General features: G+C 39.6%; 6 protein-coding genes and 1 long non-coding RNA gene across 8 annotated transcripts in view; all 7 read left to right on the forward strand.

Moving 5' to 3' along the window:
• Nucleotides 1-4,526: 4,526 nt before the first annotated feature.
• LOC128602049 (interferon-induced protein 44-like) lies at nucleotides 4,527-62,453 on the forward strand. The gene is made up of 15 exons (XM_053615577.1): nucleotides 4,527-4,719; nucleotides 4,942-5,091; nucleotides 5,287-5,458; nucleotides 7,108-7,186; nucleotides 50,780-50,978; nucleotides 51,201-51,350; nucleotides 51,544-51,715; nucleotides 52,047-52,147; nucleotides 53,179-53,257; nucleotides 54,222-54,255; nucleotides 60,726-60,924; nucleotides 61,148-61,297; nucleotides 61,499-61,670; nucleotides 61,998-62,129; nucleotides 62,315-62,453. Exons 2-11 carry the CDS (start codon nucleotides 5,062-5,064, stop codon nucleotides 60,862-60,864), a joined length of 1,155 nt encoding a protein of 384 aa, XP_053471552.1. The 5' UTR covers nucleotides 4,527-4,719; nucleotides 4,942-5,061; the 3' UTR covers nucleotides 60,865-60,924; nucleotides 61,148-61,297; nucleotides 61,499-61,670; nucleotides 61,998-62,129; nucleotides 62,315-62,453.
• Nucleotides 62,454-64,176: 1,723 nt separating this feature from the next.
• On the forward strand, nucleotides 64,177-66,986 carry LOC128602057 (uncharacterized). The gene is made up of 4 exons (XR_008384793.1): nucleotides 64,177-64,264; nucleotides 64,419-64,497; nucleotides 65,452-65,485; nucleotides 66,415-66,986. It is a non-coding gene; the product is annotated as an uncharacterized LOC128602057 (long non-coding RNA).
• A 4,410-nt stretch (nucleotides 66,987-71,396) lies between these two features.
• Nucleotides 71,397-79,900, forward strand: LOC128602051 (interferon-induced protein 44). The gene is made up of 9 exons (XM_053615579.1): nucleotides 71,397-71,504; nucleotides 72,107-72,267; nucleotides 72,715-72,843; nucleotides 76,747-76,780; nucleotides 77,172-77,370; nucleotides 77,505-77,648; nucleotides 77,818-77,989; nucleotides 78,163-78,263; nucleotides 79,041-79,900. The coding sequence occupies exons 3-9, from the start codon at nucleotides 72,735-72,737 to the stop codon at nucleotides 79,227-79,229; spliced, it is 948 nt and encodes a 315-aa protein (XP_053471554.1). The 5' UTR covers nucleotides 71,397-71,504; nucleotides 72,107-72,267; nucleotides 72,715-72,734; the 3' UTR covers nucleotides 79,230-79,900.
• Nucleotides 79,901-88,716: 8,816 nt separating this feature from the next.
• LOC128602053 (interferon-induced protein 44-like) lies at nucleotides 88,717-90,738 on the forward strand. 2 transcript variants are annotated; one of them, XM_053615582.1, is made up of 3 exons: nucleotides 88,717-88,841; nucleotides 89,043-89,214; nucleotides 89,864-90,523. In XM_053615582.1, the coding sequence occupies exons 1-3, from the start codon at nucleotides 88,755-88,757 to the stop codon at nucleotides 89,878-89,880; spliced, it is 276 nt and encodes a 91-aa protein (XP_053471557.1). In that variant the 5' UTR covers nucleotides 88,717-88,754; the 3' UTR covers nucleotides 89,881-90,523. The 2 variants fall into 2 exon arrangements, 1 of the variants encoding a protein (XP_053471557.1); XR_008384792.1 differs by lacking the exons at nucleotides 88,717-88,841; nucleotides 89,043-89,214 and adding an exon at nucleotides 89,229-89,644 and having other exon boundaries at nucleotides 89,864-90,738.
• A 144-nt stretch (nucleotides 90,739-90,882) lies between these two features.
• Nucleotides 90,883-103,394, forward strand: LOC128602050 (interferon-induced protein 44-like). The gene is made up of 10 exons (XM_053615578.1): nucleotides 90,883-91,796; nucleotides 91,979-92,043; nucleotides 92,181-92,234; nucleotides 98,520-98,573; nucleotides 99,027-99,060; nucleotides 100,283-100,481; nucleotides 100,842-100,991; nucleotides 101,209-101,380; nucleotides 102,206-102,306; nucleotides 103,010-103,394. Exons 2-10 carry the CDS (start codon nucleotides 92,004-92,006, stop codon nucleotides 103,190-103,192), a joined length of 987 nt encoding a protein of 328 aa, XP_053471553.1. The 5' UTR covers nucleotides 90,883-91,796; nucleotides 91,979-92,003; the 3' UTR covers nucleotides 103,193-103,394.
• A 13,302-nt stretch (nucleotides 103,395-116,696) lies between these two features.
• On the forward strand, nucleotides 116,697-126,543 carry LOC128602233 (interferon-induced protein 44-like). The gene is made up of 8 exons (XM_053615906.1): nucleotides 116,697-117,021; nucleotides 123,129-123,216; nucleotides 123,651-123,684; nucleotides 123,922-124,120; nucleotides 124,462-124,611; nucleotides 124,813-124,984; nucleotides 125,578-125,678; nucleotides 126,220-126,543. The coding sequence occupies exons 2-8, from the start codon at nucleotides 123,162-123,164 to the stop codon at nucleotides 126,400-126,402; spliced, it is 894 nt and encodes a 297-aa protein (XP_053471881.1). The 5' UTR covers nucleotides 116,697-117,021; nucleotides 123,129-123,161; the 3' UTR covers nucleotides 126,403-126,543.
• A 9,696-nt stretch (nucleotides 126,544-136,239) lies between these two features.
• Nucleotides 136,240-144,179, forward strand: part of LOC128602339 (interferon-induced protein 44-like) — a 9,664-nt gene continuing 1,724 nt past the window's right edge. Inside the window, exons 1-6 of the mRNA XM_053616089.1 lie at nucleotides 136,240-136,327; nucleotides 142,434-142,521; nucleotides 142,956-142,989; nucleotides 143,227-143,425; nucleotides 143,767-143,916; nucleotides 144,118-144,179. The exon at nucleotides 144,118-144,179 is cut by the window's right edge and continues 110 nt beyond it. Coding sequence (XP_053472064.1) covers nucleotides 142,467-142,521; nucleotides 142,956-142,989; nucleotides 143,227-143,425; nucleotides 143,767-143,916; nucleotides 144,118-144,179 — 500 coding nt within the window. The 5' untranslated portion in view covers nucleotides 136,240-136,327; nucleotides 142,434-142,466. The remainder of the gene's footprint in view (nucleotides 136,328-142,433; nucleotides 142,522-142,955; nucleotides 142,990-143,226; nucleotides 143,426-143,766; nucleotides 143,917-144,117) is intronic.

Below are 144,179 nucleotides of genomic sequence, written 5' to 3' on the forward strand. Positions count from 1 at the left end.
GCAGTGGGAAGCCCCAGACGCTCAGGTCACTTTGCTGGCTGCATGGCGCTGCACAATTCCCCTGCAGTGGGAAGCCCCAGATGCTCAGGTCACTTTGCTGGCTGTGTTGCATGGCGTCGCTCTTTGGCTGCGGGGACGGGGTAAATGGCGCGAGGGATGACGTTGTGTGCAGCTCGGCTTTGCACTGAGCAATTTCCTCTTCGAGCTGTTTGCTCATCTCCAGGGACGAACGGTAAAGCGCCCAAATCCTGGCCTCTTCGGCGGCGCTCATGGATACCTGCTGCTTCCGCATTTTTGGGGCGCAGTATTCTGTTACGAAACGGGACTGGAGGCGGATGCAGGTGCAGGTCAAAGTCTTTATTAATTAGCAGACAAACAAACACAGGGAGCGCGGTCTCTACTGACTATACAAACTCTGGACATCTAGCTACGACCGCTAGCATGCTACACATTAGCACATACCATCATACTTCCTCGACATGACAAATGTAAACCAAATAATACTGCGCCAAGTGCGCAGTCATGGAGGGGTTTAAATAGTCAACATAATCAAACCAAAACATGGATACCTGGGCAAATCAGAGACATGATCAAAGTTAATTCAATGTCCAAGCGGGAAGCGAACGAAAACAAAAGAGTCACATGACCAGTCAGAAGCCGTGCCGCAGTGCCATCTGCTGGCCGTGGCGTAACAGATCCCAATTAACCACCAGCTGTTTCTTTTTAGTAACACTTTATTTCCCAGCCTTTTGTTGCCCCGTCCCAACGTTTCTGAGATGTTTTGCGGCCATCAAACTCAAAATTACCTTTTTCCCCCTTAAAATGGTACATTTGCTCAGTTTAAACAGTTGATATATTTTCTATGTTCTATTGTGAATAAAATATGGGTTTATGAGATTTGCAAATCATTGTTTTCTGTTTTTATTTACACTTTACACAGTGTCCCAAGTTTTTTTTTTGGAATTGGGGTTATATATTTGTTTTACTTTTTTTCTCTTAAAACATTTCTGTATGTCACTTGATTTTCATATGTTGCAGTTTCACAACGAAGGTGATAAAAAGTTCTGATCTCATTTCATTTGTTGTTTACATCTGTTACAAAAACTGTTAGAGGGCACTGCGGCGGCTTCTAAGTGGTCACATGACTTTGTTTTGGTTCGTTCACTTCCTGGTTGAGTATTGGGTTATGTTTGAGTGTCTTTAATTTGCCCCAGGTGTCCATGCTTTAGTTTGATTGTGTTTGTTATTTAAACCCCTTGTGTGGCTGCGCACTTTGCCCAGTATTAATCTAAGGTCTCCTGAGTTTCCGTTTATGTTTGAACATGGTAGAATGTATGTTTAGCATGCTAGTGGTCGTAGCTAGGGAACCAGTGTTTAAGTATAGTCAGTATAGACCACGCTCCCTGTGTTTGAGTTTGTTAATAAAGACTTTGACCTGCACCTGCATCCGCCTCCAGTCCTGATCCGTAACAGAATACTGCGCCGGTAATGCGGAAGCAGCAGGTCGCCATGAGCGCCGCCGAAGCGGCCGAGTTCGAGGCGTGGCGCCGTTTGTTCGAGGAACAGAGCAAACAGCTCACCGAGGAAATTGCTCAGCTCCACTGCCTTCTAAAGCCGCTGCAGCAAGCCGGGCTATGCGCCACGCCACCATCCGCACAATTTCTCATGCCCCTGCTGCCGGAGAACTACGCCGTGCAACGTGGCCAGCAGAGCTACCCGAACTCCTGGGGCCTCCCGGTGCAGGGGAGTTATCCAACGCCATACAGCCAGCAAAGCTACTCGAACTCCTGGAGCTCCCCACTGCAGGGGAATTGCACCACGCTGCCCAGCCCGGAACCGAAGGCTGGCCTAGAACTTTTTTTGGGGGGGGCAACGACGACGACAGCAGAGCTCCAGCCTGAGGCCTACGGGGAGGTCTCAGCTGTGGAGCTCCTGCCTGAGGTCAACATGGCGACCTCAGAGCTGCAGTGTGAGGCCTACGGAGAGACCTCAGCTGTGGAGCTCCTGCCTGAGGTCAACATGACGACCTCAGGGATACAGCTTGAGGCCTACGGGGAGGTCTCGGCTGTGGAGCTCCTGCACGCCGAAGAAGCTGTCCCGCTGCCCTGTCTAGCCGAGGAGGCCGTCCCGCTGTCTAGCCCAGTTGAGGAGGCTGTCCTGCAGCCCTGCACGGCCGAGGAAGCTGTCCTGCTTTCCAGCCCAGCTGAGGAGGCCGTCCCGTTGCCCTGCACGGCTGAGGAGGCTGTCCAGCCCAGATGAGGAGGCCGTCCTGCTGCCCTGCACGGCTGAGGAAGCTGTCCTGCTTTCCAGCCCAGCTGAGGAGGCCGTCCCGTTGCCCTGCACGGCCGAAGAGGCTGTCCTGCTGTCCAGCCCAGCTGAGGAGGCCGTCCCGCTACCCTGCACAGCCGAGGAGGCTGTCCCGCTTTCCAGCCCAGATGAGGAGGCCGTCCTGCTGCCCTGCACGGCCGAGGAAGCTGTCCCGCTGTCCAGCCCAGCTGAGGAGGCCGTCCCGCTGCCCTGTCCAGCCGAGGCAGCTACCCTGAGCTCCAGTCCCGCTGGAGACGCCGCCCAGTCTTCCAGTGCCGCCCAGCGTTCCAAGGCCACCGGAAGTGGCGCCCAGCGTCCCAGCGTCACTTCCGTGTACCAGGCGGTGCCCTGACTTTCGATCCCGGTGGGGGTGGTGCTCCGCCCGGCGGAGGCTGCCTCGTGTTCCGTGGCAGCGAGAGACAGCTCGCACAAGGGCCCAGGACCCCCGTTGGAGGGGGGTTCTGTTACGCCTCGCCAGCAGAGGGCACTGTGGTGTGGCTTCGAAGTGGTCACATGACTTTGTTTTGGTTCGTTCACTTCCCGGTTGAGTATTGGGTTATGTTTGAGTGTAAAAAAGAGTGGGCCAAAATTTCTCCAAAATGATGTAAGAGACTGATAAACTCCTACAAAAAATGTTTACCTCAAGCTAAATGTGCTTCTACATGTTACTGAATAATAGAGTGTATTTTCACCCCACCTGGTTGTTGAGGGTTGGCTGCTTTTGTTGAGAAAATGACTACATATTGAAATCTGTTGTATATTTTTCTTTTTCTTTTTTTTTTTTGTCACCTGAAGGTACAGGTTTATAGAAAGTTTATAGAAGCTGGTGAGGACCACACAATTGTTATTTAGGCCCTGATAAATAAAAGCATAGAATTGAAGGAGGGTGTCATTCCCCCCCGAGCCCCCCCCACCCACATACCTTTTTGTATTTTAAACAATTGTTATTGTTTGTTGTTTGGGTGATGAACAAGTGCCTTCAGATGTGTCAGGTGTGTACATAATAATGCTGGCTTAGTGTGTTTACAAATGAATTGTTGTGCTGCTGCAGCACATACTGATAGGGAATGAATGAGGAATGAATAGAAAAATGTGGTGTTTGATGCTGTCATGTGGGGTAGTAAAGAGAGAATGTAATCTGGAATACCAAACCAAAACAACTTGTGTTTTTCACGAGTCTCTGTCATCAAGTCCAAGTCAAGAATCAAGTCATTTTTTTTTTGCAATTTAAGTGCGTCTCGCGTCCAAGTTGCAGGCTTGAGTTTTCACCTCTGGAAAATAAAGATGCTAGCAAATAATATCGTTATGTGCAAAATGAAAACACCACAGCTCAAAAGTTAATCAAAAATTTTCTGCCTTTTTGTTGAGGGTACATACATGATGATAATATCAGGAGAGGATAATGACTGGTTACAGCCTAATTAATGAATTTATGAGACTACATTTTATTCATTGTTTTTTTTTATTGCCATATAGAATTTGACAGAATGGAGGAGTGTAAACTGGAAGTAAGTAACAGTATTTACTCAATTACACATTACACATTTTACCCTTGTTAAGTAGCAAATAATTTGCTGGTAGAGCAGGAAATGAATCAGAACTATAGCTATTAATTTTTTTTTTTAATTTTTTTTTAATTTATTTTTGTATAGCGCTTTTTACAATAGACATTGTCTCAAAGCAGCTTTACAGAAATATCAACATGGTATACAGATATTAAAGGTGCGAATTTATCCCAACTGAGCAAGCCACTGAGTGGCGACGGTGGCAAGGAAAAACTCCCTAAGATGTTTTAAGAGGAAGAAACCTTGAGAGGAACCCGACTCAGAAGGGAACCCATCCTCATCTGGGTAACAACAGATAGTGTGAAAAAGTTCATTATGGATTTATATGAAGTCTGTATGGCCTTAGGAGCAGCCGTAGTCCCAGCAGTCTGGAATTAGAGAAGATTTGAGCTCCATCCAGAGGCAGAAAGGATCTGGATCTCTAGTATCTCCATAAATTCATGTGGGGCTCGGCGAAAGGAGAGAGGGAGAAAAAAGATTATTATGACTGCGAAGTAGTAGAACAGAATCTAGTCAGGGTAGGCTTGAGTAAACAAATACGTTTTAAAACAAATACGTTTTAAACGTTTTAAACGTATTAATGCATGGCTTTGCAATGTCATGCTAAGTTCCTATTTTCATAAATGTATTGTTTCTTTCTTTCACTAGTGGGAGAGATCGACTTGAGGCAGATCTGAGAGATTTTACGATCCGTCATGCAGAGATCACCCATCTCAGAATCCTTGTTCATGGAGCGGTTGGTGCTGGAAAATCCAGCTTCATCAACTCACCTAACAGTGTCTTTCAGCACCGTGTAACGACCAGAGCTGGAGCAGCATGGAGTTCAAGCACGAGTTATACGAAACGAGTAAATACGGGTTTTAGTTATAGACAATTCAGTTTAGTTTGCAGAACTAAATTTGTCATCAGCTTATCATGTTCTTCATGTATAGCTACTTTAGTTTAAAATGTTATGGATAGTATATTAATAAATGCATTACATTTATGTAACATGATAAACTTCAGGCAGTTAAGACTGTGTTGAATCTAATAATTGTGTTAAAATATTGTATTGGTTTTGTCTTTGCAGTACAAAAGCTACAGAACCTGGAATGGAAACGACAGCACCTTAAAATTTATCTTCAATGATAACGTGGGGCTGGAATATGAGTGGACACTTGGAATCCACACTGATGACATCATTACTGCTATGCCGGGCCACGTGAGAGAGAACTATATGGTATGGTTAATATGTTATTTAACACAGATACACATTTCACACATACACACTTCCTGCCTGTCCAAATATATATTTGCCTTTCCAATTATATTCCTACATGCCCAAGAAAAATTCCTAACTATATTATTTATTCCTGCCTGTCCAAGTATATTCATGAATCTCAAAGATATTGTGTAAAAACTGTCTATTTTTCAGTTTAATCCTACGTGTCCTTTACGAGATGGTGATCTAGGGTACATTAACGCCCCCACTCTGAATGATAAAGTTCACTGTCTGGTGAGCGTTATGTCAGCACAGACCCTCCCTGTCATGTATGATTCTTCCATCAAAAGCATTAAGGATGTCAGGGAAAAGGCCAGTGCCCTTGGTGAGTAACACGAGTAAAACTCTCAGCTTTACTATTAATCATTACTATCCATTGTCTTTTACATGAGGCAAGCAAAGAGTAGTTTTTCATAAACAAGACGTAAAGATAAATCTAATGTAAATATAAGAACTCAGTTTTTAAGGTGAAAATCAAAGTGAAGGGGAAAACCTAATGAAATTTACTTTAAAGTTTGTATGAGCATATGTGACCAAGCAAAATAAAAACATGCAGGAGTCGCCCAATGTCTCCTCGTTGGTTTGTATAATCAAGAATATAATATTCAGCAGTAATCCTTGGTAGCTGTAAGAAAATCATTCTCTCTGCATGACAGGTATCCCTCAAGTGCTTATCTTGACACATATTGATGAGTGCTGTCCACTGGTTGAGCAAAACTTGAGAAAAGTCTACTTCAGCAAGAAAATTAAGGAAAAGGTTTGTCATATAATACTTTCTGCTTTATTATGTAAGTGGGTTTTTTAAATGTTGAATCCCCTTGGGCGGTAACTGTTTAATCCAAAACGTTGATCATCATTACCCAGTTTTCAAGTTGTACCTGTATGCAAAGTACAGAGACCTCAAGGCTTGATTTAAATAACATGTAATCCTTTTCCCTTCCTCTTATTCCGCTTTTTCCCCCATCTGGCAGGTATCCCTCAAAAGGTTGTCCTGACAGATGTTGATTCAGCGTGCTCATTAGTTAGCAATGATATAAGAACCATCTACAAAAGCAGGCGTGTTAAGGAAAGGCAAGTCCAAAGAAAAGTTATTTTTGCACATGTGTACAACAGCTGGTCAGTGTGGGAAACATCTTTGAAGCATATACATATACCTGACAACATTAATCAACAACAATAGCGTTAAAAAATGTTTGTGTGTATATTACAACCTTGTAGAGATATTTCCAAAATATCCCCTTAAGCTGACTCAAACTTAATCGAACTATTCACCGCAACCGACAAATACTGTATCTAGCCATTTTATCTTGTAATATAAGTGTAAATATTCATCATTTAATTTAATCTAGTAAATATTAATTTTTTTGCTAGTCAGAATCCAAATTAAGGACATCATGTGAGAGCCTTTTCAGTCTGGTTCTTCTCGATTGTTTCTTGCTGATGTCGTCTCAGTGGATTTTTCCTTGCCACGCTCGCCTCTGGAATTGCTTGCTAAGGGATCGACTTAAACTTGAACTTAAACGTAAAGTTCAAAGCCAGATCTCTGTAAAGTTGCTTTGTGACAACGCCCATGATTCTTCAGGTAATCAAGATTGTGCACTGCTGAATTTGAAGGAGATGGACTCTTTAATCAGCAATGTGCGAGGAATAGAGTACCTCAGGAAAATAATAAAATAAGTGTGTATATATGTGTGTGCGAGAGGGGGAGTGAGAGAGAGAGAGAGAGAGAGAGAGAGAGTGTCAGGGCTGGTTACCAAGTGAAAGTGAAAGCACAGAATGATTCCGCATTTTGTGTAACGGTTATACTGAGCTCAGACTTGGTAAGTACCATTTTGACCACTTTTGCTCTAGCAGGGAGAATGATCTCTTTGATCTTTGATTAAGAAGCAGACGTGTTTTAGGTTAGACTGGGTATCAGCCTTGTGATCCATTACACCATGCTGGATTTATTAAAATGATGTTGATTTACTTTAGCCTGTGAGGAAGATCAGCTTCAGAGGAAGAAAATCGAACAAAATGGGTGGAAAAAAATCAACACCAAAGCCTCCAGAAGGTCAGATCACTTTGCTGGAACCATTCAACAGCTGTTATACAGGATGTTCTAAAAGTCTCCATAATTAACACTTTTAAGCAAAATGTAATTTTATCTGCAAAACATCCTCTACATGATCGATATCTTGTAAACACACACAGAGTCGTCTCTTCTGCTGTACTCGCATATACAGACGCAACCTTCCTGATCCAGGCACCATAAGTGCATTCTTTTGTCAGGTGATCTTAAAGTCTATCTCAAGGAAGAAAAACAATCTATAACTAAGATATTTTGCTAAAAATGTTCATTTCCCCTAAGTATGGAGACGTTTGAGACACCCTGGTTGACTGTATGTTTGTGTGCAGTCTTGCTAAAACATATCACTAGGGGTTGCATAGTGATGCCTCTGTAAATCTGTATCACCATCAGTTTAGCACTGCAGAAATTCCAGATGTGGGCGAATCCTACCACTGGATCACCTAAAAAACTCGAAAACACTTGCAAAGATCTTCAGGACTGCAGGGAAAGAAGGGATTTTTAATTTACAAATGATAGCAATGAAAGTAAATAAAAATTCCTTAACCGGTACAGTTCTTCACTAGATTTCATACATGGTCTTAACCAGACCAAGGCCTTGTGGACCTTTTTGTTAATCTTTCTAGCTGATATGACCGAGTAAGCGTGTTGCTTCCAAATTAGTGAGCTATTGACATGTTATAGTTGGCAACAGTTTTGTTTGGCTCTGCCTGTAATATTTCCTAATGAATTTTGTTGGTTTGATTTCCCAAACTAAAAACGTATAAATAGGCTACAAGTCTAGCTAGAAGTCTAAACCACTGCGAGTAAGGTCATTAATAACGAGTTGATGAACATGATCTTTCTCTGTTCCATGAACTTCATACTTGATGTTTTTAGGAGATGGGAGGAAACCCATCGAGACACAGGGAGAACGTTTGAAGTTCTGAATGATCTTTTTATTTACAGACTTTGATAAACCATGGAGAAACGTGGACTGGGAGTAAGTAATTGATTTCTTTGTGTTTTGTTTAGTTTAAATCGGGCTTTATATTTAATGAATCTACACAAAATAGGCCAGAATTCTGAAGTGGAGGAAAAATCTGTATAGTTACAGAAAAAAAAAAGTTGTGATTGCATACAGTACATCATCCTTCTTGGTGTAAACCCCTAAATTAGTTAAGGTCAGAAGTTACATAAATGGTTTAATGGAGTTGACCTGTGTGCAATTTAAATGTCATGTGATCTCAATATAAATATGTTCCTCGGAGGCCCAGAGTTTATTATAGAACAAACCATCATGAAGACAAAAAAAAAAAAAATATATCAATGATACAGTTCTGGAAATGTATTGCAATCTTCATCCCATGGAGCAACATTAAATCTACTGTTAAAAGTGTAAAGGATATGGCACCATCATGACACGTCCCCCCAAGATCAGTGACCAGATAAAGAGGGGATTAGTCAAAGAAGAAACGGAGACACAATACTCAAGAAAGACCCAAGGCTTTGTTGGGTGAACTGGACACTACACAAAGCTGGGTTTTTATGGATGTGTAGTGATAAGAAAGCCATTATTGAAAAAAACAATATGAAGTGTTGGAGGAAATGTGGAAAAATGATCTCCGGCCTGTTGAGACCAAAACTGAACATTTTGTCCTGGTGAAAAGTGCTATGTTTGGTAGAAATCCACCTCTGCTCATCACCCATGATCCTGTAACTGGTTCACCGGTTGTCCTTCCTTGGACCACTTTTGGGTAGGTACTAACCACTGCATACCGGGAACACCCCACAAGACCTGCCATTTTGGAGACGCTCTGACCCAGTCGTCTGGCCGTCACAATATGTCCCTTGTAAAAGTTACTCAAATCCTTACGCTTTCCCATTTTTCCTACTTCTAATACGTCAACTTCAAGAACTGACTTGCTGAATAATATATCCCGCCCTTCAACAGGTGCCATACAAGATAATCAATGTTCACTTCACCTGTCCATGGTTTTAACATTATGTCTGATCTGTGTATAAAATAGCTGTGATTTGTTTAACACTTTTCTTAATAAATGCAGAAAGCCATATATATATATATATATATATATATATATATATATATATATATATATATATATATTAGTTCATGGTGTTAATGTCTTCATTATTAATTAAAAGGAAATGGTAGAAAATCTAAAAAATAATGAGCATGATGGTCTACAAACATTTCACTGGTTGTTGATATCATTTCGTCTTTTAATTAACCCAAATATGCTGAAACAATTCAACGTGGCCCTCAGAAAGTTGCGGTTTTGCCTGTATTTCAGTTTAAACTGTCAACTTATTTGTCCTAAACAGCGCAAAGGAACTCTTGAAATCTGAGTTAAGTGGATTTCAGTTTAACCATCCAGGAATCAGCCATTTCAGAATCCTGCTTCATGGACCCGTTGGGGCTGGGAAATCCTGCTTTATAAACTCCACGGAGAGCGTATTCAAAGGAAGAATTGTAGTAAAGGCAGAGGAAGAGACATCTGCTGGAAAGAGCTGCACAAAAACAGTAAGAGCTGTTACACTGGTGTGCACATGATATTATTATTCTCATTACATTTCTGTAATAATGAGGAGAATATGATAACAAACAAGTCAGTCTCAAATATTTGGGCCACGTGTTACGTATCGGGACTGGAGGTGGATGCAGGTGCAGGTCAAAGTCTTTATTAACAGTAGACAAACAAACACAAGAAACGCGGTCTTCACTAGGAAAACAAGAAACTGGTATCGTGGCTTGAAACTAGAGCAGGGCATGAAACCAGACCGCTTAACATGCAAACGCATTCACTATCGTAATCAAACATAAACGGGAACCGCATCAGACGTTTGGTACAAACTATACCAACTATAATACTGCGTAGTCACACGAGGGGTTTAGATAGCAAACCGAATCAAACCAAAACATGGACAGCTGGGGCAAATCAGAGACATGATCAAACTTAATTCAATGTCCAAGCGGGAAGCGAACGGAAACAAAAGAGTCACGTGACCAGTCAGAAGCCGTGCCGCAGTGCCATCTGCTGGCCGTGGCGTAACACCATGTCCCAAATGTCATACCACCATAATACATCAACACTATTTAACTATACTACTATACTGAGTGCATAGTATAGGGTGTCCAAAAAATCAGGAACTTAATCATTTACAGATGAACTACGCATTTTCTTAACCACTGTGTCACATTTTTACAGATTTTGCTCATATTTACCTCAACAAGACCTTCTTATCAGTTCCTGACTTTTCAGACACCAGTTTCTTATAAAAAAAAAAACCAAAAAACAAATCAATTTTAGTCCATTTTGTTAACAAAATTCTAAAAAGAAATATTAGACCCTTAGTTGGATCTCAGAGTACAGAAGTCAGTCTTTTATTACACTTTTCTTTTCTCTTCACAGTACAAAACTTACAAAATCACTGATGCAAATTCTGTGACTTTGCCATTTGTCCTCAATGATGTTATGGGTCTGGAAGAACGTGAAGAAGATGGAATTCAGCCTGAAGATATCATTAAAGCACTGCAAGGCCATGTAAACGAAGGCTATAAGGTAGAACAAAGAACAAATATGTTTGAATTCCAGTTAATCAATAATCTGCGCTTTACAGACCAGAAAACACACAACACATACAATATATATCGTCCACAATCTACAGACGTCAAGAAAATGATGCGGTATTTTAAAGCGTTTTCGCTAGTTTGATGATTCAGTATATCCTTTCATTTTTCTTTTCTTTGTCCTCAGTTTAATCCTGCTTCTCCACTGATTGACTCGGACCCAAACTTCATAACGGAACCCAGGCCAGATGACAAAGTTCACTGTTTGGTGAGTGTAGTGCCTGCAGCTAGCATCTCCCAAATGGAAAAAGATGTTATTCAGAAGATGAAAACTGTCAGGAAGAAAGCCGTCAGTTTGGGTGAGTTAGTAAATGATGCAATATAATACATAATAATCTTACAATTATTACATTATTATGTTGCTTGTTTTCTATTTATTGACCTGCATTTAACTTTTAGTATATATTCATTCATTTGTATTAAAAGGGTTCTATGAAAACATGTGTTTTACACAGACGTTCTCCATGAAGTGTTTATTAAGATTAATATGTAATTTTCTCCTTCAATAGCACACTGACAATTACTTTTTATGCCTCCAGCACTAGGTGATGTTTTTAAACTGTCTGCCCATGTGTTTTGTTGAGACTTGTCGTCATCATCATCATATCTCGTGAATGTGTGGTTGGATGTTTGTAGGATTACAACCGTAACCAACAGATAAACTGAATAGATTGGAATTCATCCAAACAGGGTCAAGATCACAGCAAGGTCAAATGTCTAAAATAGTTCCCTACTGTTTGACATGTATTTTATGGCTATTTGAGGCATACAGTGTAGTGTAGTAGCATGAAAGGGTAGAGTAGATGGCATCGGAGACGTCTGTGTCTGTCACGTATCAGGAAGCTCTGGACTCCACTTCCCATCAGCCACTGCACTGCACTACATGTCACATGACCACCTGCACCTGATTCACGTTTTGGTTAATGAGCACTCGTGTATATATAGCCATTGTCTGCACTGATTCACTGTCTTTCGTTGTCTAAGACTCATGTTGTTTATGTCTCGGTGTTTGTTTCTTGCCACAGTGTGTTTCCAAGTTGTCATAGTGTATTCGTTTCTTAGTACGTTTCCGTCAATAAATGTCATTATCTGCAACTGCTTCTGGCTCAACCTCGAATTGTGACAGAACGAAAGACCAACAATCAGAAGCAGCAGATCGCCAAGATGGATAACTGGGGCGTCAGGATGCCACCAATGTTAGTGGAGTACTTTGCCACGTTGCGCCAACAGTCGGACAATTACCAAGCTGCGCTATGAAAGCAGCAGGACGCCAGGAATTACCTGGGCTTCAACTTACCGCCTATGTTCATGCAGGACTACGCCATGCCACGCCAACAGGAGGAGGAGTCCAGGTACAAGGGGGAGTTTGTGTTCAGTACAGAGACCCAGCCCGGGACCGACAGGGTGACCTCAGAGCTTGAACCTGAGCCCCACGAGGTGGGCTCACCTGCCGAGCTCCAGCAAGGGGTCAGCGGGGAGGCACTAGCACCAGGCTTTGATGTCCGAGTCCCAGTCGAGTCTCAAGTCCCTAAGGTCCCAGCCAAGCCTCGCGTCCCTGAGGTCCAACTCGAGTCTCGCGTCCCTGAGTTCACGTTCAGGCCTACTGACCCAAATGACCAAATGCCGCTCACGCCCAGCCAAGCTCCGCTCACGCCACAGTCCGCCGACACGCACCGCCAAGCTCCGCTCACGCCACAGTCCGCCGACACGCACCGCCAAGCTCCGCTCACGCCACAGTCCGCCGACACGCACCGCCAAGCTCCGCTCACGCCACAGTCCGCCGACACGCACCGCCAAGCTCCGCTCACGCCACAGTCCGCCGACACGCACCGCCAAGCTCCGCTCACGCCACAGTCCGCCGACACGCACCGCCAAGCTCCGCTCACGCCACAGTCCGCCGACACGCACCGCCAAGCTCCGCTCACGCCACAGTCCGCCGACACGCACCGCCAAGCTCCGCTCACGCCACAGTCCGCCGACACGCACCGCCAAGCTCCGCTCACGCCACAGTCCGCCGACACGCACCGCCAAGCTCCGCTCACGCCACAGTCCGCCGACACGCACCGCCAAGCTCCGCTCACGCCACAGTCCGCCGACACGCACCGCCAAGCTCCGCTCACGCCACAGTCCGCCTTGCAACACAGCCAGCAGAGTAACCTGAGCATCTGGGGCTTTCCACTGCAGGGGAGGCACACCTGGCTGCGCAGTCCAGAGGTGAAGGCTGGCCCAGAAATTTTTTTGGGGGGGGCAATGAGGACAGCAGGGCTCCAGCCTGAGGCCTACGGGGAGGTCTCAGCTGTGGAGCTCTCACCTGAGGTCAACATGGCGACCTCAGAGGGACAGGCTGAGGAGGCTGTCCCGCTGCCATGCACAGCCGAGGAGGCTGTCCCGCTGACCTGTTCAGCTGTGGACGTCGCTCAGCCTCCCCGTTCAGCTGTGGACGTCGCTCAGCCTCCCCGTTCAGCTGTGGACGTCGCTCAGCCTCCCCGTTCAGCTGTGGACGTCGCTCAGCCTCCCCGTTCAGCTGTGGACGTCGCTCAGCCCGCCTGTTCTGCTGAGGTCGTCGCTCAGCCTTCCGGCTCCATGGCAAACGTCGTTTCCCCCTACTGCTTCGAGGAGACCCACGCTCCTCTCCCTGGCCTTACAGTGGTCGTCGCTCTGCCTTCATGCTCCGCCGAGGACTTCGCTCAGTCTGCCTGCCCTGCTGTGGTCGCCGCTCTGCCTTCATGCCCCGCCGAGGACTTCGCTCAGTCTGCCTGCCCTGCTGTGGTCGTCGCTCTGCCTTCATGCTCTGCCGAGGAAATATCTCAGCCTCCCTGTGCCATTGTAGAAGCCGCCCGGCCTCCTGATTTTGCGGGGAAAATGTTTTCCAGGGGGCCAGGACCACCAGATGGAGGACGTATAATTTTGGGCGCTCCGGGAGTAGCGCCCTTAGGGGAGGGTTCTGTCACGTATCAGGAAGCTCTGGACTCCACTTCCCATCAGCCACTGCACTGCACTGCACTACATGTCACATGACCACCTGCACCTGATTCACGTTTTGGTTAATGAGCACTCATGTGTGTATATATAGCCATTGTCTGCACTGATTCACTGTCTTTCGTTGTCTAAGACTCATGTTGTTTATGTCTCGGTGTTTGTTTCTTGCCACAGTGTGTTTCCAAGTTGTCATAGTGTATTCGTTTCTTAGTACGTTTCCGTCAATAAATGTCATTATCTGCAACTGCTTCTGGCTCAACCTCGAATTGTGACAGTGTCCACACCATTGGCGTTGAGTTCTTATAGGTTCCCTATAGTTTAAAAAAAAAAAAGATTTTAAACCCACAAGTTTATTAACATGCACAAAATAACAGAAAACTCCTTCATTTCCATGAACTGTATTTTCATTTACGCCATTTGGCAGACGCTCCTATCCAGCTCGACTGACATTTATTGCATTTATACATCTGAGCAGTTGAGGGTTAAGGGCCTTGCCCAAGGGCCCAACAGTGGTAGCTTGGCAGTGCTGGGGCTTGAACTCCTGACCATCTGATCAGTAACCCAGAGCCTTTAACCACTGAGCCGCCACCACCACCCTTTATTTATTTTTTTGCTTATCTGTATGCCAGGCATCCCTCATGTGGTTCTGATGACGAAGATAGATTGTCTTGGTCCACTGGTTAAGAAGGATCTAAGCCAGGTTTACAAAAGCAGGAAAATCAAAGAAAAGGTTTGTTGAACCGTCGATATCCATCTTACACAGATGTTGTCCTCTTATGTGCCTAATTTTTCTAATAATTAATGCAAATTTGTTTCTGTTTCCTGATTTCTTGTGCAAATTACAATGAATTAAAAAATTTATTATTATTAAGTATTTTTCCATGACTATTTGCATTTTCTTCATGTATAGATGGAGGTATGCAGCCAAAGACTTGGTCCACCAATGAAATGCATCTTCCCAGTGAGCAACTATTATGAGGAGAGTGAAATAAATGAGAAAAAAGACGTGCTTATTCTGATGGCATTAAAGGCAATTGCAGGATTTGTTAAAGATTATTTCGAAGATGGTAACATCTGAGTTATCTGCTAAAGCACTCCCTCTTCCATTTCCATTTGATATAGGATATCTGCTATGCTGCAGCTCACTTGTTCATCATTTTATCCATGTAAAAATTCCACAGTAGAGAAAAGCAATGTGTCTGATCAAGGTAATGCCTCCTATTATGTCCTGTTACATGTTACACGTGACACCTTGTCCAGTTTAGCAGTATCTTATTATGTAATTTTGATATTTTGTCTTTATTCTTCAGTGAATGGGAATTATTGCATTAATAAACATACAACTATAACAGCTGTGTGTCTGTGTGTGTGTGTGTGTGTGTGTGTGTGTGTGTGTTTGCAGTATTATACCACCACCACCAATATGTAGTCATTAAAATCTATTGTAAAAGTCATTGTAGTTTAAAAATGATAGTAAAGGTGCCATTACTGTAAACAGACAATATAGTCAGAATGTTCTAAATTCCATAATTATATGGAATGAACTTCCAACCTCAATACGCACCGCAGGATCCATCACTATCTTCAAAAAGGGCTAAAGACCCACCTCTTCCATGAACTAACCCCTAACTTGATGGATGCACATATATTTGGTACCTGATGCCTCCAAGTCCTTCAGCAGTTCATTTGTTGTCTTAGGGTTTGGTTCAATTTTGGACCAAAGTTTGTTCATCCCTGGGATGTGTGCCTCTTTCCTGAATGCATACAGTTGTTTGTACAGATGTTCGTTGTACCTGTAGTTTTGCTCCTAACGACGAACCAGACTTATGGAGGTTCACGATCGTTTTTTCTTAGCGGAGTTGCTTGTATTTTGACCCACTGGAATTGTGAAATAGTGAATGAGAGCTTGTAATCGATTGATTTAAAATGAACTCTGTTGTGAACATTTGTGGCATAATGGGTAGATGAGATTTGGCTGGAAATGACAAAGGAACGGGTCAAGGATGCATGGAGATCTGGGCAGTGATAGGGAGATAGGGAGCTAGGGAGGAAGATAGGGAGCTAGGGAGGAAGATGGGGAGCTAGTGAGCGGTTTCAGACACAGCGTTGATTCTTTATTTTAGTGTCAGTTTCGATTTGCAGTCAACGCTATTTGTAGTCAGTGGGCGGGGCCAGCGTCTGTAAGACAAAGAACCCGGATGTAATGCAGGAAGGAGAAGCCTGATGCTGTGAAGGTAGAAAAATAAAAAGAGCCATACCGCTATAAACTGCGAGTATAAATGATTTACGGACCTTAAGAAGTTTTAAAACGTCTCAAAATGGCTAATACATGACCTATTTTACACCGTTTTCCCCACAGAGGACGAGAAGACATTAGATATGTCGAGACATTTTATTTAGGTTAAAGCAGTCTGAGGTGAAATCTGAGCAGCAGGAGGTATAACTGGAAAAGTCAACTGCAGTTTCCATGTTCTGATTAAAATCCCACAAAAAACGTAATATTATCAGCACACATGGCAACACTGTATTGGGGAACCGATCTAAAACTAATAAACAAACAAAAATAAAAACTACTAAAATGTAAAGACAGAAAATGTGCTTAGTTATAAATAAATCATTTAATATAAAAAAATAGATATTATAATAACTTCATAAAATATAAATAAAATGAGAAATTAAATGATGTTTACTTACTATGGGTTGCACTTAATATCAATTTGACATTAAGCTTAGTTTGCTATCTCCTTAGAAAGCTATTAGCCTTTTTCCGAATATGGATCATTTTGTGTTAATCTACTTTTAATTAGGACTCTATTGTTTAAGATATTTAAAAATAAATATTTTATGCTTGTTTATTTATCAATCAACCAACAGTATTTCTCATTGCTATTAGTTTAATTCAATTAACAGTGACCATGAGCAGAGAGCTTACATTTAACTGTTTATGACAGACCTCCTGATTAAAGTTTAAATAAATAAAGATTGGTATCTGGATCGTATCGGCTGTAAAAATCCTGATCTGAGCATCCCTAATGAACACCATTAAACTAAAGTGCTTTGCAGCTGACGGGTAAATGAACTCCCCCGATCACATCCTATATGAGATTATTCAGATATATACACAATATACACAGAGCGGTTCGAGAACTGACTCCAGCCCAGAGCCATGACCGTGGAAAATGTCTAATAGTGTAGCTTTAAATATATTTAAGAGGAGCAGACTTCAAACACTGAACACTGATGTTTATTGTATTTATTTACAAGGTGGAACAGGTTAACGGATGTTTTTTGCATACAGTCTGTAAAATTAACTGAAAATATTACATTTAGTTTATCAGAAGGTAAATTTATTTGTCATGGCTCACACTGTATTCCTAAATACTGTCATAATTGACCAGCTCAAGTTTTCTCATGCCTACTTGTGTTATATTGTGGCACATTAATGTTACCATCTCTTAAAAAAAATAAAAAACCTAGACTTCAACCATGCTCCAAAATTTTTGACTGTGCTCCTAAAAGAAATTGTTACCATAGAGCCCTGATGACTAATAGGGAGTTAAATGTTATCCAGTGTGAATATGTTATAAATACTTGAATAACGGTTACGCCATGTTCATGCCTTGTTATATTTTTTGTTTAATCTTAATTAGGGTCAGTCATGATACTGTGCCCTTTGAGCGGAGAGGCCTTAGCGTCTTGCTCAATGACCCAGCAGTAGCAGTTTGTCAGTGCTGGGGTTTCAACCTGGCGTTTCGTAGCAGTCGGACGTACAGTAAATCTGTAACTTTAAGATTTCCCAGAACAGGAAACACAGAGGAGTTTACACTTTGCAGGTTCTCTGTAACATGACAAGCTGCACTTGGGTCTTATTCCTTACAAGATAGAGAGAACAGAAAGGCTGGTCAGGGATCGATTGTATATAGCTGTTGAAACCTACATTTTCACTAGAATTGGATACTCTTGACCAGTGCGCTCTTTCCCCATGCCCTGAGTGTCATTTGTGTTGGGATTGGCCGTGACTGTGATTAAGCAGTACCTGATGCAGAGTACACGAATAGATTTTAACAATGGGTGCGTTTTACATTTCCATTCAGATGTCTGTGTCATGGCTAATAGGCTACGGCATTGACAAACAAGTTAAAATATGATATGGGAGACTGTAAAAACATAGGAGGGTGTGTAAATACAGTAGTATGTTAATAATTATCTAACAGGCTCACAATTCATGTTTTTTTAGGCCCCACTTTAACTCGAATATTTGTGTACCTACCATCAAGAATGTAAAAATACACTTCCAGGCTTTTATAAAAATTCATCTGCCCCAATTATCGGTCGCCCATGGACGTTTCAGTGCATGAGTTACTGATTTATCTTGAGCAGGAATTTCAAGATATTTTGTTCTGTCACTGATCGCATGCCAGAGTGTCAGTACCTTTTGTAATTATAGCTCTTGTGTAAAAAAAACACAGAAACACCCTTACGTTCTTTTGTTGTGCACTCATTTGATAAGAACCTGGAATATATTTTTATACCCTGACTGCTGCATATTCTGGATTAACTGGAACTTGTTTATGAACCTACTGGTTCATCCAGACAAACATGAACGAGTTGATTAGTCATGTGTTGAAGCGACATTATATTTCTTAGTTTCTGAGATGAAGATGCAAATCCTGGTTATATTATCTACACTAGCTTCAAGTGAGAGACTGAGGTCAATAATCCCAGTAAGTCTGCAGCACTGCTGTTCTACCTGTGTAAGGTTTCCCTCATCACACTTTTGGCTACAACATCACCAATGGTCTGTTTGGAGAATAAAGGAGCAATCGTTTGAGGACAAGAACACGTTTCCAAGTATTTAAGCATGGGTGGGAATCTGTTATGCTTTGGGGGTTGTGTGGCACAGGAAACATTGCACAGGAAAATGTGACACAATCAGGCAAGAAACTAAACGGAAATTGGGTTTTACAACCGGACAGCGATCCAAGACGTACTTGAAAAACCCACCATGAACTTCTTCAAGAAATGCAAGCTGAAGCTTTTGGAACAGCCCTCACAGTCCTCTGACTTAAACATCATTGGGAATCTGTAGGTAGATCTTAAACATGCTGTGCATGCAAGACGGCCTGAGAACTAAAAGACTTCTGCAAGGAGCAGTGGGTGAAATTTCTTAAAATGGGCATGGGGTCTGATGCAGAGTACGTAGGTAAATAGTTTTTATCAACAGGTGTATTTTATGAAGTCAGTCAGGTGCCTGTGGCATGGCTATACAGGCGACATCATTTACGAAGTTTTAATCTGAGAGACTGTAAATATACGTATGCATATATAATTATGATGTTAATATCCATCTTGAACTTCAGCCTCAGTTTCAAAGAAATCAACCTTCTGTCACTTTTCATTTACATGAAATGCTATTTTAAAAAGTACCAGTGGGTGGTTCCACCTTTATTGTAACTCAGATAATGAGAAGGCGGCACAGGTGGAGGAGAACTGCTGCTGCTATAAAACAGCAAATACTGAAAGATGCACTAACAGTGCACCTGTGCTACCATAAAACGTGAGGTGAGTACATATGATTTACATAAAGATTTATCAAATATACAGTGAGGGAAAAAAGTATTTGATCCCCTGCTGATTTTGTATGTTTACCCACTGACAAAGAAATGATCAGTCTATAACTTTAATGGTAGATTTATTTGAACAGTGAGAGACAGAATAACAACAAAAAAATCCAGAAAAACGCACATCAAAAATGTTATAAATTGATTTGCATTTTAATGAGGGAAATAAGTATTTGACCCCTCTGCAAAACATGACTTAGTACTTGGTTTAAAAACCCTTGTTGGCAATCACAGAGGTCAGACGTTTCTTGTAGTTGGCCACCACGTTTGCACACATCTCAGGAGGGATTTTGTCCCACTCCTCTTTGCAGATCTTCTCCAAATCATTAAGGTTTCGAGGCTGACGTTTGGCAACTCGAACCTTCAGCTCTCTCCACAGATTTTCTATGGGATTAAGGTCTGGAGACTGGCTAGGCCACTCCAGGACCTTAATGTGCTTCTTCTTGAGCCACTCCTTTGTTGCCTTGGCCATGTGTTTTGGGTCATTGTCATGCTGGAATATCCATCCACGACCCATTTTCAATGCCCTGTCTGAGGGAAGGAGGTTTTCACCCAAGATTTGACGGTACATGGCCCTGTCCATCGTCCCTTTGATGCGGTGAAGTTGTCCTGTCCCCTTAGCAGAAAAAAACCCCCAAAGCATAATGTTTCCACCTCCATGTTTGACGGTGGGGATGGTGTTCCAGGGGTCATAGGCAGCATTCCTCCTCCTCCAAACACGGCGAGTTGAGTTGATGCCAAAGAGCTCCATTTTGGTCTCATCTGACCTCAATGCTTTCACCCAGTTGTCCTCAGAATCATTCAGATGTTCATTGGCAAACTTCAGACGGGGATGTATATGTGTTTTCTTGAGCAGCGGACCTTGCGCGCGCTGCAGGATTTCAGTCCTTCACGGCGTAGTGTGTTACCAATTGTTTTCTTGGTGACTATGGTCCCAGCTGCCTTGAGATCACTGACAAGATCCTCCCGTGTAGTTCTGGGCTGATTCCTCACTGTTCTCATGATCAATGCAACTCCACGAGGTGAGATCTTGCATGGAGCCCCAGGCCGAGGGAGATTGACAGTTCTTTTGTGCTTCTTCCATTTGCGAATAATCGCACCAACTGTTGTCCCCTTCTCACCAAGCTGCTTGGCAATGGTCTTGTAGCCCATTCCAGACTTGTGTAGGTCTACAGTCTTGTCCCTGACATCCTTGGAGAGCTCTTTGGTCTTGGCCATGGTGGAGAGTTTGGAATATGACTGATTGATTGCTTGTGTGGACAGGTGTCTTTTATACAGGTAAAAACTGATATTAGGAGCACTCCCTTTAAGAGTGTGCTCCTAATCTCAGCTCGTTACCTGTATAAAAGACACCTGGGAGCCAGAAATCTTTCTGATTGAGAGGGGGTCAAATACTTTTTTCCCTCATTAAAATGCAAATTAATTTATAAAATTTTTGACATGCGTTTTTCTGGATTTTTTTGTTGTTATTCTGTCTCTCACTGTTCAAATACAACTACCATTAAAATTATAGACTGATCATTTCTTTGTCAGTGGGCAAACGTACAAAATCAGCAGGGGATCAAATACTTTTTTCCCTCACTGTATCAATTTTACCAATTTTACAGAACTTTTTATATAGTGTTATCTGATGTTGATATGAACATATTTTGCTTTGTCGATTTTCTTGCATGTAACAAACATTAAAACTTTATTCATGTAAATATTGGCAACTGGGAAATTTAAATATAATGAAATTCACTCATAAGAATTAATTCAGCAATTTTTCTTTTCTTTCTTTTAGTTTTTGTCTGAGACATATGTAATTTTTTAGTTTAAGCTTATAGTGCAGTACTGCTTTATATTGTATATAACAATAGTAGCTCAACATCTTAAAATAATAGATGTATTACTGCTTCACACAAAGCAGGAGCGGGGGGGGGGGGGGGGGGGGATTGCACTGCTGTTCTGTTTTGTTTGTCTTTAATAATCCATCATTTTCATTTGATTTCTTTTTCATTATTTTCACCAGGATTTTTTTTCTTTTTAACAGGATTCGTTTTATTGGATAAAATGGGAGGAGAACAATCCACATCAGTAAACCAGAGTCCACCACCACCGCCAGGTAAGTCGAGTGTAAGTGTAAAAATATCTTTAAGTCATTCATTTAGCAGTTGTTGTGATAGTTCAGCAATGTTTTTATCACAGTTTGAGCCTGTTATTCACAGTGACTGGGTGGGTCGAAATAAACATAATGGGCCAAGGAAAAAGAGAAGGCAGTCGGTGGATATTCAACAATGACCAGTTCTTTTATTTTTAATTTTTTTATTTTATTATTTTAAGGTATTTATCAATTCAAAGTAATTACCTCTGTAGAACTTTCCCTGAATAAATATTGATGGAATTTATACGTTTAAGTTAAGGCCAAGGAAGGGAAAACGAATGCCATCATTCTGTGCTGCAGTACCCTTTCTGTTAGCTAGCTATTAAACTGCTGACTCATTCAATGCCTGTTTCAGGCAGTTAATTAGATTTACATACACTAACAAACTAAGCAAATTATGGCATAAGAGAGAGACATGCTGAACCGTAATAATTTCGAGTTATATGCTGCAAAATAAAATGAACACACTTCCAAGAAGGATAATGGAAATGTCTTTTGAGAATGGATTATTTGTAGGGATGCACCGAAATGAAAATTCTTGGCCGAAGCCGAAGCCGAATATAATGAAAAACTTGGCCGAAAGCCGAAGGCCGAATACCGAACATGTTTTTTCGCGTTTTTCCATTTATTTTGCCATTTTTGTTCACCATTGCATAAATTGAATAGTCAAAATGTGCTTTTTACTATTTTGTCTTGCTTTTCAAAGAAAAAAATCTATTACAAAAACTACAATTTCAAAATATTTCTTTAACACTGAACATTTTTTTTTCATTCCAGCAGGCATAGGCTACCAACAAGGCACAATATAACTTTAAATAAATAAATGAGTAAAATAAAAATATTTTGATGTGGTCATCTTTGAGCCCCTTGAATAGCCGATGTTGGGCCTGTAACTGACTGCTGAAAGAATGGAACACTCTGTAACCTACAACTAAAAAGTGCATTAAAAAGTGCATTGACAAGAGTGCAGAAAATGGATCTATTGGGTTCTATACGGCTGATTATATTGGGGATATATACCGCTCACGTCCCTGTACACCTGTACACCTCGCCGAGTAATATAGTAGATATAGGATTCGTCTGCCTGCCCTTAAATAAATACGTCTTTACCTGCTTCCATACTCTACTCCCTTACGTCTTGCGGCGTGACAGAAAAATGCTCCGGAACAGAAACAAAACAAATGCACGTGTCCACAGCTCGTGCATGCGTGCGCCCCCTCATCGAGGTCCTGACATTCGCGCATCTCACTCTGGTTGCTAGGCTATTTGGTCATCAAACACGTCATTGTTCGGTCAAATTTATTCGGCCTTTTCACTTATTTTCGGCCGGATAATTTCGGTTGCCGAACATTCGGTGCATCCCTAATTATTTGTATTTTAGGATTTGTACTAAAATGTTATTAGTGTTACATTTTAGTAAGAACACTGTCTAAATACTGGCACACTGGACCCACTGTAAATGCAAATCATAACCAGGGTAACTCTGTCTTTTAGAATTTGCTACACCATGGAGAAAAATGCCCTGGGGGTAAGTTGCATTCAGTTCTATAAAAGACTTGTCTATAGCTATTTGGTCATTTACGCCATTGTTTAAATATACTTTGAGCACTTAAGCCAAGCCTTCTCAAACTTAGGGGTCACTTGATTCACAAATTGGATATCAATAAAATCGTGTCTTTTGTTTCATTCTTTATTTAAAAGTTATTATTAGAACTATTGAAGACATAATTTGTGTGCTAATATTATGAACTGTTACTGTCAAATATAGACAAACCATTAAACACTGTCTCTGCACCTCATGGAAATATTCAGCATTTTGTATTTTCATTGACTAAGAAACTTAAGGGTTAGCTATATTTCATATGTAAACGCAAAACCGTAACCAGGATAATGGCCTTAGGAGGAGAATGCCTTGGAGGTAAGTTGCGTTAACTTCCATAAAAGAAATGTCTGCAGCCATTTGATCATTTAAGCCTTTGTTTAAGTGCACTTAAAGAGCATTTACACACCTGTTCGTATTTCAGCCTCAAAACCTGTCAAATGCTGTCAAACCTTTTCAGTTTTGCACATATCAGTTTGACATATTAAAATTTTATTTCATTATTGACTTCATTATTTCAAAAAGTTTCTTCTTCAAATCACTAACCACAGGGAAATGAAATGGTAAGATATTACAGATCCTTCTGTGATGTTTTGTGTTTTTGATAGGAACAAACACACTTCAGAAGAGAAACTGAGGAACTTTAAGCTCTGCAGTTCTGATGTTAAGTTTGTCAGGATTCTGGTCGTTGGTCAAGTTGGAGCAGGAAAGTCCAGCTTTATAAATTCAATCAATAATGTTTTCCAAGAGCGAATCACCAGTGGGGCTCTTGCTGGAACATGTGGAACCAGTTTCACAAAAGTTGTAAGTACCTCAACATATTCACTGGTTTGATTTCTTAATGCAGACAAATAAACCTGTTTGATTTAAACTAAGGTCATTTTCACACTTCCAGACAAAAGATGTTTTATGAAGTGTGAAAACGTTTCAAGCTCAGGACTGGTTCAGAGGTACAATCTCTGGTCCTCTTGAAAACACTGGTCTAGGGCTCGCTTCAGCCGAACATTCAAGTGATCCAATGACAGACCGTGCATTTAAAAAAGCACTATGCTTCTTTATGTGAGTGCACAAACGGTGATGTTTGGAAAGAATTATTCGATATTAGAGCAAACCCCGCCCCTAAATAAGCCCAGAATGGACCCTGGGTGCAGAATCAAATATTCAGGCAATGTGTAAAAAGGTCCTATGGAGGCTTTTACACATACAGCATTTATGTGAAGAATGTTTTGTTCCATTTGAGTGGAACCCTTGCGTGTTCTCCACCTCAGTGCAGTTCTGCAGTCAGATGAGGACACAACAATCACACTCACATCCAAGAGCATCAGAGTGAGGTGGTATTGAAGCGAGAAAGCGTTTCGACTCTGAATTGACTGTTAAACTGAAACACAAACTATTCAAATAACAAATGAATCAAATGCATCAATTTTTCTCTGATTCATACTCCGCTAACAGACTACTAGGTGTAAAAGCCTTAGTGTGTGGACCTCGGCTCTTAACGAGGCACAGCACTGTACAGTTCAATATTGTGTTTAATATGGAATTTGATCCTGAGTCAGAATCATATACAATTTGTGTCTTTTTCTTGCAGTACAAAACCCATCAGATCAAGGGGAAGGACGGCTCCCGTTTACCTTTTGTCTTCAATGATTTCATGGGACTTGAACCTGCCGATGGACAAGGCGCACATGTAAAGGACATCATCACAGCCTTAAAGGGGTTTCTTGAGGAAGGATATAAAGTGAGGAGAACATTTTACTCTCACAATATGACACAAAACAATTACTTTTAAAATTGATATGCTATATAATGTTAATACAGTACATATGAGGTTACATATTAGAATATTGTTCAAATAGTGTTTGAATGTCGTAGTACAACTGTAGTTCTGTAGTAACTTACCTACATTGAATTTTGCACAGTAAAACTGTGATATTACACATCTGTAATATTTATTTTTCACCAATTTTCAGTTTAATCCTGTTAGTCCCGCATCTGAGAAGGACTCTAGCTACAAAACAAATCCTAAAGCTTCTGATCAAACCTTCTGCCTGGTCAACGTTCTATCTGCAAGCACAGTGTCACTCATGGATCAAAAGCTTATTCAAAAGATGAAACAGATCCGTGAGGTGGCTTCAGAGTATAGTATGTCCTGTTATTATAGTTTAGAATCATCTCGAAATGTTTTTTTTTTATATTAGCACAATTATTCCCCAAAAACATACCACTGTGTTTGATTTGGTCCGAAGGTGTTGATTGTTTTTCTATAACAGCAGCCCTGACTGTAGTTCTGACTGCAAAGCAAATCACAAGTTTAGATTAATCTGTTCATTCTAATAGTTTCTATAGTAACAACTCACACAGGGACTTTTATTTATTCTATGGAAGGAGTCAACAGTTTCAACACTTTGTAACAGTCAGAGGTAAAGCTGTAACAGAGTTTTCTGATCTTTAGGACAGAGGAGATTATGATTAGTGGTTTCTCAGTAACACGACAAGCTGTGATTTTTATCTTAACATCAGGGGAGAAAATAAAGAGAGAGACTCATAAATAAAGACAGAGTCTTGTTCCACAACACTGAATGTAACTAACTAATAAAAGTTTAATTAATAAAAATAATTTCTGAAAATTACTGTGATTAGAATTTAACACTGCAGGACATGCTGTTGTAAGAAAATCATCTTTGGGGTGGTAACAGTTACATTGACAGGGGTGTCAGATGTACGGCCCGCGGCGCCAAAACCGGCCTGCTAGGGGGTTCAATCCGGCCCGCAGGATAAATCTTGAAAGTGAAAAAAATGCATAAAAGACACGAACTAGAATTTTTTAATAGAACGCTATTCCTAAATTATCCAGTAGGGGGCGCACTGTTTTAGTCAGAGTAGAAGATGTGGCACTTCTCTGGGACTCAGACCGAACAGCAGATGGTAGCACTGCGCCTTTTGCTGTTTGTTATTACGGTGTAGTCTAAGCTATTTTCTACTCGCCCCCATACCCCATTATCCAAAATGTCTTTGTCAAAAAGGAGAAAAGTGGATACTACTTTTCTCCTTTTTTGACAAAGGACAAAAAGATGCCAAGTTTCAGGAGCAAAAACAAAGTAGTCTAGACATGACTAACTCCTTTAAAAGAAATACTTAAAGAATACAGTTCTGTGAAAATGAATCCTTGCTGTAGTAATAGTTAAAAAATGTGCAATTTAATGTTTGTCAACAGCTTCACTACAGGAGTTTGGTTTGGTGGAATCCTATTGTTCATGCAATGCCATACATTTTAAAGTGCAATACTATATTTTTCAGTTCCAAATACCTGTGACTTAAACTTTTTTGCATTTGTACCAACACTGTGACCAGTTGTAATGCACACATGTAAATGATAATCAGAAGCAAATTGCACATGTTTGTCTTAAGAAATCTGAGGTTGTTCATGATATGTTTTGTAAAAGGATATTTCATTAAATCTGAAGATTTTCCTAATGTACTTGTACTTCTTTGCACGAAAACAAAGGAAAAAAACATGGACATTGTTATATATAATTATGCTATAATTTTACTGGCCCAGCCCACTTGACATCTAATTAGGCTGTATGTGGCCCCTGAACTAAAATGAGTTTGACATCCCCGAGTTACAGTAACTCAGCTTTATCACACCACCCAGTCATTGATAATTTCCCTATAATAGCATACTCCCCATATGTTTCAGTCCTTTCATATCATATTAGAATTCCTATTTTAGTCTTATTGAAGATAATAAACTGTTCATCCTATTGTACAGATTAGCCTCAAGTAATCATCTTGACAAAAGTGGATGAAGCCTATGAACTGGTTAGAGATAACCTAAGAAAGGTCTACACCAGCAAGAAGATCAAAGAAAAGGTAATTGTGTAATTAAATGGTGTATATTAGGATTGTAACTGATTACAATATTGGGATTGAACAGATATGTTCTCAATGAATGTAAATACTGATATGAATAGAAGTCACCTTACTCTATTTTGCACTTTTTAATCAAAAAGAGCTCCATATGTAATTCATTTTAAGATTTTGAGACCTTGTACATTACACATGAATTTTGTCATTCCTAAATAAACATGCTCAATCACTTTAAAAGAAAATCTTCCTGGAAATCATAAAGGCATTAAAATTAAATGGACCCCAGTTTGACTCACAGCAGCACTGTTTCTCAGCTTTGTAATAGGTCCTGATAGCGAGTCCATTTAAATTTTCTTATATTTCTTGAAATTAACAACCTGCCCAAAAAACTGAAGTAAATCTAACAATAAACTATCATTAGGTGGATGCTGTCAACTATAAACAGCAAAAGAACATGCCAAAAAGTTCCACAGGGCATCTGGTTGAGGTGTTAAATAAAATTCTGGTCTGCAACCTGCTATCTGTTATGATTTGTGAAGGAAAATGATTTATTTTTTCCTAACAGCCCTGGTTTTTATTTATTTATTTTATTTAAGTGTTTCTAGGGCATAGTGGTAAACTTATTAATCATCAGTCAAATAAATAATTTGTCACATTTATTTATAGATGCAGGAGTGTAGTAATCTGCTGGGTATTCCACTGAACCACATCTTCCCTGTGAAGAACTACCACGAGGAGGTGGACACGGATGATGACATGGATGTTCTGATCCTCAAGGCACTTGATCAGATCGTAAATCTCGCCAGTGATGCTCTGGAAAGCCAAAACCCTAGTGAGTGAAGTCTTTTTTTCACTCCTACAGCACACTAGTGCAGTGTCCAGCTTGTGAAAAGAATAAAACAGCATGAAACAATGTGTCATAGATAGCCAGTAACATGTGTAATGTAGATATTATTATTATTATTAATATAAAGCTCATTTCTTCTGGTTTGTGTTTCTGATTACTGGTGCTGTCACTGAGGTATCTGTACTGCACTTTGGACTTAAGTAACTTTTTAAATATGCTATTAAATAAATAAATATAATCAACTGAAAAAGTCAATTGTAATGATCTTTGGACTTACTTATTTTTAAGATTTATACCATTACACAAAACATGTTTTGACAGATACAAACAACACAAACACAATGTACAATACTGTTTCATAGTTCATACATAAATATGCAGGACTAAAACATCCAAAGAATGAATCCTCTTTCATTAACTACCAAGGAACACTGACTAACTACTCTCTCAGTAATTAGGGCTAGGCCTCGGGAAATAAACTTAAGGAAGAACACCTCCAAAGAGGGGGAAACAAAGGGTTACGCCACACTGGGCTTGAACCTGAGGCTGGAGGATGGAGAGACCAACATGCAGCGCAGTGAACTACCAACCCTGCACAAACAGACCATGGAGTGGGCCTAGCCAAACGCTCACGAGGAGTAAACTGAAAAATAAAAGGTCAGAGAGGACTGACTTACAAAAGAAATAAGTAAACTGAAGCCTTTTTCGTTTATTTTTTAAATTTATTTATTTATTTTAATTAAGGAACTGGAGAAAACCCGTGGAACCCCAAGAGACAAGGTCCAAGAGGTTTGGTCTGACACAGCGAGAAAGTTTGAGAGAACTAGGGAAACTACAGCGATAAACTCGAGCGTTTACAATATTACCGGCTTAGCCTCAATACAGCACTCAACAAGGAGAACTCAAGACTAACTGTTCGAGCAACCTGTAAGAAGCCCTTAAATAAGACAGTCACAGGTGGCGCTCGTTGCCACTAATTACTAAGGAACAGCTCTCTGTTTCCCTCTGGTGGTGGGCCGGGGTCATGGCGACCAATCCCTTACGTCAGTGGTTCTCAACCAGGGGGGCGTGGAGAGCTCGGAAGGGTGGCGCGATTTTTTTTCAAGAAAATAAAAAACAGCCAGGGAATCATTTGGGTACTTGGTGTATTTTATTACTTTTAATAGAATGTGTGTAAATGAAAAACTCTGCGTTTTCTCTCCCTCTGTATTTTCTTTTTGCTGGAAAGAGGCGGAGTTTATCTGCCTTTTATCTAGCTATCACTGCAGACCAGTGTTGAAAACTTAGCCACTTTTCAGACCCCTTCAGCGACTTTTATTAAAAAAAATGAATAAATGAATACAAGCGCCTATCGACAAATCCAGGGCCTCTTTGGACAAACCTTAGCAACTTTCCAAATGTCAGCAGTGCTGTCCTGCAAGCGCGAGCTCTCGCTTTCCCGATGCACACACACCTCCGTTATTACAGCCTAGTTCTCTCGTTCAGAGTAGTTCTAGTGTTCAGAAACATTTTTGATCATTCATGTTCCAGACCTGTCCGTTACATAGTTTTATAAAAGTCATAAATGATATTTATTTAAAATCATAAAAGTTATGGAAAGTAATGAAAAAAGTACAAAAACACAAAAGCAAATTATAAAAAATTACTCAAGATGATTTACGGCTGAATACAAATACAGATATGAATATTTGCACACCGATACAAAACTAATACAGCTATGAAATTACACCGTGGCATCGTTTCCTCTTTTGTTAGAGAAAATCTGTTCAGAGTTTTGTTATAGTTTCAAAACTGACTGAAAGGCATTTTTGCGTATATACACATCATAAATATATCAGTACTGTATATTAATCATGACCGTGTAAAGCTGTACGTGATTTTTTTTTTTACCTCAAGATTTTTGGAGACACATTTCCTGTTTGATGCTGACCACAATCCATTAAAGAAAGAAAAAAAAGAGAAAAAAGATGTCTTTATTTCTCACATTACAAATACGCTGAAATGACAATTTGTAAATACGGTGAAATTATTTTCTTGGCATATCCTCGCTCGTTATGAAGTCGGGGTCAGAGTGCAGGGTCAGCCATGATACAGCAACCCTGGAGCAAAGAGGGTCAAGGGCCTTGCTCAACTCAAGGACCCAACAATGGCAGCATGCTGGGGCTTGAACCATCAACCTTCTAATCAGTAACCGTTGAGCCACTACTGACCAACTGATGCCCTTATATGATCCATCCATCCATCTTCTATACTGCTTTATCCTTTTCAGGGTCACGGGGAAACCTGGAGCCTATCCCAGGAAGCATCGGGCACAAGGCGGGGTACACCCTGGACAGCGTCCCTTATATGATGTCACATGAAATTAAGTGATGTTATTTACATCACGCAGTTCCTCTGCAAGGCCTTTTTAAAATAACTGAAAAGTTTAGATCTTCACTTGTCCCAATTCACCTCAAGTCACCCTGCACATTACCTTACAGGGCTCAATAACCATGTTGTATAATTTTTTAACAAAGTTGATCATTAATATTATCCAGTGATAGCTAGATGATTATCTATGGCCTTCTGTGTTTGTAAAATGCTTTTACTTTCCATTTGCATTGGAATTGAGGCCAAATGAGAGGCTACATGTCCATGTCCGTGTGTGTGTGTGTGTCAGAAACAGAAAGTGTGCTAGAGTTCAAAAACTGAAGGTATAAAAGTGGGAACTGGGGAAGCTGCTCTAACAGTCGACCCAGTCAGAAGCTGTGAGTACATCTTTACAAATCTGTGAATTAACAAACAAAATGAAATTGGAATTATTTTTATTTGTATGACTACACTGTTACGGCCCAGTCTAGGTTAGACCGTGCAGAGTAACCAGCTCGGGATTCAATGGAATTTGACCTTTAAATAAGGGAAGCCAGGAATAACAACACACCCAGGTTTGTGTTAAAAAGTAGTGGTATATTGTAACACACAAAATTATATACATATTACTGTACAAGGAACCAAACCAGGTGTAACTTCAGGGTGGGCCAAGGCCAAAATAATAGAAAAAAAGAATTCTATTGTTAGGTAGCAATCTTACCTTAAAGGAAAATAAATAAAATACAAGGATGCTTCCCTAACTACCTAAGCAAACAAAAAAAAAAAAAACAGACAAAAGGACCCTCTCCCAAAAGAAATGGCAACCACACCCCTATTGCCGGTGAACCAAGTGAACATATATACAGTGGTGGATAGAATGAACAAAAAGGGTACAGGGACAACCAAACTCAAAGTCAAAAACCAGAACAGCAGTCAGAATATAGCATAAAGCAGCACAATCAAACACAATCTCTAAACACCAACACATGTAACCACCTCCAACATCCCACACCATTCTCACTCCTTTTCCTCTTTAAATATGGTTGTCATCCTGGGAGGCAGGAGAAAGGCAGGCTAGGGCAGGCTGGAAACTCTGGGAGGGAGTTCGACCTGCACACAAAATATGGCACAGCACACAAAAAACTTCCCATTCCAAAGATAGTGGGTTGTAACATACACACACACACACACACACACACACACACACACACACATATATATATATATATTAGTTTAAAAACATCTGATGATCAGGGCCGATTATATCCTGTCAATCAAAAGAGGGCGGGAAAACACATGGATTTCGTGCTGTGTGTAAAGATGTCGTCTCTTGTGTGGAATGATGACAAAACTGCAGTTTGTAAACTCTGCAATGTCTGTCATCTCTGCACTAATAACGGAAGTAAATTTTACGACGGAGGAGTTTCAGTGTCGAGTCGATCCCCGCCCCCCTGAATTAAAAGGCCAGTACACGTTGAAAGATTTAAATGAAGACGAGTTGGCAAAAAAAGTATATATATATATTGTACATAAAAATATATTTGTAAAGTAGTATATCTCATAATCAATGTTAATATGAATTAATAACATTCAATAAGTGAAGAAATCTTACTTTAATCTTCAGAATTGAGTTCCTGTTAATGTGAGTAATGTGTTTTCTGTTCATGAGACCAGTTACCGTGAAACAACTTGCTGAAATGGACAGAATAAGGTTTTTATTTGTTTTTATTGTTTAAATTAATATTGTTTAAATTAATAATACTTAATTTAAAAGAAGGAACAGATGGCAGAACTATGGGTATCGGCCGATATCACTCTGAATAATCGCTTATCGGTATCGGCTGAGAAATTTAATATCGGTGCATCTCTAATATATTATTATTATTATTTATAGCTTTTTTTTTGCTGGAACTAAGTGTCAAAATCTACTTTTCCCATCAGCATTGTTCAACTGGATTCATTGAACTGAATAAAATGGGAGGGCCTGAGACTAAAATTCCTCCATATATTTCTGCTCCACCATCTCCATCACCACCTCCAGGTGAAACTTAGTCTTATAATATTTAATCAGATGGTGATATGTTAACCTTAATATTACATACTGATACTGTTTATTATTTACTCCTGATTTAGCCTAGTTATTAATGAATTTATTTTCCCAATTATGGGAGTTAATCTAGGAGTGAGAATGTGTAATGCACGAGTACGTGATGTGACTCGACTAAAATCATGGAGCACAGCATAAAATAAACATTAATACTGATGATAGTCAAGGCACACATGTAAAGAACATCATCACAGCCTTAAAGGGGTTTCTTGAGGAAGGATATAAAGTGAGGGGAACATTTTACTCTCACAATATGAGACAAAACAGTTATTTTTAGCATTGTTACGGTATATAATGTTAATATATATGACGTTAGAATACTGTTCATGTAGTCAGTCTTTATAGTACAGCTGTAGTTCTGTAGTAACCTACACTGATTTTTGCACAGTAAAACATCTGTAATATTTATTCTTTCACCAATTTGCAGTTTAATCCTGCTACTCCCACATCTGAGAAGGACTCCAACTACAAAACAAATCCCAAAACTTCTGATAAACCCTTCTGCCTGGTCAACATTATACCTGCAAACAGAGTGTCACTCATGGAGGAAAATCTTATTGAAAAGATGAAAGAGATCCGTGAGAAGGCTTCAGAGTATAGTAAGTCCTGTTATTATAGTCAGAGGTAAAGCTGCAACAGAGTTTTCTGATCTTCAGGACAGAGGAGATTATGATTAGTGGTTTCTCAGTAACTCGACAAGCTGTGATTTTTTATCTTATTAACATCAGGGGAGAAAATAAAGAGAGGCTCATAAGAGAAACTGTTTATAGCTGCTAGAGCAGAAGCGATAACAGAAGATAACTTCTATCATGGATGTTCCACAACAGTGAATGCATCTAATTAATAAAACTTTAATTAATAAAAATTGTAATCAGTGATAAATGACTGTAATAAGAATTAAACACTGCAGGACGTACTGTTATAGGAAAATCATCTTCATATCATATTAGAATTCCTATTTTAGTCTTATTGTAGATAATAAACTGTTCATCCTATTGTACAGATTTGCCTCAAGTTATCATCATGACAAAAGTGGATGAAATCTGCCCTCTGGTTAAACAGGACCTAAGAAAGGTCTACACCAGCAAGAAGATCAGAGAAAAGGTAATTGTGTAATTAAATGGTGTATATTAGTGTCACATTGTGGTGAACTCGCAACTGCAGTTCCCAGAATGCAGTGCCAACTACAAACATGGCCGACAAGAACTACACTTCCCGGCCATGCACACGCTCAAGTTCAAACAATTACATGGATGTTCTGATCCTCAAGGTGCTCGATCAGATCGTGAATCTCACCAACGATGCTCTGGAAAACCAAAACCCTAGTGAGAAATCTGAGTGAAGGCGCTTTTTTTGTTCTTTTCCACCCCTACACCAGTGCAGAGTATTTAGGACAGTGAAAAAACATGAAATTGTGTCTAAAGTACATTATTAAAGTAAAGCTAATTTATTCTACTGTAATCATAACTGGTTTGTGTTTCTGTCGCTGTCACGTTCCTACTGCACTCTGGACTTTTTATATTCCATTAAATTAATAATTATAATGACGTTTGGTCCTACTTCTTTTTTAAGATTTATACCATTACACTAAACATGTTTTGACAAATGCAAATAACACAAACACGAGTAATGTACAATACTGTTTCATAGTTCATACATAAATATGCAGGACTAAAACACCCAAAGAACGAATCCTCTTTCATTAACTACCAAGGAACACTGACTAACTACTCTCTCAGTAATTAGGGTTAGGCCTCGGGAAATAAACTTAAGGAAGAACACCTCCAAAGAGGGGGAAACAAAGGGTTACGCCACACTGCACTTGAACCTGAGGCTGCAGAATGGAGAGACCAACATGCAGCACAGTGAACTACCAACCCTGCACACACAGACCTTGGAGTGGGCCTAGCCAAACGCTCACGAGGAGTAAACTGAAAAATAAAAGGTCAGAGAGGACCGACTTACAAAGGAAATAAGTAAACAAGTTTTTTTTTTAAAGCAAGGAACTGGAGAAAACCAGAGGAACCCCAAGAGACAAGGTCCAAGAGGTTTGATCTGACACAGCGAGAAAGCTGCAGAGAGACGGGAAACATGAGAGATAAACTCGAGAGTGTTTACAAAATTACCGGCTTATCCTCAATACAGCACTCAACAAGGAGAACTTCCTAGTTCTTCTTAGTTGTCCGTCGTGGTGACGAAGACCATTTTGTCATCAGAGATGAAGCATGCGTAGATGGCTGGTCAGGCCAATCTTTGCACGTAATGTCCTAAGGCAGGTGGGACAGGGGATGGGGTGGACGTCTCTGGGAAGGTCGCTGGCACAGGTTTTTCTGGCTTGCCTCTTTCGTTCGGCTGCAGCTTTCCAATTTATCTCACACAGCAAAGAGCCCTTGTGGATGGAGGAGCGCCAGGTGTCACGATCCAATGCAGTCTGTTCCCAGGAGGCAGGATTGATGTTAAACGCTTTCAGTGAGGCTTTAAGGGTATCTTTGAAGCGTTTCTTTTAGCCTTCTTGGCAACACTGACCTTGCTGGAGCTTGCCATAGAGGAGTCTCTTTGGTAGATGTTGGTCTGTCATGCGTATCACACGTCCTGCCCAGCGTAGCTGGGTCGTCATCAAGATGGTGAAGATGCTTAGGAGGCCTGCTTGATTGAGAACCACAGTGTCTGGGACTTTGTTCTGCCACTTGATGCCAAGGATTTTCCTGAGACTGGTGGTGTGAAAATGGTTCAGTTTCCTGGCATGACGTTGGTACACTGTCCACGTTTCGCATGCATACAGCAGTGTGGGGACTACAACTGCCCTGTACACTTTCAGCTCGGTCTGGATGGTGACGCCTCTTCGGTTCCAAACCTTGGCATACAATCTCCCGAAAGCTGAGCTGGCTCTCGCAATGCGGACGTTAACTTCGTCATCTATTGTGGCATTTTGTGACAACGTGCTGCCGAGGTGAACTTGGTCACTGTTTTCAGTCTCTGACCATTGACAGTGATGTTGGTCTCTGTATAGGGCTTCCCTGGGCTGGCTGATGCATGACCTCAGTCTTCTTGGTGTTGATGGTGAGAAGGAAGTTTGTGCAGACACTAGAAAACCTGTTAACGCTGCGTTGCATGTCCGTTTCTGTGCTATTGTTAAGGGCACGGTCATCAGCAAAGAGGAAGTCCCTGATGATGTCTGTCGAAACCTTGGTTTTCGCTTGGAGCAACCTGAGGTTGTACAGATTACCATCTGTGCGGTACTTGATGCCTATCCCAGCATCACCGTCTCCAAAGGCGTCAGTCAGCATTGCGGAGAACATGAGGCTGAACAGGGTCGGCCCCAGGACACAACCGTGCTTGACGCCGTTTAGCATGTAAGAAGCCCTTCAAGCCTTTCAGTACAGTCACAGGTGGAGCTGGTTGCTACTCATCACTGAGGGGACAAACAAAAATTGGTTGTTGTTTTTTTTTTTTTACATGTCACCAGCACAAATTCTACAAATATACTTTTATTTAATAAAACAATGCATTTACAATTGAAACATCTGCTATGAGCCGGGGCCCTGCGTGTGTGGAGTTTGCATGTTCTCCCCGTGCTGTGGGGGTTTCCTCCGGGTACTCCGGTTTCCTCCCCCAGTCCAAAGACACGCATGGTAGGCTGATTGGCGTGTCTACAGTGTCCGTAGTGTATGAATGGGTGTGTGAATGTGTATATGATTGTGCCCTGCGATGGACTGGCACCCTGTCCGGGGTGTACCCCGCCTTGTGCCTGATGCTCCCTGGGATATGCTCCAGGTTCCCCTGCGACCCTGAAAAGGAGTAAGCGGTAGAAGATGGATGGACGGATGGATGGATGGACATCTGCTATGAGATGTTCCACTGGCAACAATCCAGTATCTACAATTTAATGTTAATATTATTTACACCACAGTGGTACTGAACGCTCGATTGGTCAGACGGTATTAACGAATCTTTTATAACAGGAACTCTGACAGTAGTTCCAGACACAAGATAAACCACAGGTTTATATTAATGAGAGTCATTCTAATTCTTCACTATTTCTATAGTAACAACTTACAGAGTAGCAAAATAAGAAGAGAGAGACTTTTTTGTTGGCGTTTGTGTTACAATGAATTCATATATTTTGGGGCCTCGGGACCTGTTTTCTTTATCATGTTGCTGAAGACAGCGTGGAAATAGACAGGGTTTTGTTAAATCCGATGTCCTGACATTTCATCCCCCCAGTCAGACAGTCCTCCCAGGGCTACTAGCCAAGAACTGATCACAGAAAAAAAGTGAAATAATCACAGAAAGCCCTCACTGGCCTTCAGCATCAGTCATTATATGTTTGTATTTTTGTAGATGGAGACGTGCAGGAATCTGCTGGGTATTCCAGTGAACCACATCTTCCCTGTTAAAAACTACCATGAGGAGATGGACACAGACGATGACATGGATGCTCTGATTCTCAAAGCACTGGATCAGATCGTGAGCGTCGCCTGTGACGCACTGAGAAAAAAAAAGACATCTCTGACCTCTGGTGAAAAATCTGAGTAAGGACTCGGATCCCAAACGCCTAAGTGGCATTAGTGCAACACAGAGTGCTTTACAAAGCATTAAAAACACATTAGGATTACAGTTATTCCTAAATGGAGAAGGGTACTAAGTATGTGTGGTGGAAGGCTATGTACAACCACCTTGTAGGGGAATTATTCAAAACTTAACTAAGGAAGACTGAGTGAGCAACAGGATCCTAGTCCCCTCACCCAATGCTTTTAGTCTCTGTACAACTTGTGGTTGTATGTTGGTATCCATCGTGTTGCAACACAGTGATGCTCAAGATGAGGTGAGCTTCAGGATTTGTTCTGTAGCACGGCAGCCACCTGAAGTGTGTGTATAGATAACAAGGTCAGTATAGTTTGGTCTTTATCCCTTAGGAAGAAAACACGACACTTGCTTACCAGTGTTCAGTTGAAGATGGGAAGCATAATGTCCATCAGCACTCTTATAACTTGGATGAGGCGCTGAATGTCCAGCAGAGGGCAGAGTAATGTCTCTCCACCCAATGACCCTTAGCGATTGTGCTCACGCTCAAGACTGTAGTTTGATCTAGCGAGGCCGCAATCCCGGCTAACGGAGATCCAGTGGAGAAGACGGACAATACACAACCCTATCCGATAAGTCAGCCAACTCTTCTCACACCATAAGTAATGGCATCCGTTACGTTTTGAGTTCGTTTGAACAAACAAAACAAAACTTTATGTGAAACATAAATATATAAGAAAACACGGGAGTATTCGACCCCACCGGATAATAACTCTGTAAGCGCTAACAGGCCTATTTCCCCGCTCCACACACACAAACACGAAGGAAAACCCGTTTCATCGCCTTCTAGAACAGACTCGTTAAAGACAAACGGATTTTTAGAAACAACGTAATGTGTCTCTGGAACACGTCACGGGTCTAAACTGAACTTTTTTACCGCTGTAATATTCCCGAAGTTCACTCATCAGCTCAACTCCCGCCGCTGCTCTAATTCCCTCTCACCCCGCCTCTCCTCGCACAAAATGGCGGTGTACACGTCATCGCAATATCAAAATAAAAGTCTTTACCGAATAGACTTTGTAGGCTCCCCTACATATGCATCGCTAAAATAAGAGTAATGTAATATTCTGTCTTTATGGAATATATTCGATTATGTTATGTTACTTTAGTTACAGTAAGAATAAGACAAAGATTTCACTCCCTTTCAGAGTTAATACACCGTAAATGTAGGACTCTGACCAGGATGTCTCACATGTCAGTCTCAGTCCTCAGTCCTTCAGTCCAGCAGATCAGCTGTTTATAAATCAGATTTGAAAATCAGCAGAATTAGCATGTAAGCCAAGTTCTTTGGTCTGTGGTTTGAAATGGTGCCTTGCTTTTCGTGCTGTCGCCATTAATTACAGATTTCAAGTGCATATATATATATATATATATATATATATATATATATATATATATATATATATATATATATAATTTTTTAAATTATTTTATTTATTTATAAAAAAAAATTGCTGGAAGATTAAAAACCTTTTCTTACATGACAAAATCTACTTTTCTCATCAGCATTGTTCATCTGGATTCATTGAACTGAATAAAATGGGAGGGTCTGAGTCTACACCTCAACGACCTCGAACACCTCCACAACCTCGAACACCTTCACCACCTCCATCGCCTCCATGTGAGTCTTAGTCTTATAATATTTATTAGATGATGATCAATATGTTAACGTGTATAAAACCTGTTAGATTTTGATAAAACTGTCAATTTCTGCTCACTTACTGTATCAGTTTGACATAATCTGATTTTCTTTGATTGTTGATGATTATCGACTTGGGGTAGTTGTCCACAAGCCCCTCATAATACTGTACTCTGCCATATTTTTTACCCATTCTTCTAACTCAGTCAGGGTTGTGGTCCTCCTTGCTTAGACACAGTTTCAGTTCAGTCCACAAATTTTTCACAGCTAAAATGGTGTTCCCTTTCAAAGGGAACTTCGATGTTGCGTTTAGCATAACACTATGGGAACGCCTCTCGCGCGCGACCGGCATCTGAAGCTTGTGTAAAATCATGCCTATTTATAGGCCTGCCATGATCAAGTGACGTGGTAATTAAGTGCGTCGCGTGATATAAATATGGCACCTCTGAACCGCGCCATCAGCCTCTATTATCTGAAGCGAAGACGCAATTCAAAGGCCTACCCTGGTATGACAAAGCTACGCAACGTCTCGTTCCATTCTCAGGGAACCGGGTTACCCAGACCTTCCCTTTCAAAGGGAACTTCGACGTTGCGTTTAGCATAACACTATGGGAACAGGAATACCCAGTCCGTCGTACTGAGGGTACGGCCTATTCAAAAAGACCCAAGTCCAAGGGTCACTGCAAGACACGAGCACGGGGTGGAATGAATATCCAGGCTGTAATAACAAATGAATGTGTTTGGCATAGACCACTCTGCAGCAGCACACACATCCTGTAAGGATACCCCTTTGGACAAAGCCTTCACGGAGGCGACCGCCCTAGTGGAATGAGCCCGTAAGCCAAGAGGCGTAGTGAGACCGCGCGCTTTTTGAATCGTGAATCGTGCGTTTTGTTTCGACTATAAACATGTTTTCGGAAAATGGTTCGCCAGCGAGGATACGTACACAGAACTGTTGCTAAATACATAAGCTTTTGTCTATGCTTTGACATCCCATGTCCCCGCTGGCTGACAGTCAAGTCGTGTAAATTTATGACCTCTGGTAACACTGTTTGATCTGAATGTGTGATCTTTCCTGGCAGTTGTCTGTCTGTGTGTGAGAGAGACGTGTGATTTCTGGGGGTTTTGCTGACTAGAATGCTTACAAATGTGTTTATGTTAACGAATTAAGGAGAGAGTCGTGCATCTCAGTGCTTAAATAATGGTTAAAACGTTGTAGTTAAAACACAGTAGAAACTCTGCAACTATCTGTTACAATGTCTGCTCCGAGAAATCCTAATACCCCTAGAGGAATGTTGTGTATTCACCAACACGAGGACCTGTTGAAATGAGAGAGGACCTGACTTCTGCTCCAAGAAAAAAAAAAACCCAAGATGTTAGTTTGATAATTTATTCATGGAGATATTGTAAAGACGTTGTTGTTTAACCCTGAGCAGGGCGTCAACAACTCCACAGATCGTGTCTTAAGTCCGAAGGTTTATTTAGGGAGTAGAAAAAACATTTAAAGATGTTTTAAAAGAAACAGGTGTTTTGTACATAATGCTAAAAAAGAAAAATGTTTGTAGTCCAATGTGAAATAAATGGGTGGAGACACACTGAGTACATTTCTGTTCCACAGTCTATAAGGATCCCCACCATTAATGTAGAGCGACAAATGTACACACCCTCCATGTGAAGGATTAAGTTGACTAGTCACTTACAGTTATAAAGACATGTCCTTGTGCAGACTTACCTTCACACCAGCATTGCCCACTGACACGTCTTCTCCCATGTCAATGTATAAGAAAAGGCAAAAAGTAATATGAGATATATAAGAATATATTTGATCTAATATAAGATATTATAATGAAAAAACGAAATAATATTATTTAACTAGGTCTGCCATTCAGCCCTCTTAAGTGTAAGAGCATTATCAGTATTGTACGGCAGTTGGAACAGTAGTTAGGGGCAGTTGGGAGAGTAGTTAGCTTTCAGATGTCAGATGAAAAACTACTTTTTGAGTCACAGTGCCAAAGTACTGCAGAATATTTCAATCCTTCTTTTTCAGCCTGAAGGACTGGCATTTATTTAATAGACAGATGGCACAGCCATATACTTGGTCAGAGGATTTTAGGAATTTCTTTAAGAAAGGTTCATTGTTTTTTTGTTCTTTTATCATGGCGTCAGTTTGTATACTTACTTTGGTTAGTGACTTAAACTGTTTTATTAGGTGGTGACAGATTTAGTTAACAGGGAATGATGATAGGTGAAGATTAAGTTGGTATTCGTGTACAAAATAAAACTGTCTATGTATATTTGTCTGTTATGTATCTGTTTAAGCACTACTGTAATAGCGATATAAAGAGAGAGAGAGAGAGAGAGAGAGAGAGAGAGAGAGTCCATTAACTAATTCATAGAACCCCTTTCTACCTTTTTAAGTTCGTTATACATGTTTCTTTTGAAGCATTGTGTTCAGACATTGCAAATCATTAGTCTGAAGGTTAAGGGTTCCTTAGACTTTTGCTTCTTCAGCATCAACAAAGTCTAAACAAAGACTAAACTCAGAAACAATATAACTGTCTGGTTGTGATCGGAATAAAAGGCAACGTGAAAGGTGACTTAATTCCCAATGAGATTTCTCTATGTTCTATATGACCTTTCTACAGTATATGCCATTAAGTCCTAGTTTCCAGCCATCATTACAGCACGGGAGAGGAAATCTCGTTCATCAGACGTGTGATGTACATCTAGACAATCTGATAACAAACTACACACAACATTTATGTTGAGAAAATTCAGCTTGCTCTTTGTTCCCAAATAACATTGGACCAGATCCATAGTTTACATCATCTGCTCACATGTATTTAATCTGTATTACAAGTACTGAACAAGTTAGAGGAAGAGAACGTGTAGCTTTACTGTTCATTGGAACTTTATTGTTTATTTGGATCTGTCTTGTTTCATGTTCATATTCAGGTTTTTTTATATTCATTTTATTATTTTTTATGAAGTACCTTCAACCTAGGAGAGTCTGGCATCTGACATAACATATGAATGTAGGAACATGGATTTTCACCATGCGCTCCACCGGCACACTAGTTGAAAAGAAACTCAAACATGTTAAAAATTCAAAGGTCAGGCAGTGCAGGAGTAAGCAAAATAAAAGCACATCACCTATTTAGATTATATCTATGATTAAGTTCACATTCAGTTAAGAAATGAAGCTTATGTTAAGGCTATTCTTCCACAGATGTCTTCAGAAGAAATTGATGACCAATTCCCTAGGTATTATGTCTCAATTTAAAATAAACACTTACATGCAGATACAGAAGGTATGATATTGTATAGGAAAGAAAAGCATGATTACATTTCTGCTTATTCGTGTAAACGTCAACTACATTGTGTAATCGAATTTCATGTATTGATACTTTTTTTTTTAAAACTCATTTGTCATTCACACATATAGCCTTCTAGCTCCATTGTAGTCAGTTTGCTCTTTGAGCAGAATTAGCAGCCTTTGGACTGTGGATAGTTCTATGAGAGATAAAAGTAGTAGACGCAGAGTGTTTCTTTTTTGTCTATATTGCTCATTTCATTCAGTGCTTTTGTGTCTATAAATCCTGCAGAGATCTTAGGTATGAGATTTGTATTGTAAATTACACCAGATTTTAGTTATTGTTCTACAACTTCAAGTTAGTCATTTCTCCTGGTTTAAAAGGCTGTATTCTACTGGAGAAAATCTAACTGGAGCAACGTCATTTTAAAATGATTGCCAACTTAACAACTTGTGTTCAGAATTATGGTAATTAAGTACATAACACTTAAATTCCTGTTAAATAATGTGGAAAAATATGTGTGTGTGTGTGTGTGTGTGTGTGTGTGTGTGTATCATATTATTGGTTGGATGTGTACGGAAATTCATTATTAATCATTTACTTTTTTTTTCACCAGCCTTATGTATGTATAGAGCGGGATCAACCAAGATGAGCCTTGTGATTTGTTTCTAAGCGTGACGTACCGAGAACACCGCCGTAGCGACTGTGGCCCTGCTTCTGAATCAGGGGTTTTAGGAGGAAGTGTTCGAGACATCGCTGCCATGCTAGAAATGTCCACATTAGGAGGCAGAGCAAAAGGTGCTAGCAGGAATTACTTACAGGTAACACTGTTTTTATGAAATCAAACAACAGCATATCCATTATATGTAACCGAATATGAATACGTTATTCAGAATGAAGAGATATGAATAGGAGGCACACTGGTCGGTTTAGGTTTGTTTTAATGTTTAAGTTCCTGATGAGATTCCCTCATCTTTTTGTTAACATATGGTTTATAGGGATAATAAGTAAGTATTTGCCCTGTTCTCCAGGTGAGCCCGGACATCCTCAGATGAAACCGTGACTCTCTGAGTTCAGACGAAGAGATCCAGAGTCGCCGTCACACCATCAGCGGCCCCTTAACTGACTACGAGATCCCCATTGCACAGCAAGAGGGCACAGAACGAGACGAAGTTACCAAATCTCTGCGAATTACTGATGAACCAATGGAAACACTCCCTGAGAGACCAACCCCAGAGCCCCGCCCCCGCTCCATGCTCACTCAAGAAGAGTGGTCATGTGTGGATGCCATGGCAACCTTGAGGAGGCCCCGCACACCTCACGACTCGAGCAGCGAGAGGGTCCAGCTCAACGAGACCAGCACTGTGAGACGACGGCCAAAAGTAATAGCTCCCACTCAGAGGGATGATGCGACAGATGCTGCTATTCGTGTAAGACCTGTATCAGAGGTGGAACATGTATATCGGGAAAGTGATATGAGCGAGGATTTCCAGCGAGCGCTGAAGCCTCCAGTTTCCCCCAAACCATCTCTGGGCCTCAGGAAGCCTGAGCCTCCCACCCCAACCAGGAGAGTCCCACTTCTAGGACCAGAGAACCAACACAGCACAGGTATTGCTAAATTAACATGGATAATAATTCCTGAGAAATGGCTAAACCAGCCTTAAAGACATGCTGAAAGAGCAGAAATTACGTCTCATTATGTGAATTTTTTTCATTCCTAGTCTTTAAAATATTTTGTCGGGTTTATGATTCTTTCGAATTAGATTATATACCTTATGTATATATTCATAATTTTTTCTCTGATGGTTTTGTCTCTTTAGTGGAGGGCAAAAGAGTTCCACTGCCTGTGTCTGCAAAGCCAAGCCCTCCTCCTACACTTCCTAAACCAATCAAAATGAAGCCCTTACCAACACACACACTTACCCCACCTAGTTACCTAAACACACACCCACACTCCTCTACCATTCTCCCCGAGCAAGTGGATCATTCTATACTCAGTCCATCAACCCCGACCCCCAAACTTTGTCCCCACGACCTTTGACATCTCCCGCTCAGAGCCCCCAAACCCCCCAAACTCCTTCTACCCCTGGGTGCGGATCTGCCCCAGTCAAACCCCCGAGATCTTCCATGGCAGGGCTGTCAGTGGACATTCCCAGCCCTTTTGAGGCAGAGCCACGAGAGGTGGAAAAACACAACGAGGATGACGAGCAAAAGAGACAAAGGAAAGAGATAGCAGTGATTAAGGGGCAAGAGATGGGAACTTCCAGCGAGGTCACAAAGCTCACAGAGGGATCAGAGCAGGTGCTGATGAGGCGGAGGAAAGTGGGTGTGGCCAGACAGATGCAGATCGAAGGAGACATCAAAAGCACAACAGAAGATGGCGTTGTAACTGCAGATGAAATTCGACAGAGGGCGCCAAATGTCAGCGGAACGGATGAAGGCAGAATTCATGGAGAAGAAGAAATAAACCAGCTAAGGCTGGACAAGACCAGTGCCTCCTTAGCTGCAGCACTGGAGGTTGTAGAGGAAAGGATCATGACCGAAGACAAGTATTTTTTAATTCATGATTAAATATTACAATGAATAAATATTAGTTGATACTAATTAAAATGAATAAATATTTTCAAATCCCACCTTGTGTTTTAAAAGCACAGTCAACATTCTTGATGATATTGGAAGCATGTTTGATGACCTCGCTGACCAGTTGGATGCCATGCTGGATTAAAAAAGAAAAAAGAAAAAAAAAGCACAAAATTAATTGTAAACAGAAAAGCACAGCATCGTCTTCATCTGAGCGCCTGATCTGTTTAAAGCCACGCTTCAATGAATAAACGAATAAACACTGATTTGTTGATCTTATCAAGGATATTTTTTTAAAAAAAGGACCTACTGGAAGGCAGAGATCTTGGGTTTAAAACGTTAAATCCCTGAAACATCGACGTTTGGTGAAGGTCTTGGAGCCAGGATGTACGGACTGTTCTCATGCTGCTTCCAGAGATAAGCACAATTAAATGCTATCAAACTATTTAAACATTGTTAAGGTCAAGAAATGCTAGCAATGTGTCAGAGTGTGTGTGTGTGTGTGTGTGTGTGTTTCTATGTGTGTACTATGTTTGGGCTTTCCTTCACTGGCGATCGACATTTGTGTATTCATTTTTCAATAATAATTGGAATCACCATTTTTGTGCTTTAATGTTGAGTTGGATACCCAGCTACGACGTTTTCAAAGGGGAACACGGGACAAAATTTTGGAGGGAAAAAAAACCCCCTGATTGATATGTTAAGGAATACGCTAAAAGTCGAGGAACATTGCTAGCTAGCTATAAGAAAAACAAAAACAAAAGTAGGACAAGCTATTTAATGGGTTCCCCTTTGAATCCATATTTAAAGCAAAAAAAAAAAAAAAGCTGAAATATTGTGACCCTTATGTTGTCACCGTAGTTGTTCGTGCGTGTTTGTGTACTTCATCGACGAATCCCGATTTTCAGCCAATAGAGTGGTGTAAACTATAATTTATCATTTATAAATGCTGCGTGATGTAGTGTAAATGTGACATATAGATTACAGTGTAGGATTTGGAATGCAACAAGAGCCCCTCCAGTCCCATTTAATGTGAACAAGAATTACGGGCCGTATTCAGAGTCCAGAATTCATGCAGGGAAAGTTACTCCTATTCAGAGTCGAGTTATGACTTGCTCTGTGTGTGCCATTCAGATTATTCGAATCCCCTGTGTGTCGTTAATGCCTTTGAGGTTGCCAGATTTTTCTTGAGCAGAATTGTCAGAGACGGGGTTTTTCAATTGCATCTAGACCACCACCTTTAAACCTATAAAATAAAAAAAACTCTGCACTCTTTATTCAGCAGCTTATAGAATAGCACTTGATCCAGTGCATCCTATTATTTAGCATTTTATTTTTATATTGTGCGCCGACAGTTCATTGTGTGCACAACTTAACGAGATACTAACTCGAGCTCATGAAATGTGTCCTCATGCGGGAAACAATCGCAAACCTGTGTTTTAGGCTCTGCTCCATGTGCATAACTCTTGCGTAACTTCCAAGTAGCCTGCGATTCTGTCTGAACGAGCAATTTCAATACTCTGAATACAGCCCTCTGTGTGTTTGGGGTGTGTGTGTTTTCGGGGTTGGGTGTGTGTGTTTAAGATGCAAAATGAGATGATGTTTTTATGATTTTATGTTTCGCATATGCATTGGCCCATTGGAGAGAGCTTGCAGTCAAGACAATAGTGGCCAAAAGAACATAATTTAGTGTATATGTTATATAATTGCAGAGCAATATTTCTATCAACTCTCCATGTTGGTAACTTTTAGTTTTATGACAATCCTTTATCATGTTTGATTAATTCTGCTGAAGGTGGACATTTAGAGAGTTAAACCTTATATCCTGTAAAAAACAAACAAACAAAAAAACTAACAAAAGTCTATGTAATTATTCGAGTTATTTTGTGTACATGCTCAACTGGCTAATGTGTTTGACCCTAGTGAAATGATCCTTGGAGATCCTCTTCCATGTAAAGCATATTGAGAGTATGTGGAAGTACGATAAATAAACTTTATGAATTATGGACACATAGCGCATTCATTCATTTATTTATTTATGCATTCATCTTACGCACTTTATATGGACATTTTCACTTAGGGGTGTAGTCACTTTTGTTGCCAGCGGTTTAGACATTAATGGCTGTGTGTTGAGTTATTTTGAGGGGACAGCAAATTTACATTGTTACACAAGCTGTACACTCACTACTTTACATTGTAGCAAAGTGTCATTTCTTCAGTGTTGTCACATGAAAAGATCTATTCAAATATTTACACAAATGTGAGGGGTGTGCTCACTTTTGTGAGATACTGTATGTTGAATCCCTGGACCACCAGAGACCATCACATCAACCGTTGGGTTATGGTCAGTAAAAACTATTACAGGTAAAGGACTTCCACCTCAAAGTGCTGCAAAGCAAGAAGTAATGCTAAGGATTCCTTTTCTATAGTGCTGAAATTTAGCTGAGCTTTTATGAAGTTTTTAGAAAAGTACTTAGTGGTCGATATCAGACGCCTTTTCTTACAACAATACCGCCACTGAAACTGCCCAGTCATGGGTCATCCAGTGACATTTCAGTTACTGAATTTTCATGAGCAGGAATTTCCAGATTCTTTATTTCAAGTTTCTTTCTCCCATAAAGCTATAGACACACCCATGACTGGAATGGGCACATTTTATAAGCGCCTGAATGTCACGTAATGGAGGCAAAGACAGATTCAAGCGCAGATAAAAAGGTTTTAATAAAGACCAAAACAACACACAAACTGAGCGGCGTCCTCAGACGAACAGGGAGGCTGAACGACGTTCTCCATCGACACGGTGGGCTGGACTAGATCCACAGTGGGGGAGGGAGAGTGGGACATGGTTCCAGCCTGGTTGGAAGGCTCCCCTTTGAGCTCTGGAATGCAGGACGGCGCCCCTGGAGTGCAGGGCGCCGCCCCCGACGGCACTGGAACGCTGGATGCCGGCACTGGAACGCTGGGCGCCACCCCCGGCGGCACTGGAATGCTGGGCGCCGCCCCCGGCGGCACTGGAACGCTGGGCGCCGCCTCTGGAACGCAGGGCGGCGCCCCCGGGGGCACTGGAACGCTGGGCGCCGGCTCTGGAACGCAGGGCACCGCCCCCGGCAGTTCTGGAACGCTGGGCGCCGGCTCTGGAACGCAGGGTGCCGTCCCCGGCGGCACTGGAGGGCTGGGCGGCGTCCCCAGCGGGGCTGGAGGGCTGGGCGGCCTCCTCGGCTGGGCAGGGTAGCAGGACAGCTTCTTCGGCTGTGCAGGGCAACGGGACGGCCTCCTCTGTTGGGCTGGACAGCAGGACAGCTTCCTCGGCTGTGCAGGGCAGCGGGACGGCCTCCTCGGCTGGGCTGGACAGCAGGACAGCTTCCTCGGCTGGGCAGGGCAGCGGGACGGCCTCCTCATCCGGGCTGGACAGCGGGACTGCCTCCTCGGCCGGGCAGGGCAGCGGGACGGCCTCCTCAGCCGCCTCAAGCTGTCCCTCTGAGGTCGCCATGTTGACCTCAGGTGGGAGCTCCACAGCTGAGACCTCCCCATAGGCCTCAGGCTGGAGCTCTGCTGTCCTCATTGCCCCCCCCAAAAAAATTTCTGGGCCAGCCTTCACCTCTGGACTGCGCAGCGTGGTGCAATTCCCCTGCAGTGGGAAGCCCCAGATGCTCAGGTCACTTTGCTGGCTGCATGGCGCTGCACAATTCCCCTGCAGTGGGAAGCCCCAGATGCTCAGGTCACTTTGCTGGCTGTGTTGCATGGCATCGCTCTTTGGCTGCGGGGACGGGGTAAATGGCGCGAGGGATGACGCGGTGTGCAGCTCGGCTTTGCACTGAGCAATTTCCTCTTCGAGCTGTTTGCTCATCTCCAGGGACGAACGGTAAAGCGCCCAAATCCTGGCCTCTTCGGCGGCGCTCATGGATACCTGCTGCTTCTGCATTTTTGGGGCGCAGTATTCAGTTAGGAAACGGGACTGGAGGCGGATGCAGGTGCAGGTCAAAGTCTTTATTAATTAGCAGACAAACAAACACAGGGAGCGCGGTCTCTACTGACTATACAAACTCTGGACATCTAGCTACGACCGCTAGCATGCTACACATTAGCACATACCGTCATACTTCCTCGACATGACAAATGTAAACCAAATAATACTGCGCCAAGTGCGCAGTCACGGAGGGGTTTAAATAGTCAACATAATCAAACCAAAACATGGATACCTGGGCAAATCAGAGACATGATCAAAGTTAATTCAATGTCCAAGCGGGAAGCGAACGAAAACAAAAGAGTCACGTGACCAGTCAGAAGCCGTGCCGCAGTGCCATCTGCTGGCCGTGGCGTAACAGATCCCAATTAACCACCAGCTGTTTCTTTTTAGTAACACTTTATTTCCCAGCCTTTTGTTGCCCCGTCCCAACGTTTCTGAGATGTTTTGCGGCCATCAAACTCAAAATGACCTTTTTTCCCCTTAAAATGGTACCTTTGCTCAGTTTAAACAGTTGATATATTTTCTATGTTCTATTGTGAATAAAATATGGGTTTATGAGATTTGCAAATCATTGTATTCTGTTTTTATTTACACTTTACACAGTGTCCCAAGTTTTTTTTTGGAATTGGGGTTGTATATTTGTTTTACTTTTTTTCTCTTAAAACATTTCTGTATGTCACTTGATTTTCATATGTTGCAGTTTCACAACGAAGGTGAGAAAAAGTTCTGATCTCATTTCATTTGTTGTTTATATCTGTTACAAAAAATGTTAGAGGGCACTGCGGCGCAGCTTCTAAGTGGTCACATGACTTTGTTTTGGTTCGTTCACTTCCTGGTTGAGTATTGGGTTATGTTTGAGTGTCTTTAATTTGCCCCAGGTGTCCATGCTTTAGTTTGATTGTGTTTGTTATTTAAACCCCTTGTGTGGCTACACACTTTGCGCAGTATTAATCTAAAGTCTCCTGAGTTTCCGTTTATGGTTGAACATGGTAGAATGTATGTTTAGCATGCTAGTGGTCGTAGCTAGGGAACCAGTGTTTAAGTATAGTCAGTATAGACCATGCTCCCTGTTTTTGAGTTTGTTAATAAAGACTTTGACCTGCACCTGCATCCGCCTCCAGTCCTGATCCGTAACAGAATACTGCGCCAATAATGCGGAAGCAGCAGGTCGCCATGAGCGCCGCCGAAGCGGCCGAGTTTGAGGCGTGGCGCCGTTCGTTCGAGGAACAGAGCAAACAGCTCACCGAGGAAATTGCTCAGCTCCACTGCCTTTTAAAGCCGCTGCAGCAAACCGGGCTACGCGCCACGCCACCATCCGCGCAATTTCTCACGCCCCCGATGCCGGAGAACTATGCCGTGCAATGCGGCCAGCAGAGCTACCCGAACTCCTGGGGCCTCCCGCTGCAGGGGAGTTATCCAACGCCATACAGCCAGCAAAGCTACTCGAACTCCTGGAGCTTCCCACTGCAGGGGAATCGCACCACGCTGCCCAGCCCGGAGCCGAAGGCTGGCCTAGAACTTTTTTTGGGGGGGGCCAACGACGACGACAGCAGAGCTCCAGCCTGAGGCCTACGGGGAGGTCTCAGCTGTGGAGCTCTTGCCTGAGGTCAACATGGCGACCTCAGAGCTGCAGCGTGAGGCCTACGGAGAGACCTTATTATGTGTACATAATAATGCTGGCTTAGTGTGTTTACAGATGAATTGTTGTGCTGCTGCAGCACATACTGATAGGGAATGAATGAATGAGGAATGAATAGAAAAATGTGGTGTTTGATGCTGTCATGTGGGGTAGTAAAGATAGAATGTAATCTGGAATACCAAAACAACTTGTGTTTTTCACGAGTCTCTGTCATCAAATCCAAGTCAAGTCTCAAGTCATTTATTTTTTTTTGCAATTTAAGTGCATCTCGCGTCCAAGTTGCAGGCTTGAGTTTTCACCTCTTGAAAATAAAGATGCTAGCAAATAATATCGTTATGTGCAAAATGAAAACACCACAGCTCAAAAGTTAATCAAAAATTTTCTGCCTTTTTGTTGAGGGTACATACATGATGATAATATCAGGAGAGGATAATGACTGGTTACAGCCTAATTAATGAATTTATGAGACTACATTTTATTCATTGTTTTTTTATTGCTATATAGAATTTGACAGAATGGAGGAGTGTAAACTGGAAGTAAGTAACAGTATTTACTCAATTACACATTACACATTTTACCCTTGTTAAGTAGCAAATAATTTGCTGGTAGAGCAGGAAATGAATCAGAACTATAGCTATTAATGCATGGCTTTGCAATGTCATGCTAAGTTCCTATTTTCATAAATGTATTGTTTCTTTCTTTCGCTAGTGGGAGAGATCGACTTGAGGCAGATCTGAGAGATTTTACGATCCGTCATGCAGAGATCACCCATCTCAGAATCCTTGTTCACGGAGTGGGTAATGCTGGAAAATCCAGCTTCATCAACTCAGCTAACAGTGTCTTTCAGCACCGTGTAACGACCAGAGCTGGAGCAGCATGGAGTTCAAGCACGAGTTATACGAAACGAGTAAATACGGGTTTTAGTTATAGACAATTCAGTTTAGTTTGCAGAACTAAATTTGTCATCAGCTTATCATGTTCTTCATGTATAGCTACTTTAGTTTAAAATGTTATGGATAGTATATTAATAAATGCATTACATTTATGTAACATGATAAACTTCAGGCAGTTAAGACTGTGTTGAATCTAATAATTGTGTTAAAATATTGTATTGGTTTTGTCTTTGCAGTACAAAAGCTACAGAACCTGGAATGGAAATGACAGCACCTTACCATTTATCTTCAATGATAACGTGGGGCTGGAATATGAGTGGACACTTGGAATCCACGCTGATGACATCATTACTGCTATGCCGGGCCACGTGAGAGAGAACTATATGGTATGGTTAATGTTATTTAACACAAATACACATTTCACACATACACACTTCCTGCCTGTCCAAATATATATTTGCCTTTCCAATTATATTTCTGCATGTCCAAGAAAAATTCCTAACTATATTATTTATTCCTGCCTGTCCAAGTATATTCATGAATCTCAAAGATATTGTGTAAAAACTGTCTATTTTTCAGTTTAATCCTACGTGTCCTTTACGAGATGGTGATCTAGGGTACAATAACGCCCCCACTCTGAATGATAAAGTTCACTGTCTGGTGAGCGTTATGTCAGCACAAACCCTCCCTGTCATGTATGATTCTTCCATCAAGAGCATTAAGGATGTCAGGGAAAAGGCCAGTGCCCTTGGTGAGTAACACGAGTAAAACTCTCAGCTTTACTATTAATCATTACTATCCATTGTCTTTTACATGAGGCAAGCAAAGAATAGTTTTTCATAAACAAGACATAAAGATAAATCTAATGTAAATATAAGATCTCAGTTTTTAAGGTAAAAATCAAAGTGAAGGGGAAAACCTAATGAAATTTACTTTAAAGTTCGTATGAGCCTATGTGACCAAGCAAAATAAAAACATGCAGGAGTTGCCCAATGTCTCCTCATTGGTTTGTATAATCAAGAATATAATATTCAGCATTAATCCTTGGTAGCTGTAAGAAAATCATTCTCTCTGCATGACAGGTATCCCTCAAGTGCTTATCTTGACACATATTGATGAGTGCTGTCCACTGGTTGAGCAAAACTTGAGAAAAGTCTACTTCAGCAAGAAAATTAAGGAAAAGGTTTGTCATATAATACTTTCTGCTTTATTACGTAAGTGGGTTTTTTAAATGTTGAATCCCCTTGGGCGGTAACTGTTTAATCCAAAACGCTGATCATCATTACCCAGTTTTCAAGTTGTACCTGTATGCAAAGTACAGAGACCTCAAGGCTTGATTTAAATGATAACATGTAATCCTTTTCCCTTCCTCTTATTCTGCTTTTTTCCCCCATATGGCAGGTATCCCTACAATGATTGTCCTGACAGATGTTGATTCAGCGTGCTCATTAGTTATTATTTCCAAAATATCCCCACAAGCTGCAGATTAAGCTGACTCGAACTTAATCGAACTATTCACCACAACCGACAAATACTGTATCTAGCCATTTTATCTTGTAATATAAGTGTAAATATTCATCATTTAATTTAATCTAGTAAATATGAAATTTTTTGCTAGTCAGAATCCAAATTAAGGACATCATGTGAGAGCCTTTTCAATCTGGTTCCTCTCGATTGTTTCTTGCTGATGTCGTCTCAGGGGGTTTTTCCTTGCCACACTCGCCTCTGGAATTGCTTGCTAAGGGATCGACTTAAACTTGAACTTAAACGTAAAGTTCAAAGCCAGATCTCTGTAAAGTTGCTTTGTGACAACGCCCATGACTCTTCGGGTAATCAAGATTGTGCACTGCTGAATTTGAAGGAGATGGAATCTTTAATCAGCAATGTGCGAGGAATAGAGTACCTCAGGAAAATAATAAAATAAGTGTGTATATATGTGTGTGTTTGTGCGAGAGGGGGAGTTAGAGAGAGAGAGAGAGAGAGAGAGAGAGAGGGCTGGTTACCAAGTGAAAGCACAGAATGAGTCACTATTTTGTGTAACGGTTATACTGAGCTCAGACTTGGTAAGTACCATTTTGACCACTTTTGCTCTAGCAGGGAGAATGATCTCTTTGATCTTTGATTAAGAAGACATGTTTTAGTTTAGACTGGGTATCAGCCTTGTGATCCATTACTCCATGCTGGATTTATTAAAATTGTGTTGATGTACTTTAGCCTGTGAGGAAGATCAGCTTCAGAGGAAGAAAATCGAACAAAATGGGTGGAAAGAAATCAATACCAACGCCTCCAGAAGGTCAGATCACTTTGCTGGAACCATTCAACAGCTGTTATACAGGATGTTCTAAAAGTCTCCATAATTAACACTTTTAAGCAAAATGTAATTTTATCTGCAAAACATCCTCTACATGATCGATGTTTTGTAAACACACACAGAGTCGTCTCTTCCGCTGTACTCGCATATACAGACGCAACCTTCCTGATCCAGGCACCATAAGTGCATTCTTTTGTCAGGTGATCTTAAAGTCTATCTCAAGGAAGAAAAACAATCTATAACTAAGATATTTTGCTAAAAATGTTCATTTCCCCTAAGTATGGAGACGTTTGAGACACCCTGGTTTACTGTATGTTTGTGTGCAGTCTTGCTGAAACATATCACTAGGGGTTGCATAGTGATGCCTCGCTATATCTGTATCACCATCAGTTTAGCACTGCAGAAATTCCAGATGTGGGCGAATCCTACCACTGGATCACCTAAAAAAACTCAAAAACACTTGCAAAGATCTTCAGGACTGCAGGGAAAGAAGGGATTTTTAATTTACAAATGATAGCAATGAAAGTAAATAAAAACCCCTTAACCGGTACAGTTCTTCACTAGATTTCATACATGGTCTTAACCAGACCAAGGCCTTGTGGACCTTTTTGTTAATCTTTCTAGCTGATATGACCGAGTAAGCGTGTTGCTTCCAAATTAGTGAGCTATTGACATGTTATAGTTGGCAACAGTTTTGTTTGGCTCTGCCTGTAATATTTCCTAATGAATTTTGTTGGTTTGATTTCCCAAACTAAAAACGTATAAATAGGCTACAAGTCTAGCTAGAAGTCTAAACCACTGCGAGTAAGGTCATTAATAACGAGTTGATGAACATGATCTTTCTCTGTTCTGTGAACTTCATACTTGATGTTTTTAGGAGATGGGAGGAAACCCATTGAGACACAGGGAGAACGTTTGAAGTTCTGAATGATCTTTTTATTTACAGACTTTGATAAACCATGGAGAAACGTGGACTGGGAGTAAGTAATTGATTTCTTTGTGTTTTGTTTAGTTTAAATCGGGCTTTATATTTAATGAATCTACACAAAATAGGCCAGAATTCTGAAGTGGAGGAAAAATCTGTATAGTTACAGAAAAAAAAAAGTTGTGATTGCATACAGTACATCATCCTTCTTGGTGTAAACCCCTAAATTAGTTAATGTCAGAAGTTACATAATTGGTTTAATGGAGTTGACCTGTGTGCAATTTAAATGTCATGTGATCTCAATATAAATTTGTTCCTGGGAGGCCCAGAGTTTATTATAGAACAAACCATCATGAAGATGGATTTCAGATTCCCCCTAAAAGAGATTCTTACTTGCTATATAATCCCACTTACATGTGTGCCTTACGGTCTTTAGCTTATACTCAGTAATGAGTACTCCTTGCAGTTTGGGAGCTCTGGGCTTAGAGCCTTCTGTTTAGGAAGCCGGTCTTGTGGAGCAGGAAGAAAATAATAAAAGAAATTAAAATTCGCCTTTGAGTCAATCAGGAGTTGTTGCTAGTTATTTGAAGTATATTCGAATCACCCACGATGAGGCTTCGGTTTATTGGTTCAAAATAACAATATTTAACATAGGCGTCTCATCACTGGGAAGATGGTGCATACAGAAGAGTCTCATCACTCGGATGATAAATGCATAAGTCAAGCACACAAAGACAGACATGACCGGTTTACAGCCCCGGGGGGTTTTGAGTGGCACAAGTGCAAAAACACGGCATAAATCTTCACCATGCAAATTCTTGGCAAAAATCTCACAACTTCCATTTGGCTATATACAGTATCTCACAAAAGTGAGTACACCCCTCACATTTTTGTAAATATTTGATTATATCTTTTCATGTGACGACACTGAAGAAATGACAGTTTGCTACAATGTAAAGTAGTGAGTGTACAGCTTAATACGTTTGTTTCCATGCCTTGATTCAAGCTCTCGTTTCATGCCACGATTCCAGTTTCTCATTTTCCTGTGAAGACCGCGTTTTCTTTGCTTATTGAGTTACGTGTATAATAAAGACGCGCTCATGCACTTACTTCCTGACTCCCAAGTCCCGTGTCGTTACACTTGTGTAACAGTGTAAATTTGCTGTCCCCTCAAAATAACTCAACACACAGCCATTAATGTCTAAACCGCTGGCAACAAAAGTGAATACACCCCTAAGTGAAAATGTCCAAATTGGGCCCAATTATTATTTGTTCTTGTGATTTTTGATTGTCGTGTGTGTGTGTGTGTGTGTGTGTGTGTGTGTGTGTGTGTGTGTGTGTGACCCTCAGCTTGTTTATGATTTTTGAGATGAGCTTTGGCTTTGTTAAGTCTCTCTCTTATTATTTTTTAATTATCATTTTTCTGCAAGTGTGTGATCCCTTTCAAAGGGAACTTCGACGTTGCATTTAGCATAACAGTATGGGAACGCCTTGTGCGCGTGACCGGTATCTGAAGCTTGTGTAAAATCATGCCTCTACTTATAGGCCTGCCATGATCAGGTGACGTGGCAATTAAGCGCGTCGCATGATATATATATGGCACCTGTGAACCACGCTGCCAGCCTTATTATCTTCAGCGAGACTGCATGGCTGTTGTTTGTGTGACAAAAACGCTTAATTTCTACTTGATATTTTCTCAAATCTCTGAACTTTTCTATCCCTTTTTTAAAGGAAAAGAGAGGTAAGTAATGAGCGAGAAAGAGTTCAAGAAGTGTGTAACGTGCTCCCGTTTCATCACGGGGAAAAGTGCACACTTTCTGGGTGAAGTGTTTAGGTGTAGTATGCGATGGCGGCCTCGAGAGGCTGTGCATGGTAACGCTACATTAAGCAGCTCGACTCGCGACTCGCGCTCTTCTCGAAAAAAAACAGAAGCCGAAGCGAGTTGGGTTTGAGAGCCTCGCGGATCTGGGCCGGCTGCTGCCGAGGCAGTCAGCTGTCTCAGGTTCGGGGGATCTCTTGGATCCGGAAGAGGAGCCGGAGACGAGCGCTGCTCTATCTTTTGCTCTGTCTTCCGGGTTCGGCTCTCCGCTGGATTTTGGAGTTCGCGTCACGACTCCTCCTCCCGCTATAGAAAGCCAAAAGGGTAATAATTCCTCCCTGACTCCGAGGACTTAGAAGGATGTGTTTAAAAACTGAGAGCAGCATATAAAGAGCTGCTTGAAGTGATTACCCAGTGAAAGTAAATCCCTCACACTGAAGAAACTCCCCTGTCTTCCCGAAGTTATGACAAAATCTCAGGCTTCTGGGGGAAAACCACGCATAAGCCATATTCATAACCCCACGATGTTGGATTATTCGGCCATTGTGGGAATGAACGGCATGGCTATTTAGCTATGCCCAAGGTGGAGGAGGTGCTTGTTAGCTACCTCTCTCCACCGACGGCGAGTAATTACGGGGGCCGGCTTGCATCCAAGGTGGCATTGGTAGGCAAGCCTATGCAGTAGTAGTCTTGCTTTTGGGTCACTGCAGGCAATGACAGGGTTGCAGGCCTACCAAGCAGACCTGCTGAGTGAGCTCGACAGATGGCGTGTTGTCTCAAGCTCACCCGGGCGTCCACGAGTGGAGCCTGGGGTAGCACTAGTGTGAGGGAGACCCAGAAGGCAAGTATGGTAGCCCACCAACCCCCACAGACAGCCAGGGGAACCGGGCGGCCACAGTCGCGGTCTGCTGTTAGGCCTGATCTGAGAATGGTCATAAAGGCCAAGCAGGCAAAGAAGAGTGGCCCTGAGGGGCCGTGGAGGGATGTATCTGAGGACATGAGGTTGTTAGGGCAGGTAGCCCCCAGTGCTACTGTAGGGCCTCCCTTAGTCAAGGCGGTCCCCAAGTTTTCTGTGTTCTCTGGTCAGCGAGTTGTCACAGGGCAACGAAAATCTGATGCTTCCCTCCAATAGAATGTGGAATAGCTAACGTCACTAAAAGACCATTGGGCAGCGTGCAAGCTACTGCCAAATGTGTCTCCATGGGTTCTGCCTACCATAGAAAGGGTTACCGGGTCCAGTTATAGCTCGACCCCCCCCCCCCCCCCCGTTCACAGGTGTGCTCACCACAGCAGTCAGCACAGACCAGAGCCCGACGTTAGCGCAGGAAGTAAGCTCCCTTTTGGACAATGGGGCAATAGAACATGTACCCCGTTCACTCGGGGAGAGAGGTTTACAGCCTTTATTTACACATAGGAATATCGCTAGTTTTATCCCCTCACACCTTCACAAAGTGCATGGATGTCACTCTGGCTCCTTTGGGACTCCAGGGCATCTGTGTACCAAATTACCTGGACGACTGGTTAATTCTAGCACGATCCAGGGAGCTGGCGGTTCAACATCGAGATGTTGTTCTCGCCCACATGAAGAGCTTGGGGCTCAGGTTGAATCTCAGAAAAGTATGCTTTCCCCGGTGCAGTGGACAACTTTTCTAGGGGTTATAGGATTCTACTACGACGAGGGCGTTTCTATCCCCAACAGGCGTAGTGTCAATCCTATCAACACTGAGCAAGATAAAGCTGGATCTTGGGAGACTCTTGGGGTGGAGTCCACACATGTGGCCTAGGTCACATCTGTATGCTGCTCCCCCCCATCGCTCTGCTCCCACAAGCTCTAGCGAGAGTTCGCCAAGACAGTCTGCTAGTAGCACCCTTTTGGCAACTCAAACATGGCTCTGAGGGATAATATCCCTGCGAGATGGCACTCCTTGGGAGATTCCCGTCCGCAGGGATCCACTGTAGACCCAGTGAACTGCGCAATAGCTACAGTCCTGGAGCTCCTACAAGAACATTTCTCAGCGGGGTGGGCTCCTTCTACAATCAGTGTTATGTGGCCGCCATTTCGGCCAGCCACGCCCCTGTTGAGGGAGCCTCTGTGGGGCAACATCCTCTAACTTTGAGGTTCGTGCGTGGTGTCAGACGGCTGAGGCCCATCTGCAGGCCGCACATACCTTCCTGGGACCTTCTGTGGTCCTGGAAGGTCTGTCAGGTGCCCTATTCGAGCCCCTAGAGTGGATCCCATCCACAAGGAAATTGTATGCACTCAAGTGGCAGCTTTTGTCTTGTGGTGTGAGGAACGTCAGCTAAGACCCAGTGAACTGCGCAATATGCATACCTTCCTGGGACCTTGCTGTGGTCTTGGAAGGTCTGTCAGGGGCCCCATTTGAGCCCTTAGTCAGCCTCTGAGAAGCTTCTGACTCTAAAGTTAGCTCTTTTACTGGCCCTGACATCTCTCAAGCGAGTGGGAGGTCTACAAGCTCTCTCTGTTGACCCTCCCTGCCTTGACTTTACCCCTGGATAAGCCAAGTCCTTCCTGTATCCTAGGCTGGATTATATTCCTAAAGTGCCTACATTGGCTGCCCACCCTGTGGTGTTGCAGGCTTTCTGCCCTCCTCTGTTCCTCACACTGGAACAAGAGAGGATGCACCTGCCGTGTCCAGTAAGGGCTCTCTGTACTTACGTCCACTGCTCCGGCCAGTGGTGTAAGTCGGAGCAGCTACTAGTCTGCTTTGGCAGCGACAGGAAAAGTGATGCTGTGTCAAAGCAGCGCATCTCTACTTGGATAGTGGAAGCAATCTCTATTGCTTACGACACGTGGTCTCGCCATGCCTCTGGGCATAAGAGCTCATTCCACTAGGGTGGTTGCCTCCTCGAAGGCTTTGTCCAAAGGGGTATCCTTGCAGGATGTGTGTGCGGCTGCAGGGTGGTCTACGCCTCACAGTCATTCGTTATTACAACCTGGATATTCATTCCACCCCGGGCTCGAGTGTCTTGCAGTGACCCTCGGGCTTGGGTATTTTTGAACAGGCCGTACCCTCAGTATGACGGAGTGGGTATTCCCGTTCCCATACTGTTATGCTAAATGCAACGTCGAAGTTCCCTTTGAAAGGGAACGTCGGGGTTACGCATGTAACCCTGTTCCCTGAGAAGGGAATAAGACGTTGCATAGCACTGTCATACCGGGGCAGGCCTGTGAATTGCGTCTTCGCTTCAGATAATGGAAGCGGCAGCGTGGTTCACAGGTGCCATATATATATCAAGTGACGCGCTTAATTGCCACGTCACCTGATCATGGCAGGCCTATAAGTAGAGGCATGATTTTACACAAGCTTCAGATACCGGTCAAGCGCATAAGGCGTTCCCATACTGTTATGCTAAATGCAACGTCTCGTTCCCTTCTCAGGGAACAGGGTTACATGCGTAACCCTGACATTTTGTTTTTAAACCCTGAACTGACATTGACATGCTGTTTCTTGGAAATACAGACATACAGATAAAAGATTCATTTTAAAGAAGGAAATCAACTTAAAGATGCTGAAATATTTTGTAAACACAGTGTGGTTCATCAGCCACGTATTAGTCATTCAAAAATACATGTTTACGTATGTATATCACATTTTTGGAGAAATATTCCCACAAGCTGCAGATTAAGATGACTCCAACTTAATCTAACTATTCACCACAACCAACAAATACTGTAGCTAGCCATTTTATCTTGTAATATTATAAGAGAAAAAAATCATCATTTAATTTAAACTAGTAAATATACCATTTTTTTTGCTAGTCAGAATCCAAATTAAGGACATCATGTGAGGGGTGTACTCACTTTTGTGAGATACTGTGTACTCTCTCATCTGTGCAACCCGAGCTCAGTTTGTACAGGAAGCAAGCATACAGCCGTTAAACAGGAAGTGATCTCCTAAAATTGGTATGAGAGCTAAGTCACTCATTCAGCAGTCATGTTATTCAGAGCCTAAATGGTATCTTTAAATACAGTGTGTATGTTTCTTTCTCTTCTTACATTATATAACACATCTCTGGCTTGTTCAACATGGTGTAGACAGAAACACATTTGATCAAGAGCTTTATGCAGCTGTTTTAATATTCGCATCTGTTCGTGCATCCATTTACTGGATTCAATCTCACTGTCCAGTTGTTGGGGAGATTTCCAAGAGAGCCGAGGCCCATATCGGGAATGTTCGTGTAGCTCAGCTCTTGGACTCCCGGTAGAGTGTAGCATGCTTTTGGGCAGGTTCTCCGATGGTGCCGCTTTTTCTCTGAGCTCTTTTTCTTTTCCTCTCTCTCTTTTTCTGCTTTCTCGTTCCATACCTCTATGTATGATTAATGCATTTTAGATTATACAGCATAATTAAACCGCATACATGATACTTAACAAGCAAGGATTTGTACAACAAACTCATTCATTCAATCTTTTCTTGTGCCCTTATGGTGACCTTAGGGAATAGCCATTATCATGTTCAATTACTTCAATATTCTTGTACGAATCCCTGATTGGCCTCGAGTTCCTCAGTTAGTCATTGCAGAGACTGCAATACAAAGACCAAAAAAAATCTTATTATGTAGGAAATATTTTAATTCCATTGTGGTACAGCAAGAACTTAATCAGAAATATAGCTATTAGTATATGGCCTCGCAACGTCATGCTAAGTTCCTATTTTCATAAATGTATTGTGTCTTTCTTTCGCTAGTGGGAGAGATCGACTTGAGGCAGATCTGAGAGAATTTACGATCCGTCATACAGAGATCACCCATCTCAGAATCCTTGTTCATGGAGCGGTTGGTGCTGGAAAATCCAGCTTCATCAACTCAGCTAACAGTGTCTTTTAGCACCGTGTAACGGACAGAGCCGGAGAAGCATCGAGTGCAAGCAAGAGTCATACGAAACGAGTAAATTCGGTTTTCAGTTATAGATGATTCAGTTTAGTTTTCAGAACTAAATTTGTCATCAGTTTATCATAGTGAATTTTCTTCACGTGTACCTATGGTATGGATAATATATTAATAAATGCATTACATTTATATAACATATAATAAATTAAAGGTAGATAAGGTTATAATCGAGACTGAGAGAAAATTGTGTTAAAATATTGTATTGGTTTTGTCTTTGCAGTACAAACGCTACAGAATCTGGGATAAAAATGACAGCGCCTTAAAATTTATCTTCAACGATATCATGGGGCTTCAAGATACGGGGACATCTGGAATCCACATTGATGACATCATTAATGCTATGCTGGGCCACGTGAGAGAGAACTATACGGTATGGTTAATGTTATTTAATACAAATAGACATTTCACACATACACACTTCCTGCCTGTCCAAATATATTTCTGCCTTTCCAAGTATATTCCTGCATGCCCAATATAAATTCCTACCTATATTATTTATTCCTGCCTGTCCAAGTATATTCATGACTGTCAAAGAATATTGTGTAATAAAAAATAATTGTGTATTTTTCAGTTTAATCCTGTGTGTCCTTTACGAGATGGTGATCCAGGGTACAATAACGCCCCCACTCTGAATGATAAAGTTCACTGTCTGGTGAGCGTTATGTCAGCACAAACCCTCCCTGTCATGTATGATTCTGTCATCAAGAGCATTAAGGATGTCAGGGAACAGGCCAGTGACCTTGGTGAGTAACACGAGTAAAACTCTCAGCTTTACTATTAATCATTGCTATCCATTGTCTTTTACATGAAGCAAGCAAAGAATAGTTTTTCATAAACAAGACATAAAGATAAATCTAATGTAAATATAAGAACTCAGTTTTTAAGGTAAAAATCAAAGTGAAGGGGAAAACTTAAGGAAATTTACTTTAAAGTTTGTATGAGCATATGTGACCAAGCAAAATAAAAACGCAGGAGTTGCCCAATGTCTCCTCATTGGTTTGTATAATCAAGAATAATATTCAGCATTAATCCTTGGTAGCTGTAAGAAAATCATTCTCTCTGCATGACAGGTATCCCTCAAGTGCTTATCTTGACACATATTGATGAGTGCTGTCCACTGGTTAAGCAAAACTTGAGAAAAGTCTACTTCAGCAAGAAAATTAAGGAAAAAGTTGGTCATATAATACTTCCTGCTTTATTACGTAAGTGGGTTTTTTAAATGTCGAATCCCCTTGGGCGGTAACTGTTTCATCCAAAACGTTGTAAGATCATCATTACCCAGTTTTCACGTTGTACCTATGCGCAGAGTCTAGCTACAGACCTCAAGGCTTAAATGATAAAATGTAATCCTTTTTTCCTTGCTCTTCTTTACCCCCCCCCCATTCAGATGTACGAATGCAGTGACAGAGTGGGAATCCCGATGAACTGCATCTTTCCTGTGAAGAACTACCATGAAGAGTCAGACACCAATAATGACACTGACGTCCTGGTTCTGTTGGCCCTGAGGCAAATCCTCAACTATGCTAATGATTATGTGAGAGACCTGTAACTCTCGCCCCTCTTTCAGCTTGTAGACTGGTCCAAATAAAAGTTGAACAATACTATATGTTTAGTAAATCATGTAACCTTAGAAATGCTTAGTTGAATTTGAAAAATGCGCTCGTCCTGACATATAAATAAACATGATTTCCTGTTAAACCTGTTACAAATTAAAATAAAATATGCATGTTTGTCCTCGATAAATGTGTGTGTGTGTCTATGATCAGTGTTTTGTGTTGTGTTCAAGTGCTGCTGCTTTACTTCCAGGCTCCTGCAATACCCTCTCCCACCATCTGCAGGTACGCTCACCTCGCTGGTATACAGGGCAACACCAGAGGAAACATTAGCACATTCGTTTGTGATTTGTTCTTTCGATTTTGTGTGTGTGTGTGTGTGCACCTGTCCCTCCCTCAGCTTGTTTATGACTTTTTAGATGAGCTTTGGCTTTGTTAAGTCTCTCTCTTATTATTTTTTAATTATCATTTTTCTGCAAGTGTGCGTTTTGTTTTTAAACCCTGAACTGACATCGACACAATGTTTCTTGGAAATACAGATGAAAGATTCATTTTAAAGAAGGAAATCAACTTAAATATGCTGAAATATTTTGTAAACACAGTATGGTTCATCAGCCACGTATTAGTCATTCAAAAATACATGTTTACGTATGTATATCACATTTTTGGAGATATATTCCCACAAGCTTCAGATTAAGCTGGCTCCAATTTAAACTAACTATTCACCACACACGACAAATACTGTATCTAGCCATTTTATCTTGTAATATTATAAGTGTAAAAATTACTAGTTTAATTTAAACTAGTAAATATACTGTTTTTCTGCTAGTCAGAATCCAAATTAAGGACATTGTGTGAGAGCCTTTTCAATCTGGTTCTTCTCGAAGGTTTCTTCCTGATGTCGTCTCAGGGGGTTTTTCCTTGCCACTTTCACCTCTGGAATTGCTTGCTAAGGGATCGATTTAAACTTGAATTTAAATGTAAAGTTCAAAGCCAGATCTCTATAAAGTTGCTTTGTGACAATGCCCATGACTCTTCGGGTAATCTTCAAGGTTGTGCATTGCTGAATTCAAGGGCGTAATTCATTGGGGGTGTCTAACCCACCCTATATTTAGAACATAGTTTTAAGATTACATTTACAGTTTGCATTCACGTGATTTCTGAGTGATAGAAGCTCCCACAGCATGGGGAAATTGCAGGGTGCTGTGGACATCCTGTCTCCGTTTCTTACAGACTGAGCTGCTAAAATATATCAGTGAACTTGCCTTGAGTATGGGTGCAGCCAAGTGTACAATTGGGGAGGGGGGGCACACACCTATTTTCCTTAACAAACAGAAATATATTAAGAGAAAGAGAGAGGGAGTTAGAGAGCGGGGGTGGGGGTTGGGGGGGGGATTAGAGAGAGAGAGAGAGGGAGTTAGAGGGGGGGTGGGGGTTGGGGGGGGGATTAGAGAGAGAGAGAGCGAGAGAGAGAGAGAGAGGGAGTTAGAGGGTGGTTGGGGGGGGGATTAGAGAGAGAGAGAGAAAGAGGGAGGGAGTTAGAGGGGGGTTGGGGGGGATTAGAGAGAGAGAGAGAGAGAGAGAGTTAGAGGGGGGGTGGGGGTTGGGGGGGGGATTAGAGAGAGAGAGAGAGAGAGAGAGAAAGAGAGAGGGAGTTAGAGGGGGGGTGGGGGTTAGAGAGAGAGAGAGAGAGAGAGAGGGAGGGAGGGTCTGGTTACCAAGTGAAAGTGAAAGCACAGAATGATTCCGTATTTTGTGTAACGGTTATACTGAGCTCAGACTTGGTAAGTACCATTTTGACCACTTTTGCTCTAGCAGGGAGAATGATCTCTTTGATCTTTGATTAAGAAGAAGACATGTTTTAGGTTATACTGGGTATCAGCCTTGTGATCCATTACACCATGCTGGATTTATTAAAATTATGTTGATTTACTTTAGCCTGTGAGGAAGCTCAGCTTCAGAGGAAGAAAATCGAACAAAATGGGTGGAGGGAAATCAACACCGACGCCTCCAGAAGGTCAGATCACTTTGCTGGAACCATTCAACAGCTGTTATACAGGATGTTCTAAAAGTCTCCATACTTAACACTTGTAACTTTATTTGCAAAATGTAACTTTATTTGCAAAACATCCTCTACATGATTGATATTTCTTGTAAACCCACACAGAGTCGTCTCACCCGCTCGTGACGAGCTTGTTCTAACACATCTGGAGTTGTTTATGTAATCGCATATCCAGACACAACCTTCCTGATCCAGGAACGAGAATGGTTTCAGTACGTTCTTCTTTTGTCAAAGGCGATCTTAAAGTCTATCTCAAGGAAGAAAAAACAACCTATAACTAAGTATGAAAAATTCTGGAAGACATTTTTCTAAAAAAGTGTTCATTTCCCCTAAGTATGGAATCATTTGAGGCACCCTGGTTTACTGTATATTTGTTTGCAGTCTTGCTAAAAACATAACACTAGGGGTTGCATAGCGATGCCTCGCTATATCTGTATCACCATAAGTTTAGTTTCAGGGCTGCAGGAAAAGAAGGGATTTTTAATTTACAAATGATAGCAATGAAAGCAGAAATAATAACTCCTTAACCAGTACAGTTCTTCACTAGGGTTCATATTTGGTCTTAACCAGACCAAGACCCTGTGGATCTTTCTGTTAATCTTTCTAGCTGATATGACAGAGTAAGCGTGTTGCTTCCAAATTAGTGAGTTATTAACATGTCATAGTTGACATCAGTTTTGTATGTAATATTTCCAAACAAATTTAGTTATTTTGATTTCCCAAAGTAAAAACATATAAATAATCTACAAGTCTAGCTAGAAATCTAAACCACAGCGACCTTGACCAGGTCATTGATAAGGAGTTGATGAAGATCATACTTGACATCATAGATGTTTTTGGGAGTTGGAAGAAAACCCATTGAGACACTGGGAGATCGTTTGAAGTTCTGAATGATCTTTTTATTTACAGACTTTGAAGAACCATGGAGAAAAGTGGACTGGAAGTAAGTAATTGATTTTTGAGTGTTTTTTTAGTTTAAATCTGGCTTTATATTTAATGAATCTACACAAAATAGGCCGGAATTCTGAAGTGGAGGAAAAATCTGTATAGTTACAGAAAAAAAGTTGTGATTGCATACAGTACATCATCCTTCTTGGTGTAAACCCCTAAATTAGTTAAGGTCAGAAGTTACATAATTGGTCTAATGGAGTTGACCTGTGTGCAATTTAAATGTCATGTGATCTCAATATAAATTCAATATATATATGATGTAGTGTAAATGTGACATATAGATTACAGTGTAGGATTTGGAATGCAACAAGAGCCCCTCCAGTCCCATTTAATGTGAACAAGAATTACGGGCCGTATTCAGAGTCCAGAATTCATGCAGGGAAAGTTACTCCTATTCAGAGTCGAGTTATGCACCTGCTCCGTGTGCGCCATTCAGATTATTCCAATCCCATGCGTGCCGTTTATGCCTCTGAGGTTGGCAGATTTTTCTTGAGCAGAAGCATCAGAGACGGGGGTTTTCAATTGCATCTAGACCACCACCTTTAAACCTATAAAATAAAATAAAATAAAAAAAACTCTGCACTCTTTATTCAGCAGCTTATAGAATAGCACTTGACCCAGTGCATGCTCTTATTTTGCTTTTTATTTTTATATCATGCCCCGACAGTTCATTGTGTGCACAACTTAACTAGATACTAAATCGAGCTCATGAAATGTGTCCTCATGCGGAAAACAATCACAAACCTGTGTTTTCGGCAAACGCCGCTCCACGTGCGTAGCTCTTGCGTAACTTCCAACTAGCCTGCAATTCTGAAGTTACATCTGCGGTCTGAACAAGCTATTTCAATACTCTGAATACAGCCCTCTGTGTGTTTGGGGTGTCTGTGTGTGTGTGTGTGTGTGTGTGTGTATGTGTTTCAGATGCAAAATGAGATGATGTTTTTATGATTTTATGTTTCGCATATGCATTGGCCCATTGGAGAGAGCTTGCAGTCAAGACAATAGTGGCCAAAAGAACATAATTTAGTGTATATGTTATATAATTGCAGAGCAATATTTCTATCAACTCTCCATGTTGGTAACTTTTAGTTTTATGACAATCCTTTAACATGTTTGATTAATTCTGCTGAAGGTGGACATTTAGAGAGTTAAACCTTGTATCCTGTAAAAAACAAACAAACAAAAAAACTAACAAAAGTCTATGTAATTATTCGAGTTATTTTGTGTACATGCTCAACTGGCTAATGTGTTTGACCCTGGTGAAATGATCCTTGGAGATCCTCTTCCATGTAAAGCATATTGAGAGTATGTGGAAGTACGATAAATAAACTTTATGAATTATGGACACAAAGCGCATTCATTCATTTATTTATTCATGCATTCATCTTACGCACTTTATCCTGATCAGTGTCACGGTGGATCCGGAGCCTGTCTCAGGAACAATGAGCGCAATGATTGAATGCACCCTTATTGGAAACCTAGTTCACCACAGAACATGATACATGCTTGTGTGCTTAGGGTCGTTATTTTGCCACATGACCCACTTTCTCTTGAGATTCAGTTCATGAACAGATGTCCTGACATTTTCCTTTAGAGTTCACTGGTATAATTCAGAATTCATTGTTCCATCAGTGATGGCAAGCTGTGCTGGCCCAAAAGAGGTCTTTTCAAGTATTGTTGCTAACCATGTGCATCCCTTCATGGCCTCAATTTACCTATCTTCTAATGGCTACTTCCAGCTTGATAATGCACCATGTCACAAAACAAAAGTCATCTCAAACTGGTTTCATGAACATGACAATGACTTCAGTGTTCCTCAGTGGCCTTCCCAACCACCAGATCTGTATCCAGTAGATTTTTGGGATGTGGAAGAATGGGCGCTTCACAGCATGAAAGTGCACCTGAAAAAACTACCAGGAATTGCTTGATGCAGTGATGTCACCATCTACCCAGTGGCCCTACCCAGGTGAAAGATTACTAAACATATTAAACATAACCTTAAGAATCCTACTCCAGTGACATGCAGTGCTATACTTGATATCAAGAAAGCTGTTATTTGGTCCCTTAGAAATGTTTATTGTGCAATGCAATCATTTCCCCCCAAATGCATCCTGATGATCTTCATCATTTAACATATTTCTCCCCTAGTCAAGAATTTTTAAAAAGTCAAGAGGTATGAGATGCAGAACAGGAATTGCTCCATGTCTACATTACATTTTGCATTTATGACATTTGGCAGACACCCTTATCTAGAGCAACTTACATTTATCTCATGTATACAACTAAGCAGTTGAGGGTTACCACTGAGCTACCACCACCCATATCTTATGCCTGAGCTATAGAGTAAGCCAGAGAATTCTCTAAGGAGGGAATCCATTCACATGATTCTTACAGTGAATAATCCTGCATGTTACAAGTTAATTACAGATGTAACGCTGGTGTTTAGCCACTGAAAGGTCTTTCATGTTTGTAGCCAAAGTCAAGTAAAATTCTTAAAACTGAGTTGTCTGAAATGCTATCTTGAAAGAATTTAAATATACATTTCCAGGCTGTAATAAACTGCAACTGCGCCAGTCCTGACATCTAGTGACATTTCAGTATGTGGATTTCGTTTCAGTTTCTGCCTTTTCATGAATTGCAAGGTTCTTTATTCCAAGTGTCCTTCTGATCCAAATCTGTAGAGACACACATGACTGGAATGGGCACATTTTTTAAGAGCCTAGAATGCATTTTTATTATTTTTTTAAACACTGGCTGCTATATTCTGGACTAACTGCTATGCTTTGTTATGCATGCATATAATATATGTAACCACATATTCAAACAATATATTAAAAATATTTCTTAGCTTAGATGAGCTGAGATGAAAAATGCTGCGAGGTTCAAATGAGAGCCTTGAATCAATAATTATACCAAGGTACTTCACTGATGTACATGTTGCAAATGAAAGGCCATCCAGAGTTACTACTAGTTACTAATCAGAAATTTTACTTCTAGTTGCTGTGGCCCTTATATAAGTACTCATTTCTTGTCAAAATTAAGTAGGAGGAATTGACTCAACATCCAGTGTCTAATATATTTGACACATTCCTCAAAATTATGAAGCTGGTGTCTGTTAACTGGCTAATGTAAAACTCTTAATTGTATGAATAGAAACTTACTATTTACATTAACACACTGATAATGATCTGTCAAGACCTGAGCCAAGAAAGTACTACTCCCTAAATTTGCCCCAAAATGTCGAGTCTGTCTAGAAAAATATTACAATTTATAAAAGAGGGCGTATTTTCTTTTTTCCAAATACTATATCTTAAGTTAGCTTTAAAGATACATTCCCCTTTTCCCATTTGAAGATACCCTTGAGGTTCCCACCACAATGACAAAGTGTTTTTAGAGTGTTGCTTTCATGATAACCAATAAATTGGTTTGTAAAAAATGTCTGTCTGATGCAATAATTTCACCCCAGTGGTGTCCTAATAACATTTAGCATTTAATATATGTCACCCTTACCCTAGAATTTCTAAAAACTCAAGAGGAAGGAGATAGGAGATAGCACATGCAGAACAGGACTACCTCCAGGTCTAATATATAAAGTAGGCCTACAGGTTCTCTGTAAAGGTGTAATCCATTCATTATCTACAACATTAACACTTTCCTCCAGTGAATAACACAGCCTATTACAACTGGTGCTGTAATACAATGGTGTGGTAATAATAGGTGTCTCATGTTTGTAGCCTAAATCATTAAAAAAATTCTTAGAACTGAGTTGCCTGAAACCATTATTTAAAAGAATGTGGTTCATCCAGTAACATTTTAATGCATGAGTTACTGCCTTGTCATAAGCAGGAAATTCAAGATTCTTTACTTAATGTTTGTTTGTCACAGAACTTTGAACATGGAAGGATGCCAGCGCATTTTGCAAGTATGTGCTCTCGTGCAAAGATATAGAGATACCCATGACAGAGGTGAACACATTTTTATAATTACACCCAGACGTAGCATATATAGGCAAAAAAGAAGCAGCCCTAGAAATCTTGTATAGAAATGGACCATTAATATTTACAAACTTATAACAGTCAGCTAAGAACCCTCCTTAATTACAAAATTTTCCATTCTTTCTAGAAAAATATCATGATATACTATTAAAAGCCATACAGAGATGAATCAACATAAGACTAGTAGTGGGTCATTTACATCTTTAACCAGTGCTTTTTCAGTCCTGTGCTGAGATCCAAACCCTGACTGAAAGATTTCAACAAAGCTGGATACAGTAGCCAACATGATTGTGCATTTCATGCAATGATGAGGTGCATACTGTCTATTATGACTGAATGAAATGAGGTACTGATCAGAGATCATTTTAGACCTTGCTAGTGTGAGCATGTTTTCTATATTTATACCAAAGATCATTATTAAATCAATGGCATGCCCACCAAAAAGAGTGAGTCCCGTTATGATATGATTGACTGAAACTAATACAGACACAAACACTGTTCTTGTAGATTATCAAAATTAATATTGCAGTCTCCAACAATTACAACTTTTTCTACTGAAACAGTTAGACTTGTGAGGAAGTCTGCAGTTTCTCAAGGACTGGCCTGTAAATACTAATGAATGAAAACGATTGAGCGGATTCCTTTTTTTGTGGTGAGGCCCATGTTATTAATAAAATGTATTTCAAATGAATAAAATTATATTTGGATATATGTCTAGAGTATCATTTTTCTTTTTCGTTTACTTTTTTTTTCTTTTTTCTTTTTTCTTTTTTTTTTTTTACAAAAATTGTGATGCATCCTGAAACTCCTCAGCTATGTAACTAGATGAGGATGGTGCATATACATAGCTGTATTCAGGAGGATAGCTTAATTTAAAGCTACATACTTGTTTGGTCAAATCCAAATTTATGGTAAACACAGTAAACCAGGTGTAGTTTCGTTTACAGTAAGTGCTTTAGTTGTAAGGCATCCAGACTTCAGAGTTAAGGTTGCATCTGGGCAGTTGTTCCTGCTGAACCTGTTTTCAGGTAAGTTATTTTTAGGATTTCAGGAAATCACCTTCAAATACATGATTGAGGTTTCTTTGTTTTTTCTTTATTTTGTCTCTTATTTATATTGAGAACTTTTCAGAGCTTTTCATAATCTTAAAGAGAAATAAAAATCAAGATTCTAAACAGTTCATTGTTTGTGTCCATTTTAAGTTCCTGTGTTTCTGGTAGTGTTCTCTGTCTCTCTCTAGTGCCCAGAGCCTACTGAGATTAAAATAGTCATATAAGTATGCTTATGTTAAAACACAAACAGCACTGGTGACAAGGAGATAAGTTAATCATTTGGCTGTGTGAGTTCAACTATACCTGATGCTTGCCGAACCAAATTTATTAGTCTCTTTGAAGATATGAATCAGATTAGCTAAGAATAGATTCATACTGTGAATTTTCCATAGAATGTCAAAATAAATTCAGGTAGAGTTAAAAAAAAATATAGAGAGTTCAGATTTAGAATGTAGACAAAACATTTCAAAATGTTATAATCTGTGGACAGCATGATGGTGTAGTGGGTATCATTGTCTCCTCACAGTTTCAGTCCCCAGTCTGATTCTGAGCTCAGGTTACTCTGTGGAGTTGCCTGTATGTACATGTTTTCCTACATGTTTGTATGGTTTTGTCTGGGTTCTACAGTTTCTTCCCATTGTCCAAAAGCATGCTGGTTAGGTGGATTATCTACGCTAAATAAAAATTCTGAATGAGTTTGAGAATGTGTGTGTGTGTGTGTGTGTGTGTGTGTGTGTGTGTGCATGGTGCTCTGTGATGGAGTAGCATCCCAAAGTGTTTACTGAAGATGAGTGAATGGATAATTGATAATTTTTGTAATCTGTTTAATATTATATTACATTCTTTTATACCCCAGCATTGTTTGAATTCTCAAATCTGATTGGTCAGGTGTTGATACATTTTCTACATCAGCACCTGACAGTACTTCCAACTGCAAAAAGGCAACGCACATGTTTATATTACGGTATGTTATTTGTTTTTATAGTAATAACTTTACACAGGAACTTGTATGGAGGATGCTACACATAAATGGATTTAAAACAAAAACATTTAATTTAAGGTGTATGTTGATAAAGTGAATTTTTCTGTAAATGTAAACATTTATTTAACATTCATGCAAGAAGTCTCCAACGTCAGGGCTTTCTAACAATTTAGAATTATTATATAATATTTTTCTTACAACACAACCCCAGTTAAGAAATATTACATGAGCAAGCATGCTGTTGTACTGACTATCAATGTGGCCTTAGGAGTAAGTGATCACCACTTTGCTGGTATTCAGATAGTCAGATAATGCAAGTATGATACTGCTTTCATAAAACAGTTCTATAAACAACAAATGAATATTGAGTAACTGACAATTCAGACATAATATTCAGACTAAATATTTTTTTAATTTTTGTGCCGTCAGCAAAAATAGTTCCTAAAGAAGCCAGAGCTGGATAGGCTGATGATTAGCTTAGATAAGCTTGAACATTGTTCTCTTGCTCTGAACGTTCTTTGCTCAGACTTGGGATTTGCCATGCTTGTGACTGAACATTCTTTCACTTTCCATTTACATGTAAGGAGATTAAAAACAAAAACAATTCAGCGGATGGGCCCGCCTTTTTCACAAGTCAGAGAATGAAAGAAATGCCACAATAGGTGGAGACTCCAAGAACCAATGATATAAAACTGAAAACTCTGAATACTGAAAGATGTACTAAAAGTGGACCTGACCATAAGCGGTGAGTACATATGATATACAGATTTGCTACCAAGAACAATTATATATTCATTTTATCTGATGTTTACAGGAAGACATCTATATTTATTTCTGATTACACTTACTTTATCAGTTTTCTTGCTTGTTTGAAAATTATATATGAGTATATATGTATAAATGTATATGTAGCTTTAATGCTAAGACTTTGAATCCAACTATTACATTATTTTTCTGTTGAATTAAAATTAAATTAAAATATAATAAAAAAAAGACACTAGATATGTAATGCAATGTAGTTATATTGTATATCACAGCATTATCTCTCAGTCTTATGTTGAATTGTGAGCATATTACCTTTTACCTTCACTGTTCACTTATCAAATTGTGATGTTAATAAGTGCACTACTCTTCTTTTTAGGTTGTCTTTTATAATTCATAATTTCCATTTCATTTGAATTATTTTCAACAGGATTCATTTAATTGTATAAAATGGGATCGTCCGAATCAAAAGTAGCTCACACCATGCCCCCAAGAACAGTACATGCACAGAAGCCCAATCCTCCAAAACAAGAAAATGAATCTTCACAACGCCAACCAGGTAAGAGAGCAAAGTTCGTGCAAAAATAACTTTTAGTAAGTCATATAGTTTTTGTGTAATTGTTCATCAATGTTTAGTATCTTGGAACAAGTAACTAGTAATATGTACAGGGACTGGGTGGTCTCAGCCCATTTTTCTTGCATGAGATTGGTTTAGTCCAACGCCACTGACTAACAGGTTGTGGTTGATGTAATCACAATGTGTCATGTTGAATTTTTTGTTTTGGGAGTGGCATTTTGCAAGTTACCAAATTGGCTGACATTATAGTATTATATTATTATAGATGAATTCATGTGTTCACATTGATAGTTTAGCAGTAGAAACCCACAGTTACAGTAAAAACTAACTAAATAAATATATTTTAAAAAGGCAAGGATGTCAGATGTAATAAGTAAATCTAAAGGCATACATGAGAAAATAAAAACAGACAGAGAGAATAAAAGCTGGGTATCATTACTGACTACACAGACACTTTTATTTGTACTTCATATAATCACTGTGTGTGTGGTTGAATTTACTCAGAAACATACAGGCTAACTACACTCACCATCCACTTTATTAGGAACACCTGTACAGCTGCTCATTTATGCAGCTATCCAGTCAATTAATAATGTGGCGGCAGCACAATGTATAAAATCATGCAGATACAGGTCAAGAGCTTCATGGCCATTCCATCTTAAGTGGTCCAATGAATTTTCATCGACAGTTTTTAATTTTCCTATTCTTTTTATTACCTTTATATATTGTCATGGTGAGAGCTATGGTGTTCTTCTTCTGAGGCGAACTGGAGAGAGCATCAGGCTTAGTGTTCTTTGAACCAGGATGGTAGGTGATGGTGAAATTAAACTGCCAGAAGAACAGGGCCCAGTGTTCCTGGGGAGAGTTGAGGCGCTTTGTCGGTCTAGATGTAGGCCACTTTTTTATGGTCAGTCCAGATGATAAAGGGCTATTCAGCCCCCTCAAATCAGTGCCTCCATTCTTCCAGGGCTAATTTCACAGCTAGCAACTCATGATTCCACACATCGCAGTTGTGTTCCGCAGGGCAGAGGAGACAAGAAAAGAAGGAGCATGGGTGAAGGTTCTGGTAGGGAGCAGAACTCTGGGAGAGCACTGCACCCACACCCAAATCAGAGGTGTCCACGTCCACCTCTATGGTGAATTGCCATGAAGGATCAGGTTGGATAAGCTTAGAGAAAGCAGCTTCTGCCTCAGGGGTACACACGAAAGGAGTGGAGGTGGACGTGAGCCTAGTGAGGGATACCGCGCCCTGGGTTTAGTCCCTGATGAAGTGGCAGTGGAAATTTGCAAACCCTAGGAAACGTTGAAAATGTTGCTTCAGGGTAGTGTGTCTTGGCCACTTGACAACAGCTCGGATCTTTTCAGGGTTGGTCTTGACTCATCCGCTCTCCGAGGTATATGAAGACAAATGGTTTCAGCAAATTCCCAGAGTACATCACTCAAAGTGGCCCGGGGGGGTGGGGGGGTGGGTTAATGGGTTGAACATGGTCTTCCATTCGTCCCCACTCTCTGATCCTGATGAGATGGTATGCATTCCGCAAGTCCAATTTGGTGAACACGGTGGCACTGTTCAGGAGCTGGAAGGCTGAACTGAGGAGAGGCAGGGGGTATTTATTCCAAATGGTGATGTTATTCGGACCCCGGTAATCAATACAAGAATAGAGCTTTTTGTCTTTCTTGGCCACGAAGAAGAAGCCGGTACACAAGGTGGAGGAGGAAGGTCAGATGATGCCAGCAGTGAGGGAGTCATTAATATATTTTTCTATGGTCTCTCTCTCAGGTTGGTTATACAGGTTATACAGCTGGCCACACAGTATAGTTGCCCCAGGGAGAAGGTTGATGGTGCAATCATTAAGGTGGTAGCCCTGTCCTTTTTGAAGAACCCTGTCCCAGGTCGTGGTACTCAGGGGGCAATGGCTAAGAGGTCTGGAGGGCTTTGGGGTTGGGAAAGTCAACACTACCCAGACACTATCTGGGAATTGAGTTTCTTTAACCAGGAGTGGCCCAACACACGCGGAGCACACGGCAAGGAAATAAAATTGGGCTGGACCTGATTGTGGTGGTTTCCTGAGAGAACCAGGAGCAATTGGCTAGTGTGATGAGTGACCTGGGCCAATAATCTCCCATCCAAGGCATATACAGTCACGGTGGGGTTCAGTAGTTCAAAGGGGAGGCCAGAATGAGAAGCTAGCTCCAGATCCAGGAAGTTGTCCTCAGTGCCTGTGGCGATCAGCATGAGCAGGGGAATGTAGAGCTGGTTGTAGCTGGTTGTAGCTGGTTGGAAGCGGGACATGGCGACAGAAGAAGCAGATGTTTGGCTCGCCAGTAGTCCCCTTTCTACCCTGCTTCCCCCCCACTTTTCCATTCAATAATTGAGTGCTGAATCGGCAAGCCACGGGGAAGGCACGGCTGGTGTAGCAGGAAGAGAGCCGGAAGTGAACACGAGAAGAACCACAGTGAGCAACAACATAACACAATGTGGAAAAACACTGACAACAACATGGAAAGAAAACACGAGTAAAGCCGGAAGTGTACTGCACTGGAAGCTGGAACAATCCTGTGACAAGTGGCTGAAGAACCAGGGTTTATAAACGCTGCTGATGAGGTGAGTTGATGAGGAACAGGTGTGTATAATAAATCCATAGGGGAGCAAAGTGGAAACCTACACACACACACACACACACACACACACACACACACACACACACACACGAGAGGGAAAGGAAACATTGGAAATACAAGGAAGGGGAAAAACAGGGAAGCACTGTGAAATAAATGGGAGCTGCGGCCTGGACCATGACAGCTGTATAACCAAAATTTGTTGTGTGCCATGACACAAAGATGACATAGTTAACCCAAGTAAAAAAAAACTGGTGATTTTGCAATGCCAATACATAGACATAATAACTTTTTTAAAATTTTTAAAATTAAAAACGGTTGAACAACCAACATTAATTGTTTGACCACTTGAGATGGAATGAACCTTCAGTTAATGTTCACATCAAAGATCAGAATGAAGAAAAATTTCTGTGGGTGGAAATGCCTTGTTGATAAGGAGATCTTGTGTTGTGTGTGAAAATCCCAGAAGATCAGAAGTTTCTGAAATACTCAAACCAGCCCATCTGGCACCAGCAACGATCCAATGGTTAAAGTCACAGAGATCACACTTTTCCTCGATTCTGATATTTGATGTGACTGTGGCGGCATGAGGGTACAAGCAATAAGGACCAAAAAAAGCAAAAATTTAAGTAACAAAAGTTTGACTATATTAATAAAATAAAAAAAGGAACACCACACCTCAATGCATCGACAACTCCACCCCGGGGGCCTGCTACCAGGGAATCACCGTTAATCTAAGAGCCACAGAGCTCACAGGTTCGTTACAGCTGGGGTAAGGTGTGAGACACGAGAAGAATACAAAACAATTTATTTAAGGAACCAGCTAAAACCATCAGCATGACCAGTTCTCTCTACACAACACAAAAAAACAATGAAAACAAACAAACAAAAAAAAACTACAATCAACTTACACACATACCACACAAGAATTGGGTTAGCACTCACGATTACCCATGACAAGGATCACAGTAATCTCCTAATCAAAAGGACACAGCAGCCACAAGTGAACATAGAACCAACACACAGCACCCCAGGATCAAACAACGCAGTCACTGAGGAATACCACCACCAAGGGAAAGGAGAAAGCACAGGGCTCCTTGACTTGACCTGTAGCTGCATGATTTTATGCACTGTGCTGCTGCCACATGATTGGTTGATTGGATAACTGCATAAATGAGCAGGTATATAGGTGTTCCTATTATAGTGGATGTGGAGTGTATATTGCCTTTATAAATTAATGCATGTTTTGGATGAACTGTCTTTCAGAATTTGAAAGTCCATGGAGGATGATGCCTTGGGGGTAGGTTCATTAACTTTTATGTAAGAAAAGCTTATTATCTTGAGTGCTGAACAAACATACCATCAGCAATGTTAGCTTCCTCAACTCCTGTGTAACATATTAGACTCCGAGAGAGATGTAGGCACCTTATCAAAACCTACACAAAACAAATCAGACTCCAGATGAAAATCAGTAACCAGGCTTTAGTCAGAGCATGGGAAATCACAGTGTAAACGGGACAGAAGGTAATCCCAAGAACAAACTAAAAAAACACAGAAAAATTCAAACAGACAAAAATGATGAGAATGACAAGGCTTGGAACTTTCACAACTTACATTATTATGAAAACTCATCTGCACTTTCAAAATGTCATGCTTTATTTCATTTACATGTTTCTTTTTGTTTTTGCTAGACGAAAGGATGAAATTGAGCAGAAACTGAGGAACTTTAATGTCAAGAGACTAAAAGTGCCGTATGTCAGAATTCTGATTGTTGGTGCAGTCGGAGCTGGAAAGTCCAGTTTCATAAACTCAGTTAATAATGCTTTCCAAGGAAGAATCACCTGTGAGGCTCTGGTTGCTACAGGATCTGAAAGAAGCTTCACAACAACCGTAAAAATTTAATAATTTTTAGTATATCATTTACAACTACATGGGATACCAGGGATCATCAACAGCAAAAACAGACACAATAGGGAATACTGGAACAGATTATGCTACATAATACATTTAAATCTGTCTTACAGTACACAACCCATTACATTGAAGGAGAGGATGGTACTCCTTTGCCTTTTGTCTTCAATGATATCATGGGCCTTGAAGATGAAGATGGTGTCCAAACACAGGACCTTGTCACAGCTGTACAGGGGTTTATTAAGGAAGGGCACAAAGTGAGAATAAGATTCTATAATCACAATTAACCCAATAAACAATTACTTCTCACATTGTTAGCCTAGACTCTATGATTATGCAGTACATTTTAAAAGCTGTCAGAAAATGTCAAAAATTAACATGCAAGTTAATAGACCTAATTATTCTTTCTTCCAAATATGTGTTTAGTTTAATCCTTTGTCAGCAGTGTGTAAAAATGACCATGGCTACAGAAGCAACCCAACACTTGAAGAACAAACCTTCTGCCTGGTCAACATTATAGCAGCAGACAAAATATCACTGATGAAGGATGAAGTCATTGATAAGCTGAAATACATCCGCCAGGAGGCTTCAAAACTGAGTAAGGCTGGTCATTATAGACTATAGTCTTCCCTGTTAAAAGAAAATCTTATAGTGGAAAAACAAATCTTCTACATAGAACAAGTAAATCCTAATGCTCTTTAAAATGACGCTTGCATAGAATGTTGTTCATATTGAACAGGTTGTTAATAAATTATTTATCATATTATCCAGTGATGCCACAAGTAATTGTCATGACACGACCAGATTTAGCATGCCCACACGTTAACAAAGACCTAAGGAAGATCTACACCAGCAAGAAAATAAAAGACAAGGTAATTATTTGTTTATAAACATCAAACTGTTAGACAGTCACACTAGAGTACACACTTGGAAGCCGTGCAGATGGCATTGGAGTGCAATTGACGTGGGCAGTTTTGTTGCTGTGTCTTGGGACTGCAGTTGAGGTGATGGGTTTGGAACTGCAATTGCCACAAACAGATTATAGAAGGGAATTATTTATGATCGTACTATCCGGTGTCACCCACCCAGATGAGGAGTTTTTCCTTGCCACCGTCGCTCTGTCTTGCTCATTAGGGATAAATTTATCAATTTAAAATTTAGATCTGAAATTTATATATTTCTCTAAAGCTCCTTTGGGACAATGTCCATTGTCAAAATGGAATTGAATTGAATTGAACTGAACTGAACTAGACTGTCTGGCACAGGGGCAGTGGTGGCTCAGTGGTTAAAGGCTCTGGGTTACTGATCAGAAGGTCAGGAGTTCAAGCTACCACTGTTGGGCCCTTGAGTGAGGCCCTTAACCCTCAATTGCTCAGTTGTATAAATGAGATAAATGTAAGTCGCTCTGGATAAGCGCATCTGCCAAATGCCATAAATGTAATGTGATAATTAGCAAGTACATGGAATTATTTTGTTTTAGCACAAATTTAACCAGTTAATATCTGGAATTTTAGTGACTATAAAAGAAATCGTCATTTACAGAAAACAATATATATTGTGAAAAAGTGAAAAACTGATTGAAACAATCAGGGAAGGCTCCAGCTGGATTTTTCATTTTTCATCAGTTGCTGTATGTTTGTATTTTCCAGATGCAAGAGTGTAGTAATCGGCTGGGTATTCCCATGAATTACATCTTCCCTGTGAAGAACTACCATGAGGAGATTGACACAGAAGATAACATGGATGTTCTGATTCTCAAGGCACTTGATCAGATTGTGCACATCGCCGCTGATGCAATGAAGAAAAAATGCTTTAATTCTGGTGGCAATCATGAGTAAAAACTTCTAGATCCCAGATCAGTGTCATTATTGCAACACATTTTTAAATGGGTGTAATATATTCAATCTTTATGGAGTACTTTACATTGCGTTACATTAGTTCCAGTATAATTAATTAGCCAAAGATGTAAACTTTTTTTCAACACTTTAAATTTAATTATGAGGAAATCACATTGCGATCACATAAGACAATTACAAGGATGTCTTTGGCATTAGTTAGTCTCAGTCATGTGTGGTCACTGCTGCACAAACAGAAAATAATAATGGCTATAAAAAGCATTAGTTAGAATTCAGAATTCAAAAATGATCAAAATAACAGTTCCTATAGTTGCTAATGAAAAATGATATGTATGTGTTTCCTGTAACCTGGACACATTTGATTTGTATGTATCTAAAGTTTCTGTGAATTTGTGAGATGGATCACTTATCCTAATAGTTTCTAAGATTTATCCTATCTTATTTTTATTTTGTGTTTGACCTATAGATTGTTTTTTAGCCATTAGCCTAGCCCTTTCAAAATGTTAGCCAAGGTTTTTGGGTTTGAATTCTTTTTGGTTTGCAGTTTGCTTTTTGCCTTGCTTTTTGACTGTCACCATTAATTACACTAATAAACAGATTTTCACAAGTATCCTGTCTTCTTTTGTGAAATGTTACCAAAAAAATGTAGTTAAAGAGTTGACCTCCAAACCTTATTCCAAACCATGCCAACTAAATATAATAAATGACTTCCTAAAGCATGACAGAGTCACTGTTTTCCCTTTAATTTGTCACTCATATGAAAATGAGTGTTATTTATAAAGGTGTTATTCCACCTTGCCCCAGCAGATGAAACATGGACTAGTAACTAAATGTGCTGGGTATTTTTTATTATATCTGTGTTGAGTGTAAAGAATAATACAGGACTCAATGTGCTGCTCCAGTTTGTGCTGTAGCAACTCTCATGCATTGGTAACACCATGAGTGGCAAGAGAATGGAGAGTGGAGTGGAGGGGAGGGAGGATTGGAGGGGCAGTGGAATGGAGGGGAGAGAAGGGAGGGGGGTGGGTGACGGGAGGGGTGCGGGAGGGGTGTGGAGGGAGGAGCCTGAGTTGGAGGTGAGTGGGCAGGGGGGATAACCTTGCTAGAGCTACTTGAGGAAGTGGAGAGGAAGAGGGGTCCAGTCAGCATTGTTGAGTCAAACCTATTAAAAAACTGGTTTAACTCGTTGGCTCGGTCCTTTGTCCCCTCTACTGCTCTTGATGGTCTATTCATGCCTGTAATGGTTCTCACCCCCCCTAGTGGATGACGTCACAAGCGTGCACCGCCACTGCCGACGGCGGAATGTAAACAGTGATGGCAATGGCAACTGAGAACTCTCGAGGTAGGTAATATGGTCTCAATCCAATGGCCAGCACCTCAACATCTGGCGTGCAGATTTCTGCCTTCGTGGTAATATGTCCTGGGTTACACCATTTGGAGTTAACAAAGACAGCAAGTCCTCCTCCCAACTTCTTACCGCTCTGTTTCTTCCAGTCTGCTCGAACTGGTGAGAAGCCAGCTAGATCCTCTGAGCAGTCTGGTGTTTTCCCATTCAACCAAGTTTCAGTCAGACATAGCATTCTGCAATCCCGATACTCGCGCTGCCCGCTGACCAGGGCCGAGAGTTCATCCATCTTGTTCGTCAGTGAGCAGACTGAATGCTGGGGAATGTGAAGAAAAGAATTTCACTGTGCTGTGACCAATAAAGACTTATTATATTATTATTACTGATCCTCCATAATAATACTGGCTTGATCAGTTATCTGGCACACTGTTACACACAAAGCCACTAATAACAGATTTTCCATTTTGCAATTGTTCCTTTCACCATAAGTCTTTAAATAGTTGGCTGTCTAATCAGAGTTCTGATACTTTGATATGATTCATTAGAGTTGTGGTGTACTCTTGTACTTCTCCAAGAAGGCTGGATACTCTGAACTAGAGCCCTGCACGGGACTGATTTCTTAATCCCGCTCCCGCTGAATCTCTGACCATTACCGCCCATTCCCGCAACGTGTGTGTTCCACTCCCGCCCGCACCCGCAATGTTTGTATCCACTCCCGCACACACCCGCAAACATTCTGTCACAGCTTGTAGATATTGTGAAAATTTTACACAAACGTTAGGGCTATGCTAAACGTTCAGAATAACAGACATAAAACATTGCATTTAATTAAACTGACCATAACTAAAGAGCACAAGTAAAGCACCACACAGGACAAACTCATTGGGCCAATTTTTTATTAGCCTTATAAAACTCTATCAACATTTAAAACGTCACAACTAACGGAGCCCAAAAATTTATTTAAACGTATGCATAACAACACCCACACCTAACAATAGCCTAATAGTTAAACTCTGTTAACCCAACAAGGCACAATATTTAATTGAATTACTTATAAAATAGCCTAAATAAATATGAAACAAATTAAATATAAAACAAATTAAATAAAAAGTTAAATAAATAGGAAATAAAAATCTCAGAAATATCAGGTGTTTATGTAGCTAATTAACATATAACAAAAATAAAATAAATAATACTATAATACATTAAATATAGGCTACTTAATGAATGAATGAAATTATGATTCCCTTGGCCTAACCTACTCCAGATTGCTATTGAGGTAGAGAACGTTACTGTTCGACTGCGGTCCCAGGCTTGTGCGTCTCTCTTCCAACATCCACACACTAAATGCCCTCTCTGGCGGCACACTAGATGCAGGGATACTCAAAATAAAACGCGCAGGAGAGAGCTCTCTGTTGAACTTCCACCATTCAAGCGCACTGTCTGGATCTGGGTTGTCCGTGAGTCAGGTGCTGAGATATTCAGCTATTTCAGCATTGACAGGCTTTGGCGCTGAAACGAAGGATGCACCCTGGAGAACGGAGCAGGTAGGTCACCTCAACCCAGAGGTGACAGATTTGTGTCTGTTGTAAACAAATACTTTTGCACATTTATCGCAACTTACAAAGTTAAATTCTTTTTCATTTCTTTCAGTAACAACGGAAATTTTTTCTAAATGTCAGACTTGAATTGCTTTGTTTTTGTGAAGTAAATAGCCGCTTTAATCTATTTCTCAACTTCATTTGTTGACTCCTTTCTTGTTATGTGCCAAATCCCGGGACCCGCGCTATAATTTTTTGACCGCCCACTACCACTCGCAGCAAAGGTAGAACCGCCTGCTCCCGCAAGATTTGTGTTAGGTCTCGCAGGACCCGCGGGATCCCAATCCCAATGCATTTCCCTAAGATTAAGAGCTATTAATTATGGGGAAAACAAGTTTAAAGGTATACACTGTATTTGGGGGAACACAGAAGTTAGAGAAGTTTCAAAAGCTCATCCTTGTCCAACTATGGAGCATGACCATGTCATGGCAAAGGGAATTGTGAGTGGCACTATTCATGTAATTGCCTGCCTACTTATGTACATCTGGAGGATTAAAGGTGACATTCACTAGACGACATGTCAATCAAAACATCCTTGTCTGTCTGGGTTCACAGCAACTTTAAGCAAACTGAGGAGCTCTGTTTTTATTTAAAACTTTCTGCCATTACATTGTCATGAGCTGCATCCCAAATCTAAAACTCTGACCTAAAAGTATTTAGACATTCAATAGTGGCTTCATTAAAGATCACAGTTAAAGGCTTAGTATTTAGTTTGCCATCTTATATTTCCAAGAATACCTTGATAACATCTGGGTATAAAATCAGCCAGTTCTTTTAACAGTTGCCACAGTTCCTGGATCACCCAGGAAGAAACTAAATCACTGCCTAGGAGTAGAGAAGTTGGGACTGACCTTCTTATACTGTAGCTAATGTGCCCACACCTGGAAAAGCAGGATAAAAATGTATGAAGCAATGAATAAATGTGCAGTGTGAACCAAAGCAAACCAAACAGTACAAGAATCAAAAGTATACATTTTGCTGTGGTTTGGACTCTGTGTGCTGATGGACAGCGTGAAAGAACACTTAAAATCAATATTTGAAAATCCATGCATTTGAACTGTGACTCCCACATTTTCTCCCCAAGCAAGGCAGGGTCATATAGACATGTGAAAAAACAAGCACACCCCAGGGAAATTGTGTACTCAACAAATGGCACAGATATAAAAGAACTGCAGATTTGTCCAGGACTGGTCATCCCTGTAAATTTAGCCCAAGAGCAGACCGTCTGATGCAAAAAGAAGTCTCCAAGATTTCATCACAGGATCTGCTAGTTAGTCTTGCAACTATTGGTGTCAAAGTGCATGCTTCTACAATCAGAAAGAGATTGCACAAATTTGACCTGCATGAGAAATGTGCCAAGAAAAAGCCTTTGCAAGACTACAGTTTGCCAATGAGCATATAGGCAAAGACCAGGCCTTCTGGAATAAAATGCTCTGGACAAATGAATCAAAGAGTTATTTGGCCACAGTAACAGCAGACATGTTTGGCACAGACCAAAGACAGCTCTTCAGGAGAAACACCTCATACCAACTATGAGTCACGGTGGTGGAAATGTTATGGTTTGGGGTTGCTTCGCTGTCTCAGGGACTGGACAGCTTGCATTCTTTGATTCAACTATGGATTCTGTATCATATCAAGAGTGCTTAAAGATAATGTAAGGCCATCTGTCTGAGAGTTGAAGTTGAACCTAAAGTGGACCTTTCAACAGGATAACGATCCTAAGCACACTTGCAAATCCACCAAGAGATGGCTCAAAAAGAATAAATGGAGGGTTATGGAAGGGCCGAGTCAAAGCCAAGATTTGAATCCCATTGAAATGTTGTGGGGGATGTGAAACAGGCAGTACATGCAAGAAAACCCTCAAACATCTTGCAACTGAAAGAATATTACATGGAAGAGTGGTCAAAAATTCCAGCAAGCCTGGTGGACAATTATGCAAAACACCTACAAGAAGTTATTTCTGCTAAAGGGGGAAATACTAGCTTCTGAGGCCAAGGATGTACCTACTTTTTCCACAGAAAAATCTCAGAATATCTATTGATATTTCTGTTGAATAAATGACTCAAAATGCTATTTGTCCTTGTGCTTTTGTTAAAGTATATCAAGTTTATTAATAGGCACTGTTTCAAAGATGATCAAATGTTTTCTTGTCCAAATATGTCAAACAAGCCAACAATTTCCATGGGGTGTACTTATTTTTTTCACATGACTGTACATTAAGATCAACCAGGTCAACAATAGCTCAGAACTTACTTGAGTGAACTGCAAACAGCCAGGTATAATGCTTAGTATAATGTTTGTGTGCTTTATATACAGTATGGTGTAGACAGGACATGAACATGACCACCAAGGAAGAGTTCAAAATTGAGCAGAGGGTGCCCTCTGGTGGCATGGTGGAGAACTGTCCATGATAGACCTGACAACAGAACAATCTACAAAATCTACAAAAATCTACAAACAAAGTGCTGACACTGGAGACTCCTTCGATAAATTTTCTCACAGAAAACATCACCTGTTATCAGACTTTCCTAATTTCAGGATAAACTGATAGCTCAATGATAAACATTCTACTACCTGAAAGGTCCCTAAAGCCACCAAAGATCATGCAACAAAAACAAGTTGAATTTGCTTGGAGGAAAAGAAAAAAAAGTTCTTTCATACAATACCGCAAAGTAGGACAGCAAAGATTGGTCTTCCTTGAGCAAAATCCTTAACCCTAAACTACTAAGATATGTAGTAACTGGAGCATCAGCAATTGTGGGTTCGGTTATGGTCTCAGAATGGCCAGAAAGAATGAGCTTTCTTCAGAAACTCATCAGTCTATTATTTGTTGAGAAAGTAGGCTGTTCCATGTAAGAAATTGCAGAGAATTTGAAGAGATCTTACAAAGGTGTATGCTACTCCTGTCACATAATAGTCCAAACTGGGTCTAACCAGGATAGAAAGAGATATTCCTTACTCCTTATAGATATAGATTCTGTCACACAATGAGAGCTGAAACAGATGCAAATGCAGGTAAGGCAGCTTTAATAAAAGCTCATGCAACAAATCCAAAATGCAAGACAGTGGCAAAAACTTGAAACAGGCACAGGTCAACTAAGCAACAAGGCAAGATCATAAACCAGAATAGCAAGGCACAAAATACAAGGCAAGTCAGGTTTGAACACATTGAGCATTATTGAATTTCCATTGTTTGTTTAGGTACGGGTGTGATTGGGAACAGGTGTGCATGATTCAAACTCCATGTTTGTAGGCTGCAAGGTGTTCTGAGAAGTGAAGTTTCCGGCTGATTCTGGCACAGACACGACACAATGAAAGGGATTCCAGATGGGATTACACAAATTGCAAAATCACAGGATTTTGCAATGACTAACTGGAAAAGGATTTAAATAATAACCTAGTTCTTTTTCTCTATGCTTTTAGAGAATTTTCCCCATTTTTTTCCAAATTCAAATTTTCCGAATACAGTAACAAATTGGGAATCCCCATGACCTGCATCCACCATGAAGAGTCTGACTCTAATAATGACACTGATGGCCATGTTCTGTTGGCTTTGTTGGCCTGGAAGCAACTTTGCTAATGATTATGTGGAGGACCTATAGAGGGGAGAGAGATAAAGAGAGAGAAAGCAAGAGAAAGAGAGAGACAGTGAGAGGCCACCACGTACTGAAAGTACAGTACCATGTACTGTTACTTGCAGTATGGTGGGTCCCTCATATTGCACACAAATGTTATAAAACATGATTCAACAGTATAATCAATGTTACTTTCAGTTTCTCTTTGCCTTTTTTGGAGCTGATACTTTGTTGAGGCGTTGCTTGGCATGGTTATTATAGTTACAAAGACTAGAAAGCATGTCATAGCTCAGTGGGGCACTCTTTACTAAACTGGCTGGAGGAAGGCAAAACAGCTCAGTGTTGCCTTGCCAGGATACAAGTGGAGACATTCAGGTAGTCAGGAATCACATTTAGACAGAGAAAACTTTCAACTTCACCTGGTAAGTACAAATTCTGTTCTTCCATATCATATTTCTAAAGCCTTATATAGTTATATTTTCTGTATTTAATTTCATGAAGGTCAATTTGAACAGACTGAAAATTGGGCATGAAGCTTTCCATGGAGTGATGAGGCACAGATGTGTGATATCTGGATGAAAGATTTTGTCTTATTTGTGTATTTAAGATTGGTACTCAAATAGGATTCCACAGTTTATGAATGTATTTTTAGACCATGACATAAAAAGTCAGCATGATATATTGTGTTTACATCTACTGTCAGACTTTTCATTCGGGACGATATTACACAGTACAAATAGGCAGAATCCTATTGTAACGTTTGAAGTAATCCTTGCCCAGTGGGTGCAGCTCTCACATAACTTTTGCAAACAAAAAGCGAGTAGAACCAGTTTCTCTGCTTGGACCGTCATTTAAATAATTTGTATTCAATAATTTGCGTTGCAATTAATCAGTATTTCCGGCAACCGACACTCTCACGGATAAATTTGCCTCACCAGGCTTCAAAGAATAGAAATTTAAGTGAGTCTGAAATGTTGAACAGGTACAGGTATAGCACAATTACAGCACATTCTACTCTCCAGATTTACCCCTAGTTGGTTGCACAAGCTTACTATAAGGGGTCTTATATCAGTTCATGAGCCATCTTGAGCAGGCAAATTAGCACAGTCCTGAAAGGTGTGTTCTCTTCTCAGTGCTCAATTTGTGAGGTCCTAAAGGAGGGCTAAAACAGCTGTTTTTAATAAATCTTTTTAATAAAATGTCTGGTTCCTGCACAACCTAAGTTGTCCAACAGCAAATCAAGTGCACCGGACCAATTAGCAGAAGGTTTACCTAGATGTTACAGTTATTTTATGTACTTTTAACATCAATTTCTTATTTGTTATAAAAGTTATTTAGATATTAAAATTTTTATGTATATATGAATGAGTTTCCAGATCAGTTTGCTAAAATGAACATTTGATATAGCCCTGACTTACTGTACTTTAACAGGAGCACACACACACACACACACACACACACACACACACACACACACACACACATGCTTCAAACTTTCAAAACCAATCATGTACAGTATTTTAGAATATAGTGAAGTAAAGTATTATTTGAAAGGGCAATCTATATTGCATATAATCATACAGTTCACTGATGACCTATTTCTTTTAATTTTCTACCACATGAAATATCTTCATCACAAGGAGGATTTTGACAGAAAGAGACATGCCATCGTGGATTTGGTCTTGGTTTGGCTTCTCAAGATCAAATTCCAGCCCACCTTCCAATGGTGAGTCAGCCCAGTTTCTAGAAGCCCAGTACTTGTGTTTTGACATATTGTGATATAGCTTATTGCTCATATTATCAAGACTTAAAAAGATATGTAGATATCTTTCTACTTTCTATGTATTCTACAGATACATAATCTGCTTGTCCAGGCACCAGGCTATTTGTCCACCTCAAATCAATATCCTAGTACCCAGGACAAGCAGATTAAATATCAGGGTGTGTCTGCATATCTTTTCATTTACAGTTGCCTGTGAATGAACACTCAATACTCAGGTTCAGTACACTGTTGACATAACTCTACTATTAGATAACTCTAGTCCTAGCACACCACTGTCTGCATTTAAACATTTTATCAAATAAAGATGCTAGCAAATAATATCTTTATGTGCAACAAGAAAACACCACAGTTTAAAGCTTAATAAAAAAGTTTCTGTCTTTTTGTTGAGGGTACAAACATCATGATAATATCAGGAGAGGATAACGACTGGCTACAGCCTAATTAATGAATTTATGAGACTAAATATTATTCATTGTTTTTTACTGCTATATAGAATTTGACAGAGAATGGAGGCGTGTAAACTGGGAGTAAGTAACACTAATAATTGTTTACTGCATTAATTTACAGTTTACACATATTACCCTTGTTAAGTAGCAAATATTTTAATCCATTGTGGTAGAGCAGGAACTTAATCAGAAATATAGCTATTAGTATATGGCCTTGCAACGTCATGCTAAGTTCCTATTTTCATAAATGTATTATTTCTTTCTTTTGCTAGTGGGAGAGATCAACTTGAGGCAGATCTGAGAGAATTTACGATCCGTCATACAGAGATCACAGATCTCAGAATCCTTGTTCACGGAGCGGTTGGTGCTGGAAAATCCACCTTCATCAACTCAGCTAACAGTGTCTTTCAACACCGTGTAACGGACAGAGCCGGAGAAGCAGCGAGTGCAAGCAAGAGTCATACGAAACAAGTAAATTTGGTTTTCAGTTATAGACGATTCAGTTTAGTTTTCAGAACTAAATTTGTCATCAGTTTATCATAGTGAATTTTCTTCACGTGTACCTATGGTATGGATAATATATTAATAAATGCATTACATTTATATAACATATAATAAATTAAAGGTAGATAAGGTTATAATCGAGACTGAGAGAAAATTGTGTTAAAATATTGTATTGGTTTTGTCTTTGCAGTACAAACGCTAAAGAATCTGGGATAAAAATGACAGCGCCTTAAAATTTATCTTCAACGATATCATGGGGCTTCAAGATACGGGGACATCTGGAATCCACACTGATGACATCATTACTGCTATGCAGGGCCACGTGAGAGAGAACTATACGGTATGGTTAATGTTATTTAATACAAATAGACATTTCACACATACACACTTCCTGCCTGTCCAAATATATTTCTGCCTTTCCAAGTATATTCCTGCATGCCCAATATAAATTCCTACCTATATTATTTATTCCTGCCTGTCCAAGTATATTCATGACTGTCAAAGAATATTGTGTAATAAAAAATAATTGTGTATTTTTCAGTTTAATCCTGTGTCTCCTTTACGAGATGGTAATCCATGGTACAATAACGCCCCCACTCTGAATGATAAAGTTCACTGTCTGGTGAGCGTTATGTCAGCACAAACCCTCCCTGTCATGTATGATTCTGTCATCAAGAGCATTAAGGATGTCAGGGAAAAGGCCAGTGCCCTTGGTGAGTAACACGAGTAAAACTCTCAGCTTTACTATTAATCATTACTATCCATTGTCTTTTACATGAGGCAAGCAAAGAATAGTTTTTCATAAACAAGACGTAAAGATAAATCTAATGTAAATATAAGATCTCAGTTTTTAAGGTAAAAATCAAAGTGAAGGGGAAAACCTAATGAAATTTACTTTAAAGTTTGTATGAGCCTATGTGACCAAGCAAAATAAAAACATGCAGGAGTCACCCAATGTCTCCTCGTTGGTTTGTATAATCAAGAATATAATATTCAGCATTAATCCTTGGTAGCTGTAAGAAAATCATTCTCTGCATGACAGGTATCCCTCAAGTGCTGATCTTGACACATATTGATGAGTGCTGTCCACTGGTTGAGCAAAACTTGAGAAAAGTCTACTTCAGCAAGAAAATTAAGGAAAAGGTTGGTCATATAATACTTCCTGCTTTATTACATAAGTGGGTTTTTTAAATGTTGAATCCCCTTGGGCGGTAACTGTTTCATCCAAAACGTTGATCATCATTACCCAGTTTTCACGTTGTACCTATGCGCAGAGTTTCGCTACAGACCTCAAGGCTTAAATGATAAAATATAATCCTTTTTTCCTTTCTCTTCTTTATCCCCCCCCCCCCCCCCATTCAGATGTACGAATGCCGTGACGGAGTGGGAATCCCGATGAACTGCATCTTTCCTGTGAAGAACTACCATGAAGAGTCAGACACCAATAATGACACTGACGTCCTGGTCCTGTTGGCCCTGAGGAAAATCCTCAACTCTGCTAATGATTATGTGAGAGAGCTGTAACTCTCGCCCCTCTTTCAGCTTGTAGACTGGTCCAAATAAAAGCTGAACAATACTATATGTTTAGTAAATCATGTAACCTTAGAAATGCTTAGTTGAATTTGAAAAATGCGCTCGTCCTGAAATATAAATAAACATGATTTCCTGTTAAACCTGTTACAAATTAAAATAAAATATGCATGTTTGTCCTCGATAAATGTGTGTGTGTGTCTATGATCAGTGTTTTGTGTTGTGTTCAAGTGCTGCTGCTTTACTTCCAGGCTCCTGCAATACCCTCTCCCACCATCTGCAGGTACGCTCACCTCGCTGGTATACAGGGCAACACCAGAGGAAACATTAGCACATTCGTTTGTGATTTGTTCTTTCGATTTTGTGTGTGTGTGTGTGTGTGTGTGTGTGTGTGTGTGTGTGTGACCCTCAGCTTGTTTATGATTTTTTAGATGAGCTTTGGCTTTAAGTCTCTCTTATTATTTTTTAATTATCATTTTTCTGCAAGTGTGCGTTTTGTTTTAAACCCTGTTTCTTGGACATACAGATGAAAGATTAATTTTAAAGAAGGAAATCAACTTAAATATGCTGAAATATTTTGTAAACACAGTATGGTTCATCAGCCACGTATTAGTCATTCAAAAATACATGTTTACGTATGTATATTGCATTTTTGGAGATTTATTCCCACAAGCTTCAGATTAAGCTGGCTCCAACTTAATCTAACTATTCACCACACACGACAAATACTGTATCTAGCCATTTTATCTTGTAATATTATAAGTGTAAAAATTCATAGTTTAATTTAAACTATTAAATATACCGTTTTTCTGCTAGTCAGAATCCAAATTAAGGACATCATGTGAGGGGTGTACTCACTTTTGTGAGATACTGTGTACTCTCTCATCTGTGCAACCCGAGCTCAGTTTGCATAGGAAGCAAGCATACAGCCGTTAAACAAGAAGTGATCTCTTAAAATGGGTATGAGAACTAAGTCACTCATTCAGCAGTCATGTTATTCAGAGCCTAAATGGTATCTTTAAATACAGAGTGTATGTTTCTTTCTCTTCTTACATTATATAACACATCTCTGGCTTGTTCAACATGGTGTAGACAGAAACACATTCAAACTCCATGTTTGTAGGCTGCAAGGTGTTCTGGGAAATGAAGTTTCCAGCTGATTCTGGCACAGACACGACACAATGAAGGGGATTCCAGATGGGATTACAGCTATCAAGGGATTTTGCAATTTTTCAATTTTTTTTCTTTTTTTCCCCCCCACTTCAGATTTCTTAATACAGCAACAAATTTGGAATCCCCATGACCTGCATACACCATGAAGAGTCTGGCTCTAATAATGACACTGACACCCTTGTTCTGTTGGCTTGGAAACAAATTTGCTAATGTTTATTTGGAGGACCTGTAGAGGAGAGAGAGAGAGAGAGAGAGAGAGAGAGAGAGAGAGAGAGAGAGATTACTTACAGTATGACTCAAACAGATTTTATAACACGTTACAGTATAATCAATGTTATTTTCACTTTCAGTTTGCCTTTTGGGAGCTGACTCTCTGCTGAGGCGTTGCTTGACATGGTTACTATAGTTACAAAGAGTAAAAACAAGTGATAACTTGGTGTGTCATAGCTCAGTGGAGTACTCTTTACTACACTGGCTGGAGGAAGGCAAAACAGCTCAGTGGTGGCTTGCCAGGATACAAGCAGAGACGTTCAGGTAGTCAGGGAAAGAAAATAAATCACATTTGGACAGAGAAAACTTTCAACTTCACCCAGTAAGTAAAATTCTATTCTTCCATGTCACATTTCTAAAGCCTTGTATCATTCTAATCCTTCTGTTTTGATTTCCTGAAGGATATTTTAAACAACTGAAAAATGGGTATGGAACTGCATGTTACTATTCACTGATTACCTAATTCTTTTAATTTTCTACCACATGAAATACCTTCATCACAAGGAGGATTTGAAAAGAAGAAGGAGACATGCTATCATGGGTTACCTCTTGGTTTGGCTCATCAAAGGGTGAGGCAGCCCAGTTTTTGTAAACTTTTTTATTTATTGATTTATTTTAATTTTTTTTTTTTAAAAAGTAATTCCTAATATTTTATTACACAAGCCATGTTATCTTGTTAACTTGTTTTTGTTTTTTGGACCATCAGAAACAAATTCCAGCCCTCCACGTTCCAATGTTGAGACAGTCAATTCATCACTCAGTAAGTTTGGTTTTCCCCATGTAACCTATTGTAGCATATATTAAATATGTACTATATAGATGATTTGTAGACCAGATATCAGAAGACTAAAGGGTATATAGGAGGTAGTGGATTGAAACAGTGACAGCACAACTGATAAGGTAAATATAGAATGATTTATATACATTTGAGTGAGTGAAATTAAACATGTACAGTACATATATAATACCCTAGGGTGCACCCTCTAAGTTAAGCCTAAGATAAAATATATATATATACTGTATCTCACAAAAGTGAGTACACCCCTTGCATTTTTGTAAATATTTGATATCTTTTCATGTGACAACACTGAAGAAATGACACTTTGCTACAATGTAAAGTAGTGAGTGTACAGCTTGTGTAACAGTGTAAATTTGCTGTCCCCTCAAAATAACTCCACACACAGACATTAATGTCTAAACCGCTGGCAACAAAAGTGAGTACACCCCTAAGTGAAAATGTACAAATTGGGCCCAAAGTGTCGATATTTTGTGTGGCCACCATTATTTTCCAGCACTGCCTTAACCCTCTCGGGCATGGAGTTCACCAGAGCTTCACAGGTTGTCACTGGAGTCCTCTTCCACTCCTCCATGACCACATCACGGAGCTGATGGATGTTAGAGACCTTGTGCTCCTCCACCTTCCGTTTGAGGATGCCCCACAGATGCTCAATAGGGTTTCGGTCTGGAGACATGCTTGGCTAGCCCATCACCTTCACCCTCAGCTTCTTTAGCAAGGCAGTGGTCGTCTTGGAGGTGTGCTTGGGGTCGAAAAGTCGAAATTCTAAACTTGTCTTGTTCTTTTGTGCAATCTTAAGTGCATTGCGTGAAGCTATGTCATAGCTTTCCTCCAGGTGAGATTTTAAGTTATGTGCATACTGGGCATGTGGCTTGGCTGGATTTTCCCTCCCAGGTAAGCCGAATGCTAAGTCAACAGGCAACCTAGGTTGACGCCCGGGCATTAGCTCATACGGGGTGAATCCTGTGACCTCATTCCTTGTACAATTGTAAGCATGCACAAGGGGCTTAACAAAGTCTTTCCAGTGTGTTTTGTCTTGTTCCTCCAAAGTACTGAGCATATTAAGCAAGGTTCTATTGAAATGTTGTACAGGGTTTCCACTTGGGTGGTACGGTGTAGTTTGTATCTTCTGAATGCCTGAGACTTCAGAGTTCTTTTATTGTGCGAGATTCAAAATCTGGCTCTTGGTCACTATGAAGCCTTTCAGGAATACCATAATGTACAAAGAAATTTTCCCACAAACACTTTGCGACAGTTCTTGCTTTCTGGTTTGGTGTGGGGACAGCAACAGCATATTTTGAAATGATCAGTTATCACTAAAATGTCCTTGGTGTTGCTTCTATCAGGCTCTATAGAGAGGAAGTCCATGGAGACCAGCTGCAAGGGTCTGGTGACTTGGATATTTACCAATGGTGTGGCTTTTTCAGGTAAAGCTTTTCGAGGAACACAACGGTTGCATGTCTTTACTTTTCGTTCAACTTCAGCTGCCATCTTTGGCCAGTAAAATATGGACCTTACTAGATCAAAGGTTCTTTCTATACCCATGTGACCTAGATTGTCATGTAAACTTTTTAAAACAACAGCTCAAAGCTCTTCTGGCAGGACTAATTGATAAGTGAAGTTTTCTTTGTCCTGTCGCCTCCTGTAGAGGACTCTATTCCTCAACTCTAGGCATGTCCACTCCTGCAAGAGGAAAGGAAGATCAGGAAGCTCACATCTCACTGTGGGAGGAGGCTTTTCTTCCAACTCCATGTGGTAGATTACTTCTCTCAGCACTGGATCGGCTCTTTGCTTTTCAGCTAGGTCTGTATCTGTTAGTCGAGGTATGACTGGTAATCCGCCAAACTCCTCTTCTTGTTCGAAGCAGTCAGGTACAGCATCTGGATACAGTGCAAGAGATTCAACTAATGTTAAGCTTGGACACTCTTGTGTGTTGGTGGACAAGATGTTTTTCACAGATAGCTTTGACCACTTCATCACTGTATTGAGGACACTCATCTACTAAATGACGTTGCACAAATCGGTCAATGCGCTCATGCTCTTTCTTGGATATGTGGTCGTTTATCAGCTCTGTTTGAGGATGTCTAGAGAGACCATCCGCATCTAGATTTTGTCTTCCCGCTCTGTACTGTACTAAATGAGAAAGTAGAAAGAGCAGCCAACCACCTATAGCTAGTGGCATCAAGTTTAGCTGTTGTGAGGAGATGGGTCAAAGGATTACTCTCTGTTATAACAATGAACTGACTGCCATGCAGGTAATCGTTAAACTTTTCTGTCACACTCCATTTAAGTGCTAAAAATTCAAGCTTATGGGCCGGATATCGGGACTCACTGTGCGACAATCCTCTGCTAGCAAATTCAATGACACGCATCTGTCCCCCCTGCTCTTGGTATAATGCAGCACCTAACCCTGTGGTAGTAGCATCTGGATGCAGAATATATGGTAGTTTAGGATTAGCAAAGCCCAGGACAGGAGCATTGGTTAGCTTGTCGATGATTGATTTAAATGCTTGTTGGCACGTGGGTGTCCAGTGGTTGTTAAAGGGCTCTTTTGAGAGGAAGTAGCACTTGCTTTTCTCTTTCACTTTGGCACCTTTGTGAAGTGGTGGGTATCCTGCAGTCAGATCATTGAGTGGTTTAACAATCTGGGAATAGTCTTTAACGAATCTCCGGTAATAGCCGGAAAATCCGAGGAATGATCTTAACTCTTTGGAATTATTTGGACTTGGCCAGGTTTTTAAAGCTGGGAACTTTTCGGGATCTGTTGCTACACCATCCTCTGACAATACCTGTCCCAAATAGCGGACAGATTTCTGGAAGAACTTGCACTTTTCAGGTGAAAGTTTCGATCCGTACTGCTTGAGACGATCGAGAACATGTAGCAAGCGGCTCTCGTGTTCTTCTAATGTGTCAGAAAATATTATCAAGTCATCCAGGAAGACGAGTACTTCCTTGAGATTAATGTGCCCCATACACTTCTCCATTAATCTCTGGAATGTGCTTGGGGCATTTGTCACTCCTTGTGGCATACGGTTAAATTGCCAAAACCCCAAGGGACATGTGAATGCAGTTTTAGGCTTGTCTGCTTCTTCGAATTCAATCTGATAATAACCAGATTTAAGATCTAGCACAGAAAACCATTTTGAAACACTTAAAGCTGAAAATGTCACTAAGATTTGGTAAGGCATATGCATCTTTCACCATCTGGAGATTCGACTTCTGGTAGTCGATGCATAGCCAGACATCGCCATTTTTCTTTCTTACAACCACTATGGGTGAAGAAAAAGAAGATTCTGACTCTCTGATTACTCCACTCTCCAGGAGCTCTTGGAGATGTTTTCGAACAGCATCTAGGTCTTTGGGATGTATCGGTCGAGTTCTGTGTTTAAACTGAGTGTCATCGCTCAGGTTGATGCAATGTTTCACTTTTTGAGTGTATCCGAAATCTAATTCATGTTGAGCAAAGACCTCTGGCATGCTCTCAAGCTTTTCTGTGATGTGTTCCTTCCACACTTGGGGTAGTGGAGAATCACTAAAGTTGAAAACAGGTTTTGACTCTCGATCAGGTAAGTGTTCACTTATTGTTGAACCAGAACTTGATACACGGTTCTTTTGAATGTACGCTTTGTACAGCATATAATTCAGCAATTACACATTTGGGTGGTATTGTCACACTATGCTCAGTCTCATTTGTAAGCACAACTGGTAGATGGCAGGGCTGATGTGTTGGTAATGTAAATAGACAGCTTTTAACTACTATCCCCCCAGGTAAGTATGATGTAGCTGGATGATGCACTACAACCCATTTATCTGAATGAAGCCCATGTGAGGTAACTGACCCTTCTAACACTACTGATTACCCTGCAGGAATAACCGCATGTTCTCTGCTTTGAGATCTCACCAACCCAAGATGACCATCAGTGGTTTGTTTTTGTTGTAGTTCTAAGGTTTTTAAAACTGCCCTGTAACCAAAAGGAGAAGGCTGATGGTTAGAGGATTTAGACTTTGTGTACTGCTCATAGAGCACATCAAGAGTATTTGTTCCTATTAAAACTAGGGATTCTGTGTGTACCTTAACATCTGACACAACCAGTGCAAGAGTTGGCACTTCAATATCGTTCTCAAAAAACTCTTCTGGGAAGGTAACATTGATTTCAATGTAGCCCTCGTAAGGCACATATTGACCCTTTGCACCTTTGTCTTCTAGTTAATCGTCAAGGGAATGAATAGGCTGTTCTGATAAGTGTTGCTCATAAAAAGACCGGGAAACTGTAGTGACCTGTGAACCAGTGTCTAATAAACAGCTACATGGTTTACCTTCTATATTGACTTGTGCAGTACATTTTGTACCTGTTAACCCTTTAGGTAGTCTTGTTCGTTTTTCAGCCTTTTGACACTTTAATGAGACATATTTCAGTTTGGGACATTTCAAATTCGCTTCAGTCCCCGTCTGTCCCACGACAGGAACTGGTTCTAGTTTAAAGCTGCAGATGAGTGACTATTTTGGGTTTCCCACAGGCGTTGTTTATCTTTTAACTGCTTGCACTTGGTGGCAACGAGTACAGAGTTTGGTTCATTATCACAAGTGGATGGAATGTGACCATCCTCACCGCAACTAAAACAATACCAGGGTTTAGGTTTGCCTGTTTGTGTTTTGCTGGTGGTTGTTCGAGGTTGAGAAACAACATTTCTTGGCTTTTGTTGCTCTTGTACTGGTGTGGTTTCATTTGTTTCCTTCTGGAATTCTCTCTTTCACTTCTGGCACTTAGCAGTCAGAGCTGTCAGTTGACTCTGAAGCTCGGAGATCTGCTTCTTCAGTTTTTGTGTTTCAGTGGTAAGAGACACTACATCTGATTCCTTTTCACTGGCCATCCACGCACTTTGTGTGTGTGAGAGCACATGTTGTTTGGAAGCACCTAAAAGTTGCTTCATGTGGGTAGCTTTTGCATTGTACTTGTCTTCTTCAGTACGAAGGAGTAGCAGTAGCTCAGCAAAGGATGGAGGATTGATTTTTTTTTCTGTTCTAACTATAGGTCTGCAATCAGGTTATCCCAACAACCTCTGAAAAAATTGCTTGAGAAGGTGTTGGTTTGCTTTCTCAGGATTAATACCACCTCATTTTATTGTCATGCTGAAAGCTACTTGTAGTCTGTACAAGTAGGCCGATGGTTTCTCACCTGAGTCTCGTGAGGTACTCATGAACTTGGCGAAAGGTTTGTCTCTGTACTCAACGGTGCCAAAAGCTGAATCTAACAGCTGAATGTAAGTTGAAGGTGGAGTTTCAGGACTTATATGCTTGATTACATCGGCTGCTGGTGGCAGGAGGCTAACAAGTATCCTTCTAGATCTGTGTAGGTCAGACACTGCTGGGTCTTTTAGAATCAGTCCAACGTTAGACCGCCATGTGTCATAGTCTGCTTCACTATTGAGTCAAGGACATTTTCCTGAAAATGCTATGAGCCTCATAGGTGCACTTAACTGAGGAGTTTCTCCACTTCAGGCGGGGTAAGTACATGTGTGGTGAGTACAGTAGTTTCGTTCACATTCGAAGATGTTTGTGGTAGTTGGGTCTCAACATAAGATGTTCTATGAGCTGATGCAGGTGTCATGGATGTAACCTCTGATGATGGCTCCGACAACACCTCAGGTAAACCAGCATCATCTTCGGACTCAGTAGGAGTGACAGCCTCACTCATCTGAGTGAGCATCTCCTTGAACACTACTTCAAAGTCTTTACCACTAAGTTTTGCAACTTTCTTCAATTCATCAATGTAACTCTGGGTGGTGCTGCGTCCTACCTGCTTTAAGTGGACGCTCGACAGTGATTTTACATTATAAGTTACATCAGGATCACTTGACAATTGATGAATGTAAGGTAATTCGGGCTCAAGAGATTTTAGTGCTGATCCACTTTGAAACGCGAGTATTTCATCTTGGTGAAACGGTAAACCGGGTTTACTAATAATAATTTGTCTAGCAATAGAAAGATATTTTTTTAAAACATCAATTAGTTCTTCATCTACCTCTGTTCTAGTTAATCCACTGATTATCAGTGAGTTTGGAATTTTAATTCCCTGCTCTTCAATTATTTCCATGTTATTAATAGTATAATAGCTTTCACAATGGTATGTATGTTCAAGATTAACTGTTATTGTTTTAATCCACTACCTCCTACATACCCTTTAGTCTTCTGATATCTGGTCTACACTTGTTACCTTGTTAACTTGTTTTTGTTTTTTGGACCATCAGAAACAAATTCCAGCCCTCCACGTTCCAATGTTGAGTCAGTCAAGTCATCACTCAGTAAGTTTGGTTTTCCCCATGTAACCTATGGACTGTGGAGTCTGGATAATAACCAGAATGGGGTTTCAAAACTTGGATACATTATTGTGTGTATGCACCAGAACTGCACATTACTTGTAAGTAATGTATTTGGAACAGGTTTAAGACTGATGCATTTCTCATGCTTTCTAGATAGAATAGAATTTCTGGGATGAAAAACTATCCATTTATAACAACAACAACAACAAATGTAAAAACAGGAGTAAACTTGTTGCAGTGTCTCTGTTGTAAAAATCCTTGTGTAAAGACAAAAGTGTATGTGTCTAGCAATCAGGTCCATTTTTTTTTTTAAACATGGAAATATATTGAACACACTGCATGTCCATTGACTTAGAAACTTACAGGTTAGCTATATTTCACATATAAATGCAAAACTGTAACCAGGGTAACATTATTTTTTTGTTTGTTTTTAAGAATTTGATAAGCCATGGAGGATAATGCCTTGGGGGTGAGTTGTATTAACTTCCATAAAGAAATGTTCGTATTTCAGCCTCAAAACCTGTTAGATTTTGACAAAACTGTCCATTTCTGCTCACATACTGTATCAGTGTGACATATTCTGATTTTCTTTTATTATTGACGATTATTGACTTCTTCTTAATTAAAGTTCTTCTTCAATCACTAACTACATTTACATTTATTCATTTAGCAGACACTTTTATCCAAGGTGACTTACAAATGAGATAATACAAGCAAAGTGATGTATCAAGCAGAGAACAATACAAGTAGTGCTACCATAAAAGATCCGTTAATTGAGTTCCAGAAGAAGGAAAGTGCGCAGAGTAGAGTTGCAAGTTCCAGAGTAAATTTTTTTATTTTATTTTTTAAGAATGGGTTGGTTGTGTTCACGGAAGAGGTGGGTCTTTAGCTGTTTTTTGCAGATGGTGAGAGATTCTTCGGTCTGGATTGGAGTAGGGAGTTCATTCCACCACTGAGGAACAGTTAGTTTGAATGTTCTTGAAAGGGACCTTGAGCCATGCTGAGTAGGTACTACTAAGTGTCGGTCGTGGATTGATCGTCGTGGATTGATTGATTTTTTTTCTCCCTCTCTCCTTTTGCCGAGCCCCACACGAATTTATGGAGATACTAGAGATCCAGATCCTTTCTGCCTCTGGATGGAGCTCAAGTCTTCTCTAATTCCAGACTGCTGTGACTACGGCTGCTCCTAAGGCCATACAGACTTCATATAAATCCATAATGAACTTTTTCACACTATCTGTTGTTACCCAGATGAGGATGGGTTCCCTTCTGAGTCGGGTTCCTCTCAAGGTTTCTTCCTCTTAAAACATCTTCGGGAGTTTTTCCTTGCCACCGTCGCCACTCAGTGGCTTGCTCAGTTGGGATAAATTCACACCTTTAATATCTGTATACCGTGTTGATACTTCTGTATAGCTGCTTTGAGACAATGTCTATTGTAAAAAGCGCTATACAAATAAAATTGAATTGAATCGCAGATTGTGTGAGGGAATGTAAGCCTTCAGCAGAGAGTTGAGGTACGAGGATGCTGTTCCAGACAACGTCTTGTACGTGAGCATCAAGGCCTTGAATTTGATACGGGCAGCTACAAGAAGCCAGTGGAGGGAGATGAAGAGGGGTGTGCCCTCTAACTGCCAGGAAATTAAGTGGCAGGATGTTACCGATCCTTCTGTGATGTTTTGTGTTTTTGATAGGAACAAAGACAGTTTAGGAGAGAAACTGAGGAACTTTAAGCTCTGCAGTTCTGATGTTAAGTTTGTCAGGATTCTGGTTGTTGGTGAAGTTGGAGCGGGAAAGTCCAGCTTTATAAATTCAGTCAATAATGCTTTCCAAGAGCGAATCACCTGTGGGGCTCTTGTTGATACAACATCTGGAACCAGTTTCACAAAAATTGTAAGTACAACTTCTCAACATATTCACTGGTCTGATTTCTTAATGCAGACAGATAAACCAGTTTGATTTAAACTAAGGTCATTTTCACACTTCCAGACAAAAGTTTTCAAGCTCAGGACTGGTTCAGAGATACAATCCCTGGTCCTCTTGAAAAAGTCGGTCTATGGCTCGCTTCAGCCGAACATTGGAGTGGTCCAATGACATGCCTTTAAAATGTTTGTTTTTTAAAACACCCTAAAAGCCATAGTGTGTGGACCTCAGCTCTTAACGAGGCACAGCACTGTACAGTTCAATATTGTGTTTAATATGGAATTTGATCCTGAGTCAGAATCATATACAATCTGTGTCTTTTTCTTACAGTACAAAACCCATCATATCAAGGGGAAGGACGGCTCCCATTTACCTTTTGTGTTCAATGACATCATGGGACTTGAATCTGCCGATGGACAAGGCGCACATGTACAGGACATCATCACAGCCTTAAAGGGGTTTCTTGAGGAAGGATATAAAGTGAGGGGAACATTTTACTCTCACAATATGACACAAAATTACTTTTAAAAATGTTATGCTATATAATGTTAATACAGTATGTATGAGGTTATATATTAGAATATTGTTCAAATAGTGTTTGAATATCGTTGTACAGCTGTAGTTCTGTAGTAACTTACCTACACTGATTTTTGCACAGTAAAACATCTGTAATATTTATTCTTTCGCCAATTTGCAGTTTAATCCTGCTACTCCTGTGTCTGAGAAGGACTCCAACTACAAAACAAATCCCAAAGCTTCTGATCAAACCTTCTGCCTGGTCAATGTTATAGCTGCAAACAAAGTGTCACTCATGAACCAAAAGCTTATTCAAAAGATGAAACGGATCCGTGAGGTGGCTTCAGAGTATAGTAAGTACTGTTATTATAGTTTAGAATCATCTCGAAATGTTTTTATATATATATATATATATATATATATATATATATATATATATATATATATATATATATATATATATATATATATATATATATATTGGCACAATTATTCCCCAAAAACATACCATTGTGTTTGATTTGGTCCGAAGGTGTTGATTGTTTTTCTATAACAGCAGCCCTGACTGTAGTTCTGACTGCAAAACAAATCACAAGTTTAGATTAATCCGTTCATTCTAATAGTTTCTATAGTAACAACTCACACAGGGACTTTTATTTGTTCTATGGAAGGAGTCTCCAGTTTCAACACTTTGTAACAGTCAGAGGTAAAGCTGCAACAGAGTTTTCTGATCTTCAGGACAGAGGAGATTATGATTAGTGGTTTCTCAGTAACACGACAAGCTGTGATTTTTATCTTATTAACATCAGGGGAGAAAATAAAGAGAGAGGCTCGTAAGAGAAACTGTTTATAGCTGTGAGAGCAGAAGCGATAACAGAAGATAACTTCTATCATGGATGTTCCACAACACTGAATGCATCTAATTAATAAAACTTTAATTAATAAAAATTGTAATCAGTGATAAATGACTGTAATAAGAATTAAACACTGCAGGACGTGCTGTTATAGGAAAATCATCTTTGGGGTGGAAACATTTGCAGTAACTTTATCACACCACCCAGTCACTGATAATTTCCCTATAATAGCATGCTCCCCGAGTGTTTTAGTCCTTTCATATCATATTAGAATTCCTGTTTTAGTCTTATTGAAGATAATAAACTGTTCATCCTATTGTACAGATTTGCCTCAAGTTATCATCGTGACAAAAGTGGATGAAGCCTGTCCACTGGTTAAAGATGACCTAAGAAAGGTGTACACCAGCAAGAAGATCAAAGTAAAGGTAATTGTGTAATTAAATGGTGTATATTAGGATTGTAACTGATTACAATATTGGGATTGAACAGATATGTTCTCAATGAATGTAAATACTGATATGATTAGAAGGCACCTTTATTTACTGTGTTTGGCTCTTTTTATCAAATAGATTTTTTATCATATGTAATCAATTTTAAGAATATTACCTTGTATATTGCAAATGGGTTTTTTTTTTTGGTCATTCCTAAATAAACATGCTCAATCATTTTAAAATGAAACCTTCCTGGAAATCATAAAGGTATTAAGGGACCCCAGTTTGTCTCGCAGCAGCACTGTTTCTCAGCTTTGTAGTAGGTTCTGATAGCAGGTCCAGTTGAATTTTCTGATATTTCTTGAAATTTACAATCCCCCCCCCCAAAAAAAAACAAAAAAACAAAAAACAAAACAAAACAAAAGTAAATCTAATAATAAACTATTATTGTATTATATCCCATCAACTATAAACAGCAAAACACAACAGAAAGTTCCACAGGGCATCTGGTTGAGGTGTTAAAGTTCTGGTCTGCAACCTGCTATTTTTATGGTTTGTGAATGAAAATGATTTCTTTTTTCCTAACAGCCCTGGTGTTTTCTTTCTTTCTTTTTTTTTAAATAGTGTTTCTGGTGCATAGTGGTAAACTTATTAATTCATCAGTTAAATAAATGGTTTGATACATCTATTTATTTAGATGCAGGAGTGTAGTAATCTGCTGGGTATTCCACTGAGCCACATCTTCCCTGTGAAGAACTACCATGAGGAGGTGGATACGAACGATGACATGGATGTTCTGATCCTCAAGGCACTCGAGCAGATTGTGCATCTCGCCAGTGATGCTCTGGAAAACCAAAACCCTAGTGAGAACTCTGAGTGAAGGCTTTTTTTTTTCCACTCCTACACTACACTAGTGCAGTGTCCGGCTTGTGAAAAGAATAAAACAGCATGAAACATTGTGTCATAGCTAGTCTGTAACATGTGTAATGTAGATATTATTATTATTATAAATCTCTTTCTTCTGGTTTGTGTTTGATTACTGGAATTGTCACCAAAGTATTGCCTACTGCACTTTGGACTTAAGTAACTTCTATGCTATTAAATTAATAAATATAAATCAACTGAAAAAAAGTGTTCGTTCATACATAAATATGCAGGACTAAAACATCCAAAGAACGAATCCTCTTTTCATTAACTACCAAGGAACACTGACTAACTACTCTCTCAGTAATTAGGGCTAGGCCTCGGGAAATAAACTTAAGGAAGAACACCTCCAAAGAGGGGGAAACAAAGGGTTACACCACACTGGGCTTGAACCTGAGGCTGGAGGATGGAGAGACCAACATGCAGCGCAGTGAACTACCAACCCTGCACAAACAGACCATGGAGTGGGCCTAGCCAAACGCTCACGAGGAGTAAACTGAAAATAAAAGGTCAGAGAGGACCGACTTACAAAGGAAATAAGTAAACTAAAGTTCATTTGTTTTTTTGTTTTTTTTAAAGCAAGGAACTGGAGAAAACCAGAGAAACCCCAAAGTTTGGTCTGACACAGCAAGAAAGTTTGAGAGAAATGGGGAAACTGTAGAGATACACACAAGAGTGTGTTCCAAATTGCCGGTGTCTCCTCAATACAGCACTCAACAAGGAGAACTCAAGACTAAGTGTTCAAGCAACCTATAAGAAGCCCTTAAATAGGGGAGTCACAGGTGGAGCTGGTTTTCACTAATCACTGAGGAGCAGCTCTCTGTTTCCCTCTGGTGGTGGGCCAGTGCCATGGTGAACTATCCCTTATGTTATTGGAGTAGTTTACAATTAGCCAAGTATTAATTACTGATTTATTTCACATTTCTCTTGCAAAAATACAGCAAATAAACTTTTAGATATATATAAAAAAAACTATTTGCAATTTTAAAAAAATTACTACGAGATGTACCATGATCAACAATTCAGTTTGTAGAATTTAATGTTAATAGTATTTACACCACAGTGGTACTGAATGCTTGTTTCCGATTGGTCAGAAGGTATTAATTCATTTTCTATACCAGGAGCTCTTGCAGTAGCGTTAGTAGATAAATCACAGGTTTATATTAATATGCTCATTCTAATAATTCACCTTTTCTATAGTAACAAACAGTAGGAAAGAAATACCCGGATGGCGTACTGCTTCCGGTGAAAACACCCCTCAGGCAAGGTGCAAAGATATCCTACCAGAGGTAAGTTACCTGACCCTGGTTTTGTATAGAGTTTTGGTATTTTATACCTCAGTTGTCAAAAATATTAAAATGTTCACATGACAAAGTTTTCTTTAAGCAAGGAATCTCCAGGGTCAGCACTTTTTAACAGTCAGTGTGATTTTGACTGAAGACTGATATGAAGACAGTGACATGGGTAACATGACAATGTGCTTTATTTTTGTCTTACTAACATAAAAAAGGTATTGACTGTTAATAGCTGCTAAGTGATGCCAAGAAACTTATCATGCTCACTGACCTTGATTACCTGCTGCAGCAAAACATATTAAAATGTTTTGTATTAGATGTGTTTATGTGAATCATGTTGTGTATTTGTGAATACATTTAATGATTACGTGAAATATCCATCCATCCATCCATCTTCTACCGCTTACTAGTTTTCAGGATCACAGGGAACCTGGAGTCTATCCCAGGAAGCATCGGGCACAAGGCGGGGTACACTCTGGACAGGGTGCCAGTCCATCGCAGGGCACAATCACATACACACTCACACACCCATTCACACACTACGGACACTCTGGACACGCCAATCAGCCTACCATGCATGTCTTTGGACTGGGGGAGGAAACCGGAGTACCCGGAGGAAACCCCCGCAGCACGGGGAGAACATGCAAACTCCGCACACACAGGGCCCCAACCAGCGGGACTTATGTGAAATATAATATAAAAAATTATAGAAATAAAATAGACCTGAGGTGAAGCTCTACTATTAAAACTACTGTGCAACAGAGGCTGATGTAACAGTGCACAATTATGGGGCTATTATGGGTGCTCCTGGGAGCTAAAGAGAAAATATCTGTGTGTTTTTGATAGAGAAAGACATGTAGATGCAAGAAGTTGAATATCCAAATGGTTTCTAGAATGCAAAGCCACCGTCTTTATCTGTAATTGTTTTGTGCTCCAAATATTACATTCATATTTGTATTTAAATCAGAATTGGGCTTCCTTTCCATTCATAAATCAACTAACAATTTGCAGAATATAACTTGCGGAACTTTCTGGCGAGTTCTTCTATTTATAGTGTGACTGAAAAGTCAGGAAACAGAATACAGTATGTTGAGCAAAAGTGTCAATCTGAATATGTTGAGCAACAATCTGCAAAATTACCAGGATGTCTCACACGTCAGTCTCGGTCACGCCTACTCGGTCCTCAGACCTTCAGTCTAGCTGATTTTAAAATCAGATAAATTAGCATGTTAGCTAAGTTTTTTTTGGTTGTGTATCTGTGGTTGTAAATTGTGCCTTGCTTTTTGTTCTGTTGCCATTAATTTCACAATTAAAACAGATTTCAAGTGCATTTTAATTACCTTTTGCAGCACAAAACATAACATCTAAAATATTAGAGATGTCTGAATTAAACAACAGATCGCCTAATAAACTCTTCAGGAGTTAAAACTCTAATATAAGACATTAATATAAGGCCAGGACTACAATATAACATTTCAAATGTTATCTTTCCACCGTTAATGTTTAAGAGTTTAACGCTGGAAAGATAATGTTTGAAATGTTGATGCTGGTCTAAATTACTTTCACTTTTAGTTTACAGTAAATCATGTTCTTTTAAGGAGCAGTCTTATCAGGTAACAAACGTGTGTGTGTGTGTGTGTGTGTGTGTGTGTGTGTGTGTGTGTGTGTCATGCAGAGAGAAAGGGATCAAACAGGTAATGATCCAATATTATCAAACTGTGGATCTGTACATCTACCTAGAACTTCATACACGTTTAGAGTCGCATTCAGAGTTGAATATAGTGAAGAGTCGAAACTGAAATGGTGACTTTGTTCAATTTTGGACACAGTTAACTCTCAGCATCAAATAATGAATAAAAATAAAAGCTAAACTACAGTAAGGGCTGAAAAGTAAGTGCTATTGTATAATCCGTAAAATAATGAGAGTGAAAGCTGCACTGTTAAATTAAAGCAATCATTAAAGTCACGATTACATTCTGTTCATGAAATTGTCCAAACAGCCAATCATGTGGCAGCAGCATGATCACTCCGATCCAGGTGTTTAAGAGGCATAGTGAAGAAAGACCACACCCACTTCTGATTTACGGCTGAATACAAACACAGATATGAATATTTGCACACCGATACAAAACTAATACAACTATGAAATTACACCGTGGCATCGTTTCCTCTTTTGTTAGAGAAAATCTGTTCAGAGTTTTGTTATAGTGTCAAAACTGACTGAAAGGCATTTTTGCGTATATACACATCATAAATATATCAGTACTGTATATTAATCATGACCGTGTAAAGCCGTACGTGATTTTTTTTTACCTCAAGAATTTTGGAGACACACTTCCTGTTTGATGCTGACCACAATACATTAAAGAAAGAAAAAAAAAAAAAAAAGATGTCTTTATTTGTCACATTACAAATACGCTGAAATGACAATTTGTAAATACGGTGAAATTATTTTCTTGGCATATCCTCGCTCGTTTTGAAGTCGGGGTCAGAGTGCAGGGTCAGCCATGATACAGCAGCCCTGGAGCAAAGAGGGTCGAGGGCCTTGCTCAACTCAAGGGCCCAGCAATGGCAGCATGCTGGGGCTTGAACCATCAACCTTCTAATCAGTAACCGGTAAGCCACTACTGACCAACTGATGCCCTTATATGATCCATCCATCCATCCATCCATCTTCTATACCGCTTTATCCTTTTCAGGGTCACGGGGAAACCTGGAGCCTATCCCAGGGAGCATCGGGCACAAGGCGGGGTACACCCTGGACAGGGTCCCTTATATGATGTCACATGAAATTAAGTGATGTTATTTATATCACGCAGTTCCTCTTCACTTATCACCTCAGTTTTGATCTTCACTTATCAGGATTGTCCCAATTCACCTGAAGTCACCCTGCACATTACCTTACAGGGCTCAATAACCGTGTTGTATAATTTTTTAACAAAGTTGATCATTAATATTATCCAGTGATAGCTAGATGATTATCTACGGCCTTCTGTGTTTGTAAAATGCTTTTACTTTCCATTTGCATTGGAATTGAGGCCAAATGAGAGGCTACATGTCCATGTCCATATGTGTGTGTGTGTGTGTGTGTCAGAAACAGAAAGTGTGCTAGGGTTCAAAAACCAAAAGGTATAAAAGTGGGGACTGGGGAAGCTGCTCTAACAGTCGACCCAGTCAGAAGCTGTGAGTACATCTTTACAAATCTGTGAATTAACAAACAAGATTATATTTTGGAGCATAATATTTAAATGTCTTTCGATATTTTCTACTTTTCTTATCAGGATTGTTCATCTGGATTCATTGAATTGAATAAAATGGGAGGGTCTGAGTCCAAAAGTGTATATGATTCTCCTTCACCACCACCACGTGAAATTATTCAACCAACTCCACCACCTCAAGGTGAGTTTAGTGAGGAGTATGAAAAACACCCTTTAGTATCATAAGATCTAATAATATCTTATTATATTTGTTACATGATGTTCAATATGTTAACCTTAATATCACATATTTTACCTGTTTATTATTTACTCACAATTTAGCCTAGTTAGTTGTTGTTGTTTTTTTTTTCTAATCATGGGAGTTATTATTATTATTAGAATGTGTGATGTGACTTGATTAAAATCATGGCACAGAGCATAAAATTAACATCTGGAACAGGTTTAATGCCACACACTCCTGTGTTGATCATTTCTCGTGCTTTCTAGATAGAATAGAATTTCTGGGATAGAAAAACTATCCTTTCAAAAATACGTTGAATAAAGTTGAATTTAAAACAACAACAAAAAAGTTAAAATCAGGAATGATCTTGTTACAGTGTCTCTGCTGTAAATGAGAAATCACCACGTGTATGCATCTAGCAATCAGGTCCATTGTCGCTGCACCCCATGGAAATATATTGAACACTTTGTATTTTCATTGAATTAGAAACTTACAGGGTTAGCTATATTTCACATATAAATGCAAAGCCATAACCACGGTAACTGTTTTTTTTTTTTTCTTAAGTTTTTGATAAGCCATGGAGGACAATGCCTTGGCGGTAAGTTGCAATAACTTCCATAGAAGAAATGTCTGTATCCATTTGATCATTTAAGCATTTACATTTATGGCATTGGGCAGACACCCTTATCCAGAGCGACTTACATTTATCTCATTTATACAACTGAACAGCTGAGGGTTAAGAGCCTTGCTCAAAGATACCATTGCCTTTGTTTAAGTGCACTCTGAGCATTTATGCACTTGTTCTTATTTTATTTTATTTGTACCTATCAAATGCTGTCAAGCTTGTTCATTTATGCTTACATATCAGTTTGACACATTCTAATTTATTTGATTTTTTTTTAAGTTTCGTCTTCAAACCACTAACCACCAGGAAATGAAATGGCAGGATATTGTAGATACTTCTGTGACGTTTTGTGTTTTTGATAGGAACAAAGACAGTTTAGGAGAGAAACTGAGGAACTTTAAGCTCTGCAGTTCTGATGTTAAGTTTGTCAGGCTTCTGATCGTTGGTGAAGTTGGAGCAGGAAAGTCCAGCTTTATAAATTCTATCAATAACGCTTTCCAAGAGCGAATCACCAGTGGGGCTCTTGTTGATGCAACATCTGGAACCAGTTTCACAAAAGCTGTAAGTACCTCAACAAATTCACAGATTTGATTTCTTAATGCAGACAGATAAACCAGTTTTAGTTAAACTAAGGTCATTTTCACACTTCCAGACAAAAGTTTTCAAGCTCAGGACTGGTTCAGAGATACAATAAAAAAAGTCGGTCTATGGCTCGCTTCAGCTGAATATTGGAGTGGTCCAATGCCATGCCTTTAAAAAATTTTTTTTAAAACACCCTAAAAGCCTTAGTGTGTGGACCTCAGCTCTTAACGAGGCACAGCACTGAACAGTTCAATATTGTGTTTAATATGGAATTTGATCCTGAGTCAGAATCATATACAATCTGTGTCTTTTTCTTACAGTACAAAACCCATCATATCAAGGGGAAGGACGGCTCCCGTTTACCTTTTGTGTTCAATGACATCATGGGACTTGAATCTGCCGATGGACAAGGCGCACATGTACAGGACATCATCACAGCCTTAAAGGGGTTTCTTGAGGAAGGATATAAAGTGAGGGGAACATTTTACTCTCACAATATGACACAAAATTACTTTTAAAAATGTTATGCTATATAATGTTAATACAGTATGTATGAGGTTATATATTAGAATATTGTTCAAATAGTGTTTGAATATCGTTGTACAGCTGTAGTTCTGTAGTAACTTACCTACACTGATTTTTGCACAGTAAAACATCTGTAATATTTATTCGTTCGCCAATTTGCAGTTTAATCCTGCTACTCCTGTGTCTGAGAAGGACTCCAACTACAAAACAAATCCCAAAGCTTCTGATCAAACCTTCTGCCTGGTCAATGTTATAGCTGCAAACAAAGTGTCACTCATGAACCAAAAGCTTATTCAAAAGATGAAACGGATCCGTGAGGTGGCTTCAGAGTATAGTAAGTCCTGTTATTATAGTTTAGAATCATCTCGAAATGCTTATATATATATATATATATATATATATATATATATATATATATATATTGGCACAATTATTCCCCAAAAACATACCTTTGTGTGTGATTTGGTCCGAAGGTGTTGATTGTTTTTCTATAACAGCAGCCCTGACTGTAGTTCTGACTGCAAGCAAATCACAAGTTTAGATTAATCCGTTCATTCTAATAGTTTCTATAGTAACAACTCACACAGGGACTTTTATTTATTCTATGGAAGGAGTCTCCAGTTTCAACACTTTGTAACAGTCAGAGGTAAAGCTGCAACAGAGTTTTCTGATCTTCAGGACAGAGGAGATTATGATTAGTGGTTTCTCAGTAACACGACAAGCTGTGATTTTTATCTTATTAACATCAGGGGAGAAAATAAAGAGAGAGGCTCGTAAGAGAAACTGTTTATAGCTGTGAGAGCAGAAGCGATAACAGAAGATAACTTCTATCATGGATGTTCCACAACACTGAATGCATCTAATTAATAAAACTTTAATTAATAAAAATTGTAATCAGTGATAAATGACTGTAATAAGAATTAAACACTGCAGGACGTGCTGTTATAGGAAAATCATCTTTGGGGTGGAAACATTTGCAGTAACTTTATCACACCACCCAGTCACTGATAATTTCCCTATAATAGCATGCTCCCCGAGTGTTTTAGTCCTTTCATATCATATTAGAATTCCTGTTTTAGTCTTATTGAAGATAATAAACTGTTCATCCTATTGTACAGATTTGCCTCAAGTTATCATCGTGACAAAAGTGGATGAAGCCTGTCCACTGGTTAAAGATGACCTAAGAAAGGTGTACACCAGCAAGAAGATCAAAGTAAAGGTAATTGTGTAATTAAATGGTGTATATTAGGATTGTAACTGATTACAATATTGGGATTGAACAGATATGTTCTCAATGAATGTAAATACTGATATGATTAGAAGGCACCTTTATTTACTGTGTTTGGCTCTTTTTATCAAATAGATTTTTTATCATATGTAATCAATTTTAAGAATATTACCTTGTATATTGCAAATGGGTTTTTTTTTTTGGTCATTCCTAAATAAACATGCTCAATCATTTTAAAATGAAACCTTCCTGGAAATCATAAAGGTATTAAGGGACCCCAGTTTGTCTCGCAGCAGCACTGTTTCTCAGCTTTGTAGTAGGTTCTGATAGCAGGTCCAGTTGAATTTTCTGATATTTCTTGAAATTTACAATCCCCCCCCCCCCCCCCCCAAAAAAAAAAAAAACAAAAAAACAAAAAACAAAACAAAACAAAAGTAAATCTAATAATAAACTATTATTGTATTATATCCCATCAACTATAAACAGCAAAACACAACAGAAAGTTCCACAGGGCATCTGGTTGAGGTGTTAAAGTTCTGGTCTGCAACCTGCTATTTTTGTGGTTTGTGAATGAAAATGATTTCTTTTTTCCTAACAGCCCTGGTGTTTTCTTTCCTTCTTTTTTTTTAAATAGTGTTTCTGGTGCATAGTGGTAAACTTATTAATTCATCAGTTAAATAAATGGTTTGATACATCTATTTATTTAGATGCAGGAGTGTAGTAATCTGCTGGGTATTCCACTGAGCCACATCTTCCCTGTGAAGAACTACCACGAGGAGGTGGATACGAACGATGACATGGATGTTCTGATCCTCAAGGCACTCGAGCAGATTGTGCATCTCGCCAGTGATGCTCTGGAAAACCAAAACCCTAGTGAGAACTCTGAGTGAAGGCTTTTTTTTTTCCACTCCTACACTACACTAGTGCAGTGTCCGGCTTGTGAAAAGAATAAAACAGCATGAAACATTGTGTCATAGCTAGTCTGTAACATGTGTAATGTAGATATTATTATTATTATAAATCTCTTTCTTCTGGTTTGTGCTTGATTACTGGAATTGTCACCAAAGTATTGCCTACTGCACTTTGGACTTAAGTAACTTCTATGCTATTAAATTAATAAATATAAATCAACTGAAAAAAAGTGTATTATAATGACGTTTGGTCCTACTTATTTTTAAGATTTATACTATTACACTAAACATGTTTTGACAGATACAAATAACACAAACAAGTAATGTACAATACTGTTTCATAGTTCATACATAAATATGCAGGACTAAAACATCCAAAGAACGAATCCTCTTTTCATTAACTACCAAGGAACACTGACTAACTACTCTCTCAGTAATTAGGGCTAGGCCTCGGGAAATAAACTTAAGGAAGAACACCTCCAAAGAGGGGGAAACAAAGGGCTACGCCACACTGGACTTGAACCTGAGACTGGAGGATGGAGAGACCAACATGCAGCGCAGTGAACTACCAACCCTGCACAAACAGACCATGGAGTGGGCCTAGCCAAACGCTCACGAGGAGTAAACTGAAAAATAAAAGGTCAGAGAGGACCGACTTACAAAGGAAATAAGTAAACAATTTTTTTTTTAAAGCAAGGAACTGGAGAAAACCAGAGGAACCCCAAGAGACAAGGTCCAAGAGGTTTGATCCGACACAGCGAGAAAGCTGCAGAGAGACGGGAAACATGAGAGATAAACTCGAGAGTGTTTACAAAATTACCGGCTTATCCTCAATACAGCACTCAACAAGGAGCACTTCCTAGTTCTTCTTAGTTGTCCGTCGTGGCGACGAAGACCATTTTGTCATCAGAGATGAAGCATGCGTAGATGGCTGGTCAGGCCAATCTTTGCACGTAAAGTCCTAAGGCAGGTGGGACAGGGGATGGGGTGGACGTCTCTGGGAAGGTCGCTGGCACGGGTTTTTCTGGCTTGCCTCTTTCGTTCGGCTGCAGCTTTCCAATTTATCTCACACAGCAAAGAGCCCTTGTGGATGGAGGAACGCCAGGTGTCACGATCCAATGCAGTCTGTTCCCAGGAGGCAGGATTGATGTTAAACGCTTTCAGTGAGGCTTTAAGGGTATCTTTGAAGCGTTTCTTTCAGCCTTCTTGGCAACACTGACCTTGCTGGAGCTTGCCATAGAGGAGTCTCTTTGGTAGATGTTGGTCTGTCATGCGTATCACACGTCCTGCCCAGCATAGCTGGGTCGTCATCAAGATGGTGAAGATGCTTAGGAGGCCTGCTTGATTGAGAACCACAGTGTCTGGGACTTTGTTCTGCCACTTGATGCCAAGGATTTTCCTGAGACTGGTGGTGTGAAAATGGTTCAGTTTCCTGGCATGACGTTGGTACACTGTCCACGTTTCGCATGCATACAGCAGTGTGGGGACTACAACTGCCCTGTACACTTTCAGCTCGGTCTGGATGGTGACGCCTCTTCGGTTCCAAACCTTGGCATACAATCTCCCGAAAGCTGAGCTGGCTCTCGCAATGCGGACGTTAACTTCGTCATTTATTGTGGCATTTTGTGACAACGTGCTGCCGAGGTGAACTTGGTCACTGTTTTCAGTCTCTGACCATTGACAGTGATGTTGGTCTCTGTATAGGGCTTCCCTGGGCTGGCTGATGCATGACCTCAGTCTTCTTGGTGCTGATGGTGAGAAGGAAGTTTGTGCAGACACTAGAAAACCTGTTAACGCTGCGTTGCATGTCCGTTTCTGTGCTATTGTTAAGGGCACGGTCATCAGCAAAGAGGAAGTCCCTGATGATGTCTGTCGAAACCTTGGTTTTCGCTTGGAGCAACCTGAGGTTGTACAGATTACCATCTGTGCGGTACTTGATGCCTATCCCAGCATCACCGTCTCCAAAGGCGTCAGTCAGCATTGCGGAGAACATGAGGCTGAACAGGGTCGGCCCCAGGACACAACCCTGCTTGACGCCGTTTAGCATGTAAGAAGCCCTTCAAGCCTTTCAGTACAGTCACAGGTGGAGCTGGTTGCTACTCATCACTGAGGGGACAAAGAAAAATTGGCTGTTGTTTTTTTTTTACATGTCACCATCACAAATTCTACAAATATACTTTTATTTAATAAAACAATGTATTTACAATTGAAACATCTGCTATGAGCCGGGGCCCTGTATGTGTGGAGTTTGCATGTTCTCCCCGTGCTGTGGGGGTTTTTTCTGGGTACTCCGGTTTCCTCCCCCAGTCCAAAGACATGCATGGTAGGCTGATTGGCTTGTCTACAGTGTCTGTAGTGTATGAATGGGTGTGTGAATGTGTATATGATTGTGCCCTGCGATGGACTGGCACCCTGTCCGGGGTGTACCCCGCCTTGTGCCTGATGCTCCCTGGGATATGCTCCAGGTTCCCCTGCGACCCTGAAAAGGAGTAAGCGGTAGAAGATGGATGGATGGACATCTGCTATGAGATGTTCCACTGGCAACAATCCAGTACCTACAATTTAATGTTAATATTATTTACACCACAGTGGTACTGAATGGTCGATTGGTCAGACGGTATTAACGAATCTTTTATAACAGGAACTCTGACAGTAGTTCCAGACACAAGATAAACCACAGGTTTATATTAATGAGAGTCATTCTAATTCTTCACTATTTCTATAGTAACAACTTACAGAGTAGCAAAATAAGAAGAGAGAGACTTTTTTGTTGGCGTTTGTGTTACAATGAATTCATATATTTTGGGGCCTTGGGACCAGTTTTCTTTATCATGTTGCTGTAGACAGCGTGGAAATAGACAGGGTTTTGTTAAATCCGATGTCCTGACATTTCATCCCCCCAGTCAGACAGTCCTCCCAGCGCTACTAGCCAAGAACTGATCACAGAAAAAAAGTGAAATAATCATAGAAAGCCCTCACTGGCCTTCAGCATCAGTCATTATATGTTTGTATTTTTCTAGATGGAGACGTGCAGGAATCTGCTGGGTATTCCAGTGAACCACATCTTCCCTGTTAAAAACTACCATGAGGAGATGGACACAGACGATGACATGGATGCTCTGATTCTCAAAGCACTGGATCAGATCGTGAGCGTCGCCTGTGACGCACTGAGAAAAAAAAGACATCTCTGACCTCTGGTGAAAAATTTGAGTAAGGACTCGGATCCCAAACGCCTAAGTGGCATTAGTGCAACACAGAGTGCTTTACAAAGCATTAAAAACACATTAGGATTACAGTTATTCCTAAATGGAGAAGGGTACGAAGTATGTGTGGTGGAAGGCTATGTACAACCACCTTGTAGGGGAATTATTCAAAACTTAACTAAGGAAGACTGAGTGAGCAACAGGATCCTAGTCCCCTCACCCAATGCTTTTAGTCTCTGTACAACTTGTGGTTGTATGTTGGTATCCATCGTGTTGCAACACAGTGATGCTCAAGATGAGGTGAGCTTCAGGATTTGTCCTGTAGCACGGCAGCCACCTGAAGTGTGTGTATAGATAACAAGGTCAGTATAGTTTGGTCTTTATCCCTTAGGAAGAAAACACGACACTTGCTTACCAGTGTTCAGTTGAAGATGGGAAGCATAATGTCCATCAGCACTCTTATAACTTGGATGAGGCGCTGAATGTCCAGCAGAGGGCAGAGTAATGTCTCTCCACCCAATGACCCAATGACTTAGCGATTGTGCTCACGCTCAAGACTGTAGTTTGATCCAGCGAGGCCGCAATCCCGGCTAACGGAGATCCAGTGGAGAAGACGGACAATACACAACCCTATCCGATAAGTCAGCCAACTCTTCTCACACCATAAGTAATGGCATCCGTTACGTTTTGAGTTCGTTTGAGCAAACAAAACAAAACTTTATGTGAAACATAAAGAAAACACGGAAGTATTCGACTCCACCGGATAATAACTCTGTAAGCGCTAACAGGCCTATTTCCCCGCTCCACACACACAAACACGAAGGAAAACCCGTTTCATCGCCTTCTAGAACAGACTCGTTAAAGACAAACGGATTTTTAGAAACAACGTAATGTGTCTCTGGAACACGTCACGGGTCTAAACTGAACTTTTTTACCGCTGTAATATTCCCGAAGTTCACTCATCAGCTCAACTCCCGCCGCTGCTCTAATTCCCTCTCACCCCGCCTCTCCTCGCACAAAATGGCGGTGTACACGTCATCGCAATATCAAAATAAAAGTCTTTACCGAATAGACTTTGTAGGCTCCCCTACATATGCATCGCTAAAATAAGAGTAATATAATATTCTCTCTTTATGGAATATATTCGATTATGTTATGTTACTTTAGTTACAGTTAGAATAAGACAAAGATTTCACTCCCTTTCAGAGTTAATACATCATAAATGTAAGACTCTGACCAGGATGTCTCACATGTCAGTCTCAGTCTTCAGTCCAGCAGATCAGCTGTTTAAATCAGATTTCAAAATCAGCAGAATTATCATGTTAGCCAAGTTCTTTGGTCTGTGGTTTTAAATGGTGCCTTGCTTTTCGTGCTGTCGCCATTAATTACAGATTTAAGTGCATTATAATAACCTTTTGCAGCACAAAACAGAACATCTAAAAATATGTAATATTGTATTAGAACTGTCTGAATGAAACAACAGATTGTTTACTTTTGAGGCCGTTGTCATTATTTGCATGATTATTAATTTCTGTATTATATAAATAAACTGTACCTGAGGTGTTAAAACGCTACATTAATATAAGACATTAATATAAGACCACTACTACAAAACTGCACAACAGCAGCTGATGTAAACACACAGGGCGTGCACCCGGAAATCACCGGACTTCCTGTAAAGAGTAAGCTCATGTTTAAGGGTGTAAAAAATAACGGTGAAAAACAAATGATGTGAACAACTTTCAGTTTCAGTTTACAGTAAATCATGCTCTTTCAAGAAAGTGGTGTGTCTGTGTGTGTGTGTGTGTGTGTGTGTCTGTCTGTGTGTGTGTCTGTGTGTGTGTGTGTGTGTGTGTGTGTGTATGTGTATGTATGTGTGTGTCTGGACAGAAAGTGAAAGTAGAATAGGGTTCAAAAACTGAAGGTATAAAAGTGGGGACTGGGGAAGCTGCTCTAATAGTCGACCCAGTCAGAAGCTGTGAGTACATCTTTACAAATCTTAATTAACAAGCAAAATTAAACTCTGTAGCATTGAATTTGGAGTTATTTGTAGTAATTTGTATGACTACACACACACACACACATTATTTATATATATATATATATATATATATATATATATATATATATATATATATATATATATATATATATATATATATAAGAGAGAAATAGTTGGTATATATTGTAACCTTAGTTTTGACAGGTATAGGTCAAAGGTCAAAAAGATACACATTCTAACTCTCTATATCTAGATCAAAGGTCATGATCATAAAAATATTTATAGTTATGTTAAATCTGGATCACATCCATTCGTTACCATACATGGTGCGGCCATATGTTTTCCACCCACACACGTTGCACACATGTTCTTTCTTTTCACATAGAATATGAAACTCTCTGAGGTAGGTCATAAAAATATATATAGTTATGTTAAATCTGGATCACATCCATTCGTTACCATACATGGTACGGCCATGTGTTTTCCACCCCACACACGTTGCACACATGTTCTTTCTAACACTCTGTGGTAGGTCATAAAAATATATATAGTTATGTTAAATCTGGTTCACATCCATTCGTTACCATACATGGTGCGGCCATGTGTTTTCCACCCACACAAGTTTCACACATGTTCTTTCTTTTCACATAGAATATGAAACTCTCTGAGGTAGGTCATAAAAATATATATAGTTATGTTAAATCTGGATCACATCCATTCGTTACCATACCTGGTACGACCATATGTTTTCCACCCACACAAGTTGCACACACATGTTCTTTCTAACACTCTGTGGTAGGTCATAAAAATATGTATAGTTATGTTAAATCGGGTTCCCATCCATTCGTGACACAAACGTTACCATACCTGGTACGGCCATATGTTTTCCACCCACACAAGTTGCACACACGTTGCACACGTAAATCGGGTTCCCATCTATTCCTGACACAAACGTTACTAGTTATGTTAAATCGGGATCCCATCCATTCCTGACACAAATGTTACTATACATGGTACGGCCATGTGTATTACACATCCAAACAAAAATATGACACACACAAACGCACTTTATTTTCACATTATTTAAAAGGAATTTAAGTGTTTTGTACTAAATTACCATAATTATGAACACAAGTTGTTAAGTTGACAATCATTTTTAAAATTACGTTTCTCCATTTAGATTGTCTGCAGTAGAATGCAGTCTTTTAAACCAGGAAAAATGACTGCCTTTAAGTTTTATAACAATAGTAAGTAAAATCCAGCGTGATTTACATTACAAATGTTATACGTAACATCTCTGCAGGATTTATAGACGTTAAAGCACTGAATGAAATGAGCAATATAGACAAAAAATAAACACTCTGTGTCTACTACTTTTATCTCTCTCATAGAACTATCCACAGTCCAAAGGCTGTGGAGCTAGAAGGCTACGTGTGCGAATGACAAAAGATTTTAAAAAATAAAATAAAAAATGTATCAATACATGAAATTAGATTACACAATGTAGTTGAGGTTTACATGAATAAGCAGAAATGTAATCATGCTTATCTTTCCTATAGCACAAATGAAAAGCCCTCTCTAGATGAACAGATTTGTCAAATGAAACTTTTTCCTTCTTATCCACTGCTACGGTAAACTAAAGTGTAGATATTCAAATTACACTGCTAAATATGACTAGCATTAGCTACGTGTACTAGTGCAAAATAGTCCATCAAATGTATTAGCAGGTGTAGCCTATACACGAGTCCACTATTGGTCATATCACTATTGAGAACATGTCCCCAAATTCATTGCTTTAGTAGAATTTAATGGTAAGTGAAATGATAATCACATTGTAATGTCCTTAGTATTTGTTCAGTCTACAGGTCCTCTAACACTCTGTTAAATGAGTAAATGTAAATGTACTACAACGTAAATTTAGTTGTAAATCAATTAATTCATAAATTACACCCAATGTTAAGTAGATGTAATTATCAACATTATTATGTCAACACAACTCATCAAAATAATGTGTACGACTTTAAATATTTAATTAATTCAATAAATTAGAATTTTTATCTTGCAACCACACATTAAATTTAGATTGTGGGGTTTGTTTTGTATAGCTCCGCTGTTAGAAAATACATGATGGTTGAATGTGAAAATAAATGAGCAGAATGTAAGCTTGTGAAATAAATTAAACTTTATTGATTGCACTTTTGAGAAAATGGCATGACTTTGAATAAAAATGTACTGAAATAAATACTCTAAAACATTGATATACCCGAAGAAATGTAAAAAAGAAAAAAAGAAAAAAAAAACTTTTTACATACCTTCTAAATAGGTCCCTTTAGGAGGTAAACGTTTTAAAAACGGTGTTTTATAAGAAACGCGCGTATTACATGCCTTCTAAACCTAACCCTTTAGGATGTAAAATGTTTAAAGTGCTGCTTAAAAGAATCGAGAGTTTTGTTTAAACTAGAAGACACATTTTCCGGGCAATGTCTTGTAGGCCTATACACGGTGTCCTACACATCTGAAGTGTGTGTGTATGTGGGTGTGTGGGTGTGCGTGCGTGTGTGTGGGTGTGTTAGAGAGAGAGAGAGAGAGAGAGAGTGAGTCATGTGTTTCCTGGGTGTTTGCTGACCAGAATGCTTACAGTGTGTTTATGTTAATGAATTAAGGGACGAGTCGTGTGTTTCAGGGTTTAACGATCCCTACCAATGTGTACATTTGTGGTTTAAGTGAATCTTTGTTTCTGAAATTACTTCTTTGGTAATTATTAGTTTGTGTAACTAATCCATCAGAAAATACTAGACCTGGTGACTGAATGTGGTAGATGTATTAGAATTTTGGACATGTTATGCATGTGTAGCTCCCTATGTGTATGATCTATGTGTAATCCTTCTGTCAAGAAATGAACAGACTGAGGTTTGTGAAATAATTGAACTATTTATTGGCTACGTTGTTGAGAAAAACACTGTGATGTGTAAAACATTTCTACAGTCCTTCAAGGCTGTATGATGTCGTTGTTCTCTTTTACTGAAAGAAAGGTCAAAACCATCGGTGTTATTCGTTGTGGAGACTGAAGTGACAATATGTCTGAAGAAAATGAAAATATGTATTACATATCCTACCTTCTAACCAGGTTAATTTAAGGGTGAAAAAACCTTTTTTAAAGACGGTGTTTTAAAAGAGTCGTGCATTTTGTTTAAACTATAAACAAGATTTCAGAAAATGGTTCGCCAACGAGGATACTTACACAGAACTATCGCTAAATACATAAGCTTTTGTCTATGCTTTGACATCCCATGTCCCAGCAGTACATTTATGACCTCTGGTGACCATGTGGGTGTGTGGGAGTGAGTGTGGGAGAGAGAGAGACACACAGGTGTTCTTTTGGGGGTTTTGCTGACCAGAATTCTTACAAATGTGTTTGTTAACGAATTAAAGGGAGTCGTGTGTCTCAGTGTTAAAATAATGGTTAAGACGTCGTAGTTAAAACACAGAAGAAACTCTGCAACTATCTGTTACAATGTCTGCTCCGAGAAATCCTAATACCCTTAGAAGATTGCTGTGTATTCACCAACAAGAGGACCTGTTGAAATGAGAGAGGACCTGACTTTTGCTCCAAAAAAAAAACAAAAAACAAAAAACCAAGAGGTTAGTTTGACAATTTATTAATGAAGGTAATGTAAAGACGTTGTTGTTTAACCCTGAGCAGGGCGTCAACAGCTCCAAAGATCGTGTCTTAAGTCCGAGGGTTTAGTTAGGAGGTAGAAAAACATTTAAAGATGGTGTTTTAAAAGAAACAAGTGTTTCATCCTTAATGGTAAAAAAGAAAAGTGTTTGTACTCCAATATGAAATAAAACGGTGGAGACACACTGAGTACACTTCTGTTCCACAGTCTATAAGGATCCCCAAACTTCATGTAGTGTGGAAAAATATATACACCCTCCGTGACTACGTTACTTAAGGTTTAAACATTTTTATTTTGTGATGGCAGCAAGACAAAACAGTTGTGCATTTGGTATCTGGTGATTTTAGAATTAGGCCCCAAATGTCAAATATGTTTTGTGTATGGCTTCGTCAGGCAAAGATCACGATGGTACGGAAAGAGTATACAAGAGTAATTGGGGTGATCTAATGCTTAGGACTTGTACAGTACTTCAGCTCGGGAACGTCCCACCATGGCGTTCAGAGAGTCATTATCTAAGGTACACGTATATATATATATAGATCAGATCACCAGTCTGTCTTTACACACTCCTGATCTGGGGGTTCGGGGGAGGGGGGGATTACAGTTCAGGCATATTTCCAACAGAACAGAATATTAGACATTTAGTGTAAACTAGTGGGAAAAAAATAATAAAATCTCTGAAACATTTCAGTGAAAATAGTGGTCCATATTTAATGCATTATATAAGAAATGATAGTACAGTCTTTGTTGATCAGTTACCAACTCATACTTTATAATAATTTGTTTAGGAGCATCTGAATCTGGCAAATAACTTTTATTGCATTTAGGCATACAATAAAAGTTAATAAAAAATTAGGAAGAAATGACTTGTGCACTACTGCTGCGGATATTAAGTCAAACCATTTTGTTCAAACTTCAGCATGACCCATAGAGAAGCAGAAACTTATGGCACCTTATGAATACCATGTGAAGGATTACGTTGACTCGTCCCTTACAGTTACAAAGACATGTCCTTGTGCAGGATCACCTTCGCACCAGCATCGATCCCCTCTTATCCCATTTCAACGTATAAGAAAAGGCAAAAAGTAATATAAGATGTATAAGAATATATTTATAAAATATAACACATTATGAGGAAGAAACATAAAATATTATTTAACAAGGTCTGCCGTTCAGCCCTCTTAACTGTAAGAGCATCATCAGTATTGTACAGCAGTTGGGGAACAGTAGTTAGCTTTCAGATGTCAGATATAAAACAACTTTTTGAGTCACAGTGCCAAACTACTGGTATTATATTCTGATCCTTCTTTTTCAGCATGAAGGACCGGCATTTATTTAATAGACAGATGGTACAGCCATATACTTGGTCAGAGGATTTAGGAATTTCTTTGAGAAAGGTTCATTGTTTTTGTTCTTTTATCATAGCTTCAGTTTGTATACTTACTTTGGTTAGTGACTTAAACTGTTTTATTAGGTACTGACAGATTTCATTAACAGGGAACGATGATAGGTGAAGATTAAGTTGGTATGCGTGTACAAAATAAAACTGTCTATATGTATATTTGTCTGCTATGTATCTGTTTAAACACTGCTGTAATAGCGATATAAAGAGAGAGAGATACCCATTTACTAATTCATAGAACCTCTTTCCAACTTTTCAAGTTCGTTATACATTTTTCTTTTCAAGCATCGTGTTCAGACATTGCAAATCATCAGTCTGAAGGTTAAGGGTTACTTAGATTTTTGCTTCTTCAGCATCAAAAAAAAGTCTAAACATTAATCTTATTATTAAACTCAGAAACACTATAACTGTCTGGTTGTGATCATAATAAAAGGCAACGTGAAAGGTGACTTAATTCCCAATGAGATTTCTCTATGTTCTATATGACCTTTCTACAGTATATGCCATTAAGTCCTAGTTTCCAGCCATCATTACAGCACGGGAGAGGAAATCTCGTTCATCAGACGTGCGATGTACGTCTAGACAATCTGATAACAAACTACACACACAACATTTATGTTGAGAAAATTCAGATTGATCTTTGTTCCCAAATAACATTGGATCAGATCCATAGTTTACAGCATCTGTCCCACACATATTTAATCTGTATTACGAGTACTGAACAAGTTAGAGGAGGAGAAAATGTAGATTTACTGTTCATTGGAACTTTATTGTTTATTTAGATCTAGACCTATTGTTTATTTAGATTTAGATTATTTAGATAGCATTCACACACACTCGCACTAAGCTGAAATAAAAACACCCTTAATAACTGCACCCTGTCTCTTGTGGGTCTGTGCTCTGCCCTTCCCCCGAGCTAACTCCCTTGTATGTATGTATGTATGTATGTATGTATGTATGTCTTTCTTTTCTTACATTGCAAAATCTACTTTTCTCATCAGCATTGTTCATCTGGATGCATTGAACTGAATAAAATGGGAGGGTCTGAGTCTACACCTCAACGACCTCAAACACCTCCACCGCCTCCAGGTGAGTCTTAGTCTTATAATATTTATCGGATGATGATCAATATGTTAACCTTAATATTACATACTGATACTATTTATTATTTACTTTCAATTTAGCCTAGTTATTACGTGATGTGACTCGACTAAAATCATGGAGCACAGCATAAAATGAACATTATTTGGAACAGGTTTAACACTGATGCGTTTCTCCTGCTTTCTAGATAGATTAGAATTTCTGGGATGAAAAACTATCCATTTATAACAACAACAAATGTAAAAACAGGAGTGAACTTGTTGCAGTGTCTCTGTTGTAAAAATCCTTGTATAAAGACAAAAGTGTATGTGTCTAGCAATCAGGTCCATGTTCATTGACTTAGAAACTTACAGGTTATCTATATTTCACAAATAAATGCAAAACTGTAACCAGGGTAACATTATTTTTTGTTTGTTTTTAAGAATTTGATAAGCCATGGAGGATAATGCCTTGGGGGTGAGTTGTATTAACTTCCATAAAGAAATGTTCATATTTCAGGCTCAAATCCTGTTAGATTTTGACAAAACTGTCCATTTCTGCTCACTTATTGTATCAGTGTGACATATTCTGATTTTCTTTTATTATTGACGATTATTGACTTCTTCTTAATTAAAGTTCTTCTTCAGTCACTAACTGCCAGGAAATTAAGTGTCAGGATGGTACGATCCTTCTGTGACGTTTTGTTTTTGATAGGAACAAAGACAGTTTAGGAGAGAAACTGAGGAACTTTAAGCTCTGCAGTTCTGATGTTAAGTTTGTCAGGCTTCTTATTGTTGGTGAAGATGGAGCAGGAAAGTCCAGCTTTATAAATTCAGTCAATAATGTTTTCCAAGAGCGAATCACCTGTGGGGCTCTTGTTGATGCAACATCTGGAACCAGTTTCACAAAAAATGTAAGTACAACTTCAACATATTCACTGGTTTGATTTCTTAATGCAGACAGATAAACCAGTTTGATTTAAACTAAGGTCATTTTCACACTTCCACACAAAAGTTTTCAAGCTCAGGACTGGTTCAAAGATACAATAAAAAAGTCGGTCTATGGCTCACTTCAGCCGAACATTGGAGTGGTCTAATGACATGCCCTTAAAAAATTTTTTAAAACACCCTAAAAGCCTTAGTGTGTGGACCTCAGCTCTTAACGAGGCACAGCACTGTACAGTTCAACATTGTGTTTAATATGGAATTTGATCCTGAGTCAGAATCATATACAATCTGTGTCTTTTTCTTACAGTACAAAACCTATTATATCAAGGGGAAGGACGGCTCCCGTTTACCTTTTGTGTTCAGTGACGTCATGGGACTTGAACCTGCCGATGGACAAGGCGCACATGTAAAGGACATCATCACAGCCTTAAAGGGGTTTCTTGAGGAAGGATATAAAGTGAGGGGAACATTTTACTCTCACAATATGACACGAAACAGTTATTTTTAGCATTGTTACGGTATATAATGTTAATATATATGATGTTAGAATACTGTTCATGTAGTCAGTCTTTATAGTACAGCTGGAGTTCTGTAGTAACCTACACTGATTTTTGCACAGTAAAACATCTGTAATATTTATTCTTTCACCAATTTGCAGTTTAATCCTGCTAATCACGTGTCTGAGAAGGACTCCAACTACAAAACAAATCCCAAAGTTTCTGATCAAACCTTCTGCCTGGTCAACGTTCTATCTGCAAGCACAGTGTCACTCATGGACCAAAAGCTTATTCAAAAGATGAAAGAGATCCGTAAGGTGGCTTCAGAGTATAGTAAGTCCTGTTATTATAGTTTAGAATCATCTCAAAATGTTTTTTATATATTGGCACAATTATTCCCCAAAAACATACCATTGTGTTTGATTTGGTCCGAAGGTGTTGATTGTTTTTCTATAACAGCAGCCCTGACTGTAGTTCTGACTGCAAGCAAATCACAAGTTTAGATTAATCCGTTCGTTCTAATAGTTTCTATAGTAACAACTCACACAGGGACTTTTATTTGTTCTATGGAAGGAGTCTCCAGTTTCAACACTTTGTAACAGTCAGAGGTAAAGCTGCAACAGAGTTTTCTGATCTTCAGGACAGAGGAGATTATGATTAGTGGTTTCTCAGGAACACGGCAAGCTGTGATTTTTATCTTATTAACATCAGGGGAGAAAATAAAGAGAGAGGCTCGTAAGAGAAACTGTTAATTAATTAATTAAAGTTAAAACTTTAATTAATAAAAATTGCAATCAGTGATAAATGACTGTAATAAGAATTAAACACTGCAGGACGTGCTGTTATAGGAAAATCATCTTCATATCATATTAGAATTCCTGTTTTAGTCTTATTGTAGATAATAAACTGTTCATCCTATTGTACAGATTTGCCTCAAGTTATCATCATGACAAAAGTGGATGAAACCTGTCCACTGGTTAAACGTAACCTAAAAAAGGTCTACACCAGCAAGAAGATCAAAGAAAAGGTAATTGTGTAATTAAATGGTGTATATTAGGATTGTAACTGATTACAATATTGGGATTGAACAGATATGTTCTCAATGAATGTAAATACTGATATGAATAGAAGGCACTTCTGTTTATTTGGCTCTTTTTTTAATCAAATAGAGCTCAATATCACCATATTAGAATATTCACTTTCACACAGCACAAAGTAAAAGTAAATCTTCCTGGAAGTCATAAAGGCATTAAAATGAAATGGATCCCAGATTGATCTCACAGCAGCACTGTTTCTCCGCTTCGCAGTAGGTTCTGATAACGAGTCTAGTGAACTTCTGGAAAGTAACAAACCCCAAAAACTGAAGTAAATCTAATTATTAAATATTATTAGATGTTGCTGTCAACTATAAACAGCAAAAAGCTTGTCAGTGCATCTGGTTAAGGAGTTAAATAAAGTTCCGTTCTGCAACTTGTGATTTGTTATAATTGTGGTAGATTTGATCATTTAACAGTTAAATGAATTGTTAGATTCATTGTTGTTGTTTTTTTTTAAATAAATATTTTCAGATGCAGGAGTGTAGTAATCTGCTGGGTATTCCACTGAGCAACATCTTCCCTGTGAAGAACTACCACGAGGAGGTGGATACGAACGATGACACGGATGTTCTGATCCTCAAGGCGCTCGATCAGATCGTGAATCTCACCAACGATGCTCTGGAAAACCAAAACCCTAGTGAGAAATCTGAGTGAAGGCTTTTTTGTTGTTGTTGTTCTTTTCCACCCCTACACCAGTGCAGAGTATTTATGACAGTGAAAAAGCATGAAATTGTGTCTAAAGTACATTATTAAAGTAAAGCTAATTTCGTCTACTGTAATCATAACTGGTTTGTGTTTCTGTCGCTGTCACGTTCCTACTGCACTCTGGACTTTTTATATTCCATTAAATTAATAATTATAATGACGTTTGGTCCTACTTCTTTTTTAAGATTTATACCATTACACTAAACATGTTTTGACAGATACAAATCACACAAACACGAGCAATGTACAATACTGTTTCATAGTTCATACATAAATATGCAGGACTAAAACATCCAAAGAACGAATCCTCTTTCATTAACTACCAAGGAACACTGACTAAGTACTCTCTCAGTAATTAGGGCTAGGCCTCAGGAAATAAACTTAAGGAAGAACACCTCCAAAGAGGGGGAAACAAAGGGTTACGCCACACTGGACTTGAACCTGAGGCTGGAGGATGGAGAGACCAACATGCAGCACAGTGAACTACCAACCCTGCACAAACAGACCTTGGAGTGGGCCTAGCCAAACGCTCAAGAGGAGTAAACTGAAAAATAAAGTCAGAGAGGACCGACTTACAAAGGAAATAAGTAAACAAGTTTTTTTTTTAAAGCAAGGAACTGGAGAAAACCAGAGGAACCCCAAGAGACAAGGTCCAAGAGGTTTGATCTGACACAGCGAGAAAGCTGCAGAGAGACGGGAAACATGAGAGATAAACTTGAGAGTGTTTACAAAATTACCGGCTTATCCTCAATACAGCACTCAACAAGGAGAACTTCCTAGTTCTTCTTAGTTGTCCATCGTGGCGACGAAGGCCATTTTGTCATCAGAGATGAAGCATGCGTAGATGGCTGGTCAGGCCAATCTTTGCACGTAAAGTCCTAAGGCAGGTGGGACAGGGGATGGGGTGGACGTCTCCGGGAAGGTTGCTGGCATGGGTTTTTCTGGTTTGCCTCTTTCGTTCGGCTGCAGCTTTCCAATTTATCTCACACAGCAAAGAGCCCTTGTGGATGGAGGAGCGCCAGGTGTCACGATCCAATGCAGTCTGTTCCCAGGAGGCAGGATTGATGTTAAATGCTTTCATTGAGGCATCGAGGGTATCTTTGAAGCGTTTCTTTTAGCCTTCTTGGCAACGCTGACCTTGCTGGAGCTTGCCACAGAGGAGTCTCTTTGGTAGACGTTGGTCTGTCATGCGTATCACACGTCCTGCCCAGCGTAGCTGGGTCGTCATCAAGATGGTGAAGATGCTTAGGAGGCCTGCTTGATTGAGAACCACAGTGTCTGGGACTTTGTTCTGCCACTTGATGCCAAGGATTTTCCTGAGACTGGTGGTGTGAAAATGGTTCAGTTTCCTGGCATGACGTTGGTACCCTGTCCACGTTTCGCATGCATACAGCAGTGTGGGGAGCACAACTGCCCTGTACACTTTCAGCTCGGTCTGGATGGTGATGCCTCTTCGGTTCCAAACCTTGGCATACAATCTCCCGAAAGCTGAGCTGGCTCTCGCAATGCGGACGTTAACTTCGTCATCTATTGTGGCATTTTGTGACAATGTGCTGCCGAGGTAGGTGAACTTGGTCACTGTTTTCAGTCTCTGACCATTGACAGTGATGTTGGACTCTGTATAGGGCTTCCCTGGGCTGGCTGATGCATGACCTCAGTCTTCTTGGTGTTGATGGTGAGAAGGAAGTTTGTGCAGACACTAGAAAACCTGTTAACGCTGCGTTGCATGTCCGTTTCTGTGCTATTGTTAAGGGCACGGTCATCAGCAAAGAGGAAGTCCCTGATTATGTCTGTCGAAACCTTGGTTTTCGCTTGGAGCAACCTGAGGTTGAACAGATTACCATCTGTGCGGTACTTGATGCCTATCCCAGCATCACCGTCTCCAAAGGCGTCAGTCAGTATTGCGGAGAACATGAGGCTGAACAGGGTCGGCCCCAGGACACAACCCTGCTTGACACCGTTTAGCATGTAAGAGGCCCTTCAAGCCTTTCAGTACAGTCACAGGTGGAGCTGGTTGCTACTCATCACTGAGGGGACAAACAAAAATTGGTTGTTTTTTTTACATGTCACCAGCACAAATTCTACAAATATACTTTTATTTAATAAAACAATGTATTTACAATTGAAACATCTGCTATGAGATGTTCCATTGGCAACAATCCAGTATCTACAATTTAATGTTAATATTATTTACCCCACAGTGGTACTGAATGCTCGATTGTTTAGAAGGTATTAATGAATCTTTTATAACAGGAACTCTGACAGTAGTTCCAGACACAAGATAAAACACAGGTTTATATTAATGAGAGTCATTCTAATTCTTCACTATTTCTATAGTAGCAACTTACAGAGTAACAAAATAAGAAGAGTTTTTTGTGTTACAATGAATTCAGATATATTTTGGGGCCTTGGGACCAGTTTTCTTTATCATGTTGCTGAAGATAGCATGGAAATAGACAGGGTTTTGTTAGATCCGATGTCCTGACATTTCATCCCCCCAGTCAGATAGTCCTCCCAGGGCTACTAGCCAAGAACTGATCACAGAAAAAAAGTGAAATAATCATAGAAAGCCCTCACTGGCCTTCAGCATCAGTCATTATACGTTTGTATTTTTGTAGATGGAGACGTGCAGGAACCTGCTGGGTATTCCAGTGAACCACATCTTCCCTGTTAAAAACTACCATGAGGAGATGGACACAGACGATGACATGGATGCTCTGATTCTCAAAGCACTGGATCAGATCGTGAGCGTCGCCTGTGACGCACTGAGAAAAAAAAGACATCTCTGACCTCTGGTGAAAAATCTGAGTAAGGACTCGGATCCCAAACGCCTAAGTGGCATTAGTGCAACACAGAGTGCTTTACAAAGCATTAAAAACACATTAGGATTACAGTTATTCCTAAATGGAGAAGGGTACTAAGTATGTGTGGTGGAAGGCTATGTACAACCACCTTGTAGGGGAATTATTCAAAACTTAACTAAGGAAGACTGAGTGAGCAACAGGATCCTAGTCCCCTCACCCAATGCTTTTAGTCTCTGTACAACTTGTGGTTGTATGTTGGTATCCATCGTGTTGCAACACAGTGATGCTCAAGATGAGGTGAGCTTCAGGATTTGTTCTGTAGCACGGCAGCCACCTGAAGTGTGTGTATAGATAACAAGGTCAATATAGTTTGGTCTTTATCCCTTAGGAAGAAAACACGACACTTGCTTACCAGTGTTCAGTTGAAGATGGGAAGCATAATGTACAACACCACTTACAGTATCCCACAAAAGTGAGTACACCCCTCACATTTTTGTAAATATTTGATTGTATCTTTTAATGTGACAACACTGAAGAAATGACACTTTACTACAGTGTAAAGTAGTGAGTGTACAGCTTGTGTAACAGTGTAAATTTGCTGTCCCCTCAAAATAACTGAACACACAGCCATTAGTGTCTAAACCACTGGCAACAAAAGTGAGTAAACCCCTAAGTGAAAATGTACAAATTGGGCCCAATTATCCATTTTCATATAATAATAATAATAATAATAATAATAATAATAATAATAACAACAACAACAACAACAACAACAGAAGGCGGCATCAGCAGTCAAATGCAAGTTTAAAAACGTGTGTCTTAAGTTGAGCTTTAAAAATGCCAAAGGTCTGAGCTTCCCTGGGTTCAGGGAAGTTCCAAAGTTAAGGAGCATAAACAGAAAAAGCCCTGTCACCCATAGATTTTAAGCGTGTTTGTGGAATAGTTAACAAATTACACTCTGAGGAGCGTAGTCTGGGATTTGGCGTGTAAGGTGTTACAACCCGCTATCTTGGGACGGGAAGTTTTTGTGTGCTGTGACATTTTGTGTGCAGGTTCAAACTCCCTCCCAGACTTTCCAGCTTGCCCTAGCCTGCCTTGCTCCCGCCTCCCAGGATGACCTCACTGATTGGCGGCCATTTTTAAAGAGGAAGACGGAGTGAGAATGTGTAGGATGTTGGAGGTGGTTTCATGTGTTTGGAGATTGTGGTTGATTGTATGCTATTTTCTGACTGCTGTTTTGGTGTTTGACTTCGACTTTGGTTGTCCCTAAATCGGTTATTGTGCATTCTCTTCACTTTTATATATATGTTCACTTGGTTCACTGGCAGTAGGGGTGTGGCTGCCATTTCTTTTGGGAGAGGGTTCCTTTTGTCTCTGTTTCTTTGCTTAGGTAGTTAGGGAAGTATTCTTGTATTTTTCTTTCCTTTTAGGTAAGCTAACTACCTAACAATAGAATCCTTTTGTGTATTATTTTGGCCTTGGCCCAGCTCGAAGATATGCCTGGTTTGGTTAATTTGTACAATTATATGTATATATTGTCTGTTACAATATACCACAACCTTTTTCCACACAACCTTGTTTGTGTTGTTATTCCTGTCTTCCCTTATTTAAAGATCAACCCAATTGAATCCCAAGCTGGTTATTCTGTGCGGCCTAACCTAGACTGGGCCGTAACAAAGGGATTAATAAACTAGGTAAGTACTGAGGAGCCAAGCCATGTAATGCCTTGTATGTCAACCTCATGATCTTAATATGGACACAGAACCTGATGGGGAACCAGTGCAAGGACTCCAGAGGACTCCAGAACAAGAGTAATATGTTCAAATTTCCTGGTTCCCATCAGGATCCTGGCAGCAGAGTTTTATACATATTGCAGTTTGTGGATTTAGAAGCACCGGCTAAAACGGCATTACAGTAATCCAGCTGAGTGACAACAAATGAGTAGCAGCTTTTCAGCTACAGAGAAGTTTAGCATTGTTTGCAATCTAGCTAAGTTTCTGAGGTGAAAAAGGATGTTTTAACAGTGCTCTGAACAAAAGAATCAAATGTAAGACTGGTATTGAAAATTACTCCAAGGTTCCTCATCTTACTTTGGGTCTCTAGAACAGAGCCACCAACAAACAGACAGTGGACCAGCTTTGAGAATTTGACGACGGGAGCCTATAAGCATAACTTCGGTTTTCCCGCTGTTCAGGCACAGAAAGTTATTATTCATCCATGATTTTATCTCAGAAATACATTCAGAAAGAAAACAAACATCAAGGTCTTCACCAGATTTTGAGTGAATGTAGATTTGGGTATCGTCAGCATAAAAGTGATAATGGAGGCCGAGCGATCACAGCAGATGCCCAAGTGGAGATAGATAGATATTGAAAAGTAAAGGGCCTAAAACTAAACCCTGAGGAACACCAGTGAGCACAGAGCTAGAGTCAGACCTGTGACCACCCATAGAAATAAACTGGGAACAGTCAGTAAAATAGGATTTAAACCAGTTTAAAACTGTCCCGGATACACCAAAAACACTTTCAAGGCGGGTAAGTAAAAGACAATGATCCACAGTATCGAAAGCAGCTCCAAGATCAAGAAGAATAAGAATGGAAGTAGCTCCAGAATCAGAGGCCATCAACAAGTCATTGGTAACTTTGACCAGCGACGTTTCAGTGCTGTGAAATTTACGAACACCTGACTGAAGGGGTTCAAAGAGGTTATTAATTGCAAGATGATTACATAGTTGAGAGGCAACAACACGCTCAAGTATTTTTGCCAAAAACGGAAGATTTGAGATGTTAAAGATTTGAAAATTGTTAAAATCATCCACAGAAACATTTTCTCTCTTTGGCACAGGTATAACAGCAGCAGTCTTTAGTACTGCTGGAGCAACCCCAGTCTCCAGTGATTCATTTATAATGCTGAGGATAGCAGGGCACCAAACATCGACGCACGATTTAAATAGGTTCAATTTGGCCCATGTAAAAGTCACTGAGATCCTTACACTTGCCCATTTATCCTGCTTCCAACATATCAACTTCAACAAGTGACTGCTCACTCACGGCCTAATATATCCCGCCCCTCAACAGGTGCCATACAAGATAATCAATGTTATTCACTTCACCTGCCCATGGATTAAACTTTATGCCTGATCTGTGTATAAAATAGCTCCGATTAGTTCATAGTGTTAATGTCTTCATTATTAATTAAAAGGAAATGGTAGAAAATCTAAAAATAATGAGCATGATGGTCTACAAACATTTCACTGGTTGTTGATGTCATTTCGTCTTTTAATTAACCCAAATATGCTGAAACAATTCAATGTGGCCCTCAGAAAGTTGCGGTTTTTCCTGTATTTCAGTTTAAACGGTCAACTTATTTGTCCCAAACGATGCAAAGGAACTCTTGAAATCTGAGTTAAGTGGATTTCAGCTTAACCATCCAGGAATCAGCCATTTCAGAATCCTGCTTCATGGACCCGTTGGGGCTGGGAGATCCTGCTTTATAAACTCCATGGAGAGCGTATTCAAAGGAAGAATTGTAGTCAAACAGAGGAAGTGACATCTGCTGGAGAGAGCTGCACAAAAACAGTAAGAGCTGATACAGTGGTGTGCACATGATATTATTCTCATTACATTTTTGTAATAATGAGAATACGACAACAAATAAATCAACCATCCAACCAAAAATATGACACACACTCACATTTTTTTATATATATAAGGCTGATGAAAATTTAGCAAATGATTAACCCACTAACCCCGTAAGGCCGAAAACCCGACTTGCCAGTCTTTGACCTATTCCGGTAAGGACGATATACCGGCTTGGTCATCTATGCCAAGTACCCGTAAGGCCGATATAGCAGCTTTACAGTGTAAACGTTATCCCCGTAAGGCCGGTGTACCGGCATTACTCTGCCTTGATTCCTTACTTATTTAATTATTATTTGTGGACCCCTAAGGTTGATGACGTCATTATGCTGAAGATTACGCTGAATAAGCGTGAATGTAGTTGATGAACTTATGGTGTAATAGTAGAAGTTAACTAAAAATGCTCGTATGGTACTTCTAAATGAGTATAAGGATTTTAGTGAGCATTTTTCGTAATTTCTCTAGTTAAGAATTGTGCTCCAAGTGGAGTAAAAACACTGAACTTCTTCAATTTCAATGTAATATAATAATAAATAAAATAAAAAATAAAAATAAAAACATTATTATAAGTTGTTTCAAGGCCTAAAAATGTTAAAATTAAAATGTTGATTTTGGGGCCAATTTTGGCCCGGGAACTCAGGGTTGGCATGCTGTTTCTATGGGGAATATAGGGTTGTAGGACATAATACCGTGGGAACTAAGGGGTAAGAGGGTTAATAATGAATTTCCGTACACATCCAACCAAAAATATCACACACACAAACACATGGCGTGGTGGTGGAAAAAATAAGCAAATAATGAATTTCCGTACACATCCAACCAAAAATATGACACATTTTTCCACATTATTTAACAGGATTTTAAGCGTTGTGTACTTAATTACCATAATTCTGAACACAAGTTTTTAAGTTGACAATCATTTTAAAATGACGTTGCTCCAGTTACATTTTCTCCAGTAGAATACAGCCTTTTAAACCAGGAGAAATGACTAACTTGAAGTATAACAATAGTAACTAAAATCCGGTGTAGTTTACAATACAAATCTCATACTCAACATCTTTGCAGGTTTTATAGACATTAAAGCACTGAACGAAATGAGCAATATAGACAAAAAAGAAACACTCTGCGTCTACTACTTTTATCTCTCTCATAGAACTATCCACAGTCCAAAGGCTGCTAATTCTGCTCAAAGAGCAAACTGACTACAATGGAGCTAGAAGGCTATATGCACAGCAAATTCACCAATGTTGATTAAACACCCACAGTGTTGAATTCACACCCTACAGTGTTTATATGAGTCCATTGGACTCAAACACTCTGGGTGTCAATTCAACACTAGGGATTTTATTAAACTTGCCAAATGTATCATGTACCGCTGATATGATGGAATGAGTCAATGGGGCATGCCACTTGATGATAATCCAGTGACCAGTATGAGGGAGAGAGAGCGATGACAAAATTTAACACACCTGCTCCCCATTCACAAATGCGACCTTGTAACACTAATAAGTCACATGACACCGGGGAGGGAAAATGGCTAACTGGGCCCAAATTGGACATTTTCACTTAGGGGTGTACTCACTTTTGGCGCCAGCAGTTTAGACATTAATGTCTGTATGTTGGGTTATTTTGAGGGGACAGCAAATGTACACTGTTACACAAGCTGTACACTCACTACTTCACATTGTAGCACAGTGTCATTTCTTCAGTGTCGTCACATGAAAAGATATCATCAAATATTTACAAAAATGTGAGGGGTGTACTCACTTTTGTGAGATCTCCGTCGTTATATATCTTAGTTTTGAAGCTGTGATCTAAGAAACATCAGTATCGCTGCCGTCACAGAGGCGAAGTTCCTGGAACTTCTTTCAAGAAATTGCTCCATGTAATACTTCTCTCAATGTAATACACACATTTCTTAAATCATTGACTCCCTTCCATACAGACAGCAATACACAATGACTTTATATAATTCTAATTCTAAATCATTCACTCCCATCCATAGAGAGCAATACACGATGACTTCATAAAATTCTAATTCTAAATCATTCACTCCCTTCCATAGAGAGCAATACACGATGACTTCATGAAATTCTAATTCTAATTCTAAATTCTTGAAGATTCCTACCGGTCAGTGGTAAGGCTTCATTGGTCTTCACTCTGCACTAAAGGGCAAATTGCCTGTGTGTTAACACTTACTTCAGGGTGAAACTTTTCCACGAACGTCCTCCGGTTTGCTTGTTGTCTAGAAAACCTGAAGGACTCACGCAGCCCAGCCAGGAGACGCCAAATTGTCGTGAACATTAGACAACACTCGCAGACTCGTCCTCTGAAGGTAAAAAGGTTTATTACAGAAAGATGGTTAATACAGGATAGAATAAAGCAGGAGAGAATAATGAGAGCGCTCTGAAGCGCTTGTACTAAAGCACTACTATATATATGAAACGCAGAGCATGACATAAATCTGTGTACCGATAAGAAGCGGTTTGAGGCAGCTCAAACAGGCTTTGTTTTAGGATCTTGGAAGTTGTTTAGACGAACCTTGAACAGAAGAACACACATTAGGATTACAGTTATTCCTAAATCGAGAAGGGTACCAAGTATGCATCGCTAAAATAAAAGTAATGTAATATTCTGTCTTTATGGAATTTATTCGATTATGTTATGTTACTTTAGTTACAGTTAGAATAAGACAAAGATTTCACTCCCTTTCAGAGTTAATACACCGTAAATGTAAAACACTGACCAGGATGTCTCACATGTCAGTCTCAGTCCTTCAGTCCAGCAGATCAGCTGTTGGGAAATCAGATTTGAAAATCAGCAAAATTAGCAAGTTAGCCAAGTTCTTTGGTCTGTGGTTTGAAATCGTGCCTTGCTTTTCGTACTGTTGCCATTAATTACAGATTTAAGTGCATTTTAATAACCTTTTGCAGCACAAAACATAACATCTAAAAATATGTAATATTGTATTAGAGATGTCTGAATGAAACAACAGATTGTTTACTTTTGAGGCCGTTGTCATTATTTGCATGATTATTAATTTCTGTATTATATAAATAAACTGTACCTGAGGTGTTAAAACTCTACATTAATATAAGACATTAATATAAGACCACTACTACAAAACTGCACAACAGCAGCTGATGTAAACACAAAGGGCGTGCACCCGGAAATCACCTGACTTCCTGTAAAGAGTAAGCTCATGTTTAAGGGTGTAAAAAATAACCGTAAAAACTTTCAGTTTCAGTTTACAGTAAATCATGCTCTTTCAAGAAGGGGGTGGGTGGGTGTGTGTGTGTGTGTGTGTGTGTGTGTGTGCGTCTGTGTGTGTGTGTGTCTGGACAGAAAGTGAAAGTAGAATAGGGTTCAAAAACTGAAGGTATAAAAGTGGGACTGGGGAAGCTGCTCTAATAGTCGACCCAGTCAGAAGCTGTGAGTACATCTTTACAAATCTTAATTAACAAGCAAAATTAAACTCTGTAGCATTGAATTTGGAGTTATTTGTAGTAATTTGTATGACTACACACACACACACACATTATATATATATATATATATATATATATATATATATATATATATATATATATATATATATATATATATATATAAGAGAGAAATAGTTGGTATATATTGTAACCTTAGTTTTGACAGGTATAGGTCAAAGGTCAAAAAGATACACATTCTAACTCTCTATATCTAGATCAAAGGTCATGATCATAAAAATATTTATAGTTATGTTAAATCTGGATCACATCCATTCGTTACCATACATGGTGCGGCCATATGTTTTCCACCCACACACGTTGCACACATGTTCTTTCTTTTCACATAGAATATGAAACTCTCTGAGGTAGGTCATAAAAATATATATAGTTATGTTAAATCTGGATCACATCCATTCGTTACCATACATGGTACGGCCATGTGTTTTCCACCCCGCACACGTTGCACACATGTTCTTTCTAACACTCTGTGGTAGGTCATAAAAATATATATAGTTATGTTAAATCTGGTTCACATCCATTCGTTACCATACATGGTGCGGCCATGTGTTTTCCACCCACACAAGTTTCACACATGTTCTTTCTTTTCACATAGAATATGAAACTCTCTGAGGTAGGTCATAAAAATATATATAGTTATGTTAAATCTGGATCACATCCATTCGTTACCATACCTGGTACGACCATATGTTTTCCACCCACACAAGTTGCACACACATGTTCTTTCTAACACTCTGTGGTAGGTCATAAAAATATGTATAGTTATGTTAAATCGGGTTCCCATCCATTCGTGACACAAACGTTACCATACCTGGTACGGCCATATGTTTTCCACCCACACAAGTTGCACACACGTTGCACACGTAAATCGGGTTCCCATCTATTCCTGACACAAACGTTACTAGTTATGTTAAATCGGGTTCCCATCCATTCCTGACACAAATGTTACTATACATGGTACGGCCATGTGTATTACACATCCAAACAAAAATATGACACACACAAACGCACTTTATTTTCACATTATTTAAAAGGAATTTAAGTGTTTTGTACTAAATTACCATAATTATGAACACAAGTTGTTAAGTTGACAATCATTTTTAAAATTACGTTTCTCCATTTAGATTGTCTGCAGTAGAATGCAGTCTTTTAAACCAGGAAAAATGACTGCCTTTAAGTTTTATAACAATAGTAAGTAAAATCCAGCGTGATTTACATTACAAATGTTATACGTAACATCTCTGCAGGATTTATAGACGTTAAAGCACTGAATGAAATGAGCAATATAGACAAAAAATAAACACTCTGTGTCTACTACTTTTATCTCTCTCATAGAACTATCCACAGTCCAAAGGCTGTGGAGCTAGAAGGCTACGTGTGCGAATGACAAAAGATTTTAAAAAATAAAATAAAAAATGTATCAATACATGAAATTAGATTACACAATGTAGTTGAGGTTTACATGAATAAGCAGAAATGTAATCATGCTTATCTTTCCTATAGCACAAATGAAAAGCCCTCTCTAGATGAACAGATTTGTCAAATGAAACTTTTTCCTTCTTATCCACTGCTACGGTAAACTAAAGTGTAGATATTCAAATTACACTGCTAAATATGACTAGCATTAGCTACGTGTACTAGTGCAAAATAGTCCATCAAATGTATTAGCAGGTGTAGCCTATACACGAGTCCACTATTGGTCATATCACTATTGAGAACATGTCCCCAAATTCATTGCTTTAGTAGAATTTAATGGTAAGTGAAATGATAATCACATTGTAATGTCCTTAGTATTTGTTCAGTCTACAGGTCCTCTAACACTCTGTTAAATGAGTAAATGTAAATGTACTACAACGTAAATTTAGTTGTAAATCAATTAATTCATAAATTACACCCAATGTTAAGTAGATGTAATTATCAACATTATTATGTCAACACAACTCATCAAAATAATGTGTACGACTTTAAATATTTAATTAATTCAATAAATTAGAATTTTTATCTTGCAACCACACATTAAATTTAGATTGTGGGGTTTGTTTTGTATAGCTCCGCTGTTAGAAAATACATGATGGTTGAATGTGAAAATAAATGAGCAGAATGTAAGCTTGTGAAATAAATTAAACTTTATTGATTGCACTTTTGAGAAAATGGCATGACTTTGAATAAAAATGTACTGAAATAAATACTCTAAAACATTGATATACCCGAAGAAATGTAAAAAAGAAAAAAAGAAAAAAAAAACTTTTTACATACCTTCTAAATAGGTCCCTTTAGGAGGTAAACGTTTTAAAAACGGTGTTTTATAAGAAACGCGCGTATTACATGCCTTCTAAACCTAACCCTTTAGGATGTAAAATGTTTAAAGTGCTGCTTAAAAGAATCGAGAGTTTTGTTTAAACTAGAAGACACATTTTCCGGGCAATGTCTTGTAGGCCTATACACGGTGTCCTACACATCTGAAGTGTGTGTGTATGTGGGTGTGTGGGTGTGCGTGCGTGTGTGTGGGTGTGTTAGAGAGAGAGAGAGAGAGAGAGAGTGAGTCATGTGTTTCCTGGGTGTTTGCTGACCAGAATGCTTACAGTGTGTTTATGTTAATGAATTAAGGGACGAGTCGTGTGTTTCAGGGTTTAACGATCCCTACCAATGTGTACATTTGTGGTTTAAGTGAATCTTTGTTTCTGAAATTACTTCTTTGGTAATTATTAGTTTGTGTAACTAATCCATCAGAAAATACTAGACCTGGTGACTGAATGTGGTAGATGTATTAGAATTTTGGACATGTTATGCATGTGTAGCTCCCTATGTGTATGATCTATGTGTAATCCTTCTGTCAAGAAATGAACAGACTGAGGTTTGTGAAATAATTGAACTATTTATTGGCTACGTTGTTGAGAAAAACACTGTGATGTGTAAAACATTTCTACAGTCCTTCAAGGCTGTATGATGTCGTTGTTCTCTTTTACTGAAAGAAAGGTCAAAACCATCGGTGTTATTCGTTGTGGAGACTGAAGTGACAATATGTCTGTAGAAAATGAAAATATGTATTACATATCCTACCTTCTAACCAGGTTAATTTAAGGGTGAAAAAACCTTTTTTAAAGACGGTGTTTTAAAAGAGTCGTGCATTTTGTTTAAACTATAAACAAGATTTCAGAAAATGGTTCGCCAACGAGGATACTTACACAGAACTATCGCTAAATACATAAGCTTTTGTCTATGCTTTGACATCCCATGTCCCAGCAGTACATTTATGACCTCTGGTGACCATGTGGGTGTGTGGGAGTGAGTGTGGGAGAGAGAGAGACACACAGGTGTTCTTTTGGGGGTTTTGCTGACCAGAATTCTTACAAATGTGTTTGTTAACGAATTAAAGGGAGTCGTGTGTCTCAGTGTTAAAATAATGGTTAAGACGTCGTAGTTAAAACACAGAAGAAACTCTGCAACTATCTGTTACAATGTCTGCTCCGAGAAATCCTAATACCCTTAGAAGATTGCTGTGTATTCACCAACAAGAGGACCTGTTGAAATGAGAGAGGACCTGACTTTTGCTCCAAAAAAAAAACAAAAAACAAAAAACCAAGAGGTTAGTTTGACAATTTATTAATGAAGGTAATGTAAAGACGTTGTTGTTTAACCCTGAGCAGGGCGTCAACAGCTCCAAAGATCGTGTCTTAAGTCCGAGGGTTTAGTTAGGAGGTAGAAAAACATTTAAAGATGGTGTTTTAAAAGAAACAAGTGTTTCATCCTTAATGGTAAAAAAGAAAAGTGTTTGTACTCCAATATGAAATAAAACGGTGGAGACACACTGAGTACACTTCTGTTCCACAGTCTATAAGGATCCCCAAACTTCATGTAGTGTGGAAAAATATATACACCCTCCGTGACTACGTTACTTAAGGTTTAAACATTTTTATTTTGTGATGGCAGCAAGACAAAACAGTTGTGCATTTGGTATCTGGTGATTTTAGAATTAGGCCCCAAATGTCAAATATGTTTTGTGTATGGCTTCGTCAGGCAAAGATCACGATGGTACGGAAAGAGTATACAAGAGTAATTGGGGTGATCTAATGCTTAGGACTTGTACAGTACTTCAGCTCGGGAACGTCCCACCATGGCGTTCAGAGAGTCATTATCTAAGGTACACGTATATATATATATAGATCAGATCACCAGTCTGTCTTTACACACTCCTGATCTGGGGGTTCGGGGGAGGGGGGGATTACAGTTCAGGCATATTTCCAACAGAACAGAATATTAGACATTTAGTGTAAACTAGTGGGAAAAAAAATAATAAAATCTCTGAAACATTTCAGTGAAAATAGTGGTCCATATTTAATGCATTATATAAGAAATGATAGTACAGTCTTTGTTGATCAGTTACCAACTCATACTTTATAATAATTTGTTTAGGAGCATCTGAATCTGGCAAATAACTTTTATTGCATTTAGGCATACAATAAAAGTTAATAAAAAATTAGGAAGAAATGACTTGTGCACTACTGCTGCGGATATTAAGTCAAACCATTTTGTTCAAACTTCAGCATGACCCATAGAGAAGCAGAAACTTATGGCACCTTATGAATACCATGTGAAGGATTACGTTGACTCGTTCCTTACAGTTACAAAGACATGTCCTTGTGCAGGATCACCTTCGCACCAGCATCGATCCCCTCTTATCCCATTTCAACGTATAAGAAAAGGCAAAAAGTAATATAAGATGTATAAGAATATATTTATAAAATATAACACATTATGAGGAAGAAACATAAAATATTATTTAACAAGGTCTGCCGTTCAGCCCTCTTAACTGTAAGAGCATCATCAGTATTGTACAGCAGTTGGGGAACAGTAGTTAGCTTTCAGATGTCAGATATAAAACAACTTTTTGAGTCACAGTGCCAAACTACTGGTATTATATTCTGATCCTTCTTTTTCAGCATGAAGGACCGGCATTTATTTAATAGACAGATGGTACAGCCATATACTTGGTCAGAGGATTTAGGAATTTCTTTGAGAAAGGTTCATTGTTTTTGTTCTTTTATCATAGCTTCAGTTTGTATACTTACTTTGGTTAGTGACTTAAACTGTTTTATTAGGTACTGACAGATTTCATTAACAGGGAACGATGATAGGTGAAGATTAAGTTGGTATGCGTGTACAAAATAAAACTGTCTATATGTATATTTGTCTGCTATGTATCTGTTTAAACACTGCTGTAATAGCGATATAAAGAGAGAGAGATACCCATTTACTAATTCATAGAACCTCTTTCCAACTTTTCAAGTTCGTTATACATTTTTCTTTTCAAGCATCGTGTTCAGACATTGCAAATCATCAGTCTGAAGGTTAAGGGTTACTTAGATTTTTGCTTCTTCAGCATCAAAAAAAAGTCTAAACATTAATCTTATTATTAAACTCAGAAACACTATAACTGTCTGGTTGTGATCATAATAAAAGGCAACGTGAAAGGTGACTTAATTCCCAATGAGATTTCTCTATGTTCTATATGACCTTTCTACAGTATATGCCATTAAGTCCTAGTTTCCAGCCATCATTACAGCACGGGAGAGGAAATCTCGTTCATCAGACGTGCGATGTACGTCTAGACAATCTGATAACAAACTACACACACAACATTTATGTTGAGAAAATTCAGATTGATCTTTGTTCCCAAATAACATTGGATCAGATCCATAGTTTACAGCATCTGTCCCACACGTATTTAATCTGTATTACGAGTACTGAACAAGTTAGAGGAGGAGAAAATGTAGATTTACTGTTCATTGGAACTTTATTGTTTATTTAGATCTAGACCTATTGTTTATTTAGATTTAGATTATTTAGATAGCATTCACACACACTCGCACTAAGCTGAAATAAAAACACCCTTAATAACTGCACCCTGTCTCTTGTGGGTCTGTGCTCTGCCCTTCCCCTGAGCTAACTCCCTTGTATGTATGTATGTATGTATGTATGTATGTATGTATGTCTTTCTTTTCTTACATTGCAAAATCTACTTTTCTCATCAGCATTGTTCATCTGGATGCATTGAACTGAATAAAATGGGAGGGTCTGAGTCTACACCTCAACGACCTCAAACACCTCCACCGCCTCCAGGTGAGTCTTAGTCTTATAATATTTATCGGATGATGATCAATATGTTAACCTTAATATTACATACTGATACTATTTATTATTTACTTTCAATTTAGCCTAGTTATTACGTGATGTGACTCGACTAAAATCATGGAGCACAGCATAAAATGAACATTATTTGGAACAGGTTTAACACTGATGCGTTTCTCCTGCTTTCTAGATAGATTAGAATTTCTGGGATGAAAAACTATCCATTTATAACAACAACAAATGTAAACACAGGAGTGAACTTGTTGCAGTGTCTCTGTTGTAAAAATCCTTGTATAAAGACAAAAGTGTATGTGTCTAGCAATCAGGTCCATGTTCATTGACTTAGAAACTTACAGGTTATCTATATTTCACAAATAAATGCAAAACTGTAACCAGGGTAACATTATTTTTTGTTTGTTTTTAAGAATTTGATAAGCCATGGAGGATAATGCCTTGGGGGTGAGTTGTATTAACTTCCATAAAGAAATGTTCATATTTCAGACTCAAATCCTGTTAGATTTTGACAAAACTGTCCATTTCTGCTCACTTATTGTATCAGTGTGACATATTCTGATTTTCTTTTATTATTGACGATTATTGACTTCTTCTTAATTAAAGTTCTTCTTCAGTCACTAACTGCCAGGAAATTAAGTGTCAGGATGGTACGATCCTTCTGTGACGTTTTGTTTTTGATAGGAACAAAGACAGTTTAGGAGAGAAACTGAGGAACTTTAAGCTCTGCAGTTCTGATGTTAAGTTTGTCAGGCTTCTTATTGTTGGTGAAGATGGAGCAGGAAAGTCCAGCTTTATAAATTCAGTCAATAATGTTTTCCAAGAGCGAATCACCTGTGGGGCTCTTGTTGATGCAACATCTGGAACCAGTTTCACAAAAAATGTAAGTACAACTTCAACATATTCACTGGTTTGATTTCTTAATGCAGACAGATAAACCAGTTTGATTTAAACTAAGGTCATTTTCACACTTCCAGACAAAAGTTTTCAAGCTCAGGACTGGTTCAAAGATACAATAAAAAAGTCGGTCTATGGCTCACTTCAGCCGAACATTGGAGTGGTCTAATGACATGCCCTTAAAAAATTTTTTAAAACACCCTAAAAGCCTTAGTGTGTGGACCTCAGCTCTTAACGAGGCACAGCACTGTACAGTTCAACATTGTGTTTAATATGGAATTTGATCCTGAGTCAGAATCATATACAATCTGTGTCTTTTTCTTACAGTACAAAACCTATTATATCAAGGGGAAGGACGGCTCCCGTTTACCTTTTGTGTTCAGTGACGTCATGGGACTTGAACCTGCCGATGGACAAGGCGCACATGTAAAGGACATCATCACAGCCTTAAAGGGGTTTCTTGAGGAAGGATATAAAGTGAGGGGAACATTTTACTCTCACAATATGACACGAAACAGTTATTTTTAGCATTGTTACGGTATATAATGTTAATATATATGATGTTAGAATACTGTTCATGTAGTCAGTCTTTATAGTACAGCTGGAGTTCTGTAGTAACCTACACTGATTTTTGCACAGTAAAACATCTGTAATATTTATTCTTTCACCAATTTGCAGTTTAATCCTGCTAATCACGTGTCTGAGAAGGACTCCAACTACAAAACAAATCCCAAAGTTTC

This window comes from Ictalurus furcatus, chromosome 26 (assembly GCF_023375685.1).
Source record: "Ictalurus furcatus strain D&B chromosome 26, Billie_1.0, whole genome shotgun sequence".
NCBI classification, from domain to species: Eukaryota; Metazoa; Chordata; class Actinopteri; order Siluriformes; family Ictaluridae; genus Ictalurus; species Ictalurus furcatus.

Bases quoted from the DNA above. Each gene is read 5' to 3' on its own strand.
- LOC128602049 (XM_053615577.1), top strand. From the start codon at position 5,062: ATGCCGGGCCACGTGAGAGAGAACTATATG. The intron at 5,459-7,107 runs GTGAGTAACACG...GATTTACTTTAG, and splicing joins GGAAAAGGCCAGTGCCCTTG to CCTGTGAGGAAGATCAGCTT. The intron at 52,148-53,178 runs GTTTGTCATATA...GATGTACTTTAG, and splicing joins GCAAGAAAATTAAGGAAAAG to CCTGTGAGGAAGATCAGCTT.
- LOC128602051 (XM_053615579.1), top strand. From the start codon at position 72,735: ATGGGATCGTCCGAATCAAAAGTAGCTCACACCATGCCCCCAAGAACA. The intron at 76,781-77,171 runs GTAGGTTCATTA...TGTTTTTGCTAG, and splicing joins TGGAGGATGATGCCTTGGGG to ACGAAAGGATGAAATTGAGC. The intron at 77,649-77,817 runs GTGAGAATAAGA...ATATGTGTTTAG, and splicing joins TTATTAAGGAAGGGCACAAA to TTTAATCCTTTGTCAGCAGT.
- LOC128602053 (XM_053615582.1), top strand. From the start codon at position 88,755: ATGGGGCTTCAAGATACGGGGACATCTGGAATCCACACTGATGACATC. The intron at 88,842-89,042 runs GTATGGTTAATG...TGTATTTTTCAG, and splicing joins ACGTGAGAGAGAACTATACG to TTTAATCCTGTGTCTCCTTT.
- LOC128602050 (XM_053615578.1), top strand. From the start codon at position 92,004: ATGCTATCATGGGTTACCTCTTGGTTTGGCTCATCAAAGG. The intron at 98,574-99,026 runs GTAAGTTTGGTT...TTTGTTTTTAAG, and splicing joins GTCAGTCAAGTCATCACTCA to AATTTGATAAGCCATGGAGG. The intron at 101,381-102,205 runs GTAAGTACTGTT...CCTATTGTACAG, and splicing joins TGAGGTGGCTTCAGAGTATA to ATTTGCCTCAAGTTATCATC.
- LOC128602233 (XM_053615906.1), top strand. From the start codon at position 123,162: ATGGGAGGGTCTGAGTCTACACCTCAACGACCTCAAACACCTCCACCG. The intron at 123,217-123,650 runs GTGAGTCTTAGT...TTTGTTTTTAAG, and splicing joins AACACCTCCACCGCCTCCAG to AATTTGATAAGCCATGGAGG. The intron at 124,121-124,461 runs GTAAGTACAACT...TTTTTCTTACAG, and splicing joins GAACCAGTTTCACAAAAAAT to TACAAAACCTATTATATCAA.